The sequence below is a fragment of the Geotrypetes seraphini genome, chromosome 1, assembly GCF_902459505.1.
Source record: "Geotrypetes seraphini chromosome 1, aGeoSer1.1, whole genome shotgun sequence".
Classification (NCBI taxonomy): Eukaryota; Metazoa; Chordata; class Amphibia; order Gymnophiona; family Dermophiidae; genus Geotrypetes; species Geotrypetes seraphini.
This window is the reverse complement of record NC_047084.1, coordinates 218,152,574-218,296,752: the sequence shown is the minus strand read 5'-3', so window position 1 is coordinate 218,296,752 and position 144,179 is coordinate 218,152,574. Positions and strand designations below refer to the sequence as shown.

General features: G+C 41.9%; 1 protein-coding gene across 4 annotated transcripts; it reads right to left on the bottom strand.

Annotated features, from left to right (window-relative positions):
- Positions 1 to 48,147: 48,147 nt before the first annotated feature.
- GABRG1 (gamma-aminobutyric acid type A receptor subunit gamma1) lies at positions 48,148 to 141,651 on the bottom strand. Of its 4 annotated transcripts, XM_033946195.1 has the most exons (10): positions 141,332 to 141,651; positions 116,805 to 116,953; positions 114,999 to 115,066; positions 109,458 to 109,678; positions 103,279 to 103,361; positions 92,633 to 92,770; positions 85,186 to 85,338; positions 74,780 to 74,991; positions 59,618 to 59,804; positions 49,088 to 49,221 (listed from the first exon to the last, which is right to left on the bottom strand). In XM_033946195.1, exons 1-9 carry the CDS (start codon positions 141,433 to 141,435, stop codon positions 59,754 to 59,756), a joined length of 1,179 nt encoding a protein of 392 aa, XP_033802086.1. In that variant the 5' UTR covers positions 141,436 to 141,651; the 3' UTR covers positions 49,088 to 49,221; positions 59,618 to 59,753. The 4 variants fall into 4 exon arrangements, with proteins under 4 accessions (XP_033802070.1, XP_033802078.1, XP_033802096.1 ...); XM_033946179.1 differs by lacking the exon at positions 59,618 to 59,804 and having other exon boundaries at positions 48,148 to 49,221; positions 141,332 to 141,648; XM_033946187.1 differs by lacking the exons at positions 59,618 to 59,804; positions 141,332 to 141,651 and adding an exon at positions 140,864 to 141,250 and having other exon boundaries at positions 48,148 to 49,221.
- Positions 141,652 to 144,179: the final 2,528 nt, after the last annotated feature.

Below are 144,179 nucleotides of genomic sequence, written 5' to 3'. Positions count from 1 at the left end.
GCTCAGCTGATGCGTCGTGGTCATACTTTATGTGAAATTGCACCTTTAGACTGTAGTATTTCTAAAAAATTGCGGGACAAAATATTGAAGGGCAAGTATGTGGATGTGTTTTCTTTGTTGGAAAAGGAGCAGGATAGGCTGGAAAAGAAGAAAGATGCTGGTAAGGCTGATGGGCAGCGTAGTCGTTTTCGTGTGCCTAGAACCATTATGAATTGGTTGCTGGGTTTTAATATCTATGCTTCTGTGGTTGGGGCTGCTCGGCCAGGTTTGTATGCAGGCTTGTTGAAATATTCTGATCTCATTTTGAGGGCGTTTCGGATTTATGGTGGGTGGTCATGGCTAAACTATGACGAGCAATTTCGGAAAAGTTTGGCTACTGATAAATCATGGGTGTGGGGGTATAGGGATGTTGATTTATGGCTTGCTGAGATGACGCAGGCTCGTGCTGGCTCCTTTCGTTTCGGAAGGGGGGCGGGCTCTGCTGTCACGGGAGGGCCCTCAGTTAGTGGGGTCTCTTCCTCCTTCGGTACCCGGGTGCCCCTTGGTAATTCCGGACGCGGTGAGACTTTTGGGTTGCCCGGGTCCCGAGTCGCCATGGGTACCTTCTGTTTCCAGTTTAATGCCGGGCGTTGTGACCGAGCGGTTTGTAAATTCCAGCATCGATGTAGTCAGTGTTCTGGTGCCCACCCAGCCTTTCGCTGTTTCAGTGCTGGAGCCAGCGGTCGAGGGGCAGGAGTTCGGAATGCCGGGTCCTTTGGTGGGAGTTTGCCTGGTCAAGGCAGAGTCCCCAATTAATTTGCCCATGCTTGATTTATGGTTGGGTTTGTACCCTCTGGAGGATGTTGCTCAGCTGCTTGGGGAAGGTTTTCATTTTGGTTTTGTGATTCCTTTTGCTGGGCCACCCCTTGCTCATCATTGTCGTAATTCTCCTTCGGTAGCTCGGCATGTGGAGGTGGTTCGTGCTAAGTTGCTGAAGGAGTTGGAGTTGGGGAGGATTGCTGGCCCATTTTCTTTTCCGCCTTTTCCCGATTTGGTACTATCACCTTTGGGTGTTGTGCCTAAAAAGGAGCCGGGCAAGTTCCGGCTCATTCATAATTTATCATTTCCTTTGGGCTGTAGTGTGAATTCTTTTATTGACCCCCTGTTTTGTTCCGTGCAGTATACTTCATTTGATGTGGCCATTGCTATGCTGCGTACTCTGGGTGCGGGTGCGCTTTTGGCTAAGGCCGATATCGAGTCCGCATTTCGTTTACTTCCTGTACATCCAGATTCTTTTTATTTGCTTGGTTTTCAATTTGAGCATCAATTTTATTTTGACAAATGTATGCCAATGGGCTGCTCTGTTTCTTGTTCTTATTTTGAGGCATTTTCTACTTTTATTCATTGGGTTACTCAATGTGTTTCTGGCTGTGTGACTATTGTACATTATCTGGATGATTTTTTGTTTGGGGGTCCGGCTGGTTCTTCTCAGTGTGCTGAATTGGTGGGGGCTTTTCATGCAGTCACTCAGAATTTGGGGGTTCCCTTAGCATTGGATAAATCTGAAGGGCCAGCTACTTCTTTAGTTTTTCTGGGGGTTGAATTGGACTCTGTGCGTATGGAGTCTCGTTTGCCTGCTGTAAAGGTTGCTGCCTTGAGAGAGGCTATTCAGGCAGCTTTGCAGAAATCCAAATTGACATTGCGGGAAATTCAGTCTTTGGTGGGACACTTTAATTTTGCTTCTCGGGTGATCCCGATGGGTCGGGTATTTTGCCGTCGTTTGGCAATTTTGTCTCGGGGCTTGCGGAAACCGCATTTCCGTGTGCGCATTACACGGGGTGTGCGGGAAGATCTTCGGTTGTGGTCTCATTTTTTGGCTTGCTTTAATGGGGTTTGTGTGTGGCAGCAGGAGGAAGTTACATCAGTGGATTTACGTCTTTTTACTGATGCTGCAGCGGGCTTTGGTTTTGGCATTTATTTTGGGGGGTCATGGTGTGCAGAAAGGTGGCCTGAGTGGTGGCGAGATCGGGGTTGGTGTGATAATATTGCTTTGTTAGAACTTTTCCCGGTCTTTGTGGCTACGGTTCTTTGGGGGCCCAAGTTGGCTAACCGGAGAGTGGTGGTTTTTTCTGATAACACTGCTGTTGTGCAGGCACTTAATGCTCAATCTGCTCATTGTCCATTATTGGTTGAGCTTTTGAGGCTCATTGTTTTGCGTTGTTTACAGCTTAATACCACACTCTCTGCTAAGCATGTTCCTGGTTTTTTGAATGAGATTGCTGATTCATTATCTCGGTTTCAGTGGGCCCGTTTTCGGGCTTTGGTACCTGCAGCGGAAGAAGAACCCGTGGTCATGCCTGTCACACTGTGGACCTGTTTGCTGGATCGTTGGGAGAGTTACTGAGGAAGTCTTTGGCTGAGAATACATGGAATTCTTATCGGTCTGGCTGGAACCGTTACCTGAGGTTTTTGGAAGCCACATCTGCATTGGGTGTTCCGCCCTTTTCGGTATCTCTCCTGGTACACTTCTTGCTTTTTTCTCAGCAACGGGGCTGGTCTGTTGGGATGGTTCGTGCCTCTTTGGCCAGTATTGCCTTTTTGGCTCAGCTGCTCGGCTATCCGAATCCTTGTGCCTCATTTTTAGTGAAGAAATTGTGGGTTGGCTTTCAGCGCTCTATTCTTATTAGGCCTGTTAGGCCTGAGCGTTTGCCTATTTTACCACTTTTATTGCAGCAGTTGTGTGCTGTTTTGCCTGGCATTTGTACGGATGGCTTTGAAGTGTTGTTGTTCCAGGTGGCTTTTAGTGTTGCCTTTTTTGCAGCTTTGCGAGTCGGTGAGCTGGTAGCTCCAGCTAAGTCTGCGGTTGGTAGCACTGGCCTCCTGGTATCTGATGTGTTTTTGGACAGGCGCTACTTGCGTTTGCATATACGGCGTTCAAAGACTGATCCTTTTGGGAGAGGGTCCTCTGTTTCTTTGCGGCCTTTGGCAGATGGTCCCTTGTGTCCTGTGCAGTGTGCCTTGTCTTATGCTGCGGTGCGTCCGATGGGGGGTCTCTATTGGCTGATTCATGCTGATGGCACACCACTGACTCGTTTTCAATTTTCTGCCATCTTGAAGAGGTGTCTGGTGGCGGTTGGATGTGACCCGCAGTCTTTTGGGACACATTCCTTCCGTATTGGGGCTGCTTCTTATGCGGCTGAACGGGGGGCTTCTCCTTCCATGTTATGTAAAATTGGGCGTTGGCGTTCTACCTGTTATAAACGCTATGTGAGGCCTGGTTGTATGTCATTTTGTTCATGATTTTCTTGCTGCTTCAGTTTTTTCTTGCAGGTCCTTTGCCGCCTGATAACTGTGTGTGGTTATGTGGCCATTCTTACATCTTTTGGGCTCAGAAACGTGCAGTGGAATCTCGCTGGGGATCGAATCTGGGCCTTGTGCATCATGGAGTTCGAATTCGTTGGCTGGGACTCCGAGGCATGTGCTGGGACCAAGTTCTTCCGACCTTGTTGCAAGCCAGAAGATTTTCCTGTCCTCAATTGATTGTTTTTCATGTTGGAGGGAATGATCTCTGCAAGGTAAAAGGGGTGGATTTGATTCGCTATATAAAGCGGGACTTATTGTTGGTGGCCAGTTATTTTCCTGGCACCCGCTTAGTCTGGTCTCGCATTATTCCTCGGATCATTTGGAGGGATGCGCTCAAGGTTGAAGGTATTGAGCGTTTGAGAAAACGGGTGAATTCTGAAATTTCTAGGTTCATTGTTTCTCTTGGTGGGTTTGTTTTAAGCCATGATTTGATTGCAGTTGATTGTCCTGGTTTATATAGACCAGACGGTGTGCATTTATCTGATATTGGTCTTGATATTTTTTTGAGTTCTCTCCAAGACCTGTTGGAAGCTTGTTATAATAGGCAGCATGGTCGCAGCTTGGGGGGGGAGCGGTGACTTGCAAGGCAGTCACCGCTTGTGGCGGAAATGTGTTATGGGGTGAATTGTGCACAGTGTGGCTTATGAAGTTATATCTTTTATGTGCTTATTCTGCTCATGTGCGGAACCGCCATGGGTGGCCGGCATGATTCTGCGATACCGCGAGTCTTGCTGGGGGAAGTGGGGTTTCATGGAATGTGATGAATTTGTTGAGCTGTGCTAATTCGACACCGATTAGCATCAAGGGGTTTGAGTTTTGTGAGTTAAGCTAGTTCGACACCGAATAGCTCCAAGGTTTATGGTTATGCTACACTGAATTATTTATATATATATGTTATGTTTTACAAATTCATTGATGAATAATTTTAATAAAGCTGCGGCCCATGCTTTGCCATTACTAAGTGTCATGTGTCTTTATTCAGTGATGTGAGTATAAGGAGTGATGCGAATGCCAGTGTTAGGGAGCTTACAGTTTAGCTGTAAGCTGATAACAGTGGCTGAGCGAATCCTTATAACATAATTTCAGTGGGTGGGGGATGGAGGGGGGGGGGGTTGGAATGTGAGGGTTGGTAGTGGGAGCTAGAGGTGGGAAGGGATTGGTGGTTGGGGTGCTAGGGCAGGAGGATTGGTTGTGAGAAAGGGTGAGGGGTGATTGGTGGAGGACTTGTGAGGATTAAGGGTGAATTTGGCGGGCAAAATCAGTTTGGGAAGGTGTGGGTGTGTGGGAAGAGGTGGGTAGGCAGGGTTAAATTTGTTCCCTTCCCGCCCTCCCAGTTTTTTGGGTGGTTTGGTTTTGGTGGGTGGTGGTTGGGTTGGTCGCAGCTTTTGCGGAAATGTGTTATGGGGTGAATTGTGCACAGTGTGGCTTATGAAGTTATATCTTTTATGTGCTTATTCTGCTCATGTGCGGAACCGCCATGGGTGGCCGGCATGATTCTGCGATACCGCGAGTCTTGCTGGGGGAAGTGGGGTTTCATGGAATGTGATGAATTTGTTGAGCTGTGCTAATTCGACACCGATTAGCATCAAGGGGTTTGAGTTTTGTGAGTTAAGCTAGTTCGACACCGAATAGCTCCAAGGTTTATGGTTATGCTACACTGAATTATTTATATATATATGTTATGTTTTACAAATTCATTGATGAATAATTTTAATAAAGCTGCGGCCCATGCTTTGCCATTACTAAGTGTCATGTGTCTTTATTCAGTGATGTGAGTATAAGGAGTGATGCGAATGCCAGTGTTATGCTTTCTATGTTTTGAAAGCGTCCTTGTACAGAAAGCTTTTTAGGGAGCACTTTAATTTTTCTAAAGAAGGTTCATTACGTAAATATAGTGATAAATTTTTCCAAAACTGGGGTGCTATGACCGAAAAAATAGTGGATCTCCTGGTCCCTATTATTTTTAAAGAAGGAATAGTTAATAAATGTTGTTGTGTTGATTGAGTGCCCTAGATGAAGAATATGGTATCAAAAGACGATCCAAAAATATCGGCACATGTGATTGTTGAATTTTAAATGTTAACAGTATGATTTTAAAAGTTATTCTATGTATGATTGGTAGCCAATGAGCAGATTGTAAAAGTGGTATAACGTGATCATATTTTTTTGAATTTGTTATAATTTTTATTGCTGTATTTTGTATTATCTGAAGCCTTCTTATTTCTTTATAGGTTATGCCATGGTATAAAGTATTGCAATAATCTAGCCTAGAGATGATTAATGAGTGGATTAAAATGTTGAGAGCTTCAGGTTTTAGAACTTTTGATAATGATCTGATGAGACGTAGCTTATAAAAACAATTTTTGACTACTGAACTAATTTGGTTATGATAAGAGAGTTCCTGATCTAGTATTACTCCCAATACTTTTGTTGTAGTTACTATTTGAAGAGGGTTGTTATTTAGGAGTATCTGTAGTGAGAATTTAAGATCTTTTTTCATCCTAACTCCGTCTGGACCTGCAGGAGGGAGTGGGTATCCGTTCCGATCCAGACTGAGTTAGGATTATCCTAACCCTGGTTGCCATTCCACCAGCAGTGGAAGCACCGATCAAGACTACTCAGTCCAATATCCTCCTAACTCCATCTGGACCAGCAGGAGGGAGTGGGTTTCCTTCTGATTCAGATGAAGTTAGGATAATCCTAACTCCATCTGGATTGGAATGAATCAATCAAAGACCAGCAGGTGGGATACCAGAAAAGTACGGTGGGACTGGATACAGAACAATTACGGTTTGCCATTGTGGCCTTACCTTAGGTCAGGAGTGGGACTCACAGCTCGCCAATGACGCTGACTCCACAGTAGTAGTATGGCAGCACCTCCTTTTTAGAATCTGCTCCGCGACTCGCTACTGCTGCACATGAGTTTTGAAAATGTGTGTGGCAGTAGTGATTGGGTTATAGCTTGGGGGGAGGAGGAGATGACGATTCAGTTGGGAGCTCTAGGGGAGGAGTCAAGGCAAGGTCAGAGAAGAACAGAAAGACGACAGTCACAATATCACGTCGGCAATGAGGACAACACAGTGAATAGGGGTAAGCAATAAGGGGTGCTTTCAATTGCGGGGACGAGACTTGTCACCGTTCTTGTGGGTGGTGATAAGTTTTGTCCCTGTGCCTGCGGCGACTCAGGCTTTAACGTCTCCATAGCCGAGGGCAAACCGTGGCTCATGGATTTCCTTCACCGTGTCATTCTCTAGATCAAACTTACAGTTTCAAGTTTGTTTAAAAATTTTATAAACCACCCAATTGGCCGTCTAGGCGGTGAACATTATGTTAAAAACATATATGGGGTAACTATACATCCTTTAAAACAATAATCATTATTTAAAACATTTAAGTACAATATAAAAACAAACAGGAACAAAAAAGGGAAGAAGGATAGAACTATAATTTATCAAGTAAAAAAGAGAACATATAGGGAAAGAACAAAATGGAGGTTATCTAAAAGTAGAATAAAACTATGTAGCCCTAAAAAGGGCTTTTAGGTCTTGAAAGCATCAAGAAAAAGAAATGTTTTAAATTTCATTTTAAAATGGTGAAGATTTGATTCCTCCTGCAAATGGACCGGAATATTATTCCAAAGAGATGGAACGCTGACAGAAAAAATAGTAGACTTCATTGTGTTGATAAACTTCAGAGATGGAACACATAGCAGATTTTTAGAAGAAGATCTTAGAGTCTTAGAAGAACTATAAGGAATAAGAAGGTTTTTTAAAAAAAATTATTTATTCATTTTTATAACTTAACATCAAGTGCATCAAAAAGTATCAACTATTTTTAACTTAAATATATCACTTGAAATTCTACAATTTTTCCTGTTAAATAGAATTATCCCTTTCCCTCGCATCCTTTCAACATCTCCTAATGCTTATACCATATAATAAAATCCCCCCTCCCCCCACCCCATTCTTTCATTTGTACAAATCATGGAAAATAAAACTTATTCATTGCAATTTATTGCAATAATTTGTTAATGGCCCCCCCACATCTTGAAAGTTATTAAAATTTCCTTTCTGAATAGCTAATGTTCTTTCCATTTTATAAATATGACACACTGAATTCCACCCAAAACTGTAGTTTAATCTATTCCAATTTTTCCAATTGCATGTTATTTGTTATATGGTAACTCCTGTTAAAATAAGTAAGAGTATTATTTTTGGAAGACATTCCAAATAATACAGTATCATACGATAATGCCACATGATTTTCTAATAAACTATTAATTTGGCCCCAAATTGATTTCCAAACATCCATAATAAATGGACAATAGAACAATAAATGGTCTAAAGTCCCTGCTTCAAGATGACAATGCCAACATCTATCAGACTTAGAGCAATCTAATTTTTGTAAACGAACAGGTGTCCAGAATGCTCTATGCAACAGAAAAAAAACATGTTTGTTTCATAGATGCAGATATTGTACATCTCATCCTCCGAGACCAAATTCGTGGCCATTGAGATGCAGTAATTTGATGCTTAATCTCAATGCAAAATCCGGAACAAAGAGTAACTTGGAATCTTTATATGTCAAGTTTTTTGTTTCTTTAGCAACTTTTAAAATTTCTAATACATGTTGAAATCTCAGTAATCTTACTATTACTGGTCTAGGTTTTTCTTGATTTTGAGACTTTCTTCCTGGGATCCTGTGTGCTCTCTCTATTTCAATTGGCATTTTCATTTTAATGGGAAGTATTTTCAGCAATGCCTCTTCTAAAAAGGAAATCATATTTCTTTATTCCATTCCTTACTTTAAGCCAAGGATCCTAAAATTCTGTCTTCTTGATCTATTCTCAAGATCTATCATTTTTTTCCCATTTCCTTTAGGATCTTATGATCTTCCTTATGTTCATTTTGTACATGTTCAACCTTATCAATTCTATTTTCAATCTTCTCCATTCTGTTGTTTATACCAAATCCAATTTACTATTCATAATATTAATTTCCTTTCTCATCTCAATTAACGTTAGATTTATATTTCTGAGTTCTTCCATTATCTCTATTAAATCCAAGGCATCCAAAGGCAAAGAACTCCCACAGGGAGTCTGTGGATCTTCTTTTAATCTTTTAAATTTCCCTGTGGATTTTGCGGGAGTCTCTTGTATCTACTGTTTGTTAAATGCCATTAATAGATGATTTTATAATAAAATAGATGAAAAATTATATCTCTGGAGTCCAATAAATGATGCTCAGAGGAGTGAGCTTAACAGCTAGCCATCCATCCAACAGGTCTGCAAGTTCCGGAATCAATAAGAAGGTTATTGATAAATTCTGGTTGACTATTTTGTCTAGTTTTAAAGGTTAGTAAAATAATTTTGTATGTGATTCTATGTTCTATCGGCAACCAATGAGCTTTATAAAGGAGGGGAGTAACATGGTCTAACTTCTTTGCATTGGATATGATCTTCACTGCAGTGTTCTGTATAATTTGGAGTTTTCTTATTTCTTTTTTAGTTATGCCCTTATAGAGCGCATTACAGTAATCAATACAGGAAATCACAAGGGAGTGGATCAAGATATTCAGTGAAGTGGGCTCTAACAATTGTATGGAAACCCCAGAAGGAGTAAACAAAATAAGGAGTGATCCGACAGTCAAAGGAGGGATTTAGAGCATAAAAGTTTCAGTACAATGCAAAAAAATGGAACTGTATGCGATTTAGGCTGAGATACTAATATGTATTGTGGGCTGATCACATCTAATCATCTTGATATAGCAAAACAGTGCAACAATCCAGTGGCCAGAAACAAGGGAATGCTAGAAAGTACAAAGACATAACTAGTAGAAAGAAAGAAATAATGATGACTGTGCATAGCACTGATTTGATTTTATCTGGTATATTATATCTAATCTTGGTGGTTCTATATAGGACAGAATAAGCCTAGAGAAGGACTCCTAATTGATTTTATTTATTTTTTATTTATTTAAAAAAATGTATATACCGCCTAATATCTAAGCAGTTTCCAATATCAAACATTCATAAAAATAAAACCATAACAACACAGACATAAAATCAACAATCTTTGCCTTCACATTCAAACATACTGGCTGAGTTCCCAATACAGCATAGGGGATTTCCTAGCCACACTACATGTAGGCATCAACAAACAATTGTGTCTTTAATAATTTCTTGAAGCTTGCACAGTCAATACAGTGATAAAGTGTCTGCACCGAATGTCATACTATATACAGTATACCATGCAAGAGAAAAGAACATAAGTATATGATTGAGATATTCAAATACTTCAAAGTTATAATTAATGCAGAAGAAATACATGTTTTGCAGTGGAAAGAAAGGTTTATGATAAGAGTAGATACAAGGGCTAGACTTGGGAATAACATTAAAAATATGCTTCACAAAGAGTGGTAAATGCATATGATGATTTCCCAGTAGAAATGGAGAGAAAGAATTGGCAACAGAATTCAAAAGGGTAAGGTAATATGAATCAGAATTAAAGTCCAACAAAAAAATTGTAAGGTCACACCTTCATCATGAGCAAACAGTAAATTTCTTGACTAGTTTTTTAGAAGCTATATACCCTTTATAAAAACAAAATGAATAGCAAGGAGTGAATTGAAAGTCATAAATCATCTGGGGTCTCTCACTTTGGAGTAGAAATTAAAAACGGCAGCATAAAAAGGAATCACTGTCTTTATCAGCCATCATATTATTTGTTACTAATTCCCTGTTTGCTCTGCTTCAAAAGACTGCCTCTACGCCAGCTGCAATAATTAATCAAACATTCATTGTACAAACACAAGGGTGTCCCTTTCTTCAAGGCTCTTGTGAATCCCCTTTATATTAAGCTACAATAAAAAGTGGCTTTAGTACGCCCTTATGTGGCCAATTTTCCAATTTAATAGCTATGCGCTAATGTTGCCATTAGCACACAGCCATTCCCCAAAATTAGCACATTAGCCCTTACTGCTCCCTTTTTTTGAGGATGGCAAGGACAAACTCGCTATTCCCACGATAATCATTTAGGGGCTGCTTCTGTAAAGGATGCCAGTCTCAGCGAATGCCTAAGAAGTGGCTGAAATACACACACCAGTATCCTATACAGAATCGTGTCTGCTCTAACAAACAGAAGCCTAACCCCTTGATTCTCTAACTAGCCTCCATGTCACTGGCGCCGGTTACAGAATCGCGCTGCTTAATCAAGGGATCCCTTGCCATAAGCTGATACAGCAGGCCTTTCTGAAGCCGTGGCTTTGGAGAGACCTGTTTGGCTCAGCTGAACAGGAGGAAAATACCCCTGCTGCGGTCAGCAGAGCGGCTGCGGCAGGGGACCCCTCGACATGTACCCCTGAAATCAGCAGGAGGGATGCCCATTCTCTACTACTGCTATCCCCAAACCCCTGCCACCCCTGAGCCTCCAGACCCTCTACCACCTCCCAAATATCTAGACCCCTGGCACCTTCCCAAACCTCTAGACCAGGGATATCAAAGTCCCTCCTCAAGGGTTGCAATCCAGTCGGGTTCTCAGGATTTCCCCAATGAATATGCATGAGATCTATTAGCATACAATGAAAGCAGTGCAAGCAAATAGACCTCACTTGGGAAATCCTGAAAACCCGACTTCATTGCAGTCCTCAAGGAAGGACTTTGACACTCCTGCTCTAGACCCACACTCCTAAGACCATCCCAACATCCCACACACACCCACACCCTGTACCTTTAATGAAGAGTGGTCAGCTGATAGGATGCTTACTCCCTCCAGCCGGCAGGCTAACCTCTGCAAAATGACGGGTCTTCCCCTTCCTGGGATGCACCAGTGAGGGACCTAAGACCCTGATTGGCTCAAATGCCTAGGGTCCCTCCCATAGAAGGGACCCTAGGCACCTTGGCCAATCAGGGCCTTAGGCCTTCTTCTCGGTGAATCCTAGGATAGAGTGGGTGTTGCCTAAGACTCCGATTGGTCCAGTCTGACCCAATTGGAGTCATAGACCATCTCTTCTATGGAAGGGGCCTTAGGCATCTGAGCCAACCCAGGTCTTAAACCCCTTCCTGGTGCCATTTTGCAGAGTCAGGCCTGCTGGCCAAAGGGATTAAGCATCCCTCTGGTTGTCCTTTCTTCATTAAAGGTATGGGAGTGGGGCATGTCAAAGGGTCTTAGGGGTATAGGGAGGAGATCTAGAGCTTTGAGAGGTGATGGGGTCTGGAGGTTTAGGGGTGCTGGGGGTCTAGAGGTTTGGAGGGTGTTGGGGGTCTGGAGGTTTAGGGGGTGTCACAGGTTGGGAGGTATAGGAGATTCCAGGGGTGGTGGCAGGAGGGAATGGGCATCCCTCCTGCCAAGCTACTTTCTAAGGGTATCAGGGGTTCAGGGGGTGGCAGCAGTAGGGAATGGGCATCCCTCCTGATGGGCTACTTTCTGGGGAGGGTTCAGGGGGTGGTGGCAGGAGGGTGTGGGCATCCCTCCTGTCGATGGTGCTTTGCAGAGTGTGTCAGGGGATAACGGGCTGGTGGAAGGAGGGAGTTGACATCCCGCCTACTGATTTCAGGGGCACTTCGGGGGGGAGAGGTCCCCTGCCACAGCCACTTAGATGATCATAGCAGGGGTATTCTCCCTCCCTCAATCAGCTTCATGGAGGCCTGCAGGCTCAGCTGATTGGGGATTCCCTTTTCATGATCAGCTGACCGACTATGTCTACCTTTACGTTTTGAAATGTAGGCCAGCATTCTATTGGCTGTCAGATGGCGGTAGGATGCCTACTGCCACAAGCAATCAGGATGCCTGTTTATAGAATCTACCCCTAATGTGCAGCAATGTGGCTGTGCTGATTCATATTGTTGTGCCCACTGTCCTCCCTCAGACATATCAATAGAAAAATAAAATAAACATTTTTAGCATATGGTTTCCATCTGAATAGTGGGCTTTTATTGGACGATGCCTCAGTATATCCCACAGTAAACCCTTTTAAGTTTAGTAAAAGGAGGTCTAGACCATATTAAGAATGTAATGCACAGTTTACTATGAACTAATTGCAATAACGGGCTCTGCAGAAATCTAGCAGTTAAAAATGTGATAATGCACACATTAACCCACTAATCTATAATCTTGTGCCCACATTTTTAGAGTTAGCATGCAAATTGTATGTACAGTTCACAAGCAGCGGAACACTTTTTTTTGTTTGGGGGCCACAAGCCCCACCCAAGACCCTGCCCCCAAAATAGTACTAATTGTAATATCATTTTTTCCATTCATTTTTCAAATATGCACACAATATAATCTTATTAACATAATGGTTAACCACAAAATTAAACTACACAAAGCACACTGTATGTATGCTTCTCAACATTCATTCCTACCAGAACACAGATAACCCCTATGCAAATACAGGACCACAAACTAAAAGTACTAATATATATATAAACAAAACCCTAAGATTCAAGACTCTGCATGCAGTACAACCCCAGAGAAATAGAAACAAATGCATTTCTTCCTTAACAGTGCATAATATATACAGCAAATGTAAATTCTCCAAATTGTCACAATTCAATCACTAAACTGAAAATAAAATCATTTCCCCTACCTTTGTTAACTGGTGATTTTGGTTTTCAAACTATCTTTCCCAGTTTCTGGATGCACTTCCTTCTTTCTGTGCTCCAGGGCCACCTTATCCATTTGCTGTTTTTCTCTCCTTCACATTCTGCCATACATCCATCTTTGATCTAAACAGACTGGGAATTTTAAATTACAGTCCACTTGAGGGGGCAATACTTTCAAAATAGAACAAAACACAAAAGACCACCCCCCCTCTCATCAATATTGGGCAAGTTTCTCAAATAATATCATCATATAACATTTAAAGGCTTTTAAATATTTAAATTTGCTCATAAGCTCTTTAGCAAGGTACCATAGCAGCGTTAAAATGTCGCTGGAAAGGTGCTTGAATTTTAATCATAACACATTGCAGGGAGCAAGGATGTTCGTTTCTACTGGAGTGGCAAATGTTATGGCGCTACAAAAGCTGTTTAACAGTAGACCACTTATCTGAAAAGTTCAGTTCATGGCTCCAACACAATCTGTGTTTCACTATGCTACATCAGGAAGCCGGAAGGATAAGCTTTTTATAATGATTTTATTTGCAGTGTGCAGTGCCTAAGAAGAACAAAAACGTGCTATGAAAATTGTGCTCATAGTTAAGAAACAAAATTCATTATAAATATATAACAACCATGTACTTAAAACATTGTTTTAGTCTGGCTGCCAGGCAGGCTACCCGAGTCCTTTGGTCTACACACTTGATGTTGAAAAAAGACACCCTGGGGAACGGTACAAAACAGAGGCTGCAAAAAAAGAAGCAGCCCAGCTGACGTCAGTAACCTCAGGGCAGTCAGGCAGATGATGGAAGTGGGAAGAAGGGGGCAGATGATGGAACTGAGAAGAGAAAGAAGGGGCAGGGCAGATGATGGAAGTGGGGAGAAGGGGGCAGGACAGATGATGGATGTGGGGAGCGGGAGAGAGAAGGGGGCAGGGCAGATGATGAAAGTGGAGATAGAGAAGGGGCAGGGCAGATGATGGAAGTGGGGAGAGAGAAGGGGCAGATGATGGAAGTGGGGAGAGAGAGAAGGTAGCAGGGCAGATGATGGAAGTGGGGAGAAGGGAGAGAGAGAAGGTGGCATAGCAGATGATGGAAGTGGAGAGAGAGAGAAGGGGCAGGGCAGATGATGGAATTGGAGAGAAGGGGCAGATGATGGAAGTGGGGAGAGAGAGAAGGGGCAGGGAAGATGATGGAAGTGGAGAGAAGGGGGCAGGGCAGATGATGGAAGTGGGGAGAAGGGAGAGAGAAGGAAGCAGGACAGATGATGGAAGTGGGGAGAAGGAAGAGAGAGAAGGGGGCAGGGCAGATGATGGAAATGGGGAGAAGGGGCAGATGATGGAAATGGAGAGAAGGGAGAGAGAGAAGGGGGAAGGGCAGATGATGGAAGTGGATAGAAGGGAGAGATAGAGAAAGGGGCAGGGCAGATGATGGAAGTGGAGACAGAGAGAAGGTGGTAGGGCAGATGATGGATGTGGAGAGAAGGGAGAGAGAGAAGGGGCAGGGCAGATGATGGAACTGGAGAGAAGGGAGAGAGAGAGAAGGGGGCAGGGCAGATGATGGAAGTGGGGAGAAGGGGCAGATGATGGAAGTGGAGAGAAGGGAGAGAGAGAGAAAGGGGCAGGGCAGATGATGGAACTGGAGAGAAGGGAGAGAGAGAAGGGGGCAGGGCAGATGATGGAAGTGGGGAGAATGGGCAGATGATAGATGTGGGGAGAAAGAAAAGGGAGGCAAAGCAGATGATGGAAGTGGGGAGAAGTGAGAGAGAAGCAGGCAGGGCAGATGATGGAAGTGGAGAGAAGGGGCAGATGATGAAGTGGGGAGAAGGGAGAGAGAAGCAGGCAGGGCAGATGATGGAAGTGGGGAGAGAGAGAAGGGGCAGAGCAGATGATGGAAGTGGAGAGAAGGGGGCAGATGATGAAGTGGGGGGATTTGTGCACAGGGGGAGACTTAGAGCAGTGATCAGCAACACAAACCCAGAAGTCATCCAGACCTGTCCCAAAAAGAAGCTGACCCTTGAAAGGAAGTCTGCTTAAAGTGGCCTTGGAGGCAGCATCCTCAACCCAAGGACAGAACCAAAGAAGCCAGCACACAGACACTGCATAAGCAGTAATAACTCAAATGAGATCAGAAAGGGCGTCTGCCACCTAATCCACACCGTGCAGCCCTATCTGGGTACAGACCTCCACTTCTGCAGAGGGCATCTTGCATGATAGGCATGCACTACAAATGAGGCTGCCACTGCCTGTAAAGCTGAAGAAGCCACTTTAAAAAATTTTTATTTAATCAAATAAAACCATCACTGTGTAATTCTGGGAGTCCTCAAACACTAATTCTTCAACATTAGGGCAATCCATGCAGCAGGTATCCTGCACCATGGTGGAATCCATCTTATGGTGCTTAAAATTGCTGAAAGTAGGAGCCAGCAGAAAAAACTTAAGACATAGCTTGAGAGAGCCAGAAAGTGCAGCTTCAACATCCTATTGTCCTGTAACCAGACCAAGAAGCTGTGCATGGGTTTTTTGGGTTTTTTTGCTCTTGCAGAACCCCAGCAATAAAATTGTGGACAAAGTCGTGCAGAAAAGGCCTGCTGATGGAGGGGTCCTCTTTCAAATTCTCAGGGCGACTGTATTGACCAGTCCCAGCAAGGGTATTAGCCGGATCCAAAATAAAAGCAGTGTCAGGAGACAAAAGCAGCATAATATCCATATGGCACAATGCAATTGAACTCAGCCAGAGACAGATGAGAGGGTTTCTGAAAAGGAATCTCTGCCACTGGCACAACTGATTTAGAAGAAACTGACATGCCCACTGGCTGCATCCAAAGGAGCCCAAAAAAAGTTTGGTGACAATTCACACCATGTGCACACCAAGAGCAGCAATATAGACATGGGGGTCAAAGCTTCCGGGAAGATTGGGGGTCTGTGGTAGGGACCAGTTGGTACTAGCCAGGGCTGCAGTAGAGCGATGAACAGCAGAGGTGACGGTACCATTTAATCACAGGGACCAGGCAGGGCAGGCAGCCAAGAGCTAGAGAGTCAGTCAGCAGGTGGGCCACGCCAGGTTTGGAGAGGAGCAAGAGCCAGTTTGGTGATGTGGTCCACATCTTCCTCGAGCACGGTACCATCATCATCAAGGTCAAGGCAGAAGTTAGATAGGTGGAACTTGCCACAGATGCCACCATCCGCAGCCAGCAAGTAATCTAGGGCCAGGCGATGCTGGTACATGCAGTGCGCATTTTTAGCGTAATAAGTTCAAGAGCAGCCTGCAAGTGAATTATGCAGTTGAGCATGTAGATTGGGGTCTGATAACTCCAGGAGCCATCTTCGGCCCACGTAGCAGGTCCATAAGCAACAATGATCCGTTCAGCAGGCCAGTTGTCACCCCATTTCCAATCTGTATGGGGCAGAGTGCTAACTGCTTTTGGCGACCCCTAGTGTCGAACACAGGGGCTCCCAGGCCATTGGCCAGCAGTAGCAGGAAGGAGCTGGGACAGACCAGGCCAAGTACACATGTACCAGTCCGGTTAGCAGGCAGCCAAGGATAAGCAAACAGGCCACAGAACCAATATCAACCATCAGGAGCTGGCCTTCGGGCGTAGGAAGTTCCATGGAGCAGGTGCTGAAGAGGAGGTCCTGGTAAATTGAAGATGCAATAATGGAAGTCCGCAAGGCCCACAGTGGAAGTCGTGGGGCTGATGTGAAAGTGAGGGTCTGTGAAGGCAGGTCTAGCATATCCAGCTGTTTTCATGGCCACTGTTCTCCCATACCGGTCCCACCACAGACAAAACAATTGCTGACATTAAGAGTCTGGCCTATAGATTCAGCAAACTGTATAAACAGATGCCTAGTTGTGACAGGTAAAACAAAATCTACTTTCATATGTGCATAAAAATGGAGGAAACTCAACAGAAAATAGCACACGAGACACATTCCCATAAAGGACAGGCTCCACCATGAGTGAAGGTGTCCTCATAGAGGCATTGCTTGAAAGGCATTAAGCTATATAACACATTTGATATAATAATGCTGCCAATCAAGGAACAGTATGATGGGCAGTACTAGGACCGTAAGCAACATCAAATAACATGCATGCATCAAAATACAAAGGCACTGGGTGAGGAGAATAATGAGGGGGCCCTCAGCCCTGCTAAAGGCACTAGGTGGGGGTTGCGATAAACCACAAGCTGCCAGTTACACTCAAACACTTGTAAACAGTTCCTGTCTAAGCCAGATGGATGCTAGCTACAAACTTTTCCAGAATAAAATGAGAGAAGTCTGATAAGTAAAACATAAAGCAGTCTTCAGGTTAAGGAAAAACTCAAGGTCATGTCAAGGTTCTACATTGTCCCCTGTCAGGCTAGCCAGGCTGACAAAATTCAAGAAGGAGGACGAGGGAGGTCGGTGTGCTGGGCGGCAAAATATTCCGGTCCAAGAAATTAAAAGTTTAGGATATGCCGTTGCAGGTGTATCAGTCTCTTTAAACTGATAAGGTGCATACTCGGAGAGAAAGGTGTCTGCACAAACAGGGAGGGACACACCAGCTTGAAAGGAGTTCAGGTATCATCATCCAGCAGCTGAAGTCCAGGGAGGTGAGTCAAAGTAGGACATTTACTTGGTATAAGTACGGAAATGAGACAATATGCAGATACACAATGTTCATAAGATGACAGGGTGATAAGTTTGTATGGGTTCCGCACAACTAGTAAGGTATTCAAGAGAGACTATAAGGATACATTCAGTGTAGGGCACAAAAAAAACCCATTATGCCAGAAATGTGTGAATTGAGCATATCCAGTGAGCACCTTTGTCTTAATAATATAACCCCTAACTAAGCAGCGCTCAGGCCATGGAATACAAAAACTAAAAAAGAGATTGTGCAATTTAGATAGGAAAAACAAAAATGCAAAAATGGGGATAAAAAACACCAAAAATGGCCAATGGTATGTCTTCCACAAACCAAACAGACAACACAGAGATTACATGGCACAAACAGAGAGCTCCAGTAGGCCTTAAACCATCTTTCATCCGTCATGGAGTCAGGGCAGAACTTAAATCTGCAAATAAACACAGTTGAAGAAGGAAAACATCATAGAACCAGACATATATGTGTGCACACATTAGCAAAGTAAATTTCCTGAGAGCACATGGCTTAACAATCAATAATCAGAAAATGCATAATTAACTGGTCTAGAATCTAACGTCTGAAAGCGAAAACAAAAAAAATTGAGTCAATGGGCTCCATTGTCAGGCATAGGGCATGTCATCAGTCAAGTCACACAGTCAGAGGAGAAAATGCAATCAGGGACACAACTGGCTAGTCTGTGCTTCAATCTGCAGAAAGAAGCAGTTCTGACTAGGTAAAGCAAGATACAGTGTACAGAGGTAGTTTGAAGTATTACAGTGTCAATGCCAAGAGGCAAAAGAAACATTGTAAATCTTAAAGTGCAAGGGCTTTTCAAGGTCACTTGAGGCACAACTTTTTCTTCCTTGTTATTTTATTTTGGCTCAGCAAAAAATTATTTATGCCAAAACTGGTCCAAGATAGCTATGCATGTATACCAACTGACTGCTAAGAGAGAGAAGAAACATTTCAAATCATCATCATAAGGAAACGCAGACTCATTGGAAGAAAAAAGTGATAGGGGAAACGCCCCTTGCCAGATACTGGTGGTAAATCAGCTGCCAACAATCGGCATCTCCCAGACCTGTTAAAGAGACTTGTACAGAGTACTGTAAAACAAAAAAAAGTGAAACACTACAAGGTTAATGCAGATCCACTGGTCTTAACATATGAAGGTGCTTTATACATTTCCTAAAATAACTGAGAACTTTGCGTACACCCGCCTATTCCAACTAGAATATACTTTCAAATACATGACACATACCATGTTTATCAACGTATGCTATCCTGTCTGCAATGTTCGGCAACAATCATGCTGCTTCCTTGATTCACCAAATCCACATTAGCCACAAAGCAAACCTGAATCTGCAACCTTTCCCATGTTTCTAACCCAAATTATTTTTCTATCTCCCCTGGTAATTTCTCAACATCACCAATTTCTCTTTCTCTGTATCTTGTCTTGTTTCCCCAGTGCTTTCTTATACCAAGTTTTCAAATTTGTTAAAAAGTTGATGAACTTCCAAATACTAAATTCACTCGTGAAACAGAAATATGAATTAAAAAACACATTCAGGAAACTTCTATCTAGCTAAATTATCACACAGATTGTTGTTTGTTTTTTTTCTTTCTATTCAAACTCATTTAACATTGATGCTCTATAATTACCCAAATAAAGATTGCATTGTATTGTATTGTCTTCTGCAAGCCTGCCGTAACTGGCAGGGTTGAGAGGTTTCATATTATGATTAAAATCAGCACGATGTACGATATATATTCCCCCCTCTTATAAGAAGAAAAAGAGGGACAGGCAGGAATGCTGGCCAGAGGGGTGGAGGGAAAACAGAAAATCCCCTACAAATACGGTATGCATACCACAGTTAGAATAAAGGAACATAAGAACAGTTCCTCTAAATATAAATTGTTAAGAGAAAGACCTGCAAATTCCTGACACGGGATGAGTATTGCGCCACTGCATCAGAGCAGTGTGTTCTAATAATTCCCTGTGCCCTTCTGCTAAGCACAACACAAACAAAAAAATTGACAATCTCCTTTCAAATATGCAAAAGGGGTCCTAACCACTGGTAAAAAGTATTGAATTCCAAAGCAAACACTATCTTCCTTGCTTTTGGAAATTCCGTTCATATTAGCTGAACTGCTAAAGCTGTCTTTCTGCCTTCCTGAATCTCTTATGTATTTCAGCTTACTACTCACCATTCCTATTCTGAATTTGAGAAAGTGTAATAAGTTTCAACTCTAGTCAGAAGTGCAGTATTGATTCTGACTTTTAACATCTAAATGAGTGAATGCTTTCTCCCCCCACCCCCTGGTTCTCGCAGAGGAGAATCTGTTCAGCTCATCCCATCTCTGTTTAAAGCACTTTCTCAAAGTATTTTCCTATGTAACTAGACACACTGTCATTATCACTGCAGGATCCTCTCTAAGGAGCTTTTCTAGAGGATTGCTTTCCGGGGGGGGGGGTCTCTACCACCCTCCTCATCACTTCTGCTATCTTTTTACTCCCCATTCTGTCCCCTAATATATATATATATATATAGTATATATACAAATGTACAATGTCTACTTTCTTTCCCTATTACAAAACACAGCGTAGTAATTCACAAATCTTACTTACCTTACCTTATAAGCAAGACACCGTAATATACAATGCAATAGAGAGAAGAAGTGCATGCAAGAAAGTTTTCCCAGAACAGCAGAACAGGCAAGTCTGTACAGATTTGAATTAGTTAGATCAGTCCTTCCCAAAAGGACAGGTTATCTGTGGGGTTGCCAAAACCACTACTATGGACTTCTCAAAAGCCCAATATAAACTCTCAAAGAGTTTGAAAACGGACCAGCAGTCCTGGTGAGTTCTGGAAAGCCAACGGTACCAATCCAATCCCGGACATAGCCCCCAGCTGAAATGACCAGGTCCCAATTTATATTAGCCTTGTTCTGCTGTCTTCACTACAGATGCATCCGGGGACACATCTTTAGAAAGAAAACACACACACACAAACACACATTCAAATATCCAAAGAGATGTCTCCTTTATTCAGAGTACTGCATACATATTTATAATATTTCACATGGGTCAGTTTTTTCAGCATATGACTGTAGGAAAGACCATATTTGGTAACAGGATACATAAAAGCAGCTAGAAAAAGGCAAACATAAGAGGGGGGTTTAGTGGGAAGTTTCCAAAACCATGGCATATAATTCTGTCTGTATAAGTTTGGGCAAATGTTTATTTCTTAGCAAACCTTGGCAAAACTAATTAGCTTACAGAACAAAATGAGGACACAGAGCTCAGAACACAAAAAGAAAAGACCTTGTAACTTCTTAGCAAAATAAAAACTGTTTCAGCAATTCTTTTTTTAATATGCTACACAAGCAGGAATAGAAAAACTTACAAGGAATATATGTGCCCCTTCAGTCATAGATCTGGTGCCAATCTGGCACAATCAAAGCACACATTCAACAGATTAGGGACTGGGGAGTCCATCCCAAATGATTTTTAATCAAATCAAGGGGTTTTGAGACAGAAATAAAATTTTGATAAATAGATTGGTTAAGATTCAAGATGGCCACAGCCAGCGAATTCATGCCATAAATGGCAAAAATAAAAAATAGTGATTTGGAGTCTGGGGAGGTGGGGGACCTGAACCCAACTCTCAGAAACTGTGAAAACAAGTTTAAACATGTTTTACAAACCACCCCCAAAGTTCCCATAGGAAAATTTTATTCACATTCACTGAAGTGCCTTGCCTGCCAGCTTTTTTACACAACAGCTGAAAAGGATCTTTTGCCTCAGAATAATTCTAAATTGACCAGACTTGAAGATCTTCAGACTACCAGTTGGCCAGACACCAACTGTAACCTCCACCTCCATGGATCCTCTCTACGCGACTGGGGTAGGAAATGCTGCCTATTCCCTAAATCCTGGGGGATTTTTTTCTCAGGATGCATACAGCCTGTGCTTCAACCCCTGACAAGGTCAGCAGTCAGGTGAACTCCCAGGGGAATCAAAGAATGGTGGTACACGGCAGGCAGGCTCCATAGATGCACCAAGTTTCTCCATGAAGCAGCAGTCTGGACTTGTGGGACCGCATCCTTTTCTCCGACAGAGGAGCACCTGAAAGGGGTCTCAAGGCACTGAAGCTACTGAAAAAGACCAAATTTAAGCAAAAAAATAAGAAAATGAAGCAGAGCAATTAAAAAGACTTCTGTATGGATTGCTTGCAGAAATTGAAACTGTTGGGGACTTTAACTCACTCTCTAAGGTAGGAGGAGAATATGCTCAGAAAAGTGTCTGGACGGTCGGGTTGGGCCCATGTGCCTCAGGCCCCGCCCCCAGGAGGGGCCTAAGGCTCCCGGGCCTATTCTGATTTGCCCAGGCGTCTTAGGCCCTACCAGTAGGCGGGGCTTTGGGACGGATGGGCCAATCCGGCCTCATTCCATTGTTGGCTGCCTGCCGGACAGGCGGGTTTGGCTCCCGTCTGTCCGGCCAACTAAACCAAAGATGCTTCTCTGGCCTGCTACGGGGAAGGGGGGTGGGGGTGTCGTGGGGGTCGGCCAGGGGGGTCGCCGGTTGGCTGGGGGGGCGGTCGGAGGTTCTTGGGGGGGGGTCGTTGGGGGACCCCTCCTGCCCGTAATGTATTGCGGGTTGGGGGTAGGGGGACGTCGTGGTCAGGAGGGTTTGGGCTCCCTCCTGGCCCGATGTTGTCGAGGGGGGCAGGATCGGCTGGGCCAGGAGGGTTTGGGCTCCCTCCTGGCCCAAACAACTAGCCGGGGGGGGGTCACCAGGGCCAGGAGGGCTTGGGCTCCCTCCTGGCCCGATATTGTTGGGGAGTCGGCGGGGCAAGAGGGCTTGGGCTCCCTCTTGCCCCGATCGTGTCGGGGGTGCCACGGTTGGCTGGGGCAAGAGGGCTTGAGCTCCCTCATGCCCCGATGTTGTGTATGGGGGGGGGAGTGATTCATCTCAGCAGGAGAGATGCCTTATCTCCCCTACCGCGATGCCATCACTCCTCTACCCGAACTGCCATGGGTCGCGGCCGTTCGGGTAGAAGAGTGATGGCATCGCGGTAGGGGAGATGAGGCATTTCTCCTTCCGCGATGGTTAGGTTGCCGGGCCGCTGAACTGATGGCACCAGCGGCCATCAGCTCAGCGGCCCGTTTTCGGCACTTAGACCTGGTTTTATTTCATCTAAGTGAAAAAGGTCTAAGTGCCGACTAGGCAACCTTTAACTGTTTTGGTTATAGGTGTTGTACGCCTAGGTATAGGTCGGCCCACCTCCCGCCCACTGCCCGCCCTTTCCCCTCCTCTAAACACACCTCTTTTCTCTCTGTGCGTTTAGAGGCAGGGGAAAGGCCTAAGTTGGTTTTAGATACGTCTAAAAACCAGCTTTGGTTGTGGGTACTTGGACGATCAGGCTTTTTGATCATCCAAGTAGCCATTTAGGACACTTTTTAGACGTTTTTTAAAATTATTATTACCCCCCTAGCGTATGGAATCCGAAGGGACATAATAGAAGATAGACTTAGACGCACTATTGAAAATGCCCCGCCACGTATTCAGGAAATATTTTATCCAATTTAAAACAGATCCCCCAGTGCCTATATTTAATAAGTGGACAAGAAACAAGTCACAACCTTTTGAATGGAAAGCTGAGGTGATATTCAAAAGTGCCAGTGGTGAATCAAACTCTTTAGATCAAAGATATTTTGTAAGAGACAATAATAAGGTTTCAGTCAAAAAGCCCAACCTAAAACCAGATTATAGAACATCAAATAAGCTAATTTTCTCTAAAAAGTCACTAAGTTGGGATAGTATTGGCTATTCTATATTTCTTTCTTTGAAAAACATATTAGAGGCTTGTCTTTAACCATCAAAATGTGCTATATCACGAGATGCTTTCTTTATAACCAATCCAAAAAAAAAAAAATCCACACAATTTATTACAATACACCAGCAAAATGTCTTGGGATAAATTTGCAATCAAATTGATCTGCTCTAGTAACTGTTTCTTCCATCTTGATCAGCAAAGAGGTGTAAGGATCTAATCAATCAAAGTTTATTTATAGCATGCATTCTCATAAAGTACGCAAGTTGTGGATTAACAAAAACTGTACTCTGTCAGTATTGGCTAAAACAAGAACCCAACCCACCTAACCTGGAATAATATGAAGGATCTTTAAAAAGTTTCCACATTTATTTTATTTTATTTTTTTATAAATCTTTATTAATTTTCAATTTGAGAACAGTGCATTAAAATATAGATACAATTAATGTCATAGACAGCACTTACAATCGATCAAAGAATACTACAAAATATTTCCCCCCATCCTCCCTCCCACCTTAATTTGAGAACGAAAACAAAGTGCTTTAAATTATACATACAATTAATATCATAAACAGCACTGTCATTCAATCAATGAATACTATAAAATATATTAACCCCCCCACACACACACACACTCTCCCTGGATGTGCAAATCAAATAGGAAATAAAGGCATAATCCATCTAATCAGAGTTAATAAAATTCATCAATGGACCCCATGTTAATTTAAATAATTTATTATGACATGATATTTCTGAATTCATTTTTTCATATTTACATTACATTACATTACATTAGTGATTTCTATTCTGCCTGTGCCTAAGCGGATTACAAATTAGAAGAGATCTGGACATTACCGAGAGAATTACGTAACAATGATTACCGAGAGAATTACATAACAGTGATTCATGTACTTTACTTTCCCACCAAAAGGAAAAATTAAGTCTGTCCCAATTTTTGGTAATCATTTGCATGGCTATCCTTGTCATAATGATAAAGAGTCTGCTTTTATACCTTTCTAATGGAGGTTTAGTTGTCAACAATGTCCCACAGATTTTAGGACAACAGATTTGAATATTCCAGTATCAAATTAATTTGTCCTCATATTGATTTCCAAAAGTTGAGTATCAAGGGACAATAGAACAACAGATGATCCAGTGTCCCTATTTCAAGATGACAATACCAGCATCTATTAGACTTTAAACTATCCAACTTTTGCAAACAAACTGGGGTCTAAAAAACTCTATGTAACAAAAAGAACCAGGTTTGTCTCATAGATGCTGACGCTGTACATCTCATCCTCCAAGTCCAAATCCGTGGCCATTGAGTAACAGAAATCTGTTCCTTTATCTCAATGCTCCAAATGTCTTTTAAGCTACTTTTAGGCTTCTTATTCAAATATTCAAATATTCTGATATTAATTTATACCACTTGGTGGCCTGATGTCCATGAAATCTTTCTGGAAACATAGGTCCGGCAAGCTATACTGCTTTTTTAAAAATTTTGCCTATCAGGAACCCTTTCTGAATGGCCTGTTTCAAATGTAACCATTTATATGTTTGAGACATTGATATGCCGAATGATTGTTGCAGTTGTAATAAATTTAGCACTTTCCCATTTGTGATCACATCATCTATCGTACGTATGCCAGCCTGCAGCCAATGTTTCCAGAGGATCTTATACTTGCCAATTTGAATCTTAGAGTTTAACCATAGGGATTGATATATGGATTGTTGAATTGGAATAGGTGTTCAATTATTAATTAATTTTAATGTGTTCCAGGTGGAAAAAAAGAATACTATTGTCCTTGTATATTATGTGCATCTTGATACTCAAAATATGGCTCAGACGTAATGGGGACAAGAGGTGACTCTCTAATATCAGCCAATCTGGTAGATTTTCCATGAGTTCAGGAAGGATCCAATACATACCCTGACAAAAATTTTGAAAATTTGCCACCCTCTCCCCCTCCCCCCTCCACACACACCGACTGTGGTTTTTGCAAAGATACTAAGGCTCTTCTAGCAGTTTTACCCAGCCATTTATTTTTTTTAACTCTATTAAATATCTCAAAAGCAAAGTACATCACTATCTGCAAGATGAGCCGGCTTGCCTGACTGAGTAGTCACATGACATTCTATGACACACCCTCTTACCACTTCTCCTGCCCCAAAATTTCCCGTGATAATATGAAAGTGCTTAATCCTTTTGAAGAATCCTCATGCATCTAAAGCAACTAAATAATTCAATCTAAAAATAGAGTAAAACATATTCAAGTAATAATGGAATTAAATCAAAACAGTAAAAATGTGTAAATAGATGTTGCAAAATTGGAAGAACTGTGATAGTTTAAATTTTTTGTTCTAGTGGGCAAGTCTTTACTCTAGTTATATAGACTTGAAAGAATAAATGCTGAGAACTTGGGGCATGGTAATATATTTAAATTAATATGGGGCCCATTGGCATCTTATGTTACCTCATTATAATTGATTGTTGACTGTGAGTCAGTTTTTTGTTTATTTTGGTACATATCCAGGGAAGGGTGGGAGGGGGTTATTTATGTCACACTTGGGATGGGTGGGAAGATATCATTATTCAGAATAGGGTAAGATTTTTATGGTAATATATGTTTTTTGTGTTTTATTGAATGATTATTGTGTGGGTGGGAGAAAATGGTTGATTATGAACATGTGAAAGTTGAATGTGCTTTTATTATATCATTATATGTTGCATTTGTTGTATTGCACTGTTGAAGTTTTGAAAATCAATAAAGAATTTTTTAAAAAATCCTCATCTATATATTTTATTGGGATTTATTAAACTCTTTGGAGTTCTTTTATTAAAGTGTGCTAATGAATTTAGCATGTATTATTAATGCATTAGCATGTGTATTAAATGAAATGTGAGATTGATAGCACCTAACTTCAGGTGGCATTTATAAAATCTGGGCTCTTTTTGTCCAGCTAAATTTTGTGAAGACTGATTTTCTACCAGTTATTTAAGCATAAGGGTAATGAGATTGAAAGCTGTCCAGCTAGCTCCTAAAGTTAGACAGAGTTTTGAGTATTTGCTTCATTCTAAATAAAACAAAACCAATTACTGTACTTATAATGCAAGCATATGGCACATAGGCTAACAATCAACCTAAAATTTAAATGTCTTAGTCACTGGAAATATCTCATACCTGAGGCTCTTAAGTTTTCATTTATGTATGTTTGCTGTTCCTTGACTAGCACTCTATAGATAAGTGAGTTATAAGTGAATAAATAGAAATGGAATGAAACATGGAACATTTTTCAGCTTTGCTAAAGATTTCCATCTTGTAATGTAATTTACTCTGTAGTTCTATCAGTTTTCAATTATTTTCTAGTTATAACTTCACCTAACCCTCTCAGACCTCTGCAAGTTTACTACAGCTAGTATTTCACTTCTATCTACACAGTTCTATTGCAATTTGAAATCTCACTTTTGCATTTAGTATTTGTCACAATTACCATGCATTCTTAACTCTTGCAGAACCTTGCCAAAATTCCATTTGCAGACCTGCTTTACAGTGGTTCAGCTACAGAACATCTAAGTATACTTAATCATATTAGGTGTCAATGAAGCACAATGTGTTTAAAAAAAGACCCTTATTCCTAGATTTTAAAGAAGTAGAAGTGACAAAATACAAGAGCAGAAAAAGAAACAATTAGTGGGGGAATTCTATAGCAGAGTGCATAATATAGTACTGGTTATAGTGCTTATTTTGGCCCTAATTCTATAAACAGTGCCTAAAATATAGTACATGTCAATCTTAAGTTAGGTGCTATTTATAGAATTGTACCTGACACCTGAAGTAGACTTAGGCACCAGTAGGAGCTCAAACCTTAGGATTGGATAAATTCCTGAAGGATGGGGGGATTGAGGGATACAGATAGAGGTAGAGATAGGATTATGAAAGGGTATAGATAGAAGCATAAAGGGGCATAAAAGGTTTTAGACAATGATCACCTTACAGGTCATGGACCTGATGGGTCGCCGCGGGAGCGGACTGCTGGGTGCGAAGATACCGCACGTTAAACCGCCTGCTGCGCTAGTACCTAACGCCTCCATTGATGAGGCATTAGGATTTTAGGCTGCCACGGGAGTTAGTGCGTGATGAAATGTCCGACGCGCTAACCCCCGTAGCGCACCTTGTTAAAAGGAGGCCTTTGGGATGCTTTTAAGGCAACCATGAGAGGCCAAATTATTTCTTTTTCAGCATATATTAAAAAATAAATTAAAAACCAATTTTCCAGTTTGGAACAAGACATTAGGATTTTAGAATCAAAATTGATAGATAAATGGGAATATTCTACACTACAGGACCTCTTAAAAGCTAAAGGGAAATATAATGAGATTTCTTCTAAACTGATAAGAAAAGATTTATTTTCTCAACAGGCATTGTATTATGGAAATTCAAATAAGGCAGGAAGATTATTGGCAAACTATCTAAAAGCAAACAAACGAAAAACAAAAATAAAAGCGGTAAAAGATGAAAAAGGGGAGATATACTCAAATTGGTCCTATTCTAAAACAATTTTTAAAGTTTTATAAAGTTCTATATCTTCTGAGCCTTATTTAGATAAAGAAAAGGATGGATTGGAATTTTTAAATTCAATTAAGGGACCAAAAAGCCAATATCACTAAAAGAATTGCAAACAGCATTGAAGTCCCTTAGAGTTGGATCCTCTCCAGGTGGAGATGGTTTCACGGTAGAGTTTATTAAATCTTTTCAAATTACCCTATTACCATATTTGTTAAATTTATATCAGACTCAACTTACTAAAGGTTGCATTACAGGTACTATGGCAGAATCATTAACTATAGTTTTGCAAAAGCCAAATAAAGATCCCACATTGGTTTCAACCTACAGGCCTGTTTCTTTAATTAATGTAGATGGAAAACTTTTAGCTAAAACTTTGGCTATACGCTTGGCTAAGGCTCTCCCTTCTATTATTGGTATGCATCAAACAGGATTTGTTGCTCAGAGACATTCTTCTAATAACACCAGGTTGGCTTTACATATGTTAAATTTGTCAAAATCCATTAACGATCCGGCCTTTTCTGTATCCTTGGATGCAGAGAAGGCCTTTGATCAAGTGGAATGGACCTTCATGTATCATGCATTGGAGTGGTTTGGTATAGGGTTAGGATTTATACAAATGATTCAAACATTGTATAGCTCCCCTGTTGCTAGATTATATATAGATATATAGATATAGTTCTTATGCTTTCATGTGGACTTCCTTGGACACCAGGCCCCTCAGTGGTACAAATATCTGGATATATGAATAAAAAACCAAAGACTGGTCTTAGAGACATTTGGAGTATTGAGATTAAGCATCAAATTACTATGTCTCAATGGCCACAAATTTGGTCTTGGAGGATGATAGTTTTTTCTGTTGCATAGAGCATTCTGGACCCCTGTTCATTTACAAAAATTAGATTGCTCTACGTCTGATAAATGTTGCCATTGTCATCTTGAAGCAGGGACTTTAGACCATTTATTGTTCTATTGCCATTTATTATGGATTTTTGGAAATCAATTTGGGGCCAAATTAATAGTTTATTAGAAAATCATGTGGCATTATCGTATGATACAGTACTATTTGGAATGTCTATGAGGGCTAAGAGCCAAATATCTTCCAAAAATAATAAACTCTTACTTATTTTAACAGGAGTTGCCATACAACAAATAACATGCAATTGGAAAAATTAAAATAGATTAAACTACAGTTTTTGATGGAATTCAGTGTGTCATATTTATAAAATGGAAAGAACATTAGCTATTCAGAAAGGAAATTTTAATAACTTTCATGATGTGTGGGGGCCATTAACAAATTATTGCAATGAATAAGTATTATTTTCCCTGATTTGTACAAATGTAAGAATGGGGTGGGGGAGGGTGGATTTTATTATATGGTATAAGCATTATGAGATGTTGAAAGGATGGGAGGGAAAGGGATAATTCTATTTAATATGAAGAATTGTAGAATTTCAAGTGATATATTTAAGTTAAAATGGTTGATACCTTTTGATGCACTTGATGTAAGTTATAAAAATGAATAAAGAATTTAAAAAAAAACAAAACATGTGTCCCGATAATCCTCCGATCCGCGCATGCAAATGAAGGGGAACGACATTCATATGATGGCAGGCAGCGATTCACTAACAAAAAACCTGCAACACCGACTGGGCTGCCGATCACAAACAAGCGACTGCTGAGGACCAGTTGCTCAGGTCCTTTCCAACTGCCCTGCCTTCTGCCACCCTGCTCTCTGCCCTGCTTCTCTGCTCTCTGCCCATCTGCTCTCAATCTGCTATCAGATCCAATTTGCTCTCCTGCTCTGTGCCTCGATCTGTTCCTGAAAATGTTTGGCGCGTCTGCCAGGAGGATCCTGGCTGCTAGCCCAGCTTCCAGAACTCCAACAAGCTCCTGTTGCTGCCATCGTTGCCCCCCTTCAGAAAGCCAACCCATGCAGAAAAAAATTACAGCAGCCCTCCTTCTTTCGGAAGCACATGTGCTCCTAAAACCTCTACAGTGGCTTTCTGCCCTGATCTCCTGCTCTCAGCCCCAACTCTCCTGCCCTTCCCCGTAGTCAAGTGCATAGTTTTATATGCTGCAAAACTCGAACCTTCCATCACCAGATTGTTAACCACAACATCAGACCTCAAGACATTCCGTAAAGAAATCAAAACACTGCTGTTCAAAAAATATATACAATCTACCTAACCTCCCTCACCCCATCCCCCAAGAAACCAAAACACTGCCGTCCAAAACATCTTCCGATGTTATTAAGTCTTTACTATCATTCTGTTATTAAGTCTCTATCCTCAAACTGTATTCTCTATTGTCATGTACCATCCTGGAAATGTCCAGTTCTCTACTTATGTAATCCGCTTTGAACCGCAAGGTACAAGCGGAATAAAAATCACTAATGTAATGTAATGTAATGTTTTAACCCACAGGTTTAAAGTGGGTTAAAACAACGGGCTTGCAAAGAAAAAATAAAGCAAAAATTAGTAAAAAAAAAAGTTTCCTGCTCTGCACGGAGGGCTAGTGCATGCTCAGACCAATTACATAGGGTCTATGCATGCACTGGGATCGCTATAAGAACATAAGAATTGCTGCTGCTGGGTCAGACTGGTGGTCCATCATGGCCAGCAGTCCACTCACGCGGCGGCCCTACCTGCGTATGTTCCAATTCAGCATAAACTTGTCTTGAATCCCTGGCGGGTGTTTTCACCTATGACAGACTCCGGAAGAGCGTTCCAGTTTTCTACCACTCTCTGGGTGAAACAGAACTTCCTTACGTTTGTACGGAATCTATCCCCTTTCAATTTTAGAGAGTGCCCTCTCGTTCTCCCTACTACCTTGGAGAGGGTGAACAACCTGTCCTTATCTACCAAGTCTATTCCCTTCAGTACCTTGAATGTTTCGATCATGTCCCCTCGCAATCTCCTCTGTTTGAGGGAGAAGAGGCCCAGTTTCTCTAATCTTTCGCTGTACAGCAACTCCTCCAGACCCTTAACCATCTTAGTCGCTCTTCTCTGGACCCTTTCAAGTAGTACCGTGTGCTTCTTCATGTACGGTGATCAGTGCTGGACGCAGTACTCCAGGTGAGGGCGCACTATAGCCCAGTACAACAGCATGATAACCTTCTCCGATCTGTTCATGATCCCCTTCTTAATCATTCCTAGCATTCTGTTCGTCCTTTTTGCCTCCACCGCACATTGCATGGACGGCTTCATTGACTTGTCGATCAGAACTCCCAAGTCTCGTTCCTGGGAGGTCTCTCCAAGTAACACCCCAGACATCCTGTATTCGTGCATGAGATTTTTGTTACCTACATGCATCACTTTACATTTGTCCACATTGAACCTCATCTGCCATATCAATGCCCATTCCTCGAGCCTGATTACCGTATTTTCTCGCATATAACATGCGCGTTATACGTGGTTTTTACGTACCGCGCATACCCTTGCACGTTATATGCGTGAGCGCGATGTACAAAATTTTTTTTACATAGTTCCCCCCCAACGTCCGATTCACCCCTCTCCCCCGCAGGACCGCTCGCACCCCACCCCGAAGGACCGCTCGCACGTACCCGCACCCCCACCCCGAAGGACCGCTCGCACGCACTCCCACCCGCACCTGCACCCTGAAGGACCGCTCGCACCCCCACAGCCTCCCGACCCCCCCCCCCATCATGTAGAAGCTCCTACCAGTGTCCTGCTGCTTCCTCTTGGCGGTCCCAACACGATCGGGGCAAGAGGGAGCTCAAGCCCTCTTGCCCCAGCCAACCGCGGCACCCCCGACACGATCGGGGCAAGAGGGAGCTCAAGCCCTCTTGCCCCCCCGACTCCCTGACACGATCGGGGCAAAAGGGAGCCCAAGCCCTCTTGCCCCTCCAACTCCCCAACTCCCCGACAATATCGGGCCAGGAGGGAGCCCAAGTCCTCCTGGCCCTGGCGACCCCCCCCCGCTAGTTGTTCGGGCCAGGAGGGAGCCCAAACCCTCCTGGCCACGGTGACCCCCTACCCCCACCCCGCACTACATTACGGACAGGAGGGATCCCAGGCCCTCCTGCCCTCGATGCAACCCCCCCTCCCCCCAACGACCGCCCCCCAGCCGACCCGCGACCCCCCTGGCCGACCCCCACGACACCCCCACCCCCCTTCCCCGTACCTTTGTGTAGTTGGCCGGACAGACGGGAGTCAAACTCGCCTGTCCGGCAGGCAGCCAACGACGGAATGAGGCCGGATTGGCCCATCCGTCCCAAAGCTCCACCTACTGGTGGGGCCTAAGGTGCCTGGGCCAATCAGAATAGGCCCGGGAGCCTTAGGTCCCACCTGGGGGTGGGGCCTGAGGCACATGGGCACAACCCGACCATGTGCCCAAGGCCCCGCCCCCAGGAGGGACCTAAGGCTCCCGGGCCTATTTTGATTGGCCCAGGCGCCTTAGGCCCCACCAGTAGGCGGAGCTTTGGGACGGATGGGCCAATCCAGCCTCATTCCATCGTTGGCTGCCTGCCGGACAGGCGGGTTTAGCTCCCGTCTGTCCGGCCAACTACACAAAGGTACGGGGAAGGGGGGTGGGGGTGTCGTGGGGGTCGGCCAGGGGGGTCGCGGGTCAACTGGGGGGGCGGTCGGAGGTTCTTGGGGGGGCGGTCGTTGGGGGGGGTTTGCGTCAAGGGCAGGAGGGCCTGGGATCCCTCCTGCCCGTAATGTAGTGTAGGGTGGGGGTAGGGGGTCACTGTGGCCAGGAGGGTTTGGGCTCCCTCCTGGCCCCGAACAACTAGTGGGGGGTGGGTCGCCAGGGCCAGGAGGACTTGGGCTCCCACCTGGCCCGATATTGTCGGGGAGTTGGGGAGTCGGCGGGGCAAGAGGGCTTGGGCTCCCTTTTGCCCCGATCGTGTCGGGGAGTCGAGGGGGCAAGAGGGCTTGAGCTCCCTCTTGCCCCGATTGTGTCGGGGGGTGTCGCGGTTGGCTGGGGCAAGAGGGCTTGAGCTCCCTCTTGCCCCGATCGTGTTGGGGAGTCGGGACCGCCAAGAGGAAGCAGCAGGACACCGGTAGGAGCTTCTACATGATGGGGGGGGGTCGGGAGGCTATGGGGGTGCGAGCGGTCCTTCAAGGTGAGGGTGCGGGTGGGAGTGCATGCGAGCGGTCCTTCGGGGTGGGGGGGCGAGTGGTCCTGCGGGGGGGGGGGGAATCAGACGTCGGGGGGGGGCATCAGGCTTTCAGGGTGGGGACAGGACTACAAGGGGGAGAGGAGAGTCGGGGCGGGCGAAAGGAGAGTCGGGGTGGCCAGAGGAGAGTCGGGGCGGGTGAAAGGAGAGTCGGGCAGCATGCGCGGTATACAGGTGTGCTCGGTATATAAAAATTTCTGTACATAAATTTGTGTTTTTCGCGTTCTATACCCGTGTGCGCGTTTTACACGGGTGTGCGTTATCTACGTGAAAATACGGTATGTCATGTTACAGATCTTTGCAATCCCCATGCATCTTCACTACTCTGAATAATTTTGTATCGTCTGCAAATTTAATTACCTCACTCGTCGTACCAATGTCTAGATCGTTTATAAAGTTGTTGAAGAGCACGGATCCAAGCATCGAGCCCTGCGGCACCCCACTGGTGACGCTCCTCCAGTCTGAGTATTGTCCATTTACCTCCACTCTCTGTTTCCTATGATCCAGCCAGTTTTTAATCCACGTATTTCACCCTCTATTCCATGTCTCGTAATTTTCCGAAGTAGTCATTCATGCAGAACCTTGTCAAATGCCTTCTGAAAATCCAGATATACAATGTCGACCAGGTTGCCTTTGTCTATCTGCCTGTTTACTCCTTCAAAGAAGTGCAGCAAGTTCATCAAACACGATCTGCCTTTGCTAAAACCGTGCTGACTGGTCCTCATCAGCCCATGTCCGTCAAGGTGATCAATGATGCGGCCCTTTATCAGCACCTTTACCATCTTACCCAGTACTGAGGTCAGACTCACCAGTCTGTAGTTTCCCGGATCTCCCCTTGAACCTTTCTTGAAAATCGGCGTAACATTCGCTACCTTCCAGTCTTCCGGAATCTTTCCCGATTTGATCGACAGATTGGCTATTAGTTGAAGCAGTTTAGCTATGGTCCCTTTCAATTCCTTGATGACCCTCGGGTGGATGCCATCCGGTCCTGGGGATTTATCACTCTTAAGCCTATCAATCTGCCTACATACCTCCTCTAGACTGACCGTCAATCCTGTCAGCTTTCCGTCTTCGTTTCCAGCATATAGCCTGATGGGTTCCGGGTGATCAGTTGGGGGTATGATTGGTTTGCAAGCCCTTTACGACCAGATTTCCTTCCTGCACTATTCACTAACATCTGTAGCGATCGGATCCCGATCGTCCCATGCAAATTAGTAAAACCCCATGCAAATAAGCCAAACGATTGATTCACTAACATTTGCTTGGCTATTTTGAGTCAGGTTTTACTATTGGCAAACCCGACTGCTGCAAACCTGTCGGTAACTGAGTTATCTTCAGGTCTGCAGGCTTTTTGACAGGCCTGCCTGTCTTTTTATTCATTTTTTCCCATGACACAGATATTTTGCGTATGCTACACATGCAAAATATCTGCCCCATTAAAAGACAGGCAAGCCTGTTAAAAATATATGTACCCCCCCCACTAAAACATGCCCCCCAAGCATGGCTGCTTCCCCCCCCCGACCGGAGAAAAAAGCAGGAGGGATGCCAATTCGCTCCTGCCATCAGCATTTTTCTTAAAATGCTGCATGCATGCAGCACGGCCTTCGCCCCCCCCTCCCGACCGGCACAGCCCTCGCTCTCCCCCCTGCCGATTGGCACGGCCCACTCCGGCAGTAAAAAGTTGTGAGCAGGAGGGGTACTCAGTCCCTCCTGCTCCTAGGCCTCCCACCCCCGGCCCACCCCTGGTCGGCCCAGACGGTCAGGCCCGGCCCACTCACCCACCCCAGTATCTTTGAAATAGTTGGGAGCAGGAGGGGTGCCTGGTCCCTCCTGCTCCTTGGAGGCTCCGAACACCTTCGGAAGCAGGAGGTGTGCCAGGATCCTCCTCCTGCTCCTATGCCGCTCCAAAATGTTCGGGAGCAGGAAAAAATTCCTCTTGCTCCTACTCTGCTGCCGGCCGCTGCCCAATAGCGGCCTTAGGCCCTGCCCCAGCATATCATCTGATGCACGGGGAGAGGTCTAAGGCACTGATTGGCTGAAGCGCCTCGGGCTCCTCCCTTTGGAGGGACCTGGGGCACCTCAGCCAATCAGGGACTTCCTTAGGGAGGAGTCTAAGGAAGTCCCTGATTGGCCATTGAGACTATGGGAGCTCATGGCAGCCATTTCCTATGAGTGATCTGCACAGGACAGGAGCATAGGAAGATCGCTCCTGCCCTCAAAATCTGCTAGACCACCAGGTAAGGCTTAAAAAATAGCCCAAAAAATTAAACTTGGCCCCCCCCTAAAAAAAAATCACAAATAACCGAATCCGCAGATGCTGAAACCGCGGATTCGGAAGGAGAAGTGTATTTATATCTGCCTAATCATGTACTTCAGGATTGCACTGCAGTAGTTAAAGATTAAGAGTACCAGGGATATTATTACATTGGACATTGCTTATTAGGTGAGGTAGGGTTTAAGTCCTCTAACCCAGTAAAGTTTGCATAAGCGTTTCACGACACGTTGGATCTCTATTGTCTTGTCTAGGTTTGGGTTCAGTGATCCAGGCACTGTTGATATATTTAGCCCCAGTGCCTGGATAACTATCTAGGCAAGTAGGAATGTATAAATGTCACTACTAATTTACACAGTACTAAAATTCAGCAGTACCTGTATAACTGCCAGCAGCCACCCATGATGCAGATATTGAGTTCAAGTAGCCAAATGTTGCCTTGTACTAAATATCTGGATCTAAATAAGAACATAAGAATAGCCTTACTGGATCAGACCAATGATCTATCTAGCCCAGTATCCCATCTTGTCGGAGGCCAATCCAAGTCACAAGTACCTGGCAAAAACCCAAACAGTAGCAGCATTCCATGCCACCAATCCACGGCAAGCAATTCTTCTTCCATGTCTGTCCATAGTGATCAGCATTAAAAAAAAAAAATCACTGACCACCATCAACTGAATATTAACCCACTCAATTGTTTATGTTTCAAAGATTTACCAGAAAAACAGGTTTATGTTTCTCAATTAATGCAGATGGCTGTTTGAATATTTGCACCATCACCAAAGCAGCCCTTCTAATATTTGCAAATATAGCTTTAATGATTTAAAGCAGATTAGTCAGAAATGCCACAACCAGCCATATATTACATGTAGATAGCTATGTGTATCATTGTCGGCATATAATCATCATCCAATCTAATTTTTTAAATTATTTTTAATAAAATTAGTAATTTTAAATATTTTTTTTTTATTTTTAAGATTTTACTAAAAAATATATATATTTGTGCTGTTAGCTACAATTACTTCTTAGATAAGGAAAAGAATCACTTAGCTTAAAGCTGTTGATTTTCAACTTTCATTTTTAGTGAGTTTTTCTTCTTAGTGTCGGGAAGTGAATATTTGTGCATGTGTGTGTATGGTGGGGGGTGCACCTATGTTGTGAATGCTCTTCTCTCATTTATTCTTTCCAAATCACTAAAATTGAATTAATTGTTCTTGTATTGACTAAATAATTGGTAATAGCTAACTCAGTGTCATGTAATGTGCATACAACCTTTTCTTGATTTTCACCTTCAGAATGTGATTTGAGCTGCCTATGGTTAAGGTTAATGAGGCAATTAATTCTACACTATATAACAGACATGACGACTGTTCCACTTTAATTTACTGTTGTTAATAACTAGAAACATTCTGTGCTTTATGCAAAGCAATTTGTCCCCATAAATTATTCCACAGCAATTGCCAATGAGGATATGACTGCTTCTTTAACTATTTTAACTTTTTACAAGCATCATTCTAATTTGAGTATAAAGATTACATGAACAACTCAGTGAGTTGCCCAATAGGACTAATTCTATTATATGGGAACCATCATTTATGTACTATAGGCCTGATTCTATATATAGCACCTAAAAAATCAGCACCGATCATAAAATACGCTTAGCATGATTCTACTAAAAGGCATGTGTCATATATAGAATCATGCATAGTAGCCGTTTGTGGCATAATATTTAGGCACACCTATTTAGACCAAGAAAAACCAGGCCTACATACCTGCACCTAACCTGTACATGGATTGGGCGTATTCTGTAACAATGTGCATAACGTTTAGGAACACCCATGATCCAGCAAAACTCCTCACCCACCCTTTTTAGTTTTGTGCACTAGAACTGATGTACAACAATTTATAAAATGTGCCTACGAAGTTGTGCACTTGACTTTTAATTACTGTAAATTATTTATTTATTTATTTTTATCACGTGTACATACGGGTGCTGAAACACCGGTTGGTCCGTCACTGGACATTGTTTAAACATAAGATCAATGACATGCGATGGCGGATCATAGACACTGTATATGTAGGGTGGGAGGGAGGCAACATTGAAAATAAGTTAAACATTAAAGAACTATGCTGGATGTTCGAGCTAAATACTATGAGTCCCTATGGTCTTAATCTCATGAGCGATTGGATGACTTCCATCATATGATGTTGTACGGCAGTGTGTTTAATATACTTGTTTTTTAGTCAGTCGGTTTTAGACAGGTTTGTCTTAATTTGAGGGTAAAATGTTATCTGGCCACCCATTGGTCGCTTGGGATCACATGTAAGGGAGCGGGTGTATATCTATTCCACTCTGTACACCGTGGCCATTTTTACAGACCTGGCCAGTAACTATGTAGATTAGCGTTTTGCTATAGTTCCAGATAATCCTTGGTGACTATAATATATCTCTGAATTTTTTTCTGGCTTGTGAGTAGTTTATTGGCTTGTTGACTTTTCTATTTTTTTGCAGCCTCTGTGTCCCCGACCCTGATGAAATTCTTGAAACGCGTCGGTGGGGAACAAGGCATATCCGGTTATAAGATAAGTTTACCACTATGCAATAATTAAGTATTCTAATATCTAATATTGCTAACGTTTTATAAATGAGCACCGACACTTTATAAATTATTCAAATAAGCAAATAGCTGCACATATATGTATACATCACACTATAAAAGGTTCCGGTGAGGACGGCTACCACACAATACATGGTGTGGCATTCTGAGGAACATTATGTGAATTGTATACTTATACAGTAGTGGACAGTTTGATTGTTGGACAGGTAAGAGGAGGCATAGAGACTCCAGTGTTTCAGTCAAGTAATTGGGTGAGGGTAGTTGCTTCAGTGTTGATAAATGATGCTTTCCTGAGTCTTACCCTGCTGTCCCCAAGCTATATCTTCTCATCTCCTTTACCTTTGATCTTTAGTATCTTCTCTACTGCATCTCTTCTCTCCTATTCCTGTTCACAGCGCACAATATAGCTTGTAAAAGATTCATTGTAACTCAACTTAATGTCCAATGGGAATAAATATCTTGATTATCTGTGATAAACAAGTCAATTCACCATATAATCACAGAACAAATAATGCAATATACATTATAGTGTAGTGCTCAGACCCACAGCCTATTAGTGCTCAACTTGAAGTGAACAAAGCATAGGCTGCCCACTCACAGCACACACCTGTCCTACTGCCACTAAGAATTTTGCTTAAATGAAACACATATTCAAACAGAAAACTTATCTGTAAGAACGTGGCGGTTTAAGAATATTTAACCACGTTTATATCAATGACAGGTGTTAAGTTGGTTTGTTTATGTTTTATTTTGGTTACTTGTGTTTTGTAATTTCCCCTCCTGAGGAAGCAAGTTACTGCGAAACTTGATTCAGGGAGACAATTTGTGTTTCACAGCTTCAGAAGTCTATTGATTTTGGTTTGCATATGGTTAGCCCATCCGTTGGGACCCACATTGACCCCTCCACATTCTTAGATAAGTTTTCTGTTTGAATCTTAGTAGTGGTCCAAGCGGGCAGCCTATGCTTCAAGCTAAGTTCAAGTTGAGCACTAATCGGTTGGGGCTCTGAGTACTACACTATAATTTATATTACATTATTTTTTTCTGTGATTATATGGTGAATCAAGATTCATTGTAACCATATCAACATTATCTTCTCACTGTGGGAATGACTATCTTCCTTACCTCTTCACACTATTGTTTGAACAGTTGCAGCTGGAAGAGGAGATGCCTGGGACCTTGTGTCCAATTCTTATTTTATATTGAACCAGTTTACCATGTAAATCCCAACACAGAACTCTACAATCATTCTACATAGTTTCAGAGGTCACTGAAACAACTCCAGGAAAAACAGCTGTAAGGGCTTCCAAAATTTTATTATAAAATAATAATAATAAAAAATTGTCTCACTTTATCTCAGCCAGTAATTGTTAATGACTTTAATCACCCTTGTCAGAAAAGTATTCAGAAGCCTTCTATCCAAGCAGATTTAACTATAGTCCAAAAAGGGTTATAAGATCAGAGATTGGAACCCAAACTTGTGCTTAAGTTCCTGGTCAGAACACTGCACTGTAGTTATATAGAAGGTTCTTTCACCCACTTACAAAAACAAACTTTCTTCAGAGCTGGGCATTTCACACCACAGCCCCAATCTACAGCCAAATCAATAGCAGTGCAGTCAAACCCAAAGGGCTAGATTCACAAAGAAAACCGATCGTGTACTGATCGGTTTGTGACCCCTTTACGACCAATTTCCCTCCGGCCTGATTCACTTACCTGTCCTGCGATCCGCTTACAATCCGTGCATGCAAATGAGGGGAAACACATGCAAAGTAGACAGGGACGCGATTCACCAAAGAAATTTTGTGCTGGACGATCAATGCAAGCGACTGCTGGGAACCAGTCAAAGACGTCTTTCCGACTCTCCTGCTCTATTGAAGCCCTACTTTCTGCCCTGTCAGCCCCGATCTCCTGCATCCCTGAACACCTCCTGCAACCCTGACCTGCCTGCCCCAAATGCCTCCCGCTGCCTCGATCTGCCTGCCCCGAACGCCTCCCGCTGGTCCCCATTCAACTGCCCCATGGAGTTCTCTTGTGTGGAATGCCCCGACTCTCCCACTGCCCCGGATCTTCTGCCTGCCCCGACTCTCCCACCCTTCCCTGCAGAGCTATCCCATGGTTTTAACCCGCGGGCTTAAGCGGTTTAAAACCATGGACTCCAAAAGTGATAAAGAAAAAAAATCTCTGCCAGCCCAAAGGTTCAGTGCATGTGCTGGGATCGCTATAGAGTGATCCGGTCAGGCAGATGGGGGCATTGTTTGCAGAATTAATCAGACCTGCCAGGATCAGGCAGGTTCATGAATCTAGCCCAAAGTGTCCTCAAGTGAGTCCTTTTGTCACAGTACTTGTTAAAAAAAAAACCAAAAAACCCCAACAAAAACAAACAAACTACAAGGAAATTATTAACATTGGCATTTACACTACTTCCAAAGCACATAACCAATACTAGTCTCCTAAAAATAAATACTCGCACAACTTCTTGAGTGGATAAATGGATTCTGGCCGTTGCTTTATTTAACAAACAATGTATAACATTACAACTATGAATTTAATAAATACAACTTTCCCAAATAGGTCTTCATCAACCCCGTACCCATGCCAGCTAGTCAGTAAGGACTTAGTGAACAGCCCCCCACAAATTTGTACTGTTTTTTTCTTAGCATTGATCCAACCCTTCCCCCCTCCCTATGAGACCTGTGGTGCTGCCCGGCCTCACCAATACCTGTGGCAGTATCACACACAAGTAGCTGCCCTCCATCAATTACTGTATCAGTACCATAAACAAATCATTGACCGCCTGGAATAAATCAATTTCTGCAAAAGCTGTCACCGCTCCCCCCAATAGTAGCATATTTAGTTAAGCTTTAGCTACGGCCAGCCAGATTCCCATAAAGAGATTCTAAGAGGTCCTGAATAGAACTCAAAAAGATATCCAAACCGATATCCGATAAATGGATACCATCTGGGCGATACAGCCCAGGACAATCCACCGTAAGTAACTCATGATGCATAACCAAACCACCCAAAGAACTCACAAACTTATCTACCTCCACATTCACTCACTTGCACAAATGCTCCACACCCTTACTACTCTGCGCCCCCCGCCAAACCGGTCTAGGAATAATTTGAGACCACACCACACAAGTGAGGGGCATACAGCAAGCACAAATCATAAAATCCCGCCGATATGATCAATCCCTTTTACAGTATACAAATCATTCCCACCCAAATGCAATAAATTCAAGTCAGGATATGAGTAGCATAGAGCATCAAATAACGCTGGCATCAATTGCTCCCAGAGCATCCCACGAAGTCCCAGCCACTGAATCTCAATTCCCAAGGTTGACAGGCCCAAGTTGGACCCCCATCGGGACTCCGCAGCATGCTTCCCAGCCCAATAGATATAAGAATGCCCGCAAAACCATATGCAGCAGTTAACAGGCAAAGCAAGACTCCCTGAAGCTAAAAGAAAACAAAGTTAATCAAAAACATCACAAACATAACTCAAATATGCATTAGACTACCAATGCCCTATAAGGCGGATAAACTCAGGAGACCCATCCCTCCCCGCAGCAAAAGAAGCAACCCCAATTCTAAAAGAATGAGTACCAAACAAAGAAGGATCTAAGCCCACCCCACTAATCACTTTCTTTAGCATAGCTGCAAATTGGAAATGAGTAAGGGGGACCCCCATCCTCATGCACCAACCCGTATAAACCACCAGAAGGGTGCCCCTCTATATAAAAATGAGCCATGGAAACAGGACAGAAAGATAAGTGTGGAGACATACGCAAATGTATCCATACTCCTAATGCATAAATGCAAATCTCGACATCCCAAAAAGACATCAGACAATAATAAACCTGTTTGTCCCAAGGATGCCTTAGCAGGTGCTACTAATTCACTCACCCGCAATGCCCCAAAGAAAGCCACCACAAAGGCAACCCAAAATAGACAGACTTCGAAAGAAGAAAAACAAACATGCAGCAAGGCACTCAATAAGTGCTCCAAAAGCCCAGGTGAAATGGGTAACTGTACCAGACTGGACTGGGAAGCAACCCCAACCCACACATAACCAGACAATATCTTCCGTATCAAAAAACTCCACCCAGCTTAGAAACAAACGAGACTGTCGCCAAAACAGCACATGAGCAAAAAGAATAAAATGCAGTATACATAACTCATCTATTGCACATGTCGGTCCAGCCCCAAACCTCTGCATAAATGTCTGAAAATGGGACCAACCCATAGTATACATAAGAATAGCCTTACTGGGTCAGACCAATGGACCATCAAGCCCAGTAGCCCGTTCTCACGGTGGCCAATCCAGGTCATTAGTACCTGGCCAAAACCAAGGAGTAGCAATATTCCATGCTACCAATACAGGGCAAACAGTGGCTTCCCCCATATCTTTCTCAATAACAGACTATGGACTTTTCCTCCAGGAACTTATCCAAACCTTCCTTAAAATGAGCTTTGCTATCCCCTTTTATCACATCCTCTGGAAACGCGTTCCAGAGCTTAACTATTCTCTGAGTGAAAAAAAAATTCCTCCTATTGGTTTTAAAAGTATTTCCCTGTAACTTCATCAAGTGTCCCCTAGTCTTTGTAATTTTTGGAGTGAAAAATTGATCCACTTGTACCCGTTATACTCCACTCAGGATTTTGTAGACTTCAATCATATCTCCCCTCAACTGTCTCTTTTCCAAGTTGAAGAGCCCTAACCATTTTAGTCTTACCTCATACGAGAGGAGTTCCATCCCCTTTACCATCTTGGTCACTCTTCTTTCAACCTTTTCTAGCGCCACTATATCTTTCTTGAGATAAGGAGACCGGAATTGAAAGCAATACTCCAAGTACTCTTAGCCAAAGAATTCTTCAACAATTTGTCAAAGACCGGACACACTTCCAAAAATCCTCTGGCAGAGCTGTTGGGGTCTGGTCTACTGCTGGAGTCAATGCTCAAAAAGGCACTCACTAAAAATGAGACAGAGCATCAGCAAGGTCATTACAAACCCCAGGCATATGTCGAGCCCCCAACGATAAATTAATCTGAAGGCACGACAGAACTATCAAACGCAACAGCTCCACCAACATAGGACAATGGGTAGTTTGCTTATTAATAGCCTCCACTATTGCAACATTATCAGAATGCAAAATAAATCTACTATTCTTCAACTGCACACCCCACATTACAGCCACTCATACTGGAAAAAGCTTAAGGAACGCAACATTGGTACACCAACCCTTGGCCCACCACCACTGAGGCCAAGGCTGAGCACACCAAGCTCTCTGAAAAAAGATACCAAAACCATGACTGCCAGCCGCATCAGTAAACTGCTGCAAGTCCAATGTAGACACTACCGGCTTCTGCCAACACACAAATCCCATTGAAACTTGATTTTAAAAAGTCTGCCACAAATGAAGATCCTCCTTAACCTGTTTGGGAAGGCGAATATGATGATACTTCTTCTGGATTCCCTTAGTCAGTAAAGCCAGATGACGGGGGGAAAAAACCCTACCCATCACAATCACCCTAGAAGCAAAATTAAAGCGATCCACCAGAGATTGAATCTTATGCAAGGTTAACTTACTCTTCTGGAGCACCCTCTCAATCTCTACCTGCAACACTATCACCTTCTTCCTTGGCAACTGGGACACCATCTGAACAGAATTCAATTCAATTCCCAGGAAAACCTTACAAGAGCAAGGGCCCTATGACTTTTCTAAAGCCAACAGCACACCCAATTCCTGCATTACACTCTGAAAAACACCCACTAGGTTAGCACGCTGACCAGACGAAGCAGCACCCGGAAATAAAAAATCATCCAAATAATGAACCATGGAATCCTAACCCGAACGCTGCTGCACCACCCAATGCAAAAATGTGGCAAATGCCTCAAAATAGACACAGGACACCGAACAACCCATAGGTATACACTTATCAAAATAAGATTGTTCCTCAAAATGAAAATCCAACAAATAAAACGACTTTGGATGTACAGGAAACAAACAGAAAGCAAACTCAATTTCCACCTTAGCCATCAATGCTGCTCTTACAAAGGAATGCAACATTTCAATAGCAGAATCAAAAGAAGCATATTAAACAGAACAATAACTGGGATCAATAAATGAATTCATGCTGTAAGTCAAAGGGAACGACAAATTATGAATGAGACGGAACTTTCCTGCCTCCTTCTTAGGCACCACCCCTAAAGGAAAAAGCACCAAATTATCAAAAGGAAGATCCCGAAGGCCCTGCAATTCTCCCCAAATTAATCTCCTTCTCCAATTTGTCCCAAACCACTCCAGCATGAATCCGCATGGAATTGGCATTACTACAATGATGAACCAAAGGGGGGCCCACAAAATGGTATAACAAACCCATCCGATTAGGATACAATGCCAAAAATTTGCTAAGACCCTCAAACTAATGGGGGAAGGAGCCTTGACCAACCACTCTGAATTGCTCCAGACCATCCGTTCCAGATGGACTGGCCCCTACCGCACACCCCTAACTGTGAGGTGAGGGTCAGTACATTGGCTACACTTATGCAGGAATCAACAATCAGGACGCTCACAATGGCCGGCGTTGAACTGGAAGGCACCCCGGATGACGATCCACGCTGATCACCCATCCAACTAATGGATTCACCTCTCCCCACATTTCCCCTGATCGCCCCCAAACTGCATATCCTCCCAAAGACCCTCTCAATGGCCCATGGGCCCCTGAAGCCCGCGAAGGGGCACCCCCATGAAAAAAGGGGGGACAGCCCACAGTCATATCCGACAATCACAAATCCACATCGTGGAAACCCCAAGCCTCAGATTTATCCTGAGCCAAATCATGACAAAAATGTTTGTCATAATTTAGCCAGCATCCAGACATGTGATAGGACCGTAAAATCATATCCCCATACCATAAGCCAGGATAGAAGTGAGGCTTAACTCCCCCAAGCACACTTGAATAAATATTGAACCTCAACGAATTAAAAATAGTCTTAGATACTCAAATCTTTTTCTTATTACCTTCATCCTTGCCTTCATCACTCTTTTTCTTAGCAGAACCTTCCTGCTTGTGTTCCAATAATGAAAAGAAATCCACATAACGTCCCTTCAAAATCTTCCGCCACCACTTTTGTAACAGCAAGCCATCCAAAGGAGCAATAGCAGATAAGGTATGACCACTATGAGAAACCCGAGCGATACTGCCAGCAGCAGGCATCCCTACTGGCAGCCCATCCATCGGAACCACATCAGAAGAAGAGGAGGAAGAGGGGGAGTGGGACAAATCCCATGAATCAGAGGATTCCCACACCCGCCTAGGATCACCCAAACATCCTCTGACTCCTCTTTTCAAGATCTAAATGCCTACCCACATGTTGCAATCATTTCATAAACTTCTTGTCCCGCAATGACTTACCCAAGGACTTCCTCCCCCCTCCAACTCTACCCCCTCCGCCTTTCCCCACCACCAACACTCCCAAAATCCCTAAAACCCACCCCAGTAAATAAATCGGCACAGACCCAACTCACCAGAAGTTGGTAACATGGCACCAGCAGACCAGCCAGATGGACCCGGGACCACACCATCCTCTTGGGAAACCTCAGGCACAGCAAGACTGTTGAGAAACAGCGGTTCCTGTTGATAAACAGGAACCGCAGGACCAGCAGCAGCCTGACGAGATGGCTGATGAGACCCACCTCTGGAATGAGTGGTAACTCGAGGATGCCACAACACCAGCCACAGCCGGCAAACTCCTGCACCAGGCCCCTTCTGCTGACACCCACTGAGCCTTGCCAGTCTTACCTGCCTTAGGAGCCATGGCTAGCACACTATCCCATCAAGACAGCAAAATATACACAACAATCCCCTGCTCCTTAAAATTAACCAAGGAGCAAAGGACAACACAAATCAAATCAGCAGTCACCCTCACAGTAGTCACCCACAAACACTAATGCACAAAACTACCCAGCAGAGCAAGAATTCACCCGACAACCAGCTTCCACTCCCACTCCAACAAAGAACTCCCACTGCCACCACCAGCTCCCACTCCAACAAGGAACTACTCCACCCAGAGACACCACTCCAAATAGAACACCACTCCTCATCATAATGAAATTATAACTCTAGTTCTGTAGGTTTTGTGTTGTTACTATTCTTTTTTTGTTCAGGGATCCTTTGTGTCTATCCCACAAATTTTTGAACTCGGTTACAATTTTTGCTTCTATTACCTCTCCAGGGAGGGCATTCCAGGCATCCTCATCCTCTCCTGATGTTCCTGAATCTTTCACCATACCTGGATACATTTTGCAATTATCTTCTGCCTTTAACATGATCCTAGTATCATCATGGCGAACCTAAAAGAAAATGCAACTGACACCATTGTGCTGCAGTTCTTCTTCAAATTGTACATAAAAAATGTTCATGATTCTCACCTGAGCCCTCTTTACACTGTTGTGATTAATCACCAAAGCAGTTTCCAAGTTAGTGATGAGTCCTGTATCAATCCAGGAAGTAGTTGCAAACTCCACTAACTCTTTCAGTTCAGTATATCTTAAACTGGCAAGACTATATTGGTTATATCCTCAGTATTTTGGCCTCTTTTTAGCTTTCACTAGAGAAACGGGAACTTTTTCCATTGGTCCTTCTGTCACATCATCCAAATCTCCCTGTTTCACTTCAAGTACATATCTCTCCATCATCTTTTGCTCTTCTCCTGTTCATTTTTCATTCTCCACTTTTCTTCATCGTCCTTCCTTTTTTGCCTGCCTTTCCTTATGTAGTTCTTGTCTTCTGATCGCAGGGAGGTTGATTGGTCCAATCTGATGAGGTTCAACACTCACAACTTTCTCCCTTTGACCTTGAGGATACCCACTCCCTCCTGCCCCCGAATCCCCCCCAAAGCAGCTGGACAGAAGGCATGCAAGTTTCAAGTTTTATTAAAATTTGATAAAATGCTAATCATACATTCTAAGTGTTTGACAATTAAAAAGGGAAACAATTAACAAATGTATTAGTGACACGACATTACTTACATGAAAACAGGAAGGTAATGAGAATTACCCCCCTCCGGAACTTTCCAACCTCCCTACCAATCAGCGACACCCCCTCCAACTCCCCCCCCCCCCATACCTGTACACCAGTGGTCTCAAACTCGCAGCCTGGGGGCCACTTGAGCAAGGTACTATTTTGAGGCCCTCGGTAAGTTTATCATAATCACAAAAGTAAAATAAGTTTCTTGATCATATGTCTCTTTAGCTATAAATTACAATATTATTATTAAGATTTAGCCAAATGGAAAGATTTATAAACCTATAGAGTTTTACCTCAAGCAAAATTGTCATTTCTTTAATAAGACATTAACTATTTTTTCTGCTGCTCTCCAAGTACCTACAAATCCAAAATGTGGCCCTGCAAAGAGTTTGAGACCACTGCTGTAGACCCTCCAAACCTGTAAACCCCACAGCACCAAGCCTCCCCGTAACTTTCCAGAAGAAAGTCCGGCTGGAAGGATTCTTACATCCTCTGGCTGGCAGGCCTGCCACTCCAAAATAGTGGGCCTTCCCCTTCCCAGTACATTCTGGGATGCAACAGAGAGGCCTCAGGCCCTGATTGGCTCAGATGCTTAAGGCCCCTTGTATAGGATGGGCCTTAGGCACCTGGGATAGAGTGTTAGGCCTCCTTCCCAGTGCATCCTGAGATTCAATGGGATGGCCTAAGACTCCAATTGGCCAGATATCTAAGGTCCCTTTGCTATCTGGCCATTCCCCCTGCCCCAGACCTAACTTTAAGTACAGTTTATAGAATATCACTTTTTTGGCACTGATTTTTTAGGTGCAATATATAGAATTCAGTATTAAATGTGTACAACATGCCCAAATTTTCTGCAGCGGCTTTATCATGTTTTTTGTAGGTCCCACACTAATTTTTCCATTAGCGCATCAGAATTGCAAAAAAAAAAAAAAATAAATAAATAATAATAATGTGGAGCACTTACCACCTCCAATTTTAGTTGGTGTTATCCAGTTAGCATGTGCTACTCAGAACAAGCTAGCTAGATAACGCTTCCCCGCTTAGTCTCCACCCATGGCATGCCCCCTCCAGAAAAGAAAAATGCAAAAAAGGGCACACTGACAGGCAAAATACTGTCAAACACTTTAATTTGATTTGTCGTAAGCCTTTCCCGACATGCTTTAGGGTTTAACACTCTTTAGCCAAAGGACCCCATAGTCAGTTGTTCAAGGCTGATCAGGCACACTATTCTATATTATATATCCCATTTTATTGGCTCATTTGCCTCAATTCAGCTTCTTAAATAACCCAAGCTCCAAGTCTGAAACATTTTTATTTATCATCCTGGCTAAATGACTGTTCTTCCTTGGTTGCTCTGAGATGAGAAAGTGGGTAAAAATATAATTGCATATATTGGGTCCAAGACTATTTTGATAAATACAAATACTTTCAATCAATATGTATCATATAAGTTTTGAAAAACAAACTGGGTAAGAAAAAAAAAAGAATGAGAATATAGAGTTGAATACTACTGCCCTTATTTCACTAGCAGAGTAGGTAGGCATTTCTTGCAGCAATTTTACTTTTCTTCTCAGATAAGTTTGATTTCTTACAGTTGAAGCAGTCTAGTAAATTTGAATTGTGACAGAGCAGAAGTGTATTGGGAAAGATCTTCCTGACATTAATCCACTCTTTTCTTTCATCTTGTGACTGTGGTGATGTAGATATGTCAACTTGTGTCACTCATGTGGCCATTGTCATTTGTCTCAGCTCTGGAAGTCTGCTTCTGTACATTTGAGATGTACTGCCTATAAGAACTTCAACGTGTAGAGAGAATGAACAAAATACTTTCTTGATTTCACCACTGAGAACTTTCTTAACTAAATAAAACCACAAAATATACATAAACTGAGGTATCTATAGCATCTACAAATAAAGGTAGCCAATCCAGTAAACAAAATTGAACAAGGTAAAAGCTGTTGGAAAGAAGATTCTAGAATATGAGTCAATTTTGGCAACCCGAATATGTATTCTTCCTTTTCGCCAAGATCCTGACTGGCAGTCTTCAAAACAACAGAAGAAGCTTGTGCAGTCTTTGCCTTCCAGACACTTATAGCCATGTTCATGTCCCTGCTTTTGAAGATTTGCAGTGTTATTCATCTGAATTAATGTTGACCCGGAGCAAACAACAGATGCTGGTGATTTCTAATGAAAGCAACCAAAAATGGGGTTCAGAAGGTAAATAATCTACAGTAACTAATCTAAGCATAGGTTAATAAAGTTTAATTTTAACATAATGGAATTTTAGCCTTTTTGAAGGACTATAAAAATATTTTTGTAATTTTATACTTAAAACTCCATGAAAATATTGCAATATTTAAAATAATGACCTACACAGCAAATGCTATTAGCCAGGATATTTAAATTTAAAAAAAAAAAAATAGTGAACAAACAGTAACTGAATTTTCAAATGCAAAATCTTGAGTTAGATAATACATCAACATCAAAACTGTGTTAAAAATATATTTTTAATTAGATTATTGTCCACACCAAGATCACCAATGCAGCATCAGTGAGGCAAACCATTAGTATATATAATAAAGGTGGGTACTGCTTCGTAGGAACCCAAAAAAGGTTTGCTGAAGAAAATACAAAGATATTCATGTTGGTACTACCTACCTGAAGAAAAGGAATATTGCAAGCTACACGGTAATGTTAGATATTGTAATGGGGCCAGGGGTAAGCCTAGTGCTGGCAACCCTGCACCCGCCCCAAAAAACTTTCCACCAATAATTTCCAGTTCCAAGCTTTATTATCCAGTTCAGTTTGCACTGGTTATAATACAGCCACACCGGCTGAAGATGCTTGGAAAAAGTTTATTACAAACAAAGTTCTCCTTCTACAGCAAGTCCTTGCTTCAATCAGGAAAGAAAAAAAAAAAACCAAACCCAAAACATTTTTTCTTTAGCCCAGGGTTTCTTCCTCACAATTCAGCTGCCATGCTTTGCACAGTTCTGGGCAGCATCCTGGTTTCAAGAACTTATATTCAAGAGCCCCTGTGGACCAGCTGGTCCTGGCCTTTAGCACCACTCTTTTTAGGCTTGGCACAATTATTGTATTGAGCCCACTGTTTCTTCAAGAAGTCCTCGCCACCCGATTACTTGAATTATAAATACCCCCACTACCCTTCTTATTTCTGGGCAGTGGGCTGGGAACCATCCACCCTTGTTTTAATGGTCTAAGATTCCCCTCCCAAAAGTTCCCACTATCAGGGATGTCAGAGACTGGTAGATGACTATAAGATGCATCTCAGTGCAGTTATTTCAGCCAAAGGGGGTAACACTAGCTATTAGGGTATCCTAATTTATTCCTCAGTTAGAATACACATTCTTGTGGATATCTTTTGTTTCATGAGTAAATCAAGAAAAATTTTTGTTGTTTACCTGACATCACTTCCTAATCCAGACATAAATAAATAAAAATTAAAAAAAGATTTGACAAAGATATGTGAACATTTCTTAAGAAAACTGAATATTTCATGGGGTGTCCTAATTTTTCACATGACATCACTTGGGGGTGGAAGTCATTGGCAGCAGAAGCATAACCCTTATCTCTTGACCCTTGCTAAAATGGTTGCCGTGATGTCTCACAGTACTACATGAAGCACATGAGCTGTTGTGAGGGGTCGAGGCAGAACATTTTAGGAGGTGCTGCCAAAAGGGGAGGAGCTAGGAGGCCTTGCTCCTGTTCCCTGTTACTCCTCCCCCTCTCTCTCCCCCATTGGACCACTAGGTATTTAGGTAGAACCATGAAGGCTTACCTACAAATGGGAGGTGGGAGGGCCTGGCAGGGAAGGAGCTTTGGATATGGGTTGGGGGAGGGTTTGGGACATCCAGAGGGCAGATTTTTTTAAAAAAATTTAAAAAAAGAAGCAGGGTTATGCAGCCAGCCCGATATTCAGTCAGGGTCACAACACTCTTCTGTGCCCCAGCTGAATATCAGCAGGACCTGCTTAAGCTCTTGGTGGACAGTGTACCTAGATCTAAGCACAAATATTCAGTGGCATAGCCATACATCTCACAAAATAGGTAATAAGAGGATGTGAGTGTTCAAAGCAGAGGAGCATATGGTATTAATTGTGTTAGCCAAGTCTGGAAATGAAGCAGTCTCTTCCGCTTCATTATCAGACTTGGATAACATAATGGATGAGAGGAGAAATTAAATGATTGGAGAAGGTGTAAAGGTGGTGATTGGGTAAGACTGTAGGAGAGGATGATACAGTGCAATACAATACAATGTCTTATATACTGCAATTCTCTGCAAAGAATGTGAAAATAATTAATCAGATGATGATGAAAGGGGAAGAACTAAGGTTGAAAAGTCTGAGATTGAACAACTGGATACAGTGGTATTTTCCTCTTCTTTATAAGCAAACCCATACATGTAGTGTGTAAGAATGGGGCTGGAGGATGTTTGTCTACAGTACATCTGTGCTGTGAGTATAGAATCATGTCTGTGGTTTGAAGTGTGAAGGAGCATGAATATTAGGGTGGACTAGAGGCATGACGGATTGACTGTGGAGGGAGAGATTTGGGTGTGTATGTGCAAGGGATAGGGTATTGTAAAATGGATGTAGGTGTGTCTGTGGTTGAGACTTGTAGTGCATACTTTTAGAGAATGACACGGGGAAAAACATTTATCCCTGTTCTCACCCCGTTCCCGCAAGCTCAGTCCCTGTCCCCTCAAGCTCAGTCCCCATCCTGCAAACTGTCAGATCCCATCCACACAAGCCTCGAACAGTTATGAATTTATACTGAACTTATTTTATTAAAGTATAAAGAGAGACAATATTCTGTATAATTGTCATTTTATAAACACAAAAAATACAGAGCAAGGATCAACAAAACCCCTGTCTTGCCTCCCTTACACAAATATCCCCTCCACTATTGTGAAAACTGAATAAACCAAATTACTACAGAATGCTACATAGAAAAATCAAGCTAACAGTATACTTTAGTCACACATGGCAAGAATTGTGTTAGGGGAGTGCAACTAGGGCAACTGCCCACCGGTCAGAGAGAGAGCCCTAAGCCAGCTGGAAGCTACAGAAGCACAGCCTGGGCTTTGCGGTCTCCAGTTATGTCTAATACCAGCTCTAGCAGGATACATATTTCAAATCTGAAATATTCTAATCACAAAATAAAATTAATTTTTTTCTACTTTTTGTTGTCTGGTAATTTTATTCTTCAAATCACATTGGTCTCAGGCTTTGGTTTTGGGTTCCTTCTGTCTTCATCGTGGCATGGCTGGCTCCTGAAGGTAAAATAGACGCAAGAGGAGCTGGAGAGGAGATACCGAGTCTGACACGGGCACAATTTTTTTAACCACAGCAGCAAGACTTTTCACCGCTCCCACGGGGCTGTAAAAGGTCTTGTCCCCGTTCCCGCGAGGCAGTGAAAGGTTTTGTCCCAATTCTTGTGGTAAACCAGTTGCAAATGTCTCCATTCCTGCGGATTTACTGCGGTGACCATGGTTTACCGTGGTAAACGGTCCCCATGTCATTCTCTACATACTTTCTCTCCTTCTGACCTCTAGCCCACTTCATCCTGCTCGCTAAATCAGTACAAACTACTCATTCTCAACTCCCACAGACTCCTCTTCAGATAGTGGGGCATTGGCTTCTTGCACTGCATGGCATCACTGTCTTCTGCCATGGGACATCTTCAGGGAACAGATTTGGTCTCTTCTACCACTCTAACTCTGCTGCAAGGCTATTTTTTGGTGCTATATTTTTGGGGTGGTGGGGCTTAAGTCTCCTTCCAGTTCTTCTGTGCCACTTTTTATTTCTGTGCTTCTGTGCTCTTTGGGTGGCAAGATCTGATCTCCCTATTGCTTCTTCTGCATCATTCAAGTGGCAGGACTTAACTTGGCTCCTGCCCTTTTGTCTTTCTACTTGCATTCATTCATGCATGAGTACAAAATATGCACAAAGAAGGACTGGCAAAAACATCCTTTGCAACAGATGTTCTCGTTTGAGCAAAATAAGTCTAAATAAAGAAGGTGGAGGAATCTGACAGAATGCGTGAAATAATGACTTTAATTCTGAATTGAAAAAGAAAAGAGACTGAGAAAATTATAACACTGTAGAGTAAAAAATTATATACTACATTCTGCCTGCTATCAAGACCCCAAAATTCAAGCAGCACAAATACATTGAGACAATACCACTTGCTGCTCAGCAATCTTACAATCCAGAAAATGATGTAATGTTTAGGGAGAAAGAAAAGAAAAGGGATATTCAAAAATTTAAACTAACACACCAGGGTATATTGCAAAAAGAATTCACCCCTAATGCAATTTCTTCTTGATGAATCTTAAGAAGAAAAATCTCAATTTGTTCTGCTTTTACTAACATCTTGTAAAGACCACATCCATTGAACCATGAATATATTGAGTGCAATTTCAAGTTTTGTTTTTTTAATCTATTAGGAATTTAAAATAGGACAAAAATCTATGCCATGTTTGAATTTCTCCCCAATTGTTTTACACTTAATTCACACATATGTTTTAATTACGGTAACTATTTTTTAAATGTGTAAATTGACTTACCCCCTTCCCCACCTTTTACAAAGCTGCACTAGTGGCTGCTGCTGCGGTAATCGCTCTGACGTCCATAGGGAATTAATGGATGTCAGAGTGTTTGCCATGTGGCTTTGTAAAATAAGCCCTTAATATGTTAATTTGATTGTGCTCATGAAAAATTTTTTAAGGTATACTAAAAATTGCACATCCCTAATATTTGCGTAAATGGCTCTTTACCCAAGTACTAGGTTTGTGAACTGTAGGCTTTTCCCCCTTGACTTCCGAATATATACCACCCATCCAATTAAAGATCTCACACAAAACCTCCCATTATTATTTTTTTTCCCCAGTGTTAATACCCATTATAGTGAAGCCAGCTTTAAATCTGTGACTTTCAGGTAGGAAGGCAGCTACCTTCAAGGAGGGGCTATTTTACTCTTAATGAAAGGCTAGCCTCATAAAAATGTTTTAAACATCCACTCTGAAACCTTAGCCAGCAGCCAGGCAGAAGAGATTTAGATCTGACAATGTGCAAATTAAATCCTGCTGGGCAGCCTTACCAAAAACCAAGAAGAGGAGATTATAGATCGGCTGATAGATTACAAAGAAATATACATTGATTCAAGATCCTCGGTATGTGTCGCATTAGGATAAAAACGTGTATTGAAAAATTTTGCACTGCAACTATGACAAATTTAACCTGTAAACTGTATATTATGGACATTGGTATTATTTATTTATATTCCGCATATCCTACAATTCTATGTGGATTACAAATTATTCAGGTACTCAAGCATTTTTCCCTATCTGTCCTAGCGGGCTCATACTCTGTCTAACGTATCTGGGGCAGTGGGGGATTAAGTGACTTGTCCAGGGTCACAAGGAGCAGTACAGGATTTGAACCTACAATCCCAGAGTGCTGGGGTTGTAGCTCTAACCACTGCACCACAAACTCTCTAGTATGTGTCAAGTTAGGATAAAAACTTATACCAGAAAAAAAAATTGTACTGTAACAATGACACATTATAACCTGTTAACCGTTTATTATGTAATCCATCCTGAGATCTTTGGGGAGGACGAGATAGAAAATGAATCAAATAAATAAATATTTATTTAAGCATCTTTCATTTGTACTGCTTATTGGTCAGGAGGCTCATTCTGCTCTAGATTCAATCTTCTCAGGATCTTCACGACAAAGAGAAACATACAAGAACTACTAAGGTGGCCAATAAAAAAAACAGAGGTGTAACAACAGATCCAAAAGGAATTCTTCATTAACTGACTTGGAGTGGTTGTGTTTCAGCACATGCTACAACAACACTCACGAAGACAAGGTGTCTTAAAGCTGAAAATGAAGTGATTTACTAGATTCACTACTCGCAAAGACAAAGGGCTCCTTTTACTAAGCTGTGTCAGGGCTTTAACGCGCGGAATAGCGCACGCTACATTGCCACGCACACTAGACCTTAATGCCAGCATTGAGCTGGCGTTAGTTCTAGCCGCGCAGCGCGCGGTAATGTCCTGCGTGCGCTAAAAACACTAGCGCACCTTAGTAAAAGGAGCCCAAAGTGAACAGTTTTGCGAGCAGTGAATCTCACAGCACTGCTTCACTTTCAGTCTTAAGGCACCTTTGCTTCTTGAGTGCTGTTTTGGCATCTGGTTTTATAAAGACAACGACCCTTGGTGCTGGCATTGTGCCGAAACACAGCCATGTTGCGTCTGTTAATAAAGAATTCCTTTTAGACCTGTGGTTAAGCCTCTGGGTTTTTATTTTGGGGACACCTCTGCTTCTTAGTTTTCCTTCACTGATCCAAACCACGTTTATGCTTTTAGGGAATACTGCACTGAAGTAGTCACTTGCCCTGAAAGAGAAATGCCAAGACCACCTTTTTAAGACTTTACAGCCTAAAGCAGGGGTGTCCAATGTCGGTCCTCGAGGGCCGCAGTCCAGTCGGGTTTTCAGGATTTCCCCAATGAATATGCATTGAAAGCAGTGCATGCACATAGATCTCATGCATATTCATTGGGGAAATCCTGAAAACCCGACTGGACTGCGGCCCTCGAGGACCGACATTGGACACCCCTGGCCTAAAGTTTCTCAACTTGCTGTACTTTAGTTTACATTAGTTATACACACACATTAATAAACTTCCTTAAAATACTACAGGGAATATTTTTAAGGGGGCACTTATTTTGCCTCTGGAAGGTTTCAACAGTCATATCTAGAACCCCTGGAACCCTTAACAATTTGCTAACTTTAACTGTAGATGTTCTTAGAGTTTGAATCTGTCCTGATTTTATTCTTACTGTAAGCCTGATATAGAAAGCTACTACTGGCCAAAGCATGACCTGACCTTGTAGTCATTAAAAGAGAGAGATTTTTTTCCAAAAAAAAAGCATCCCTGACAAAGAGGGAGAGAGAGTGATGACTCACTAGCAGTACCCAAAAGGGATATTTTTCAGCCTACTGCCATTATGGGAGGTTCCCTATCTGCCAACAGCATCTGATGTCATCCCAGGCACCATCCTTTCCCCATAAGACCAGGCTGCCTCTGCAGGCTTGGCTATAAAGAGGGAGAGAGATGGCTCACTGGTAGTAATCAAAAGGGAGATTTACTAGTTGACTACCTTTGTGGGAGGATCTCTACCTGTCAACAGCATCTTGATGTCATCCTAGCCACCAGCCTTTTCCCATAAGATTGGGCATATGCTAACTTATTCAATACTGGGTGAAGGACTGGGTGTTCTGCATGTGCAAAAGACATATGGCTTTCTATAAGCACTACTTACGTGATTAACATAAGAACATAATAATTGCCATACTGGGACAGACTGAAGGTCCATCAAGTCCAGTGTCATATTTCCAACAGGGGCCAACCCAGGTCCCAAGTAGCTAGCAAGATCTCAAGTACTAGATTGAGCAGTGGATTTCCCCAACCCATCTCAATAATGGCCTATGGATTTCTCTTTTAGGAAATTATCCAAATTTTTTTTTTTTAACCCTGATTAAGCTGTTTTCATCGCATTCTCTGGCAAAAAATTCCAGAGTTTAATTACATGTAGTGTGAAGAAATATTTTCTCCATTCTCTTTTAAATTTACTACTTAGTAGCTCATCACATATCCCCTTAGTCCCAGCGTTTTTGGAAATAATAAACAAGCGATTCACATCTTCCCTTTCTACTTCACTCTATTTTATAAACCTCATATCACCCCTGATATATCTCTTCTCAAAGCTGAAAAGCCCTAGCCACTTTATGGCCTTTTCTCATAGAAATTGTCCCATTCCTTTCATCATTTTTTATCACCCTTCTATGTACCTTTTCTAATTCTGCTATATCTTTTTTGAGAAAACGGTGTCCAGAATTGCACACAGTATTTGAGATGCAGCCACAGCATAGAACAATACAAGGGCATTATAACACTTTTATCTTTGTTTTCCATTCCTTTTGAAGGATAATTCCTGTTGGACTCTACCCTGAAAACCTCTGGGGCATGACTACAGGACTTAAAAAACAAAACAGGCCAACCTTCATTTAAGCTTAGCTTCATCTTTACAAAAACTCTGGAATAGAAACTGTTTTCTGTATTTATGTGGCAATTTCCTCCTACCTCTGCTGTTCGAGATAAGGAGAATACAGCACACAGCACAGATGTTACAACACAGCACAGATGATTATTATACCGCACAGATCAGTGCTTGCTGTATGGAAAGAAAATTATGATATGGGTGCTTGTCTGTAAGACAGAGACAGAGTAGCAGGTGTAAGGCCTCTAGCAGTGATTCCTGTTACCTATATTCTCTGGCCAAAGGTGAAACAATGGACAGCAGGCCAGGCATGAAGCCTATGCACTGTATGCACGGAATGCAAAGCTTGAATAAGTGACAAGGTCTTTATGACAGTTGTCCAGTACTGATGAGCTATCAGCCTTTTGGGATATGAGATAACACTTGAACTACAGTTGCCTTGGTTCATGAAACACTGAGAGCATAAGCTGGCCTGCACGTATATAAAACCACAGCACCTGGAGGACAGAATGGGGGCCATTCTTGGAATTGGGTGTAGGTCATGCATAGATAACCTCTGAAAAAGCCCCAAGCAGAAGGGTGTCAGGGGTAGATAATTTTAGGTGGTTTTTTTGGAAAATTGAAAATTAAGTGGAAAATTGCTTTATGGACATACACAGATGTTAATGGCTTTTATGTCAATTAGGGATATAGCCAATTAATGTATTTGTAACCACTGAATTAATTCTGCTAATGATGCTAACAAATCAGACTAGCAACTGATCATTTGTGATAATGCTAATAACTTTCTACTAGATTGTAATGCATGGCTAATAATTTATTAATTCATGTAAGATAAGAAAATGACACAGATAGGTTATTTTTCCGCATTCCTGCAGGGTGTGGAACTATATCTTCTCTGTGACACTTTGAATGCTATAGATTTATTAATCTGCTATCTTTTTCTATCCCCTTTAACATCTGTATTATATAACATCTCACCTACATCTTCAAATTAAAACCAAAAACTATATTGGTTTATCATATATAAAATCAACAAGTCTACCCAATGAGTTCATCTATATATCATGCAAAGAACTTAGCTCAGGCAGGGTTCAAGTTGAACTGCAGGCAGCATATTAATTCTCCCACTGTCTTTACCAGTCCACTCTTTGCCAATGGAAGCTAGCTGGCGTTTCACTATGTGGCTGCGTTAGGGCAATGGACTGCTCTAAAAGAAAAACAGAACAGCAGAATCAGAGCAAAGGTACAGAGAAGAAAATACTGCCACATCCAGTACTTCGGCTTACCTCGGCGTTACTTCTCACGCTCACAGGCAAAGATGGCTGCCGCTACAATCTGCTTGCTTAAATAGTGTTGAATATTACAGCTTGTATCATGCTGACAGCTGATCTTACGCTGCCGGCTCACCATGAAAGTAAATGTTAAAAGTCCCAAAAGGCCGGAATCCTTGCTAGAACTTTTCATCTTGTGATAAAACGTAAAGGGCTGATTCTAAAAAAATAAGTGCCACTCAGTTTTAGCATTTAATCCTCTGGGTTCTTCAGAGCACATACAAAATATCAATTCCTGCTCTTTCTGTATTAAAATAAGTCTGTGGTCACCCCCTCTCGTCATTGGTGGCACATGGTCCAGGACAAAACATTAGAATTCTGAAGCGGAAGTAACGCCGAGGTAAGCCGAAGGACTGGATGTGGCAGTATTTTCTTCTCTGCACCTTTGATCTGATTCTGCTGAGTCTGTTTTTCTTTTAGAGCAGTCCATTGCCCTGATGCAGCCAAATAGCAAAACGTCAGCTAGCTTCCGTCGGCAAAGAGTGGACCTGCAGTTCAACTTGAACCTTGCCTGAGCTAAGTTTTTTGCACTGATATTGACTGCATAAATTTTGAAGTATGACATGCTATTAATATACTGAAGTGTGAGTTAGCATTGAACAATGATATTAGGCAGGAGGGGGGTGGAGCCAGTGAGGAATTTTCCCTTTCTAGTGCGGTTGTTCAGTTAACATACTTCACAACGCACGGACATCTGAGGCTCCTTCCCCTTTACACATTTAAACGCACTAAAGACAAGGTGTGGAAGAAGATTTTTCACCGCCATTCCTCCCTGATAAAGTATATATTTAAAGAAATAAAAAAGAGAGGTATTTTTTATGAGATTTCTTCTTCTCTCTCATTTCCTGTATATGTAATTTTTGATATGAACCCCATTATTTACCCTTCTCCATTGAGAATATTGACCATTTAAACATACTCTGTTTTCTATCAAACTTGTAATCTCCCTGGGAATGCCCAGACCAATTCTTGTAAACCGCCTAGAACTGAAAGGTATTGGCGGGATAGAAGACACTAATGTAATGTTCTATCTTTGAATCAGTTCTTAATTCATAATAGGACATTACTTTCTATCCCATGACTTTCTAATTTCCCCAGAATTCTTTAATGAGGTACTTTGTCAAATGCCTTTTGAAAATCCAAATACACCGGCTCACCTTTATCCACATGTTCATTCACCCCTTCAAAGAAATGCAGTAGATTGATGAGGCAAGATTTCCCTTGACTAAATCCATGATGGCTTTCTCTCATTAATCCATGCTTATGTATATTGTGACAGGGCTGGGGTTCTGTCTAGTGCACCAGTGACCCAGCTTCCACCACAGGCGCAAGACCAAGCGCTCCCTGAAGGACCACACAATAATGACATCAGAGGGAAAAAGGGAAAACAAAATGCTGTTCACAATAAGTCACAGTTTTAATATTTATTACCCAGTCCATCTTGCACTGGGGTACATTGGTAGCCTCCTAGGCTTACCCTCACTTGGGCTTACTCAGTTCCAAAACTCACAGTTCATTTTCAGACAACTTTTTTTTCCAGGAATATATACTCTTTCAAACAAGCTTACACATACCAAAGTTTAGCTGACACTTTGTCTCAGATTCTACAGCTTAATGGCTCCAAGAGTCAATGTTCAGGAGCCCCCTCTGGACACCAGGGCTGGTGCCCTGGTGGCCCCCAGCTCTGACTTCTTTCCTATCTAAAGCTCATCACCACAGCCTTGCTTCAGCTTAAGGCTTTTCAGGATGTTTTACCACATGACTCCCTGAGCTATCTATTCCCCCATTGATCAGTCTTTAACCCTAAGCAGGGGAATGGGGAACCTTACCACCCTTTATAATATTGATTGTCTATATCCCTCCCCACATTCCTATTATCAGGTGATTTAGAATGTCAAGCTCTGCATCAATCTTAAGGGTTCCTTTCTCTCTGCACAATAACCAATCTTAGCTCATCCCCCCTTCCAGCATACTTCCCCAGCACTAGAGGGATCCTGGCTTTACTGTTGCTGGCATCAAAGCCACATATTCATTTAGAAAAAATCCATTCCTAAGAATGTTAATGCATTCTTAGAGACATTTTAGCCATCTTCTTTTATTCAGTAAATTTACCTTGCCTTCCCCACAGATTTTCATTCTCTTGTTATTGAAAAATAGATTATTGTAATAGTCTAATCACAGGAATCACTCAAAAGGAAATGAGATGACTCCAAATAATCCAAAACGCCACTATTAAACTCATAACAAAAGCTAAGAAGTTTGATCTTGTGACCCCTTTATTACGTAAAGCTCATTACCTATTAAACACAGGCTTTCTTATAAAATTTCATTAATAACTTTTAAAATGATGCAAACAAAATCTAAATTTATTGAAAAATGATTCCCTACGAGCCAACCCTTCTTCTCAAATCTTCAGATCGCAAATTATTAACCGTCCCCTCTCTACGTATAATAGGTACCAAGTGTCAAGATATCTTTTCAGTAGTTGCTCCCCAGCTTTGGAATACTCTTCCAGCCCCAATAAGAGAAAAAAAATATCTTAGACCGCTTTAAAGGCCTTCTTAAGACCCATTTATTCAAAGATGCCTTTAATATTTAAATCTTCCTCTAGGTCACACACACTCTCTTTTCAAAAGAATCAGATTACAACAGTCCCCTTCCTTTTGTCCCATCCATAACTGTTTTCTATCCTATATCGATTGTATTTCTTCCCCTTTTTCCTTCTGTATCTTGTTAGTTCAGTTCAACCTGTCCTATTTGTGATATGCCATTTGCTTACGTTGTTTTAATCTCTTTTTAATTGTATTGTTATTGGTGTTTTTATTTTATTTTGTATTCCCAATTTTTTAACTGTAAATCACTTAGAAGTCAGATAAGTGATAGTATCAAATTTTAATAAAACTTGAAAACTTCAGTCACACTTACCCCCTTTTACTAAGGTGCGCTAACCAATTAGTGTGCGCTAATTGAATTAGCGTGTGCTAATGCGTCCATAGACTAACATGCATGCGTTAGCATTTAGCGCATGCTAAATCTATTAGCATGCGCTAATCGGTTAGAGCACCTTAGTAAAAGAGGGCCTTACTGCCTCTGGGTCCCAATACATCTCCCGCTCACTCTCCATGTCAGAGAAAACCTCTCCTATTTCCATAGACACTTCCTCCCCTTCTGAACTAGAGGAAATACTCCTTCCCGGGCTGCCTCTTTCTTCCAGCTAGCTTCTGCTTTGGAGCTGGGCTTCTTACAGCTTTCGTGCAGCTAGAAATGAAGTGCTTACGAGGCATTTGCACCGGAACTGAGCTTCCTGCAGAACATTCTCTGCCTTCCCTGAAGCTTTGTCCTCCTTGTGTTCCTGATTGCCTCCCTCTCCTGGGCTTAATTTATCCCGCTATGTCTTTTGCTTTACCTTAGCACCCGAGAGAACCTTGAGCTTTTCAGTCCCTCATCTTTCCTGAACCCTTGCTGTGCTAGATTGTAAGCAAAGGGGTTTAAACTGAGTGCTTATATTGACTTTATGAAAGGCATTACAGGGGAGTGTAGCAGGAATCCAGCTCTTCTCTGCAATATCCCCCTCTGATCTGCCCTCCGTGGCTTTCCTTAGGGCTAGGCACAGCCTTAGTGGGCATGTTTCTCTCTCTGGATGGGTTTAGACCAGGATTTAAACCAGTGACAGGCTCTTTCCTGTCACAATATGTTCCTTGTTCTTTATAACAGTCTCTACCATTTTATCCAGCACCAACACCAGATTCACTGGACTATAATTTCCTGGATCATCTCTGGAACCCTTTTAAAAAATTGGTGTCACATTAGCCACCCTTCAGTCTTCCAGTAGTAAGCTGGATTTTTAAGAAAAAATTACAAAATATCAATAGCTCTGCAAGTTCATTTTTTAATTATATCAGCACTCTGGGATGTATACCATCGGGTCCAGGTGATTTGCTACTGTTAGATTTGTCATATTAACCCATTACATCTTCCAGTATTATAGAGATTTGTATGAATTTCACTGGTTCATCACAATTGAACACCATTTCTGGCACCGGTAACTCCCTCACGTCTTTCTTGGTGAAGACCAAAGCACAGAATTCATTTAATGGTCTTGTTTTCCCTGACAGCCCCTTTTTCCTCTTGGTTGTCTAGTGGTCCATGTTTTTGCTTTCAGGGCAATCTTATTTTCATGGTCTTGCCTTGCCTTACTTATTAGTGCCTTGCATTTGACTTGCCATTCCTTGTGATGTTTACAATTACTTTCAGTTGGATCTTTCTTTCACTTTCTGAACAATTCTCTTTTAGCTCTAATAGCTTCCTTTACCTCTTTTCTACATACAAGTTCACTTCTTATCTTAATTTATACCCTGGTACTCTCTAAGTTGGACTATTGCAATTCCATTCTTATCGGCCCCCCAAAGTATCAGTTTCAACGGCTTCAACTAGTTCAAAATACTGCTGTAAGACTACTTTATCATTGATCAAAGTTTGATCTCATAACCCCTATTTTAAAAGCTGAACACATCTTGCCCAATTCATACCGTATTTCCTTCAAATATAATATTCTCTCACACCAGATACCATCATGTGGTCTTCCATCATTCCTATTCAGTCTTTTAGTCTATTACTCCCCAAAGAGAGTCCTAGGTTAACACAACAACAGTTGTTAACAGTCCTTTCATTTTGACAGCTATTCCTTAACATCTATAGGAATTTCTCTTTCTCAGTCATGGCACCTACACTCTGGAACTCCCTATCACAATACATCTGCAAATGAAAGTTCATTTTCTAGATTTAAGGCACAACTAAAAGCTTACTATTACTCACAGGCATTCTTTACAGGGTCTGACAGAACAGATTAACAAAATAAATAATAAAAAGGGTTTTCCTTTTATTCCTTGGCCTCATGTTTTATCCTCCTCCCCTTTTTCTTATCCCAGACATTTGCTGTAACTAATCACTTCATTCTTTCTTCATGTTCTTACTGTTGCTCGTTGATTATGATGGTCTTAGTTTGTTTCCCTACCCGATTTTTTTTATATGATATTGTAAACCGCTTAGATTTTAACCCTGGTTTTATATCAGTGGTACATTAAATAAGTTGAATTTGAACTTGTTAACCACGCCAGCTGACATTTAGACTTCTTTCCTCCTTCTAGGTGCGGTCTCCAGAATTATTCAGTATTCTAAATGAGTTCTCACCAAAGTCTTACACAGTGGAACCAATACTTTCATTTTCCTACTAGCCATACCTCTCCCTATGTAACCTAGCATCCTTCTAGCTTTCACCATCACCTTTTCAATCTGTTGGGCCACCTTAAAATCATCACATACAATCACACCCAAGTCATGCTCTTCTGTCATGCACATAAGTTCTTCACCCCCTAAACTGTACCATTCCTTTGGGTTTTTGCAGCTCAAATGCATTAAATTTTAGCTGCCATATTTCAGACCATTCTTCAAGCTTTGCCAGGTCTTTCTTCATGTTATTCACACCATCCAGCGTGTCTACTCTATTGCAGATTTTCGTATCATCTGCTAAGAGGCAAATCTTATCCTAGAACCCTTCAGCAATATCGTTTATAAAAATGTTAAAAAGAACAGGCCCAAGAACACAACCTTGAGGCACACCGCTGGTAACATCCCTTTCCTCAGAGCGATCTCCATTGATCATTACCCTCTGTCAACCAGTTCTTGACCCAGCCCATCACTTTGGGACCCATCCTGAGGACACTCAGTTTATTTATTAGACATCTGTATGGAACACTGTCAAAGTGTTTGCTAAAATCTAAATACACCACATCTAACACACATCCTCTATCCAATTCTCTGGTCACCCAGTCAAAGAAATTGATCAGATTTGTCTCACAAGACCTCCCTCTAATGAATCCATGTTGCCTCCAGTCCACAGGATTCCATAAACTTGACCATTCTCTTTTTTAAAAGCGTTTCCATTAATTTTCTTACTATAGAAGTCAGACTTACTGACCTGTAATTCTCTACTTCTTCTTTACTTCCACTTTTGTGGAGAGGGACCACATATGCCCTTCTCCAGTCCTCCGGTACCACTCCCGATTCTACAGACTTGTTGAAAAGGTCAGTCAGCGGAGCTACCAGAACTTCCCTAAGTTCCTTCAGCACCCTCGGATATACACCATTCAGCCCCGTCGCTTTGTCTACCTTTATTTTAGCTAGCTCCTCACAAACACAACCCTCTCAAAATTGATCAGGGTCTATTACTCCGCCATCCGTATTCACGTTTGTCTTCTGTAGTCCCGCTCCCGGCGCTTCAGCTGTGAACACAGAACAGAAATATTTGTTAAGCAATTTGGCCTTTTTTTAAATCATCTTCTACATATTCCTCCCCTTCACCTTTGAGTCTCACAATGCCACTTTTGTACTTCTTCCTATCACTAACATATCTAAAAAATGTCTTGTCTCCCCGTTTTTCCATGTCAGCTATTTTTTATTCCATTTGCATCTTTGTTTTCATGACATGACCAGCCTCTCTTAACTTTTCCAGATATTTTTGCCTGTCTTCCTTTTTCTGTGATCTTTTGTGGTTTATGAAAGCTAACCTCTTATTCCTTACCTTCTTTGGTACTACTTTTGAGAACCAAAGCGGCCTTCTTTTCCTTTTATTAATTTGCCTCACTAAAAGGTTTGTTGCCCTTACATTATCTCCTTTCTGTTTCAGTTTTTGGAATACAGTATACTTAGTCTGGGCTTCCAGGATGGCATTTTTGAATAACATCCACGTCTGATATAAATTTTTGACCTTTGCAGCTGCTCCTCTAAGTTCTTTTTTTACCATTCTCCTCATGTTAACATAGTCTCTTTTTTAAAGTTAAATGCTATTACCGTATTTTCATGCATATAACGCGCGCGTTATACACGATTTTACAAACCGAGCATAACCATGCGCATTATATGCATGAGCGCATTTTACAATTTTTTTTTTACATTGCTGGTTCCCTCCACCCCCCCCGACGTCCGATTCATCCCCCAGCCCCCCCCGCACCATTTGCGATGGAGAAGCAGCCTACCGTGGGTTCGCGACGCCAGTGAGCCCTGCTGCTTCCTCTGCCGGCGGTCCCGCCCCTTCTCTGACATCAGAGAAAGAGCGGGACCGCGGCAGAGGAAGCAGCGCAAGGCTCAGAGAAGGGGCAGGACTGCCGGCAGAGGAAGCAGCAGGGCTCACTGGCGTCGCGAACCCACGGTAGGCTGCTTCTCCACCACAAACGGTGCAGGGGGGCTGGGGGATGAATCGGACGTCAGGGGGGTGCGAGCGGTCCTTCAGGGTGGGGGGGCCAGCGGTCCTTCGGGGTGGGGCATCAGGCTTTCAGGGGGGGGCGGGCCTTCAAGGGGGGGGACAGGACTTCAAGGGTAGGGCGGCGAGAGGAGAGTCGGGGCGACAAGCAGCATGCGCGGCATACGCGTGGGCGCGCTATACCAAAATTTTCTTACATAAATTCCTTGTTCCTGCGCGCTATACTCGTGTGCGCGTTATATGCGTGAAAATACGGTATATGGGATTTCCTGTGTTAAGTTATTCCAGGAATTACATCAAATCTGATCATGTTATGGTCACTGTTATTAAGTGGCCCCAGCACCATTACCTCCTGTACCAATTCATGTGCTCCACTAAGAACTAGGTCTAGAATTGCTTTGCCTCTTGTTGGTTCTTGAACCATCTGATCCATAAAGCAATCCTTGATTTTATTTCCCCAGCATGCCCTGTTACTTTTACCCAGTCCAATATTATTGTGTTATCCAATTTGTTAGCCTCCCTAATTTCTGATAACATTTCAGCATCTGTCCATTTGTCCTGGATGGTAGTATACTCCTATAACTATCCTTTTTCCCATTACACATATAATTTCTACTCGCAGTGATTCCAAGGTGTGTTTTGGCTCCTGTAGAATTTTCAGTCAATTCTGTTTAAGGCCCTCCTTAACATACAAGGGGGTACTGAAAAATTCTTAACTCATCCAACCAACTTCCTAAATTCTGAGCATTATTTTGCCACTGTAGCCAAATTGCAGAAACAAAATTCTATGTTTTTGACATTGTTTCAGATCATTGATTGAACCATATCCACATCATTCTCGTGTTGGTTGGGCTGAGATCTTTTCAGCACCCCCTAATATAACACTAGACCTCCACCAATTTGATCCAGCCTATCACTGCGATATAGTTTGTACCCCGGTATGGAAGTTTTCTTGGTTATCTTCCTTCCACCAGGTCTCAGAGATGACTATATCTCTATCTTTTCATTTAGTGCAATATATTTTAACTCTCCCATCTTGTTTCTTAGGCTTTTGGCATTTACATACAGACATTTGAAACAATGTGTCATATCTATTTACAATTTGCTCGGTGGTTGGCATAGATAATTTGTAATCTTAAAATCAGCCTGCTCTGTATTTAAGAAAAACTGGTATTTTATGATGATATCTTGTAATGATACCTTATCCTAAACCATGCTATTTTGAGCAACTGTCAATGTCCACCCAGTTTCTAATTTAAATACTGCTCTATCTCCTGGTTAAGATGGAGTCCATCTTTGTGGAATAGGCTACTCCTGACCGAGAATGTTGTCCAGTTCCTAACAAATCTAAAACACTTCTCCTTGCACCATCGCCTCATCCACACATTGAGACTCCGGAGTTCTGCTTGCCTTTTGGTCCCTGCGCATGGAACAGGGAGCACGTCTGAAAATGTTACCCAGGTGGTTCTGGATTTTAACTTTCTACCTAAGAGCCCCCCTACCACATTTCCCTAAGTCACTGGTCCCACATGTACCAAGACAAAAGGCTCCTCCCAGCATTGTCGGAAATCTTGTACTGTCTAAAATCCTATTTAGGTGATGCATGAGGTCCATTACTTTTACATAAGGCAGGCAAGTGACCAAACAATCCTTATGTCCACGAGCCACCCAGCTATGCTTAATGATCAAATCTCCCACGATAATGACTATCCTAACCCTTCCCTCCTAGGCAGAAGCCCCTGGAAATAAATTCTCAGAGCAAGAGGACATTGCATCTCCTGGTGGGCAGATGCTGTCCTTTTAAGAAGACCTCCCCCTCCAAGGCAGCACAGAGACTGCCAGTCTGGAAGTGGTACGTCTCTACAACATCCCTGAAGGTCTCCTCAATATATCTCACTTTCTCTCTCAGCTCCTCCAAGTCTGCTACTCTAGCCTCAAGAGCTTGGACCAATTCCCTGAGTATGAGGAGCTCTTTGCATTGAGCACACACATAAGACTTCTCACCAACTGGGAGATAAACATGTGACACTCGGTGCAAAAGACTTGATGCACCCATCTTGCTGCTTGGCTGCTGCCTGCATCTTAATATTGATGATTTATTTGTTAAGTTGCTAAGGGAGTTGGAATATGTACACTAAAATCCCATAAGATTGCTAAATGATAGGCTATGGTAATGTTTAATTTTTATTATTATTTTCTAATGTAATTGGTAGGTTACCCTCTAAAGATTTCTTAGACTATTTCTTAAGAGTTAATTACTAGTTAATAGATTAGCTAATTACTGTTTTAGCTTTCTAACTGGTTTAAGGGCCTATAAATCGGAGATCAGACCAGGGACTGGTGGGAGGGAATTAAAATCTAAACTGAAGCTATGCCTATTAGCTATGCTTTATACTGATACTAAAGCAATTTTAAAATAACCCCTTGAAATGCTAGTTTATGTAAACTAACAGAGACTTCCTATGCTAAGAAAAACACCCCAAAAAAACTATCCCTAAAAACTCCCTTTATCTTTTTTAATCTGCTTTGGTTATATAAGAATTGCCATACTGAGACAGACTAAAGGTCCATCAAGCCCTGTATCCTGTTTCCAACAGTGGCCAACCCAGATCCCAAATACCTAGCTATAATCCCAAGTACTAAAACAGATTCTATGCTGTTTATCCTAGGAGTAAGCAGTAGATTTCCCCAAGCTATCTAAATAATGGCCTATGGACTTCTCTTTTAGGAAATTATACAAGCCTTCTTTAAACCCTGCTAAGCTAATGGATTGCACATTTTTCAGCAATAAGTTCAGCAATAATTTCCAGAGTTTAATTAGACATTGTGTGAAGAAATATTTTCTCCAGTTTATTTTAAATCTAATACTTAGTAGCTTCATTGTATGCCCCCTAGTCCTAGTATTTTTGGAAGGAGAGAACAAGCAATTCACATCTACCCTTTCCATTTCACTCAGTATTTTATAGACCTCTATCATTTCCCCCCTGAGCTGTCTCTTCTCCAAGCTGAAGAGCCCTGGCCACTTTAGCCTCTCCTTATAGGGAAGTCGTCCCAAACCTTTTATCATTTCCTTCACCCTTCTCTGTATCTTTTCTAATTCCGCTATATCCTTTTCTAATTCCACTATTTCCAATAGGTTTAGCGATGTTCACATGCTCACTGAAGTGTTTATGGTACTGTCTTTTCCTAAATAGGTGCCTGTTGTGTGACTTGTGGAAGTTACTGCTTTTATAGTATGTTTGGTTTTCTGTGCACAATGCAAAACTCAGGCCACCAAGTACTTTTATTGTTGTTCTCTCAATCAAAATAGAAGTTAGAAAATAAAACTCACTTAAAATGTTTATTTGCAATAGACCTATAAAACGGCATTAAATTATCTTTCTGCTTTGAGTAGGGAGATGCAGAGAAGAAAATTAAGACTGCAGGGACGAGGATGAAAAATGTGGTGATGGGGTTGCAAAGTGCGCTTCACTATGGGGATTGGGTGGGAAAAGGAAAATGGGGAGGGAATGGGGATGAATATTTGTCCTCATATCACTCTCTACTGCCTGGTTAAGTGTCATTGAATATCAGTAGTTAGGCAGCCACAAGAGATTTAAGTGCGCAGGAACTTTTCCTGCCTGCTTAAATCACATTGAATATTGACTGGTCAGCTATCTGACTAATTGTATAATGCTCTCCCTTACTCTGCCTTGCCTAGGATATACCCTTTAAGGAAGCTGTTTGAGGGACTGTTTAAGGGAAACTGGTAACCTCTTATATTGTACATTCCCTTACAGGGCATTGCAATATTCCTTGGAAGGGTTTTTATAGGGTTTCTGTTGTTCCATTTGAGGGTACACCATTTATGTATACCAGTCATAATGATTCTTTGGTGGTGGGCAATACAGTGTGACAAAAAAGTTGGAGATGCTGAAGACATCCAATTGTTTTGCCTTCTTCACCCATCTAACTCAGATTCACTTACATGTATTAACATCAATAAAGAGATTAGGTTCTTACCTTGCTAATATATTTTCTAGCATATAGGTATGTCATTCTGGATGATTGGGTTATATTCCCGTGCTTGCGAGCCTTGCAGAAGAAATCCACTCTTGATTTTGAATCGCTCCTACTTCACAGAGGGCTCTACTGCCCCCTACAGTTAGTTTCACAGCAGACAACAGATCCGTCTAGAAACAGATATGAAGGAGGTGAACGGGGAAATTCTCTGAAGAACAAGTCTGTTCTGCTCTGAAGTTATAACAACATGTTAACATTGGACAACCAAAACATAAAACAATAGGTGCAATAGATGTGTCATTCTGGATGAGCAGGACATACAGGAGCAGTCCCAGAAATCTAGGGCGGGGCCATTGCGCCAACTTGTAACACTGAGGACCCATAGGCAGAGTCCCCCCTTGCCACCACATCCACCCTGTAAAAATTGAAAAATATATGTACGGTGGACCAAGTCATTGTCCTACAAATCTCCTCAGGGGAATTTTTTAGGCCAACAAAACAGACAAGGCCAATGGACTCATCGACGCAGAGGACAAAGCAGAATACAGTACAACCAACAATATCGCCCACAAACACAGTCAAGCAGTCCCAAGATGTTTTAGTCACCAACATCTCAGGGTTTTCTCTTTCTGAGGACCAGATTAACGTCCTTAACAAGGGTCTATCTTTTGTGCCTACAGTCAAACATGATCCCTTTAAAACCAGATGTGATCTAGCACGCATTATACGAAATTTACAAGTAAAACTGTACTTTTCTGGGACTGCTTCTGAACTAGATGGATCTATATTATGTCCTAAATTGTCTTGGACTCCCCCGGGTACTCAAGGATTTGGCAAACATTGAATCTAATCACCAAAAGAAACTTTTTATTAACATGACGTCTGTGGAATCTCAAGCTTTACAAACCCTGCAGCAAGATCAAAGATTGATTATCAAACCGGCGGACAAAGGAGGTTCAATAGTTATCCAGAACAGACAACAATATCAATCCGAGGTTCTGCGTTAACTAAGTGATCCTCAAAGTTATGTCTTGTTAGATAAGGATCCTACTAAAACATTGCAATTCGAGATAAGTAAGGTGGTCCAGGAAGCTCTGGAATCTGGCATGATCACTAAGGCTGAAAGCAGTTTTCTTCAAACCTTGCATCCCAGAATTCCAGTTTTCTACACGGTTCCAAAAATTCATAAATCTCTTAGATCTCCCGGCACACCTATCGTTTCTCTCAAGAATACAATATTGAAACCATTGTCTCAATTTCTGGATCATTTTCTTCAACCTTATGTGGGTAAAGCTAGATCTTACATCAACGATACCATGGATTTCCTTTGCAAATAGCAAACCTTGGAATTACCCACTTTTGAAGTTTGCCTTGTGGTAGCATTATATAGTAGTATTTCTCAAAAGCAAGCCTTGAACATCGTCCAAAAAAACCTCTTGACCAACGGGATCCCCCATGTAGAGTGGCTACTTCCTTTCTGATAAGCCTGGCTCACCTGGTTCTCATCAAGAATTACTTTAGATTTGATTGTTCTTTCTACCAACAATCCCAAGGAGTCGCAATGGGTACCACAGCTGCCCCAAGTATAGCCAACCTTTTTATGTCTCAATTCGAAGAAGATGTCTTGTATTCCAACCCTCAATTCCAACATGTGTTGGGTTGGATGCGCTTTATTGATGACATCTTCTTTGTTTGGACTGATTCCAATGAGCAATTCTCAGTCTTTGTTAACTGGCTCTCACACAGTATCTACGGTTCACTATGACCAATCATAAACATCTTATTACATTTCTGGTATCTACTAAAGTACATCACAAATCCACCGAGAGAAATAATCTTCTGTCCTTCTCTAGCTGCCATCTCAGATGATTGAAGGCTGCCATTCCCATTGGACAATTTTTACGTATTAGGCAAATTTGCACTTCAGATGAGGAATTCAAGCAAGAAGCCAAACTTTTATAAAAGAGATTTTTGGCCAGAGGTTACCCAAGAAATGCCATTAATAAAGCTTATCTTAGGGCATGGCATGTTAATCGGGACTTAATGTTGACTGGTACCAATAGAGAAGTTTCAACCAATCAAATCTGTGTATTATCCCATTCTACCCAGTCCTCTGCAGTAGCTGCCAGTATTAAATCTCACTGGCATGTTTTACAGTTCCATCAGACTTTTCAAGAAAATCCCTGCATAGCCTTCACTCTAGGTAAAAATCTCTCTGAACATTTGGTCTCCTCTGATTTTCAAGTGAAACCTCAGTATTTGAGTGGCACAGGATACCACTCTCCCTGTTGCAAATGTTCTGTATGTGTCATGTCCCTTTCGGGCAAATATGTGGTTTATGTGATTTCTTGTCCTTGTGGTTTAATATACGTGGGATGCACCACGCACAGCATTAAGACCAGGTTAATTGAACATCGTAGTTGCTTGAAAACAGGCAAAACCACTGCTCCAATGGTGACTCGCAACACTACTTACCATCATGATTTTTCCCAATTAGACTGGTGCATTTTGGAACAGGTTCCTTCAACTTTTAATGGTGATAAACATACTTACCTTCTCAGACGATAAAATTTTTGGATCTTTCATCTCAAATCATATTCTACTAAGGGACTCGATGAAAATGTAGACAGATGTTTTACCACCTAATCTCCCCTTTTCATGAACTTTTTTTCTTTTATCTAGTCTCTGCAGGCTTTTATGAATCTTATTTATTTAATTTTTTTTTCCACATGCAACCTTCCCGTTTTTGTTTTGATTTTTCAGCGCTTCGGTGCTCGAAATTTCTGACTTTTTGGTGTCAGTACGTCATTTTGACATTATCACGCATTTTTGTGCACTGTTCTCATTGGTTCTTCAAGGCGTTCTTAAACTCCTGAGACGCCATTCCTAATTTTCAGTCTTTCTGAAGCGATTGTTTGACTGTTCTACGCTCTGGAAGACAGTGCGGACAGGTTTGAAAAGCCTCTGTTGCCTGGTGAAATTAATTCAAGCAATCTCCGATCCTGATGAAGGTGGCGAAATGGAGCTCTGTCGAGTGGTGATATTATTTCTTGCGTGGCAGTACTTTCTTATAACTAGATTCAGCTAAATACTCCTCTGTGAACTATGGTTCTGGATGAAAATGTTCCATGAATTAAGTGGTATCATGAACTGTTATGAGGAAACATGAACTGTTATGAGGAAATATGAACTCTTCATAAGATATTTTTTACTATTTACACACTATTTATTACTACTATTTTTCTCAATTGTATGTGCAGTTTTGGATATCTTTTTATGAATTTTTTATCAATTTTTTCTACTTGGGGGTTTTCATATTTATTATTCAATGTTCCTTATGAATTTTTCTAATATTTTTATGCACTTTAGTGTTAATTCATGTGATATTATGCAATTTTGAGGGGACGCAGGGGGAGTACCTTTACCTTAGCATGAAATTGTTAAGAACACTTTGCACTTTATATTCCAATTATTAGTGAGTTTGATATTGTGGATTCTTGGGAGTTCATTTAGTTTTCTCATTATATTCACACATAAGTTTATTTTTATTTTATTCTCTTTTTCCCCCCTGGTGTGATTGTTTGACCTTGATTCCTATAGGATTTGAATTGCATGGTTTGCACTTATCAGGACTAGATGATGTATGGGACAGCTCTCATTTAGACTTATGTCTGGTGCTGGTCACCTATGGGTTGCTGCCTGAGCTCATAATCCTTCGTTTACACTTTGAGAGCTCATACTGATGTCCGTTTATTTAAAGCATTTTTGAAAGATTCTTATTTCTCAAGGCCAAACACTCTCCCCGAGGGATTAAAACAGTTAGTCAACTATTGATTGATTCAAAACTTAACATCATTAAGAACCTTGAAGATTGATTGATGGACTCTTCTTTAAAGCTTTAGATAGTACCTGTAGCTTTTCCCAGCCTATGATTTTGTTATTAATAGCACTTTGCACTTTGTATTACATGTTATTGTAGATTTTAAATGTAGATGAAATAAATTTTGTTAGTTTTTAGGATATGAATTGAATTAAAGAAATCAATAAATTAAATATTTAATTAATTTTATGTTATGGTATTCTTGGTATAGCAATATAAAAAGATGGTCAGATAGCCTGAACTTGTTGGTGACATTGAAATTTTGGAGAAGCACCTCTTTTACCATCTAAATTCTTTAGAATCTGGTCATTTTTCTTGGAACCTGTAGACTGGAATGCTGGCAATCTGACAATCCTAACCGACATGGAAAACTATTTTCGGCAGGAAGGAAGGAATGGTGCACAAAGAAACTCCAGCTTCAATAAATTTAAGAAAAGGCTCTCTGCAAGAAGGAGCCTGTAACTCCATGACACTTCTCACAGATAATGGCCACCAGAAAAAAACTGTTTTTATGCATCATATAGAGCTTGGCTGAGCCCCTGCAAAACCATATTAAGATCCCAAAAAGGGGATGGAGATTTCAGTTCATTCAAGGCACTCCTTAACATACAAGGGGTGCTGAAAAGTTCTCATCCCAACCAACTTACTAAATTCTAAGAGTTATTTTGCCACTGTAGTTGAAAACGGTGTTCTCTTATTTTGTTAAGTGCAAATTTGCAGAAACAAAATTCTCTATTTTGACATTGTTTCAGATCATTGATTGAACCATATCCACGTCATTCTCGTCTTGGTTGGGCTGAGAACTTTTCAGCACCCCCTCGTACTTATGCTACTGTGGATAGCTATTCCCATCATGAATAAACCTATTCTATTCAAGTTGATCAATGACCCAATTAGTTTTACATCCTGTTTATACTTGTTCACCTATTATATAATTAAAAGAATATTTGATATGAACATCAAGGTAATTTTTGATAGGTTGTTTTTTGTGTTGTTGTTTTTTTTTTGGGGGGGGCAGCGGTTAAAACTCAGCTTAGCTTTCCCAGGTATATAAAAGCTTACAACTACTAATTTCTATTTCAACTGTGTTATGATGTATTCTAAAACTGAGATCAGCTCTCAAGTGACTTTTTACTTTTTATTCTCCCAGAGAATATAAATTGTGCTGTTAAAACTTACATATGGTTTACTTGTAATCTTCTTATCTTTTACTTTCTTTCCGTTTTTGATGCTAGTGAAATAGTGCAAGGTCCCATATTCCATCAGGGCAGCAAACACAAAAATGAAACAGACTGAAACAAAGAGGTCCATTGCTGTGACGTAAGAAACCTTAGGTAAGGATTTTCTAGCAATTGTACTGAGCGTCGTCATTGTCAAGACTGTAGTGATACCTGTTGAGAATAAGAGAAATACAGTTTTGTGACATCATGATCCTTATTTTAGAAGCTCTCTTTGTACTTTACAAGTGTATCAAATAAATGTTGAAAATTTAAATTTTAGAAAGCCTTGATTCACATATGTACATCTGCATTATGTGCATATGGCAAGACAGCATGGTTTGGGCAAAAAACAAGGGGAAACCCAAACTACACAGGTATTTCCCATCCCAAAAGAAGAATGCATATCTACAGTATATCAAAGATTAATATCTAGTCTTGATTATTGTAACTTGGTTCTATTAAGTATATCTTCAACTGTGATGCATGCTTTATAGGTTACTCAAAATTATATCATTGAACTCTTTTTAGAGTAGGAGTAGCAAATTTTGATTATGTGACTGAATATTATATTGTACTCTATTGGCTTAAAATGGAATACAGAGTGTAATATAAATTACTGCTACTAACTTATCTCCCCCTTTACTAACATATAGCGTGGGTTTTAGCGCCGGCAGTGCCGGTAACTGCTCCAATGCTCATAGAATTCCTATGGGCGTCGGAACAGTTCCCGCCGCTACCGCCGCTATAACCCGCGCTATGCATTAGTAAAGAAGGGGGTTATTTAAGTTTTCATCAGTTAGCACCAACATATTTGATTGTATTTCGCCTTATGTTCCGCTTCAAAAGTTCCATTCTGCAGGCCATTGCAACTTATCTATACCAACAAGAAAAAAATTAAAATTACAAATGACAATAGAAAGTGTCTTCTCATGCACAGGTCCTGCAGAATGGTAACAAGCTTCCAGCCTATATAAGGCAGCAGGGTGATTTGTGTACTTTAAAAGATTGTTAAAACAACACTTATTTTGCAAAATGAAAGTACAGGGGTTGAAAAATTAGATATATAGTAGAGGAAAGTGGACGTTGTTGCCCAATGATACTGTATTTGTAATTTATTTATATATTGTGCCTGTTCTTTTTATTGTGTATGTGATCTGCCTTGTTAAAGGTGGACTATAAAAAAAAAACTATAATATCCCCCCTCCCCCCTCGTATCTCTGTAATTTACAGCTGCTCTTGAATATGTATCGCGTTTGTAAAATTGCTTATCTTGAGCAATGCAGGGCAGGAGAGATTAAGGGAGGGTTTCTCTTTAATCCCCAAGTGTTTTTTCCCTCAAAAATATTGGCCCTCTATACTTAATTAGGGTATTGAGATGCATAGGTTTCAAAATGGCAGACATGTACATCTTTGTATCAGTATTTACATGTCTATGTTCTGAAATACCCAATTTATCTGTAAGTGCTGAAACACAGATGTGTATGTTGCCATGTTTGCCTCCGTTGATGTTTTAGATGTTGACATATATAAATGGTTTGCTCCCACCACATATAGTTATGATATACACATTCATTCTTGAACTTATTTAGAAAAGTTCTACATCAACAGATCCTTTTCTATAAATACTGCAGGAACTGCACACATCTGACCTGGACATCTGAATTCGAATTTCTATATTCTTATCTAAAATGGGGGCTGTAAAAAATAAATAAATAAAATCCTGGGGCAAGAGTGAATGCCCTAGTTATGGCACCCATTTTGAGAGCAGAGCTTGGATAGGAAGGAGAAACTGGGGGATTGTTCCTGACTCAGCAATGCCCTAGGTCTACCAGGGATTATAAAATAGGCCCACAGAAGCTTATTGGTCCGGGAGAAGGGCAACTCCTGTTGGGTGGGGGGAGGAAGCAGCAGGAAGGGAGACATGAGGCAAAGCACACATTTTCAGCTTTTACTGAAAACACATGGCCATTTTCGGCTGAAATAAAAAACAAGGCTGAAAAATTAAAATAATCTTTCGGCCGTAACTAACACCAGACAGAAAAAGGATTATTTGACTGGTCTCTACACACTTCTTTTTCTCTACTTTTTTCATTTGCAAAGTTTCTAAAGCATTTATTTGCTCCATGAATCAATGATGGAAAACACTAGAATTCACACATCTGAAAAAAATTTATGAGTATTACAGTTAAAAGTAAGCTGCATAGCATAAGGAACTGACATCATGCACAGAAGCATGTGTCCAAATAAAAAGAAAAAGGTAGATATGTTCTCAGCTAAACAATATTCAACATTCTGCATTTTTTACCCACATCTACCACTTCTAATCACACACTACTGTCTCAACGCATCTTGCTATCTTTGTAGTTACAGCCTATATTCTTATAGCACCATTCCACACAAGTCAGTATGATAAGGGGCACCAGCTATTGAAGTCTAATCTGCCACATAAGAATTTCCATCACTGTATCAGCTCCCTTGTACCTTTAACAGATTGTACCATAATAGAGAGGGTACTGCATTTCAATAATCCACTTCTGCAAGCATTCTGCCACTTTCAACAATATAGTCATCACAGGTAATGGGTGGCATACTATGTACTACTCTTTATTCCTGCAATCAGTGTCATGGAAGTAACCATAGACCCATTTGGAAGCCAAAGAATAATTGTTGCTACTCATTTTTCTCTCTCGTTTCATGCAAGCTGATACATATCAGTGAAGTGCAAAGGCTATCCAGCTTTGTCTATGTGGAACTAAAAGATTGAGCACTTTATATCCTGGTAATGTGTTGTCTTAGTAATGATATAGCTTATGTATACAGAATACAGTTGACTCCACTTAACTGCACAGTTGGTTAAGCGCATGCTTCGGTTATCTGCAGCCTACCATCATGGTCCCTTTTTTTTTTTTACATTTAAGTCAATGGACCTAAACTCTGGATAATTGTAATTCTGATAAACACACAATCCGCTTATGCGCACTGATGTTTATAGGTCCCACCTTTATTCGTTCACATTACGTTCACTCCGGTTACAAGCAAACACATTCTCACGTGGATGAGCCATGTGTTTTTGGAACAGCAGTCTAGGCCTGGCCATGGTGTGTTGGACTTTCAGAACTGCACCATGGCGTCGCATGGACAAAAATCATTGTCTTTGGCTGAACGTGTCCACCATGCTGGACAAAAGTCATTGTCTTTGGAGAAACGTGTTGATGTCTTAAAGAGACTTGACCAACGGGAGAGTCAGGTCTTTACTGCAAAACATTACATCGTTCATCCTAGCCAGATTTCTCAGATTTACAAAAAAAAGCAAGCCATATTGAAAGACTGGCAAAACAGCAGCAATTATACCAGAAAATGGAAAAGAATTGGGAAAGCTGGAGACGTTGAACAGGCATTGCTGCGATGGTTTGCTGAAGCTAGAAGTCGACAACTGCCAATCAGTGGGCTTCTGCTGATGGAGGAAAGCAGCACAGCTATCTGAAGAACTGGGCTTTAGAAGACTTCAAAGCAACAAATGGATGGTTAGAGAGGTGGAAAGTTCATAATGGCATAATATTTAAGAAGCAGCATGGTGAAAAACAAGACACGGATGAGTTTGGTGCAGAAAGATGGGTCATAGAAGTATTGCCATCAGTCATTGGTGGATATGAACCATGCAACGTTTTCAACGACGATGAGACGGGCCTGTACTGGCATGCCATCCCCTGATGGAACATTGGCTTTCAAACACAGCAAAACTGTTGGCTTCAAGGTGCCAAAGGAACGATTGACATTGCTGCTCAGTTGCAATATGGATAGTAGTGAAAACACTCGAGCCACTGGTGATTGGGAAGAATCGAAATTCTCAGTGCTTCAAAAACATTAAACACCTGCCTGTTGAATATGAAAGCAACAAAAACTCATAGATGACGGCGACACTGTGGATTGAATGGTTGCAGAAGCTTGACAATCTGATGAGAAGGCATAGGAGGCACATTGTAATGCTATGTGATAACTGTGCAGCACACAGCAATGACCTGAGATAATCGCAAACTTCAAACGTCATTACAGGTCGCTCGTCCTAAGATATGTGTTGGCAGTGATTGATGCAAGCACGGAATCCAGCCCCCAAGCTGCTGAGCTCACGAGAAAAATGACAGTGTTCAACTCTCTTCACATGGTACGGGAAGCATGGAGTCGAGTCTCAATCATCAACGATTTCAAACTGATATCGACGGGCAAGCTTCATTCAAACATCTGATGAGATAATTAAAGCTGACACTTCGTCCATTGAACTCCAGTTGGACTCTCGCCACAAGAGTTTGAGCTGTATGTCACCGTTGACAACGATGTGCCCCACATCATCTGACAGCACTAATTCCGATATCTGTACAGTCATAAAGGACACTGCAGACAACCAAGAGTCTGACTGATGATGGAGATACTGCTGCGGTCATTTATCCAGATTAATTTTATCTACAATTTGGATGCCAGGCTTCCAATTTCTTAAGGTGTCCTGCAATATTTCAGTCTGCATGTGTTTTAACATTTTTGAGTAGTTTTGCATCATCTACAAAATTTAAGCACCTCATTTGTCATTCCAGTTTCCAGATCATTTATAAATATGTTAAATAGCACAAGTCCCAGTACAGATCGCTGCAGCACTCCACTATTTATCCTCTTTCATTGAGAAAAATTGTCATGTAACACTTCTCTTTGTTTTCTTTCTGATAAGCAATTCCTAAATAACATTTATTTTATTGTAGTTATTGACTTTTTGACCCCTGATGCAGGATAGATGTGAAATGTTGATGTCATATGGTCCAGCATCTTCAACATTTAACCAGTTGATGCTTGCTGACTCTTCCAGACTTCCATCCCACAGTGGAAATCAAGTTGGTTATCCTGTGCTATGAAAGAAAGGCTCCTATAAACAAATAAATAAAAAAAAAGAAAGAAAGGCTCCTATAAAGTTTTTGAGCTGGTTTTAGTCACGACTTAAGATAATTTATGGCAATACTTATGTACTTACTAGCAGACTCAAATGCTCAAAGGTAGTAGATAGGTCATGAAGGGTAAAACCAGAGTAAAGACATTTGGATTTTGCAATAAACAAGTAACTAAAGGGTTCATAGTCATGTGTGTGCGAGACTTCAGCGCGTCGACATTGCAGTGCAGATTCGGTGCAAGACCCCAGCGCACCGCCTAAAAAGTTACTTTTAAAGAGCTCCAACGCGGGGTGTGAGTGGGGAACCCCCCCCCCCCCAGTTTACTTCATACTAATCTCGCTGCCATTGGGGAGGGGTTTGGGGGGTCAGAACCCTCCATTATAGAGTAAACTTAACTTTTTCCTGATTTCCCAATGGCAGCACAAAGAATATGAAGTAAAGTGTGTGGGGGGGTTCCCCCCCACACCCCTCCGTCGGAGCTCTTTAAAAGTAACTTTTTTTGGCTGCGCGCTGAGGTCTTGTGCCGAATTGTCGACGCTGCAAAGTCGGCACGCTTTGTCCCGTCACCAACTAGGCTAGCTCCTAAATAGCAAAACAGATTCTATGCAGCTTATCCTAGGAATAAGCAGTGGATTTCCCCAAGCCATTTCAATAATGGTCTATGGAATTCTCTTTTAGGAAATTATCCAAACCTTTTTAAAACCCAGCTAAGCTAACTGATTTCACATTCTCCGGCAACAAATTCCAGAGTTTAATTATGTTGTGAGAAGAAATATTTTCTCTAGTTTGTTTTAAATCTACTATTTAGTAGCTTTATCGCATGTCCCTTAGTCCTAGTATTTTTGGAACGTGTGAACGTGTGAACAAACGATTCACCCTTTCCACTCCACTCATTACTCACCCCTGAGCCATCTCTTCTCCAAGTTGAAAAGCCCTAGCCGCTTTAGCCTCTCCTCATAGGGAAGTCATCCCATCCCTTTTATCATTTTTGTCACCCTCCTCTGTACTTTTTCTAATCTCGCTATATCTTAGAGAACCAGTTTAGGACTATGAGGTCAAGACCAATTTCAGAGAGCTAGTGAATCAGAATGTCATGATGAACGACATCGAAAGCTGCCGGCAAGTCAAATTGTAGGAGAATGGCAAATTTGTTTTTCAGGTGCAATTGCTGGATCTTTGAGATTAAGGAGACCAATAAGGTTTCTGTACTGAAATTGGGCCCAAAACCATGCTGACATGGTAGAAGAATGGAAAATCTCTCTATATAAGAGGAAAGCTGAACAGAAATTATGGACTCCATTATTTTGGCAAACAAAGGGATATTAACTATAGGCCGTTAACTAAGCAGGATGGATGTATCAAGATCAGCTTTTTTTAAACAGAGGAATAAGAGATATCTGACCCAAATAACCCAGTTTCTACTGCAGTTTAAAATCTCTGTTAAGGTCTTGGGTATCATCATTGATTCCACATTGTCCTTCAATGACCACCTCCAATCCTTGGTAAAAAAAATGCTTTTTCAGCCTTCACATGCTGAGGAAAGTTAGATCCTGCTTCCATCAAAAACATTTTACCTTCCTTGTCCAATCCATCATCCTCTCCAGATTGGACTATTGCAACTCTAATCTACTTAAGCCTAACTAAGAAAAACCTCCACAGACTCCAATGGATTCAGAATGCCGCGGCCACGCTCATCTTCGCTAAAAGTAAATTTGACCCATGTCTTCCCGCTCCTGGCCAAGCTCCACTGGCTTCCGATAATCGCCAGGGTCCACTATAAATGCGCCTGTTTAACTTTCAAAATCCTATATGGTAATCCTCCCTCCCTTTATCCCTCTTTCTTGGAATTCCTCAAACCCTAATACCACCAGATCCTCCACAAATTAAAAACTATCCTTCCCTTCGCTAAAAGGCATTTCCCACACAGGAAAGTTAGGAGGGACCTCCCTCCACTTCAAAATCACTGAGCTCTGGAACAACCTTACCTCCCCTCTTCGGAACTTGAGCTCACTCCAAGTTTCCGCAAACATCTGAAAACCTGGCTTTTCTCAAAAATGTAAGTCTCCCTCCAACTTAGGAATCAAGTAAACTCTTATATCTTGGCATCCCAAGTCCTCTAAATTTTCTTCAAACTTCTACCTCTAACCCTCTGTTGTAGTTCCTTCCTATTTCTCCTACTGTAAACCGCGTCGAGCTCTACGAACGTGGAGATGATGTGGTATACAAACCTAAGGATTAGATTAGATTAGATTAAGAGAGCGCAATAGCTTGGGTGGGAATTCTTTCATATAAGTAAGAAGGAATAGGATCTAAAATACACTTACAAAACTGAAGTTTCTGAAGATTTGGGAGCCATTGACAAAATTTTGCTGATTTTGCCTTTTGGTCATACACATCCAGGGTGGGTGGGTGGGCTGGAATGTATTTTTCAATTCTCAATCTGAGTGTAGCTCTTAGATATAATTATGGGGGAGGGGTGATAATCTTTTTGTCATAGATTATAATTGTAATTGTATTTAAGTGCTTTTTATAGAATTATATGATTGTATTTTATTTTGCACTTACTTATGGCTTTAAAATGAATAAAGAAATTAAAAAAAAATAAAATACACTTACAAGATCTTAATTTATATTGACATAATTGTAAGATTTGAGCCTCGGTTAGTTTCAAAAGCGGCCTAGATTCGATCTATAGGGGTCCTGGATACATTGGAGATGGGAACTGAAGGAAAATCGTAAGAGACCAGAGAAGGAAACGTGCTTTTTAAAGGAACCTTTATCCACATGTTCATTCACTCCTTCAAAGAAATGCAGTATATTGAGGTGAGGCAAGATTTCCCTTGACTAAAACCATGTTGGCTTTCTCATTAATCCATTCATGCTTATGTATATGTGCTGTCATTTTGTTCTTTATAATAGTCTCTACCATTTTGCCCAGCACCAATGTCAGACTCACCGGTCTATGATTTCCCAGATCACCTCTGGAACCCTTTTTAAAAATTAGCATCACATTGGCCACCCTGTCTTCTGGTACAATGCTGGTTTTTAAAGAAAAATTACAAATTACTAACACAAGCTCTGCAAGTTCATTTTTCAATTCTATAAGCTCTCTGGGATGTATATCATCTGGTCCAGGTGATTTGCTATTGATCAATTTGTCAAATTGACCCATTTCATCATCCAGTATTACAGAGATTTATACGAGTTTCTCTGATTCATCAGAATTGAATACAATTTCTGGCACCGGTTTCTCCCCAACATCTTCCTCAGTGAAGACCAAGGCAAAGAATTAATTTAATCTCTCCACTATGACCTTGTCTTTCCTGAGAGCCCCTTTTATCCCTCGGTCGTCTAGCGGTCCAACTGATTCTCTTCCCAGCTTCTTGCTTTTAATATACCTAAAAAAGATTTTACTGTGTGTTTTTGCTTCCAGCCCAATCTTCTTTTTGAGATCTCTCTTCAACTTCCTTATTAGCGTCTTGCATTGGGCTTGACATTCCTTGTGTTGTTTACAATTATTTTCATTCGGACCCTTCTTCCACTTTCCAAAAGATTCTCTTTTAGCTCTAATAGCTTCCTTCACCTCACTTGTTAACCACTGTAGCTGCTGCTTGGTCTTCTTTCCTCCTTTTTTAAAATAAGGAATATAACTGCTCTGGGCTTCCAGGATGGAATTTTTAAATAACATCCATGCCTGATGTATATTTTTGACCTTTGCAGCTGCACCTTTAAGTTTCTTTACTACCATTCCCCTCATGTTATCATAGTCTCCTTTTTTAAAGTTAAGTGCTGTAAACATTTATTGTATTTTTGTATTTTATTACAATCAATAAAAATCATTGAACCGAAAAAAAGTTAAGTGCTGTTGTATTGGATTTCCTATGTAAACTTATTCTAGGGATTATATCAAATTTGATCATGTTATGATCACTGCTATCAAGCGGCCCCAGCACCATTACCTCCCTCACCAATTAATGCACTCCACTAAGAACTAGATGTAGAATTGCTTCACCTCCATAAAGCAGTCCTCGATTTCCTGAAGGAATTTTATCTCCCTAGCATACCCTGATACATTTACCCAGTCAATATCAGGGTAGTTGAAATCGCCCATTATTACTTCATTACCCAGTTTGTTAGCCTCCTAATTTCTGATAACATTTCAGCATCTGTCTGTTCATCCTGGTCAGGCAGTACACTCCTACTACTATCTTTTTCCCTCTTACACACAGAATTTCTACCCATAGGGATTCCAAGGTGTGTTGCTGCTCCTGTAGATATTTTAGTCCATTCGATTCAATTGGCCGCACACACACATAGCAAAATGCATCAACTGGATGTTTGCGCCTTAGTAAAAAGGTCCCTAAATTTACTCAGCTTGGAAGCAACCTGGAATGTTCTACAAAAAAAGGAAAATTTGAAAATATCAATGTCTGGTCACAAAAGCAAAGTTTGAAGGGAATAATACTTATTTTCTATACTTTTGTGGCACAGTCAATTAAGAAAGAACACTTAGGCACGGATTCTATAAATGGCGTCCCAATTGTAGGTGGCCAACTGCTGCCTAACTAGCCAATCGGGATGCATGTTTCTTAAAAAAAAAAAACCTCCCGAGGCAGGCAGCCTACACTGGAGGTGCCTCCAGGAGCCTAGGGAGGCGCCTAAGCCTGCCTAAGCTCGCCTAAGGCTAAGCATGGGTGTGGTTTGGCCCAGAGGTAGCCTTAGGCGGACCTAGGGGTCCGTACGTGTCTCCCTAGGCCAGCAGGAGATGCGTACAATGCTGGCCTACATTATAAGTAGATATGGTCGCTAAGCTTATAGTGACAAGGGATCTCCCTGCCATGATAAGTTTAGCGGCCGTGCTGTGGCCATCAGTTCCCCCCCCCTCCCTGAATGAACATGGCAGGAGGGATGCCCACTTTCTCCTTTAGACTTACACTTCAGTGGGAAGCAACTTCTTTTGAGCTATGGCAATGAGATAGTGAGTCTCCTCCTCTCACACATACTCCATTTTAAATCTCTGCCTTGCCCTCAACTTCCTAACATGGATTAAAGCATGCTACCATATTAGCATGCACTAATGCCAATAATGATTGCTATTTGAAAATAGTTCCCTTCCCATAAAATAGAACCTGTTAGAGAGAACATGCATTAAGGCAACTTCTTAGCACACGCAAACACAATGACACACTTTGGTAAATCCTGCCTTAATCAAGTCACTAGGTTTAATTTCTACGTTCTAAACCTAAGGAAACTTGGGGAATAGAAGACTAAGGTCATCTGTAAAGCAGTACCAGGTGCTGCCACTGAACCATGAGGCCAGTCCTATTTTTAAAATGGTTGTGGAAGATAATATGAATCAGAGCTGTTGTTTATTATAAGTCATCACATAAAGCCAGCATTGAAAGACCTATACATGATTTTAAATAATTTGTACCTAAGGAAGTCCTTGCAGGCACTGCATCTTTATTAATCCAGAAAGATACCCAGGAAAGAACAACTGTCAATATGCATGGAATGTATGTCTGAATAGTAAAGTATCCCATACGTCTGCTCAGGTTAAAGAAGATTGTCATGATAATATAATCCCCTGTAAAACAAAAACACAATTTTATAGATCTACAATAAAATAAGAAACCTTAAACATTCATTCTATTGTTAAGTCATCTATTACATACCTTGTAGAAATTCTAACCACGGAGAGGGAAGGGGAGCAAAAATTTTTTTAATTAAAAAACATTTAGCAGGTTAGCTTAAGAAGTTAAACAAACATAACACAGAGATCTGAGTAAACTATAGATCAGTGTCTCTCAAACTTTTTTAGCTCTGGCATATCAAACAGAACAAATGTTTTTCGCAGCACAATATAAGAGTTATTTATTTAAAGTTCTTTAAGCTATTTATGGGTAATTGTAACAATGGTGAACCTAAAGTAGACAGAATAGAAATGCTAATCAATGCGATAGATGAGCTTGTTTTTGAATGCAAATTAAGATAGTCGAAAAGCAAATACACATTTCATCATCCACTATCTGCAGTCATTCTCTTTTTTTCGATTTAATTTCTGTCAGAGCTAAAAATCCAAGTTTGCAAAGATACTCTCTTCCCCTCTTACTTTTTTGGATTGCGGTTCGCTGCAGGATGCTTTGGAATCACATTACATTACATTAGTGACTTCTATTCCGCCTGTACCTTGCAGTTCTAGGCGGATTACATTAGAAGATAACTGGACATTTCCAGGAAAATTACAATTTTGGGGGGGCTGGTTACATAATTGAGTCATTGAGGAGAAATACAATTGAGTCTTTGAGGAGAAATTACAAGTTATGGGCTGGTTACACAGTTGAGTCTTTGAGGAGAAATTACAAGAGAGGTAGATAGTTGAGGGGGAAATTTACATGGGGGGAAGGACGAGAGGGAGAGTTAAGATATCTGGATAAATTTTTTGAAAAGCAGGGTTTTGATCCATCTTCTATGAGTAAGATATAGTTTGGATAGTTGATTAAGCCCGTAGTGGTAAATATAGAACAACTCGGGAGGGCTACTGAAATCATGGATTCTAGCCTCCAGAGCGTGACTATGTCTCTGTCAGCTCTCAGCCCATTAGAAAATCTTAAAACAACAGAGAGATGAAAAAAACATGAGGAACAGATCACCCAAATTAAAAATGGAGAAATGGAGATTATTAACGAGATATTTTTTTTTAAACCTTGAATATATGGAAAATAAGCAGAGAAGGAACAACTTAAGACTGTTCAATTTTTCTAAATCTCCAGTATTATCTCCAATTGAGATGGTGCATAAATACTTCAGGGAAATATTGATGATTCCACAAGAAAATTTACCACCTATAACTGGGGTTCAGTGTTAATCTCCAGGGAAGAAGCAAGATAGCTCAACCCCTATTGAAATTGGAGCAACAGAAAAGGGAGAAATTAACTAAACAGAATTTTTGGGAAAGTTCTCTGGAAGTAGTCATGGAGAGATCTATTCTCTTGGTGACATTTGCCCTGGAACATGATATAGATTTACTTTTTAGACTATATTTTAGACATACGAATGATAAGCTCTTTGGTTCGACAATTCAGATTTTTCCTGATGTTGCTCAAGTGACACAGAAAAGGAGAAAGGAGTTTCTACTTTATAAACCCATTGTTTTGGCACTGGGTGCATTCTTTATTTTAAAGTTTCCAGAAAAGTGCTGTGTTTCACTACAGGAAAAAAAAATTCTATTTTTTGAACCAAAGCAACTGTTGGAATTTATTGTGGTCAAAGAAAGTGGTGGAGTGGTGATAGGTCCGATAGCCCTTCCTGTAATTTAAATCTAGGCTATCGGGGTTTTCTATCAATGTCTCCTGAGCTGTTCTCAAGATGGAATGCATTTCCTTGATAATTTAATTCTAATACTTGAAGTGGACTAAATAATTAATAATTATCTTCTTTCCAACCACTACTGGTTTAAGTGGTGCTTGGTAATATAATTTTATGGGGTTTTTTTGTTATTACAAATCTGTATTCAAGTATTGATTTGCTTGTTTATAATTCGAAAAGTTGAATAAATAATTTAAAAAAAGAAAAAAAGATCTATATGGCAACAAAGCCTCGACTGCTTTGTTGGTCAAGTTAGGATAACTGCTGCATAAAAATAAAATTACTTGCCAGTTTTCAAAGACCAATGATGTTTGTCTGGGTGGTTGTATCCTTACGCACACAGATGCTCATAATATTGACAAACTCTTGTATACTTACAAAGGGAATTTTTAAAAATAAAGTAAAATTCTGGAATCTCTCGTAGCACACTACTGTGCTGTAGCACACAGTTTGAGAGAGAGTGCTAATCAGTAAGCCAACTCACAAAATTAATTTTAATGAGAGGAAAAGGACCTCAGAAACCCACAGACACTCAGTAGCAATTCAAACTTATAAATCAGCACATACAGGTTCCAGTTTTTATCATTGGTCCTAACACCTCCGCCTCTCCCCCCCCCCCACCTCCACACACACAAATACACATTACTGCAATTTATGGTACCTTCTTATACAGTGTTGGAGAGATAAGCTTAGTATTGTCATTTATCTTGATTAGCACTCAATGTGATAAAACTGACTACCTTATGTGAATCCCGGCACTGGCTGAATATTGGGCTAAGGCCCACATAAGTTTTGGGTTTTCTTTTTTACGCAACCCCCACCCCTGAACCTCCATCCCAATTTAGAGGTATTTGGAGGGGCAGGAGTGAGGGGGCTGAGCTTCTGCCCTTAACATTCTTTCCCCCCCTTCCCACTGGACCACCAGGTATTTAGGTAGGCCCAGGGTGGCTACGGGACCTGGCGAGAAAGAAGAGTGTGTTACATGGAGATGGTGGATCAGAGGGGGAGTTTTTACAATTATATAAAATAAAGTATGTGTGCCCCAGCTTGATATTCAGCCAGGGCCCGCATAACTCCCTTATGTAGTCCTGGCTGAGGTTGGGCCTGCATAAGATCCAGCAGCCTGCCCAGTATTCAGTGCTGGTGCCTGGGCAAGGCCTGACACTGAATATTGGGGACTACATTTACCAGCGACAGTAAGCATTTAAAAAAATGTTGATTGCTGTCAGCTGAATATCAGGGAGCCCTGTCTGGAAAAAAAAGAGGGGAAAGAGCCTGCAATTCAAAGTGTGCCAAGCTAAAGTAATTGCAACCAGAAAAATCACCCTCAGAGTAAGGTCTTTGACAGCACAATGTTTCAAAAGTTCAAATAGCACTTTGACCACGGTTGATAAGACAAGATTCAGATTCCACAGAGGAACAACTCCAGGAGAGTCAGCAGTAAAAATGCCAATGAACACCAGTATGGAAACCAGGATAAAATTTATTAGCACATCGACCCAATGCAGCCACTTTCCTTCATCTGCTTTCATCAGGGGTAGTAAATCTTATTGGGCAAAAACACAGTGCTCTGATGACTATACAGGACTTGCTGACCAGGAATCTTAGTAGTGCAATTAGTAGTGCATGACTTCAAAGTGTATGGCTAGTACTATATATACTTGAATTTAAATGGAGATTTTTAGGAAAAAAAAAAAAGGCCAAAAATGGGGTCTTGGTTTATATCTGAGTCCTCCCTCTCACCCCCTGATGTATGCATTCCTATCACCCTCATTCCTGGAAGTGTCTCCCCTCTTCCATCGCTACCACCTGACCCTCTGAATCGGTAGAGTTCTCCTCCCCCTTTAACCCCTGTACAGGCATGGCTCACCCTCTCTCCACCTCCCCTCTCAATGAACTTCCTAGACACACCAGAACCCCCACCCCAGGTCTTCTGTACTTCTCTGGTGGTCTAGTGGCACATTGGGGCAGGAGCGATTCCCACTTGCTCCTGCCTGTGCTCTCTCAATGGTGAAAATGTTATGTTAATTAGGTTTTCTATTCTGCCTTTATCTATTCAGTTCAAAGTTGGATTATATTACAAGAGGTTGGGTCAGTTACCCAGGAAGTTACAATGGACAGTTTGACAAGGACATTCAATATGGTTCAGCATGATAACTTCCCCCTTTACAGTTAATTCAGCAAGTCATATGTCATGACTGAGCTTTAATTTAGCTCACTTCTTAAATTTTCTAGCTTGGTAAACTCAAATAAGGATACTAATTACGGACATTGCTTACAGTTTAAAACCACTGGCTTATGTCTTGATATAACACACAGTGATGCATGCTTCCTAGTCAGTTAGGGGCCCTTTTACTAAGCTGAGTTAGGTGTTAATGCAAGCTTAATGCAGAAAAAATTGAGTATTGCTGGAGATGCTTTAGCATTACATGGTAATTTGAGAATGTGCATATGCTAACTTAAAACTTTTCTATTCAAGAAATTTGTCAAATGATCTAACTAAACCTGATCGACCCTCCACAGATCCCAACGCATATTAACCATGTATTCTCCCTGGAAATGCCCAGGCCAACTCTTGTTGAAAACCTCCTAGAACTGAACAGTATTGGTGGGATAGAAGACACCAATGTAATGTAATGCTAAATAATTTTTTTTCTGCGAGGGCATGTCAGGGGCAGGGAATGAGCATTCCTGAGATAATCGTTTAGCTCATCTACGTATATTGTGGCGTGCTAAGTGGTTAGCACACGGATAATACAGAAGCCCCATTACTGCCTACCAAATAGGTATCGTAAAGTGCTCTCATGGTAATTTTACAAAATGGCCTCACACTAATGGCACCCACAAAGAACTGTACACACCAACAGAACATTAACACATGGCCATTAAAACAAAAAATAGAACCTGGGAATGATCTGCATAAGGGTGTGATAAGGCATATTTTCACAACATTTTAATAAAACGATCCTTTAATGCAGTGATTCCCAAACCTGTCCTGGAGGAACACCAGGCCAATCGGATTTTCAGGCTAGCCCTAATGAATATGCATGAGAGAGATTTGCATATGATGGAAGTGATAGGCGTGCAAATTTGCTTCATGCATATTCATTAGGGCTAGCCTGAAAACCCAATTGGCCTGGTGTTCCTCCAGGACAGGGTTGGGAACCACTGCTTTAATGTATAGTGAAACATAAATGCACTTCTGAAGTGTGCTACAATATTAGTGTGTGCTGCTGTTAATGTATACCTCATATTATTAATGAATAGGTTCCACTTCATAAAATGAAACCTATTTTAAATAAAAGTTTATGTTTATTTTTAAAACTTATTATTCCGCCTGTACAAAGATCAAAGTGGTATACAAGCTACTAAAAAGAAAAGAAACTAAACTAAACTAAACCTTAAGTTTATATACCGCATCATCTCCACAGATGTTGTGGAGCTCGGCACGGTTTACAAGAACTTAAAATATAGGAAGAGAAGGAAAAAAAAGGTTTACATGAACTTATATATAGAAGAGAAAAGTAAGGGGGGATAGAATTACATTTTAGTGAAAAGCCAGGTTTTCAATTGCGGAATAATAATATTCAAAGGATAGAGTTCATGCCCACTAAGACACACATCACCAAAAAAATAAATCAAATTGCAAATAGTAGCTCTCTTTTACTATGCTGTTCCGATGCTCGTAGGAAATCTATGAGCATTGGAGCAGCATTGGTGCATTTAGCACTCCGGGCTGTGGTAGAAAACTCTACCATGGCTTAGCAAAAGGGGTGTGGAAATAATTACAAAGAACACTAACATATAATTCACAAAAATTTGTTTATCAGGACCATCCAACAGTCCTCAGCAGGGGGAGCCATATACCTTACAAAAAAAAATATATATATATATATATAGGTTTTTAATACAGATTTAAAGGCTGGAATGATATTATCCCTCTTACTGGGTGTGGTAAATCATTCCATGATGTGGGACATAAGAAAAAGAAAATGCTGAACTTCTAGTTGATTCATAATAAGATTTTGTGGGAAGGGAAAGGACTAATCAGTATGCATCCAAAGAATGAAGGGACCTTGGTGTATAGGCTGATATTAAATGTAAAAAATATAAGGGTACACCTAAATGAAGGGCTTTATGAGTTAAACAAATTAACTTGAACTGAACACGGTAGGAAACAGGAAACCAGTGCAGTGATTTTAAAAGCGGTGGGCTGACTCCACAAAGAAATCTTGTGGTGGTATACTGACAGACTGAAAAAGCTGGGGCTTTTCTCGCTGGAAAAGCGATGACTTAGAGGAGACATGATAGAAACCTTCAAGATCATGAAGGGCATAGAAAAAGTGGACAGGGACAGATTTTTCAAACTATGGGGAACCACAAGTACGAGGGAGCACTCAGTGAAATTTAGAGGGGAAAGGTTTAGAACAAATGCCAGGAAGTTCTTTTTCACCCAGAGGGTGGTGGATACATGGAACGCGCTACCGGAGGATGTGATAAGCAGAAGCACGCTACAGGGCTTCAAAGAAGGTCTGGACAGGTACCTGGAGGACAAAGGGATTGAGGAGTACAGATAAGAGTAGAAGGATAGGATTAGAGGTAAATTGCAAAATTAGTCAGAGACCACTGTTCAGGCAGTGGGACTGATGGGCCGCCGCGAGAGCGGACCGCTGGGCGAGATGGACCTCTGGTCTGCCTCAGTGGAGGCAACTTCTTATGTTCTTATTTTATCTGTACCTAAGATAGCCCCATATAGATTACACTGCAGTAATCAAGATGCGAGATAATAAAAGCGTGGACAGGGGATTTCAAAGCCATCAGGTCTAAGAAATGTTAAAAGGGGCAAAAAAAATTAGAAATGTTTCAAGGGGCAAAAAACCCTGATTTAAAGACCTGAGGAACTTGTTCATGAAAGGTGAATGCACTGTCGATCAAAAATCACACCAAGGTATTTAAAGGATTCTATCACAGAAACATGAGAACCAAACAAAGTTGGGATTATAGATGGTCGAATGAGCATAAATGTAAATCAAGCCTGAAAATTAGAACTAGTATGGGATGCTATCAACTCCTACATAAAATGTTGTCCACAATTCATTTTATTAGAGGCACATCGTCTTTTCTCATGCACTTACTGAGTAGACTGACATTATATATTATATTTTGTTAAAAATATTTTTAGTGATAAAATCAATTTGACAGCGTTCAAGTCATTTATAATTTAGCACGTTCTCCAAGTGATATTTGGATTAATTATTCAGTAATGTTAATTTTAATTTTAAATGATGGCACTTATTTTGTCTGAGCTTATAGCTGATGAACAAATTTATTGCCATCATCAAGTCTGCCTACCACCCATAAAGCTCCTGAATAAAGAACTGGTTCAAATAACTTTCCTGATTAAGTCACTGAAAGACGTACACAAATTATAGCTTCTTTGGAAAGAGAATTTTGCAATGGAGAGCCATCTAAAGAACACAACAACCAGGCAAAATGCTAAACTTTCTCCTTACCTGATAGTGTGTGTGAAATGCCTGTTGTGTTCCGTAACCCTATGAAAGCAAACTGATATAATCTCCAGTATTTCTGATCTGCTACATCAATAGAATTTTTTTTCCATTTATATTCAATCTCATTTTTAGGATATCCATCTAAAATAAATCAGAAAAATAAATTAAAGGATCAGCGCATACCAAAGTTCACATAATTTGGAATATAAGTGAAATTGGACTAGAAAACAGAAATCCAATAGTCTTAACCTCATAAGACTTAAAATAGTTTCCCATAGACCTAAAGTCCTTTTTTCTAAACAATGTGCTACAGTATATCAGTGTCAGCTTACTTTCCCATTTTTGCAATAAATACTGTATATTTATACATTTGTTTAAAACCTTTTCAGTCAACATTCAAAACAATCTAAAGACGCAGAAACTCCTGCCTGCCTAAATCATGTGCTCTGTGGACTGGCCACCAATATTCAGCACCATTTTAACCAGTAAGTATGCTGAATATCAGCTCTGACCAGCCATTTTTGAAGTGGGCTGGAGAGAAGCATTCCAAGGGCAGAGCTGAGGAGGAGCTTGCAGCTATGCGAGTGCTGGTAATATTCAGAGCTGGTGCACACAAAGCTTAGGTCATCAAATACTACCAAAAAATAGAAGTCCTAACTTTGGTCGCTTAGCTATGTGAGTGCCAGTATCTGCTTGTCTAGTCCCCTCATCCTAGCTTCAATTAACCCTTTCATGTCCAATTGTCCCTAACCTCCTTGTCATAACCTCCCTCCTCTGATCCCTGGCCATGATTCTTTGTCAATTCAGAAACCTCTGAAACTCCACCTCGCCCCCCCACCCCACCCCATCCCCGGACCTTCAAAGAACTCACTCCTTCACTTCATTGGCTTATCCGGGGGAGCTTCTTAAGAGTCCAACTGGGGAAGCTTCCCGGTGTTCAGCTAGTCAGGATTGGAGCAGTCCCATTTTCGCTCCTTCCATGTTCACTCCAGATTAGAGAATGAAATGGGGACACATTTTTCCCCGTCCCTGCAGGAACTAATTTTCCCGTCTCAGCGAGTTCTTTTCCTGTCCCTGCCCCATTCCTGCAAGCTCTGTCCTCATCTGCACAAGCCTCAAACATAAGTGTTCGAGGCAGGGCTGTGGAGTCAGAGTTGGAGTCTGAGACAATTTTGGGTATCTGGAGTCGGAGTCGTGGGTACCAGAAACTGAGGAGTCGGGAGTATTTATCTACCGACTCCACAGTCATGATTTCAAAACATATAGATAAAACCAGGGCTGTGGAGTCAGAGACAATTTTGGGTACCTGGAGTCGCAGTCGTGGGTACCAGAAACTGAGGAGTCAAGAGTCAAAGGATTTATCTACAGACTCCACAGCCCTGGTTCGAGGCTTGTGCAGTTAAGGTAGAGCTTACAGAAATGGGGAAGGGGCAGGGACAGTGACAAAACTTGTGAGAATGGGACAGGGAAATTGAGTTCCTGCGAGGATGGGGACAAATTTGTCCCCATATCATTCTCTATTCCAGATTTAAAAAGTGATGCCCCTAGTGGCAGTCATGTGGTACTTGGGAAGGGTGGAGCTTCAGACCATGGAGGGGGCTTCTGGTTTGAAGTAGAATTGAGGGAAGGGAAGGGGTGCCTTATGTGGGTCCCAACTGATATTCAGCCAGGACCTGCAAAAGTCCGGGCAGCATATTCTTGGCTGGTTATTCCCTGATATTCAGAGCCACTGCCAGGACAAGATCTGGCACTTAATGTGAAGGCCTAATTCTGCCCATGGTGCTCAGTGTTTTTTTTTAAAAAAAACAACAACAAAAAAACCCCCCACAGACTGCTGCCAGCAGAATACTGACCAGTTTATTTCTATATTTTTAAGAGGACTAATAGAGAAAACAGACTACCTTATGGAAAAACAGAGATTATCAGTATTTGTATGAATATGCAGGTTATTTTATAAGTATACAGTGAGCCCTCCAAATCCACGGTTACAGTATCCGCGGATTCGGTTATTTGCAATTTTTTTTTTTTTTTTTAAATAATGTTGCATTCTGGACCTTCCCCGCCTCCCTCCCGCCTTCCCCCTGGCATCCCGGACCTTACCTGGTAGTCTAGTGGGTTTTCGGGGCAGGAACAATCTTCCTACGCTCCTGCCCAGTGCAGATCACTCATAGGAAATGGCTGCTGTGAGCTACCGTCGTAGTCTCAAAAGACTACGGGAACTCACAGCAGCCATTTCCTATGAGTGATCTGCATGGGGCAGGAGCGTAGGAAGATCACTCCTGCCCCGAAAACCCACTAGACCACAAGGTAAGGTCTGGGTTGTTGGGGGAGGGGGGAGAGGTGGCAGGGAGGCAGGGGTGGGTCAGAGCCGGCCAAAAAGTTATTCGCAAATTTTCAACATTTGCGGGCCAGTTTTGCTCCTAACCCCTGCGAATATTGAGGGAGAAGAGTATTTGTAAATATCAGTATTTAAACATATCCTTCTAAGCTCATATGTTGCTACTGCAGGTGATGGACTATTACCAAAGACATGCACTTTCATTCTGTATTCTACAACCTCCTGATTGAGGTCATGATTGCGTTGCCACAGGAATCTTAAATAATTTCTATAGTCTGGATGCACTAACAAACAGTAGAACATTTGCTGGATATCTGCTGTTATGGCGATAGGTTTCTCTCTGAATCGAATCAGGACTCCTATTAAGGTATTAATCATATCAGGTCCAGAAAGCAGCACATTGTTGAGGGAGACTCCTTGGTATTGAACATTGGAGTCAAATACAATCCTGATCTGGCCTGGCTTTTGTGGATGGTATACGCCAAAGATAGTTAAATACCAGCACTCCTTATTTTCTTTCAGTGGTGGAGCTGGTTCTGCATTGTCATTGTCCAGCATGTTCTGCATAAATGTTATAAAGTGTCTCCGGTTTCTTCTGCAAGACTCTCTGCAGTGAAGTTAGTCGAGATTGAGCTTACTCTCTGTTATTTGGAAGTTGTATTCTGAGTGTCCAAAAGAGTTGAAGAGCCACCCAACTGTTGGACTCATCTTTAGAGAATTCCTGATCCATGATTTTGAGGAACTCTGTCTTCTACAGAAAGAGTTGGCTTGTCATCATCCTTGGTGACCTGGAACACTGCATTGCCCAGACGATCTTCTGGATCTGGTAGTGAAGTGTTCTGATATATGACTGAATTAGGTTCTAATTATTTCCAACTGTAGACTTCCTTTACTTGTAAATGATTCTGGCAAGGCTTGAATAAGGTGGTGCGTCCATTGGCCAAGACACACGTCTTGAATACATCTTTTCTTGGTCTCCTCAGTCCATTGATGCTGACGTCACCTATTATTAATCCATCCGAGTCGATAAGCATAAGGAGCATCAGCTGGTCCCACCTTTGACTCAAGAAGTCTGACCAGGGCTGTTGTGTCTCTTCCTTAGTAAGAGCAGGATCTTTGCTTTTGGATCTACTGGCCTGCAGGTGTTCTGCTATTGGTTGCAGATGAGAGTACTGTTGTGCAACTTCAGGTGTAGGGATTTCTTCCCTGATGTCTGGTATTTGGTTGCACTCAATTAGTTGGTAAATCTCACTTGATGCATTGCTTCTATGGTGTAACCACTTGCTTTTCTCTCCGTCTTCCTGGTCTTCCCTGAAAAGGTTCTAAGGTGGTAGGGGTAGCGGTTTCCCTGGATATTAAACATATCAAAGAACTCTGTCTTTGCCAGGGACTGGTTACTTTGTTCATGCCTTTTCTGGTTGCCCTTTAGGTTATACTTTTGCTACACATATCTTGGTGCATGAACCTGCCACTGAGGCCTTCTCCACATACTTCTGTGCAGCTTACAGTGATATTCTGTGATATTGTTTGTTCTGTTCTCTCTTCAACACCTTGGCCTGACTCTGGGGCAGGGAACCTCGGAGGTCAGTCTACTCCTCTCCAGAATGTAAGGCACTGATGTGTTTGTCACTATCACATATTGTGCACTTAATGGCTGCTTTACAGTTTTTTACCCATGCGTTTGGTTGAAGAGCAACACTTATAGCAGATTCAATATTTTCTCAACAGCTCTTTTCGCTCTCTCAAGGTTTTCTCCTTGAACCCTCAACATTTCAGAAGAGAATGTGGTTTTTCTATGTATTGGAATTGTCTTTCTGGGTCTTCTATTATTTCTACAGTAGGAGGACGGACTGTTGGTGTTGAGCTGTTGTGGGTAGCATGTCTGTCTTGTGCACTGCTACAGACTTCCTAGCATGTGTTGCCATACCTCTTTGTTGGCTTCTCATTCTGGAGGTAGCCTGTCTTCACCTGATCAGACATGTCATCCCGGAAACTGAAATCATTTCTTCTCTTTGCCAGTTTTCTAATGAAGTCTGTGAAGACTGTGAAGGTTGAGATCCTCCCTCGATTCTCCTCCTTATACTTCATACCTAGAACCGACCATTTTTCTTTGACATCATATGGCAGCTTTGATGTAAACTTCTTTTTGCCACAGGATGTGTCCAGGTAGCTCAGGCCTGAAGACTCGGATTAGTCTTAAATGCTTCCATTTCTTGGAGGAGGGTCTTCCAAATCCAGCGGCTTGTCATGATTTTTGCTGGTAAGTCTTGGGACGTTCTCTATTCTCCTCATTAATGCTTGCTGGATCCTTCTGGGTTGCTGCTCGAGCCTCTCCCACATCTCCTTCAGGCCCTGATCATCATGTTGTAATGCATCTTTAAGGTGTCTTTATCTTTTCGGATGATTCAGGCCCCAGCCACCTGATCATCAAATTCATCCCTTGCCTGGGGACTTGGCTTTATGACTGATATAGCATCTTGGAAATCAGCCTTCCACTCACAGTACCTCTCTGTGCTATCATTAAATTGAGTGAGTCCCATTAGTTACCATCATCTTGCATGCAATATATGTTGCTAGGTCTTCTCTTTCTGAAATCCCTATAGTGCTGGCAATGGGAAGCTGTGGCTGACTACTTGCTGTTGTTGGCCTGTCAGGTGCCTCTTTCTTAATCACAGTATGCTGAGGGAAATGTGGTTGCTCAATCTTCACTGGAGCCATGTTCCTGTTTGGCGTCCAAATCTTCGCTTGAGATGAAGCATTGTTCTCGGGGAGCCTTCCTGGAGCAAGAGCCAGTGGCAGTGAATCTGTGTGTGTGCTTGCATATAGACTACTGTAATGGCGTTTTGTCTCTGTGGCGCGCTCCACCTTCAGCTTGCTTCTCTCAGGCAATCTTGACTCTGCTGCTAAGGAATGTGCTTAGAGTGACTCCTCTAAGTCAGACTGTGATTGTTTACTTTCTTGCTCTGAGGCATGGGCCTTCACATACTCTTAACATACGCTGTGTGGGATTTTCCCCTTTAATATGGCTCAACTGACTCTCCCCACTGACTCTCCTCCAACACCTTCAGCTGTGCCTCAATGGCAGCCACTTACTTTTGTTGCTGTAACACCTTCAAGGCAATATCAAGCTCCGCCTTTTTGCGTGCTGTGGTGGCTTCAGCCTCTGCCCAGTAGCCTCTGCCTCTTCCACAGCCCTGCATACAGTACCCTCCGCCTCTTCCACAGCCCTACATGCAGTAGCCTCCGACTTTTCCTTGGATGCTACTTTCTCCTGTTGTTCTTCCAGTTTTAATTTCTGTGTTTCAATAGCTGCTTCTTGCTAACTATAGAGAGCTTTTGTTTTTGCAGCTTCTGCCTCAATTCTTAGTTTGACAGAGATGGAGACTTTGGTTGATCTGCTGGAATGGCTTCAGTGGCCTGTTCTGTGTGTTCTAGATGTTCTACTGGTTCTGGAGCTCTTGTGGAGTATTTAGTATTGGGATTCAGTATCTTTATCTGGGGCCTCTGTAGGTTGCTGTCTTTTTAAGAACATCCTCTACTATGGCCTGCCTTACCTGGTCTGTGGCCCTTTGACTGTCAGACTGGGTCATACTATCATGAGTATACTTCCTAACCAGGTATGCATTGGACTCTGCTGCTGTGCCTTCATATGTCTGATAGGCAGCTTCTATATGACTGAATGGGGCTTTCTCACTTATGTGCTGTGTGACTTTGGCCAATAAGCAATCTAATGACCTGTGGCATTTCTGTATCTGACTCATAATTCTCCTGAGCCCTTTCAGTTAAGGTATGAACTCTTGTTTCTGTGCCTTCTTCTTTGCCAAGGTGTTTGTGCCTTGCTGCTTTCTGTTTCTTCTGCTATGAGGTTGCTGGGATAATAAACTTTTTGTTTTACAAACAGTTCTGTAAGGTGTTTCTTTTTTTTTTTCTTTGAACCTATGCAGTATCTATGACAACCAATTTGATACTTTTCACTGAGGTATCTTTCCTCCTAAACCCTCTGCTCCTCCTCCTCCTTTCTCCATCTCTGTAAATAATATTGTCATTGTTCCAGTCTCCTCTGTTCGCAACCTTGGAGTCGTTTTTGATTTTGACCTCTCATTTTCTACATATATCCAACAAGCTGCTAAGACCTGTCACTTCTATCTTTTCAATATCACTAAAATATGCCCCTTCCTCTCTGAGCACACTACCAGGACCCTTGTCCAAGCTCTCAGAACCTCACGCTTAGATTACTGCAATCTACTCCTAACTGGAATCCTGCAGTGTTGCCTCTCCCCCTTGCAATCTGTGCAAAACTCTGCTGCGCTACTCATCTTCTACCCCTCTCCTTAAGTCACTTCACAGGCTTCCTATCTGCCATTGCATACAATTCAAGATCTTATTGCTGACCTACAAGTGTGTTCATTCTACTGCCCCTCAATATCTCTCCTTACATACCTCCCAGAGAACTCTGTTCCTCAGATAAGTCACTCTTAACATTACCCTTCTCCTCCACTGCCAATTCCAGACTTTGTTCCTTTCATCTAGCTGCCCCCTATGCCTGGAATAAATTACCTGAGTTTGTCCGTCAAGCCCCTTCCCTTGTTTAAAAGCAGACTGAAAACCCACCTTTTTGATATAGCTTTTTAATCCTTAACCCTACTCTGCCCTCCAACCCAGCCAGCTGATTAACCGTTCCCCTTAACTGTATCCATGACATCTTGCATGACATCTTGTTTGTCTGTCTTGCCTATTTAGATTGTAAGCTCTTTCGAGCAAGGACTGTTTTCTTACTCATTGTGACTCTGTACAGCACTGCTTGCGTCTGGTAGCGCTATAGAAATAATTAATAGTAGTAGAGGTGCGGGCAAACCTCTCCTGATGAACATAGGTAGTTTCTACGACAACCAATTGTTACTTTTCACTGAGGTATGGGCAGCCCTCTCCTTGCCTTATGAATTATTCATGCAGCCTTCAACTTTGATTCTTATAGTTTGATTTATAACTTTATCATCATTTATAAGGCAGTTTTAAATGCAGTTGAAATATAAGCAGCAACACCTCAAGCAGCCCTTTCACTCCCGATACCAAGTCAAAGTTCAACAGGTCTTTTTTTACTCTCCCAGCCACCAAGACAAGAGTCTCTCAGGTTCTTTTTCACTCCCAGCCACCAAGCCAGTAGTTTGTCAGGTTTTTTTTCACTCCCAGCCACCAAGCCAATAGTTTGTCAGGTTTTTTTTTCACTCCCAGCCACCAGGCCAATAGTTTGTCAGGTTTTTTTTTCACTCCCAGCCACCAGGCCAATAGTTTGTCAGGTTTTTTTTTCACTCCCAGCCACCAGGCCAATAGTTTGTCAGGTTTTTTTTTCACTCCCAGCCACCAGGCCATGTCAGGTTTTTTTTTCACTCCCAGCCACCAGGCCAATAGTTTGTCAGGTTTTTTTTCACAGATACAGCTCTCTGCAAAGTCTTCAGATTTTTGTGCTGAAGCAAAGACTTCTCTAAATTACTGGCCACTGTAAGAGTTTCCTGTTCAGCCAACCCCCAATTCCTTAATCTTGATGTCACCAGTCAAACTCTGAATCAATTGAACAGTTCTTTAATAATGAAGCAAACAACTTACAGTCAGATAGTAGTTCAATGCAGTTGAAGACTGTACATTCCTTCTCACTCCACTAATATCAGGATTATGCTAGGAGTGTCCACACTGTGGAGATGACATCGTTTTCCAGACTTAGAAGTAATCTAAGCTGTATTTGATTGTCAGAATTGAGGGGTGAAAAAAACAGGTGGGAGAACACCACACTCAGGCTCTCACTCTGGCATGTGCTCAGCAAATATAGCCACTGCTTTCCTCTGACTGAAGAAGGAGGCGGGCCCATGCTGTGGAAGCAGCCCAGTCCACTGGACAACAAAGCCCTCTGGGTAGTTGAGTCCACAGAGCACCCATAATTAATACACATCTAAACAAACATTAACTGAGGAAATGCCCACATAACATGGGGACATAACAATCAGGACAGAAACTTCTCACATGTAGGACTTAATAGCTCCAGGTTGCCATTAACACCAAAAAGGATAAAAACAATTTCCTAAACAAGCTGCCTTCTTTAGTTTTGTTCTTATTTTAAGTCCTACTGAAAATTAAAAAAAAATCCTCAGGGAAGGGGATATGGCATTGAATTCTAAGCCTGAAAAGGATTCCAAAAGATATTGTCCAAACCTACTTTGTTGGAAATCTGTGACATGAGATCTGTGACAGAAGCAGTGTGGGAAGCCTGGGTACAGGTGCTAATTATCAAGCTGTGCACAAGACGATGCAGCCTGGCTGGCTGTGTGTGAATTGAACTGTTTGCTAAGTGCCTTTCATTTTGAAGTGGTTTAAGTCACCAACAGTCACAGTGTGAAACCCAGATTTGGGGGGATAGAGTTCACTGAAGATCCTGGGTGGGATTTTTGTTGGTACTTTTTTCTTAAAGGTCCCATGGCAACAAGAGGGCATCCGTTGAAACTCAGGGGTGGGAAATTTCATGGTGACACCAGAAAATATTTCTTCACCGAAAAAGTGGTTGATCGCTGGAGTAGTCTTCCACTGGAGGTAATTGAGGCCAGCAGCGTGTCGGATTTTAAGAAAAAATGGGATTGGCACGTGGGATCTCTTCACGGAGGGAGTTAGGGGGTGGGACATTGGTATGGGCAGACTAGATGGGCCTTGGCCCTTTTCTGCCGTCAGTTTCTATGTTTCTGTGTACTTGTTAAAAGCCATTTTTCTTCTTATAGTGAACTCAGCAATTCTTTTCTCCCAACTCTAGGCAAACTAGGTAGCACTGGTGCACAGGAATGAACTTTGCTCTAATGTGTGATATTGGTTTTGGTGTTTTTCTTTTGAAACTGTAAAGGGCCTGGTGAAGAAAAGGACTGTCCTAATTTTAATCCCAGGTGCCTGGACAGAGGGTGGAGTCCATTCCACCTTCACTCTGTGGAACTATACAAAAGTGCCAGGAGGACACTATAGGCTCAGTAAAGGAGCTGAGAAGTACTTACCTTAAGAAAGTGCTTGCTTTCTATGAAAGCTGGCCTGTTTGCCCTGGGCTCAGATCAGTGCTACTATAAATTCACAGATGACTCACAATTAGATGACTCATAGAATTAGTGGCTACTGCTAAACGGGTAAGTGCCACCAAAGCCTCTTCTCAGGTATAAAGCTTGTTTTACACAGAGAAATGGGGTTTTATAAAATTATATAATTGCATAGCTGTGTAGAAAGCATGTGAACAGAAAGTGGTTTACCACCTGCTTTTGGGAAACCTGCATGTAGGCATTCCAGGGGACATAGTTTGGGTGAAGCAGAGGTGGAACTGTGATTTCCATGTGCATTTTATAATTATAAAAAGTGTACACATGCTACATTCACACCAGCTTTGGAGCAAGTGTAAATGTTTGTCAGCATTTGTGCATTACAGGGATGGTTCTAGGTCCTTGTTTTATAATGCACCATTATTGCCATTATATAATAGGCTTTTCAAATAGGTGTGCTGATGTAAAAGTACTCTAAATTCAACAGTGGTAAACATACAAGTGCTGCCTTCTTACCATATAATATATGACATGAAAATGAGTTATATAGAGGCCCTTTTACGAAAGATTAGCATGTGTTAATGGAATTAGCATGCACTAAATGCTGTGCATCCTATTTTATACGTATGGGCCTTGTGGGATTTAGCACATCCTAATGTCTGTTAGCACACACTAAGGGCTCCTTTTACTAAGCTGCACTAGCAGTTTTAGTGCGCGCTTAGCGCCCGCTGGATGGCCGCGCACAGTAGACGCTAACGCCACCATTGAGCTGGCATTAGTTTTTGGCATGTAGCATGGGGTTAGCGTTCGCGGCAATGTAGCGCGCGCTAAAAATGCTAGCACAGGAGCCCTAAGCTTTAGTAAAAGGGCCTCATAGGCAGTAGATGAATTTGCCACTCTCCACATTACTTTGAACCCTATGTTGAGAACACGCTAATTCTACTTCCTTTCAGATACATACATTTTGGTCATACAGCAACTTGAATAGACAGAATCTACACATTGCTCACTGGCCAGAAAAAAAAAAATCCACTTATGCAGATGGCATCCACTATCACTACCCAAATGGTTTTGAATACTGGCCCACCAGTTTCTACTTATATTTAACTGACACTAAGAATGGATCACAGATTTTGTTTCTGATGTAAGTAAAACTAAATAAATCAAATTAAATGAATAAAGAAAAATAAAATACTCATAATATTCATGTATATAGCAGAATTTTAAAAATAAATGAGAAAAATATCACCTACAGCTTGAAAACTCCAGTGGACAGGAATGTTCATCCATAGGAAAGTTATGAAGCTGAAGATAACATTCAGCATTGATCGTCAACCTAACAAAAAATGTTAAATAATTAGATAAAAGGATAAATTAATTTATATAGCCACATCTCTGCCCTTTACGATATAAAAATCAACCTGAATTACAACATTTCAAGATACCTTCAGAGGTACCTCTGGTAACCGATACTGAATTATATTCTGCTATAACTCCTGAGGGAATTCTGTGCAACTGCACAATGCAGAATTTGAGCAAAATTCCATCGGTTGCAGAATTAATTTTTTATGCACAGAATTTAACCATATGTCAACTAGAGGAAGTGAGCCAGTGCTTAAGAAAGATGAAGAGTCTACATAAAAGCAAAACAGAGGCAACCACCTCAAGGAGAACCCAATACAACATCAAAGGATAAAATGAAGTCTTCAAAACCACTTATTTTTATAACAATAAATAAAAAATGTTAAAGTTCAAACAAAGCTTTAGAAAGCCTGACTTGGCTAAGTTTTGTCAGACACCTGTATCAGGGGTTATCTAGTAATTAAAGCAGCAAAAGGCTCAATGAATAACAGGCTAATAAATAAATTATAAAACAAGGATACATGTATAAATATATAAAATCTAATAATATCATCGAATACTGAGATCAGTAAAACATAAAACACCTTAAGTCACAGCACAAAGCAAAGATAATGAAGTGGGTGGCTGTATAGAATCCAGAGAAATCTGATGCCGTGTTTCTACCAATGAGAAAACCAATAAAAAGGGAAAACAAAAAGAAAAAGAAGACAAATTGTTAAATATATTGATATAACATTGATTAAAATAATAACAATTTGCTTGGGCTGTCAAAGGGAACTGCAAACAAAAACTTGCTACAAGATATTTAATATGTAATTGATTACAGGAAACCGCCAAGTACAATTCCCCTGTAAAATCATAAAGCAGTGCTCAAATGGTAGAAGGAAATCACAAATAGCCTATAAATATAATTACTAGTTATAAATTACAACCTACCTCATATACACTATGACTTGAAGCTCCCCAAAACTTGGCCATCACTGAAAATGCTTTTGAAAACCATACCCCCCAAAATACAAAGGGGCACATTGATGGAATTGTGGCATGTATGCACATATGTATACACACATGTACGTAAATGTTGGTATTCTAACCATTTACATGTGTATTTGGTACACACCTTATAGAATTATCATTTTAGTGCACAAATTTATATGCATGCTAGGAGCACACAAGCGTGGCAAAACATGCAGGCAAAACAGTGCTTGCTAATTAGCACACTAACTGCATGCTGTGTTATGGGGCAAGAACTGGGCAGGTTTTAGGCAGAGAATGGGAATGGACTGCACACTGAGACCCTGATGTTCTAAACTTACTATTAAAATCCTGTGGGTCATTATAGTGCCGGTAAATTTTCTGATTTGAAAAAGATGAAGGATGCTTCAAGAACTTCACATGCAAATGAGCTCAGAGGAGGTTCACAGAAATTCTATCCGATCAGTCACTGGGAAAAGTGACTGACACATGCCCAGAAGAGTCCAAGGAAAGAGGCATAAATGTGTGCAGGTGCCAAAAAATGTTACATCATAGGCACACATGAGCATCATTCATAGATGTGCCTTATTGTAGTGCATCATGGGCACACATCATAAGCATCCATCGATGCCATAGGTGGAGGAGAGGGACAGAGAACTACCAGCAAACCATGCAGATGCTTGGACATACAGTAAATGCTGTCCATGTATTTTTTAAACTTCCACCTCTCATGCAAACTGAATCCCTAGTCCTGCCGGCATATGTTTTTAATGGACGTGTATGAGACGTGCTTTTAAGATACATGTAATGAGATGCACTTTGGCACACATGTATTTGGCAACCCCCCCATCAAGTATGATGTATCTTCATTACTCATGTAATTGGCAGCCCAAACGTGACATTGTAAACTTTTGACGCATGTGCATGAGACACGCCTTTAATACACATGCCTGAGACGTGCTTTTAACACAATACTGGCACCTCCAGACTTGCCAGTAATTTTGGAGTGTTAAAGGTCAATGCTGCATTACGTGCACCACCAGGAAGTATCTGGGCATCACTCACAGTGCTCATTTTAATATTAATTACCTCATTGTACTACATTTACATAGTATTATCGAAGAATGCTATGAAGCATGGAAAAGACCACGTAGAGCCATTATGTGCTTTGGGAGCTAAAATACTTCAACTGGTTTAGTATTGATCATTAAAGGCACTGTAAATTTAGAACATAGGAGCCTGAGTTAGCACAGATGCACTTAATGCTTCCCCAAGAGGAGGTATTAAGGGGCTGATTCTGTAAATGGCAACTACCATGGCAGATGCCCGTTTTCTAGGCGTGTCAATCATGGACTGGTGCAACTTACAGAATTGCAGCTAGCAAGGATCCTATACACTGGAAATATGGGCCAGGGTTTTATAAGCCTACATTTCTGGCGCCTAGGATCCTTGCAGAATCACAGGCAGTGGTGCATGGTGACATTGAAGTACTGGCCTTAGTTTGTTTTATGCCATTCATTTTCTAATTAGAGATCCTCTGTGTTCATCCCACACTTTTTTGAATTCCGTCATCGTTCTCATCTCCACCATCTCCCTGTGAAAAAATAATTTCTTAACATTACACCTAAGTCTGCCACCCTGCAACCTCAATTCCTGCCCTCTAGTTTTACCATTTTTCTTTCTCTGGAAAAGATTTGTTTCTATATTAATACCTTTCAAGGATTTAAATGTCTGTATCATATCTCCCTTGTCCCTACTCTCCTCTAGAGCAGTGGTTCCCAATCCTGTCCTGGAGGACCACCAGGCCATTCAGGTTTTCAGGCTAGCCCTAAAGAATATGCATGAGAGAGATTTTCATATAATGGAAGTGACAGGCATGCAAATCTGTGCCATGCATATTCATTAGGGCTAGCCTGAAAACCCGATTGGCCTAGTGGTTCTCCAGGACAGGGTTGGGAACCACTGCTCTAGAGTATACATATTCAGGTCTTCCAATCTCTTCTTGTATGATTTTTGGCACAAGCCTCATACCATTTTCATTGCTTTTCTCTAAACCGCTTCAAGTCTTTCTACATCTTTAGCCAGATACAGCCTCCAAAACTGAACACAGTATTCCAGGTGGGGCCTCACGAATGACCTGTACAGGGCATCAACACCACCTTTCTTCTGCTGTCAGAGCATCAACACCTCTTTTCTTCTAGTGTCAGGTTTGGGCTGCCAATTACATGAGTTCTGCTGGTCATGCCTCTTTCTATACAACCCAACATCCTTCTGCTAAAGCCATTGCTTTGTCGTACTATCATCCCAAGGTCCCTCTCTCCATCTGTGCTTATCAGCCTCTCACCTCTCTGCACATACGGTTCCCTCAGATTTCTACTCCCTATGTGCATCACTCTGCACTTCTTTGCATTGAATTTTAGTTGCTAAACATAAGTTGCCTAACTTTTACAGATCCTTTTTCATGTTTTCCACTCCCTCCAGGGGGTCCACACTGTTACAAATCTTGGAATAATCTGCAAAAAAGGCAAACCTTACTTTCTAACCCTTCAGCAATGTTACTCACAAATATACTGAACAGAATCAGACCCAATGTAACACACCATTACTCACCTTTCCTTCCTCAGAGCAAATTCCATAACAGCCACTCTCTGGCTTCTGTCCGTCAATCAGTTTCTAATCCAGTTCACAATTCTACTCATCAAGTTTATTCAAGAGCCTCCTATGATGACCAATGTCAAACGTTTTGCTGAAATCTAAGTAAATTACATCTAACACACAACCTCGATCCAATTCACTGGTTCACGAGCCAAATAATTCAATCAGGTTAGTTTGACACAATTTACCTTTAATAAAGCCATGTTGACTTGGATCTTGTGAACCATTGGATTCCAGGAAATTCACTATCCTTTCCTTTAGCAACACTTTCATTATTTTTCCAACAACCAAAGTGAGGCTTACTGGCCTGTAGTTTTCTGCTTCATCTTTGTGACCACTTTTGTGAAGAGGGACTACATCTGTTCTTTTCCAATACTGTGGAACCTCTCCCATATCTACATCTGATCTTTTCCAATACTGTGGAACCTCTCTGAGCTCCCTCAATATTCTGGGATGGATGCCATCTAGTCCCATGGATTTGTCTACCTTCAGTTTTTCAAGTTGTTCAAAAACACTTTCTTGTGTAAATGGTATAGTATCTACTCCATTCTCATGTGTAATTTTGCCAGCCAATCATGGTCCTTCTCTAGGATTTTCTTCTGTGAACACAGAGCAGAAGTATTTTAGCAAGTTAGCTTTTTCCTCATCAGTCTCTACATAGCAGTTTCAAGCTTCTTTCAGTCTCACAATTCAAATTTTTGCCTTCCTCCTATCACTAATATATCTGAAAAAAATTGTCACCCTTTTTTATGTTTCTAGATATGTTCTCTTCTGCTTGCACATATAAAATTCTCCTGATAGTTTTCAAAATTAGACATGCATGTACCCCTGCCTTCTTAGACTGATTATTCATTCCCTATGGTCCGACTTGAACATCCATTCCATTCAACAAAATCTTCTGGTAATACCATTTCTGCACCATATCACCTGATATTACTCACCACACCATATTTTCTGTAACTGCACTTACCCTATGGAACACACTCCCAACTTCTCTTCATTTGGAAAATTCCCTCAACAAATTTAAAGTATAACACAAGACTTTTTTGTTTCAAGACGCCTACAACTTAAGCTCCTCTTTTACCCAGAAAGCTTGACTTATCTTTGTTTGAAGATGATCACTCAACTTTCACCATGAAGACGGCCTGTGTGTGAACCTCTTATTTCTGCACCTGCTTCCCTGACACTCTTTCCTATCAATCATTAGATTTCCTCCCAGTTCCCTTCTGCTTACTTTGTTGTTGTTGTTAGGTGCCATCGACTCGTGCTTGAGTCCTAGCAACTTGATGAATTGCGGCTCTAAAAAGAGATAGGTTTTGTGCTAGTCCGGCAAGGTTCTCCAGCGTTATCCCCATGGTTGTTTTCAGCGTATCCAGCCATCTGATTACAGGTCACCCTCTTCGCCTGGTTCCTTCAATCTTCCCAAACATGTCTTTCTCCAGTGATCTCTCTCTTCTGATGGTGTGACCAAAATAAGAATCGTAACTTCATCATTTGGGCTTCGAGTGACATAGCTGGTTTGATCTGTTTACTTTACTGGACTTTACTGGGTCTAGCTATAGGGACTTCGGTCCTTGGCAAGATTGCACATCTATAAGCATATGCTATTTCTATAATCAAAATTTATGTGATCATGTGATATTCAGGCATAGAGATCTTTTATATTTTATTGACAACAGCCTTTTCTGATCTCTACATTCATAACGATAATTGGTTTTTCCCTAGAATTTTTTTGTTACACCAATGAATAGACAACTAGCGTAATCACTTTAGAATTTATGTAAAATGCCCATAATGAGGTAATCCTGAGATAAGCCTAGTGACCATATTTTGCATGACCTGTACAGCTCTTAGATCTTTCTTTGGCAAGCCAACTAACAGTGAATTACAATAATCAAATAATGGATATACATAGGCCTGTACTACAGATCTAAAATTAATAGCTCTCAACAATTCCTCTAAAAGGACATATCAACTTCAACTTAAAAAAAAAAATACTTTCTTAATCACTGGTTTTATATATGGCTTCATTGACAATGGAGAGTCGAATACTACTTGACTCTCCATTGTCAATGAAGCCATATATAAAACCAGTACTGTGATCCCTATTTTAGGCAAAATGAAGTATCTTCAAATGAAAGAGTCCGGGAATGGAAAATTCACTCTACCTGAAAGCAATAGCAGTTAGTCTCAGCCAGGCAAAAGTAAGCTGGAAATCTAATGCCTGTCACCAGATTCGGCATTTTTATTAAATTTCTGATTTCACCACAGACTGCGGGAGACAGTCAGCTATCTCCTGTAGTCTGAAAATCAGGCAGACAGTATTTAAATTCCAGCACTATTACTGGAGTCACCATCATTTGTTTTTATTTTCTCTCTCTTACTTTCTTACAATAAAATATTATCAAGATTCAATATTTTCACTGGTAAAGATGTTTACCTCAGTGTATACAATACCCGTCCATCACTCCAGATTCGCAGCAAACGATTTGGAGTTGTTATCCAGTGAGCATCAGATTTCCGTGAATTTCTAAAGAAGGTATCAGGTATCCAGATCTTTCCAACCATGTTGCTGTTAAGCATAAGCACCTTCATAGTGCTATTAAATTTTAATCGACTGTCATACCAAGTTTGGGAAAAAATTATATCTATAGTATACTCCTGAAAAAAAGCAAAGCAAAGCAAAACAAGAACAAAATATGTGCCGTAATGAATCAGACCAAAGGATACTAGTATCCTCAAGTTATATCTACAGAGATAAGTAGTGACTTTCTTAATCTATGACTAATAATATTTTTCTGGGCTTTTACTTCAGAAATAGGTATAAACTCTTTTATAAACCAAATATGGTGTCTGACTGGTCACAAACATTCATAAAGCTCATGAAGGCAAACGTGATGTTTCTGATTTCAGGAAATATTAAAAACTTTCTTCCAATCTTATTAATTCTGCTTCATTTTTTACAATTTAGTGATATAATTGCCTCTAACATTACTTACACATAACCCAAATGATAAGGCATAAGGACCTTAGCAGCCATACAATTAGTCTACATCCTCCGTGATCAGTATATTCAGGTTTCAGCTTTTCTGCTCTTCCTGTCATGCACTTTTCTTAGTGCCTTAGGTCTTCATTTCCACCATTGTTGGTGCCACTTGACCCAGTGATGTCTTGAAGTCATTTTTTTTCTCCACAATACAGAGAAGAAATGATAGCTGCACCCCATTGTGCCCCAATTACCATATACAGTACTCCCCCAAAATTCACAGGGGTTCCTGCGAATACGGTTAAAAAGCAAGGAGAGGCAGGAGAGGGAAGCCCAGGCGCTGATGGGTGCAAAATCGCTCGAGACAGGAGAGGGCAGCTGGGGCACCGGCGGGTGCAAAATCACTCGCAGTATGCTCCGACCGCCTCTTCCTGTTACTAAAGTTAGGCTACACCAATCAGGAGCTGCTTTGAAATGTAACTCCTGATTGGTGTACCCTGAATTTAGTACAGTAAGATGATGGTCGGAGGAATATCGCAAATTAGTGAGTCCACAATTTGCAAACTAACGGGGAAACACTATACCTCAAATATAAGTAGAGACCCCATTTTCCCCAAAAAAGGAGGAAAAATGGTTGACTCAAATATAAGACGGGGGCTTAATATTAAAGTGCCAAGCCCTGCCAGGATCTGTACCCAGTGCCTCCTCCCTCCCCTGCCAGGCTCTACACCCAGCCCCCCTCCCCGCCATGATCTGCACCCTTTGCCCCCTTCATCCCTCACTGCCCTGTACCATCTCCCTCCCTCCTGATGCCTTGCAGGCCTCCACCAGGCCTGCCGCAGGACCTGGTGGTGCAGTATATGAGGGATCTCCCGTCTCAGCAGAATCCAAACTGCCCCCCGCACATCCCCTCCCCATATTCCCTATGCTCCCCCTTCCCCCTCCCCGACTCCTCGACAGTCTTGGTGGGGGGGGGGGGGGACAGGAGGAATCCCTTCTGCCTTCTCTGCCTGCCAAAATTGATATCCACACCTCCCTCCCACCTCCCCCACATACCTTTCAGGTCCAATGTAGCCAGTTGATGCATGGAGCAGCAGCAATCTTCCAGCTCTCCAGCTCCTTTCGAGGCTGATTGGCTGCGGATAGCATGGCTGGTTTTAAGAAAATGTTTGGACAATTTCCTGAAGGAAAACTCCATGGGCTGTTATTGAGAAAGACATGGGGGAAGCCACTGCTTGCACTGGATCGGTAGCATGGAATGTTGCTGTTTGGGTTTTTGGCCGGGGTACTAGTGACTTGGATTGGCCACTGTGAGTATGGGCTACTGGGTTTGTCAGATCTTTGGTCTGACCCAGTAAGACTATTCTTATGTTCTTAAAGCCTGCTAAGCTAACTGATTTCACCATATTCTCCGGCAACAAATTCCAGAGTTTAATTACATGTCGTGTGAAGAAATATTTTCTCCAGTTTGTTTTAAATCTACTACTTAGTAGCTTCATCACATGCCTCCTAGTCCTAGTATTTTTGGAAAGTGTAAACAAGAGATTCACATCTACTCTTTCCACTCCACTTAGTATTTTATAGAACTCTATCACATCATCCCTGAGCCATCTCTTCTCCAAGCTGAAGAGCCCTAGCTACTTCAGCCTTTCCTCATAGGGAAGTTGTCCCATCCCTTTTATCATGAGAATGCAAATGTCTCTAGATTGTTTTAAATCTGAGATTTTAAAAAAACATTTCTCTTCTCTGATGCTTACTCTTTATGTTTTATTCATTAAGCCCTGATTTATATATTTTATAAGTGATTTTATGAACACAACATAGCTACTATCCCTGTCACCTACATGCACTTTCCTTCCCATCTTTCCTATCTGACACTTGTAGTTCAAATTTTTTCCCTCAGTTTCATGTTTTGTTTTTTTACTTGAAATCACATTTCCTTTCCCTTAATTTATTATTGTAAGCCGCTTTGAAAATTTTTACCGTAATGTGGGATAGTACTATATTTTTCTCTCTCTAAGATGCACCTGACCATAAGACGCACCTAGTATAGAGGAGGAAAACCAAGACAAAAAAAAATTCTGAACCACATGTCCTGTACTCATGTCCCCTCCTCTGGTAGTATAGTGGTAGGTCGGAAAAAGGTACAGGGCAGGTCTAGTGGTAGGCAGGTAGGTAGGCAGATAGGCAGGCAGGCAGCCCCCTCCACTGGTACCTTCTTTTAATTCTGTCGGTCCAGCACTGGTAGGCAGGTCTAGTGGTAGGCAGCCCCCCTCCCCCAGCGATACCTTTTTAAAATTCTGTCAGTCCAACGCTGTATCGGCAGGAGCTTTCCGCGCTTCTGCCCCTCCCTCACTGGCGGCAAGAGATGAGGAGGCAGTCGTCCAGCGAGGGAGGTTCAGGAGCACGGAAAGCTCCTGCCTATACCACGCTGGATCACCAGAATTAAAAAAGATACAGGGGTGTTTAAAAAATTGTTATCTTCGCTGCAAAGACACACAGACATTTCCACCTACTTTTTTTGGGTGGGAAAGTACATCTTATGGAGCAAAAAAATACGTGGAGGTTTTCACCATATATATATTTTCTTTTTTTCTTTTAGATTTTGTATTCAAGTATATTACAAGCTTGTATTTGAATGTGAAAAGTTGATAAATTTTTTTAAAAAAACCAAAACTTTGAACAACTTTGTTGTCATCAGCAAATTTAATTATCTCACTAGTTATTCCCAACTCTAGATCTTTGATAAATCTAATAGCCCACTGCTCAGAATAGAATTCAATCTAAACAGACCTCGCTCCAAGGAGCTACCAGCTTCAGCTATATGAGTAAGATCAGGAAGCTAGCTTTCATCACAGTGGTCATGTGACCGCAGATCCCAGAACAGTCACAGATCAGATAATTAAAATATTCTTCACAAACAGAACCTATAAGATAACATAGCAGAAAACAAAATAGGTAATATAACAGCACTCAGAGATAACAAATGTAAAGCTGCAGTGCTTATAACAGCTTTAGCTTTATTGACGAGATCAGGAAGCTGGCTTACATCAAAGCAGTAACGTGACCGCTGGATCTATGTCTGATCCAGGATCCACAGTCTGTGCTGGGACTGTTGCTTTTTAACATATTTCTCAAAGATCTAGAGTTGGGAATAACTAGTGAGATAATTACATTTGCTGATGACACAAAGTTGTTCAAAGTTTATAAGTCATGGAGGATTGTAAAAAAATTGCATGAGGGCCTTGGGGATGCATGTGGGAATATAGTTCCTGATCTCACTCATAAAGCTGAAGCTGTGAGTTCCTTGGAGCAAGGTCTGTTTAGATATAATTTTTTCCTTAATTCTCTTTTTAAACAACCTTGAATTCTATTCTGAGCAGTGGGCTATTGAAAAGCTTTTATTATTTTAACTTTGTCTGGCTTTTTTTGTTAGTTTGTTGGTTTGGGTTGGTGTGGCTGTGCTTCCCTCAATTGCCCCCGCAACCTTGGAGGGTCCCTTGAGAATAATACGGGATCAGAATTTGTCCCCATCCCTGCAGTTAAGTGTGGGTATCCTCCCCGTGTCATTCTTTAGTGTCCATCTCAACCTCAGTCCTTCTATACCAGCATTCTTCAATGCAAGGCTTGAGGGTCAGTAGCTGTGTCCATTCATACTCTGATTCTTCCTCTCTCCTTATTAAAGGATGATGGGGGATGGGGCACCTGCTGTTCACCACAGGGACAGGGACAAATTCTATACCCGTGTCATTCTCTGGATACATTCCAATTCTTTGGAAAAACAAGAGCTACTCCCCAGTTTACTCTTCTTTGCATGCTCAGGTAAGAAATTTAGACTTGCCTTTGGATTATTCTAATCACTCTACAGTAGAGTACTATGGGGGGATTCAACAAAAGGTGCTAAGTATGCTAGTGCATGCTAACCTCTAAAGATGCCCATTGTATTGTTTGGATATCTTTTGTGGTTAAAATACACTAATGCATTTCTACATGCTAATGTGCTTAAAACCCTTCATTGAATCCCTTTATAATGTCTCCTGGAACATGTTATTGTTAAATTGTAGATCCTTGAGGTCCAAAGAGATGTTGTGAGCAGTGTTCCCGCTAAGCTGCGCTGGCGTGCGCTGGCGCACAAAATATTACATCGCAGCGCACAAGTTTCTCGTCACAGCGCACGGCAGATGGCAGGGCGGCGAGAGGAGAATCGGGCGAGTTGGCTCATAACTTGCTGGCGCCCGATATTTTTAGCTCACAGCGAAAAAAGTTTGCTCACAACACCCGCCCGCTTAGAGGGAGCACTGGTTGTGAGGACTCTTCTTTCCTCTGGGCTAAATGATATTTTAAATGTGAGGGAAAGCAATTGCCACCAAGACTCATTACCAGAATGCACAACCAGCAAAATGATTCATAGGCAACCTCTAGTCTTTTCTTTTAATCATCTTTGTAGAAAACCACATTAAGCTGAAGGGCATGAATGCAGATAATATGGTGGTATGCATTTCAGCACAGCCTAGCTTGTTGCCATTGTGTCTTACCTTCTTTCAATTGCTAGTGCCAACATCTAAATTTAATTCTGGTTAGAATCCATCCTCCTTGAATAGGCTACCCATTTCTTAAAGGTTCCTCAATTTCTAAGGAATCTAAAAAAAACCACTCTTTCATGAACCATTATCTTATTCATGTTTTGAGACACCAAAGCTCAGCCTACCTCTGGGGCTCTGCATGTAATCTAGGAACATTTTCAAGAATGCTGCCAAGGATATTCTGACTCTGATATAATCTCCTACTTAGAAGCCTTCTTATTTCTTTAGAAACTGCCGTATCATTATCCCTTTTGATACTGGTAGCACATTTTCATTACAAGAATTCTACATCTAATTTCAAATCAGTTTATGTACAAATGTGCTAGTTTATAAAAAAATAAGCGCATATGAAAAAATAGGATGGAATAAAATTATTTTTAAAAACCCATTGACTCTAAGCTTCATGACTTACCATGTTAATAGGATCTACTGGACCAATGCTGTTAACATATATATTGGTTTCTATTATTGTGGGTCTCACTGTAAGAAGAAAAAGAAGGAAAGAGAAAAAAATACTAAGATTATTGGTATGTATAAAAAAGAGGTATGAAATAATTTAACAAAATCACAAGGTAGATATCTTTAGGAAAAACTACTTGAGCCATCCAGTTTGTCCGTCCTACATTGTTCTAGCTAAAAAGTATCTTCTAAATGTCAAGTAATCCCTACAGCCTATATTTGGCTCCTGTGTTTAGAGGAAATGCTGCCTCAATTTTACCTGGTTTGTAATGCAGCATCTCTTGGCTTCGGAAAAAGCGGTTTGTTTCTGTTGTAGAACAGTTTGATAGGTAAAACAAGGCTGGGCATGGGAGTTGATGAGTTACATCTCCATTTTGTACAGGCTTGCTAGCACCAGCACCACTACTCCCATGAATAAGAACATTGATAAGATGAAAACAAGAAGAAAAATGGACCAGTGGGTATTGGTACCAGTCATACCAACAGCTAGTTCACTGTTTCCAAATCTACCCCCTTGAGGAGATGCTGAAGGAAACTCAACTATGCCAGCTCTTTCTTAACAGAACCTGTCAGGGGACGTCAGACTTCAAACTCCTGGGTCTTTGTGACCACCGAGAGACATGAGAATGCTAAAGTGATTGCCTGTGAACCTGAACCCATGTAACCATTACCAACATCCCTGCCATGGATCCAGGAACTGCAGATGGTCATGATGAACACATCACATTTGAAGCTGTGAACACAACTTGACCATTCTCTCCTGTATAAAGAAACATTAGTACTGAATTGAATCTATAGATACCTGAGGAACTGAGAAGTAACTGTTAAACTCCAAATAATACAAAATACAGAAGCTAAAATTATACATTACAAATCAAAATTCAACCTTGTCACACCATTGCACTGATTACCAAAAGTAAAATGATCAAATTTCAAATTATGCTGCCTGGTATTCAAAATGCTATATGGCGACTTTCTAGATAGCTTCTCCAGATTCACAAAGCTAATAGAAAGATCTATGGACCAATGTAATTCTAACAACTTAATCTTATCATTCTCAACTCTGAAAGGTATAAAATATAAAACACACCACAGCAAAAGTATGGAATTCACATCCCATTGATATTTGTACAACCAACATACACAATCTGTTTCAAAGAAACTTAAAGAAAACATTTTTTTAAAAGAAATCTCTACCAGTGACTCAAAGAAATGCAGACTAAAAAATAGAAGCCAACAGGAACAAAGACAGTTGTTGAGAAACAAGCTCTTATCTGACATATTACCCGTACTGTGTAACATGTGAATAACTCAATGTAATATATTAAGAATTATCTCCTATTTGTTGTATTGCCCTATACTAAATTACCTTATACTGCTGTAGCATGTTGACAAATCCAGGTAATATGTATAACTCTTTATAACATGCTTTACCCTACATGACACTCTAAGTAGTATTGTGCTGCTTATAACCCACCTGGAACTCTGATTTGTGAGGATTTGGCGGGATATAAGACTGAACATAAAATAACATAAATATAAATCACAAAGCCAACATAGATATACATACAAACATACAGAAGAGCTAAACAGAATCCCATAAGCCAAGTTCTGCATACTTTCTCCATTTAAAACAAGATGAAGCAACGTGACTAGAATGAGATTAAAACTCTGGTCCATAATATGGAGCATAGTCATATAAATTTATGGTTCGTTAGAAAAACCTCATTTTTTAAAAAGAGTTTAGAAGTTTACATACCACCTATTCCTGGACGAAATTTATTGTCATATCCCTGAAGTAAGGAGTTCAGAATGTGTGTGACATCTCCTTCATGGATCTTTGGTGCTAATACCCATGTTCTGTTCACAGTTAGGTCCTCATCATCTTCATCATCTACTTTATCAGCACTAATAGGTCAAAATATAATTGAAAAAAATCAGCAACATAAAGGGACCATAAATATTAGAAACTTAAATCTTAATATATAAGTACTCAATTTCACCCTACAAATAAGACTGAAGCAGGCATCTGCACATTGATGCCTCTGAATATAAATATTTAAATAAAGTATAACAAAAAGGGACTAACATAGAAACATAGAGCATGACGGCAGAAAAGAGCCGACGGCCCAACAAGTCTGCCCATTCAAGAACCCTACTTCCCTTGAGAATCCATCTATTAAGCCTCCCTCGAGAATCCTCTTAAGCATTCCTCTTAAGCGACCCCACCAGTCTGTCCCATCGTCCCTTGAAGTCAAGCGTGTTACTGGCCTCGATACCTGTCGTGGAAGACCATTCCATCGATCAATTACCCTTTCGGTGAAGAAGTATTTCCTGGTGTCCCCTTGAAATCTTCCCCCTCTGAGCTTTAGCTGATATCCTCTTGTCGCCGTGGGACCGGTAAGAAAAAAAGATTTCTTCCTCCACTTCAATGCGACCTGTGATGTATTTGAATGTTTCTATCATGTCCCCCCTTTTTCTGCGCTCCTCGAGAGAATATAAGTGCAGTCTGCTCAGACTGAACTCTGAGGACTTTCTTAGAGATCAGATTCCACAGGTGACCCATGAGATTAATTCCCTCCCAACCACCCCAAGGAGGAGCTTTCTTGGCATTGCTTTGGTAGGATTTTTCTGCTCTTTCTTTTTAATTCCAGGTGTAAGCACTTCTATAACCACAGTATGGCTGGGAAACATCGTATCACCAAAGCTGCTGCTCAGGTTACAACTTCTGTCTCTGTGCAGACAAAAAATGTGTTCCAGGCAGAGGGAGTGGTTCCATGTGCAAGCTGTCTTTCAGCTTGAATCCCTCATGAAGGAAGTAAAAGAACTGAGAGAGGTGGCAAGACTGAGAAGAATCCATGAGAATAAGAGGTACATCAATGAAATGGTTCATGACGCATCAAGGATTTCCAGCAGTGGCGAAGAAGAGGCTGTGATGAGGGAAGACAGCTGGACTTAGATTACGGAACCCTGCAAGATTGGTACTGTGACTCCACCTGCCCTTGGACTGAAGAATCGGTATGCTGCCCTGGAAGTGGAGGAGATGAGAGCATCCAAGGGAAAGGAAGGACCAAAGCTTGAAATCCCAAAAACTGATGGATCCATAAACCACTAGGAGAAGTAAGGTACTAGTGGTTGGCGATTCCCTTCTGAGAGATATAGAAACATCCAAATGCAGATTGGACATGATACCCCAGGAGGTATGCTGTTTGCCTGCTGCCAAAATCCAAGATGATGCGGAGAGATTGCCAAGACTCATCAAGCCTGATGACAATTATTCAATGCTGCTCATCCACGATGGCACTAATGATACTGCCAGTTACCCCTGCGAACGTATCAAAAGTGATTTTGTGGCTCTGGGAGATAAGGTGAAGCAGTTAGGTACGCAGATGGTATTCTCTTCCATCCTCCCTGTCGAGGGTAAAAGCCAGGTCAAAGAAACCCGCATCCTGGAGACAAATGTATGGCTACGTAGATGGTGTCGAGAGTGTTTTGGCTTCCTGGACCATGGAATGATTTTCCAAGGGCTGCTGAGCAGGGATGGCATCCATCTATCAAAGAAGGGAAGAAGTGTCTTCAGTGGCAGGCTGGCTAATCTGTTAAAGAGGTCATTAAATTAGAAGTGATGGGGCTGGGTGATTAAAGCCCCCGGGTGAGTATAAGCCCTCAGGCAAGTAAATCACTTAATACCTCTACATGGATAGGAAAAGGGGCAATGTCTGGAAAGCAATATATACTAATGCTCAAAGTCAGGAAACAAGATTCTGGGTCTAGAAGCTGTGATGAAAAGATGAGATGGATATAGTGGTGATCACGGAGATGTGGTTCACGGAGAACCATGACTGGGATGTAGTTATACTAAGATATAGGTCCTCTTTTACTAAGGTGTGCAAACCGATTGGCACGCACTAAACACTAAAGGAAGAAAAGGAGGAGGGTAGGAAGAAAAGGAAGAGGGATCAAATTAAGAGAAGATCATATTAAAGCCACACAATTCCAGGATCTGCAAGGCAAGGAAGAGGCACTGTGGATCAATTTGGAAAGAGGGAATGGTAAATATATTTACATTGGTGTGATATACAGACCTCTATCACAAACAGAAGAAGTGAGCAGAGATTTAATAGTAGACATTCAGAATATATCTAAGAAAAAAGGAGAAATTAGGTTCTTACCTGCTAATTTTCTTTTTGTTAGCTTGTAGACTGGTATAGTCCTTACGAATGGGTAATATGCCTCACTGCTACCAGCAGGTGGAGACTGAAATCAAACTTGTATATCAGTATAGCATGCCCCTCTTGCTACTCCAGTTTGCCGAATAGCTAAGCAGAACCTAGGAAATTTCTTAACTGAAAAACAGTAAATGACACTCGAAACAGGAGTGTAAGAAAACGACAAACATCTTTAAACAACTGTTGGAACATGCATAGAACTTGATCGTGGAAGTAAAACATCCCCATAGCTCACCAGCTAAGCTAGCTGAGCCATTGCCGCTGTTCTTAATTCTCCCCGGCCCTAGAAAAATACTAGAACCCGCAGAAAAATTCAAAATCTGCACGTGAGCAAAAAACCTGCAAACACCGCACAAAGACAGATAGGGTGGGGGACTATACCAGTCTACAAGCTAACAGAAAAAAAATTAGCAGGTAAGAACCTAATTTCTCCTTCTGTATCGCTTGGTATACTGGTATAGTCCTTACGAATGGGACGTACCAAAGCAGTACCCATCAAGGGTGGGACCCCTAAAGGGCCGACACCAGAACACGTTCACCGAATACCATGTCCCGATGTGCGTGAACATCCACACGGTAGTGTCCGACAAAGGAATGCAGAGAAGACCAATCTGCAGCCTTGCAAATATCCACTGGAGGCACTAGAGAAGACTCAGCCCAAGAAGCTGCCTGACCCCTAGTGGAATGATAAGCGGAAGCAATAGTCTTCTTGATCCAGCGCGCAATAGTAGCCTTAGAAGTGCCATCCCCCTTACGAGGACCCGCTAGAAGGACAAAGAGATGGTATGATTTCCCGATCTCCTCGGTCTCCTCTGCACATAATAGCGAAGGTCCTCCTGATCCAGGCAGCTCACTTAGCTGCCATCAGCCCTGCCTTTGGCTAAACTGGATGGCAAAAACAAAGACAGAAGCCATGGGACTTTTCCACTTGCCTGCATTGCTCTAAGTTCTGCCGCTCTCGATCCTGCCCCCCTCTGAAGTGAGTTCCTGTTTTTGAGGGGGAGATCAAGAGCGGCAGAACTTAAGAGCGATGCAGGCAAGTGGCAAAGTCCCGCGGCTTCTTTGTTTTTACCATCCAGTTTAGCGGTACCACAGCCGAAGGCAGGGCTGATGGCAGCTAAGAATCACCTCCAGTCTTGCAGCAGCACTGGAACACTTGCCTCTAAATTAAGCTGAGGGCTGATTCCCTGAGTGACTTCTATACCATCCCGGCCTATTAAGTTGGGAAAAAGGGAGGTACTGGAATGGAATGTGAGTAGATGGTGGGTTGGCTGGCTCAGGAAAAGAGAAAGCTGCAAAATCAGATAAGGAAGAAAAAAAGGAACACAGGAAGATGCTGGGCATGGAAGTTGTAGGGTGAAGAAAAAACAGACATGACGTGAGTAGGAAGACAGGTGGGAGATGCTGGACACAGGGTGAATGCAGTAAGAAGAAAAAGGACCCCGCCCACCATCTGGTATTGGCGCAATAAATTGCATCTATTAATGGACTGGGAGTCCACGTCCGCTCGGTTCTCTGGATCTCGGAGCAAGCTTTTTCTGTCTGTTTGGGCTTCTTATTTGGATACTTTGCCCCCTGTGATAAAGAGCCAGGTGGTCAATCGCTTGCGGAAGCCAGTTGCCCCCGTCTTGCCAGTGGGTTGAGGGTGGGGTTTTGGGGGTGGGGGGTGTTGGGATGGAGCGGTTGGGGGGTTGTGTCTAGTATGGATTTGGAGGGCTCCAGGCTATCAGAGTACAGGCCTGGACTCTCGCTGATATCTGGGATTTCTAGTTGGGTGTTACCATGTTAATCTGTATTGTGGCATTGTACTGAGAAAATGATTGTGTTCTCTCTGGTCTGTGTATATCTTTCCTGTTGGTGAATAAAAAAGTTTATACTAAAAAAAAAAGAAGAAAAAGGAGGTTTTGGATATTGGAGTAATAGGTAGATAGGGGACATGCTGACACAGAAGGAGGGAGAAGGAAAAGGAATGAGAGATGCCAAGTCCATAGGAGGGAGAGAAAGGAAAGGAGATACCAGACCATGGGGGGGGGGGGAGGAGACAGATGCCAGACCATGGGAAAGGAAGGAAGGAGGGAGGGAGAGATAGGAAGGAGAGGAGATGCCAGATAATGGAGGGGAGGGGGAGTTGGAAGGAGAGGAGAAATATGCCAGGACATGGGGGGAGAGACAGGAAACAAATGCCAGACCAGAGGGAAAGGAGGGAGAAGAGGTGCCAGAGCATGGAGGGAGAGAGATGTCAGGGCATGGGGATCAAAGGGAAGGAGATAGAGACACCAGACCACAGAGTGGAGCGGGAAGGAAGGAAAGAAAGGAGAAGAGAGAGATTGCAGAGCATAGGGAGACAGAAAAATGGAGAGGGGAGCGAAGCTGAAATGAATCATGTACAAAGGAGACAGTTTATGGAAGGAGCATAGAAAGAGGGAATATACCATATGGAAAAGAGAGAGGGTGGACACTGGATTGAAAGAGCAGAAAGGGAAGAGAATGGAAGGGGCGAGACAGAGGGTGAACAATAGATGGAAGTAGAGAGAGGGGGACAGACAATGAATGGAAACGGGGGAGAGGGGGAAGCAGATGCTAGAAGGAAGTGGGGAGGAGAAAGAAAAAAGGGCACATGCTGGATTGAGGGAAGAGAATAGAGTTAGATACTGGAAGGGGTGAGGGAAAGAGGCAGCAAGCTATAGATAGACACAGTGAAAGAGGGAAATTGAGGACTGAATAGTAAGAAAGAATTTAGACAGAGGCAGAAAATAAATTGAGAAGGAAGAACAGGGAAGAACAGGAGGAAGGGAGCGGAGAGAGAGAGATGCCTGAGCAAGGGGGAAGGGGAGGAGACAGATACCAGACCTGGGAGGAGGAAAAGAGGAAGGAGACAAGATACCAGATCTGAGGGGAGAAAAGGAAGAGAAAGAGATGCTAAAATCTGCTGGGAGGGAAGGAGGAAGGAAGGCAAGAAAGAGGCAGAGAAAGGGGGGGGGCATTGTAAGCAGATTAGAAAGACTAGAGATAAAGGCCTGGACCAAAGGGGAAAGACAAGAGGCAGATGCAGGACTATGGGAGGTTCAGACAGAGGGGGAGGGACCCTGGGGAAGAACAGGGAGATTTAAGATCATAACAGAGGAGGGAAAGAAAGGGAGACCTGGAACAAAGGTACAAATGAGAAATGGCACTGGATCTGGGGAGGGTAACAGAGGGAAGAGAGAGACCTGGACCCAAAGAGGATGGGGCTGGATTGTGAAAGAAATGTTGGATGCGAAAGAAAGAAAGATTGGATGCACAGTCAGAAGGAAGTGCAACCAGAGACTCATGAAATCACCAGACAACAAAGGTAGGAAAAATTATTTTATTTTAAATTTAGTGATCAAAATGTGTCCGAACATGAGAATTTATGGGGTCCTTTTACAAAGGCGTGGTAGCAGTTAAACCACCTGACATGCTAGTACGAGGCGTTAGGATTTTAGGCTGCCGCGGGGGTTATCGCGTGATGAAATGTCCAACGCGCTAACCCCCGTAGCGCGCCTTGATAAAAGGAGCCCTATATCTGCTGTCTATATTTTGCACTATATTTGTCTATTTTTCTATAGTTACTGAGGTGACATTGTATATTTTAAAGTAATCTGCCATGACATCTTTGAAAAAAATCTGAAATTCGTAAATGATAATTAACATTTTCTCTGCGTACAGTGTGCTTTGTTTTTTTTAATTTTATGTTTACCATTATGAATTAATAAGATATTATGTGTACATAAAAAATGAATGGAAGAAATTGGGGGCGGGGCTGAATATTAATAGATGTCCCATTTTGATGGAAAAAAAAATAAATGGTCACATTAGGCATGCATTTTAAGGAAAAGATGCTAGGAGAATGGAGAGGTTCAACAAGTACAGAGATTGAAAAATTGCACCTACATAAAAATTAGGAAACTGGTATGGAGACCAACTCCTAATATAAAATATTAAAGTACATTTTGTTGGATTTGAAATGTTTTTTTCTGCTTTATAGAGGTGCTAAGTCCAGATATGCTAAAAGCAGGAAGTTAGATTGATTCAAAGAGGTTCTGCCTCAGTGTTATCCCATTGCTGATGGTGATTGGCCCTTGTACATGTGGAGGAGCATAATCAAAAGAAACGTCCAAGTCCGTTTTGACCTAAGTCGCAAGTCGCCCAAAGTTGGACACGGGAAAAAGTCCATTTTTGAAAAATACATCCAGCATATTTTTTTTTCAAAAATCGTCTAACTGTACGTCCAGCCATCTGATCACCCATAATGCTAAGTCGGCCAACTTTATACTTTATACCCCATTTTCGACCAAAAATTTCTAACTCAAAAACGCCTAGAAAAAGACCTTTTGGGCGTGGGAGGGGCCAGAAAAGTAAGGGACTGGACACCCAGACATGGCACCAGATTAGTGGGGTACCTTACAAGGTACTGCTGTAAACTTCACAAAAAGGGTCTCACATACACACCTCACAACAGCTCCCTTATAGGTCATGGTGAGTCCCCCAAAACACCCCCGGAATCTACTAGGCCCACCTATCTACCACCCCAATAGCCCTTATGGCTGCAGGAGCCACTTATATGGCAATACAAAAGGGTTAGGGTTTTTTGTGGGGGGCTCACATTTTTCACCATGAATGCAGTGATTAGAGTGGCTTATGGGCCTGGGTCCTCCTTTCTATGGTTCACTAATCCACCCCCAAGACCACTTAAGTAACTTCTGTGCAGCTCTACTAGGCTTTCCTATGCCAGGCTGCCAGGTGCTGAAGTTCTGTGGGAGTCTATACTTTGTGCAGCTCTACTAGGCTTTCCTATGCCAGGCTGCCAGGTGCTGAAGTTCTGGAGGCAGAAATGTAAAGTTATTATGATTTTTATGGGGGTAGGGGGGGGGGGTCAGTGATCACTGGGACACTGTGTGGGGGTCTATACTTTGTGTCTGCAGTGCTTATCTGGTCACTTTGGATGCCTACTTGTGACTTAGTCCTGGTTTTAGATGGCCTAAGTCACAATGTCCAGTTTCCGTCTAGGCAGTATTGTAAAACTTTCGGTTATACATGCAGTACGACTAAGTCTAGGATGGCCTACGTCCCACCCAAATCCCGCCCTTGACACTCCTCCTTACATGCCCCTTTTAGCACTGGTTGATCAGCAGCACTGTGAAGGCCTAGATCAGGGGTCGGCAACCTGCGGCTCGCGAGCCACATGCGGCTCTTTCGCCACGTGGATGCGGCTAAGAACAGTGCTTCTGACGACCTCACACTGTTCAAAATTCCTCTTATGTTTTCACATCTTCCAGAATGACGCTGCTGCTTCCGACGTGGTACGCTCGGCTGAGGCGCGCGCTGTTGGCTGTGCCGGTCCTCTGCCCCCCTCTTAAGTCAATTCCTGTTCTGGGGCAGAGGACCAGCACAGCCAACAGCGCACGTCTCAGCAGCGCGGTATCGCGCTGAAAGCAGCAGCGTCTTACTGGAAGATGTGAAAAATAAGAGGGATCTTGAACAGTGGGAGATATGGTTCAGAGTGTTGCAACTAAGAAACCAGTGATAGTTTTGTGCATCGGCCGCTTGAGGAGAAAGAAGGGCTGGGAAGAGCAAAATGGAGGTTTCCTGAGCCATTGGAGGCTTCTTCTGGATTGGGAAGAGCAGATAAGAAAGGCCCCAGCTCTGCCTGAGCTTGGGACCGGATTGGGCAACATCCGCTGACATCATCATATCTCAAACCCCCTTGTCTACCCATTGCGGCTCTTTGTAAATCTTGGGTCAAACATTTAGGAAAAAATGGCTCTTTGCTTTAAAAAGGTTGCTGACCCCTGGCCTAGATCATTTTAAAATACGTCTAAAACCCGTTTCGATTATCGGCATTTGGATGACTTGTCTTTTAGATCGTCCAAGTGCCAATTTAGGCCAGTTTTTAAACGTTTTTCTGTTTCGATTATGAGCCCAATACTGTACAGATGGCACAGGATTGGTTGTGTGCCTGGCCAGCCCTCGTGCATGTGAAAATAGCACAATTGGTTGTGTACCTGGCTCTAAGGTTGATAGGAGTTATAGGCTACCCTCAGTGTTGTCCCATTGCTGATGGCGATTAGTCCTTGTACATATACTGTACAGATGGCACATGATTGGTTGTGTGCCTGGCCAGCCCTTGTGCATGTGAAAATAGCACAATTGGTTGTGTGCCTGGCTCTAAGGTTGATGGGAGTTACAGGCTACGTAAGACCAGCTCTTGTTTAAAAGTATAATATTAAAATTTTAATAAATTTAAAATAAATTTAAGTGGCCAGCAAAGATGACGGTGTTCCATTGAGTAGTGCTATGTGGTTACTGCTTTGCAAAAACATTGCTGTTTCTTTAAAATGGCAGAAGTTGCTTAGAAGCCAAAATTAAAATTCCTGCAAGTTAAAGTTAAAAATATTTTGGCAGAATATATTAATTCTGATTGCGAGCACTGAAAGGTCATTTTGGTCAGCCACAAAACTTAAGAGACTTCAAGAACGCGACAGGTATATTTTATTCAGAATATGCGGACCCCTGAGCTCTAAGCTGGCTTCAGAAGTCCCAAAACCAGGAAGTTACAGAGATATTTATACACTTTTCTGGCTATACAACTGAATTCTAGAAAGAACGTCTCAAGTGTTACTTTTCTTAACAATCATTGGTCCTAAGCTCACACTAGCAGGTCACTAGCAGGTCACTAATCTAAGCTCTGCAGTCTTTCTGTTACATGTCCAGGAGGGTGGAATACAATATTGTGTATGGTTATTGAGATAACCATAAGAAGCTAAAACGCCCTGCTACAACACCTAGTGCAGGCAGGCTAGAACATGAGATAAGTTAGGTCTGCAACTAAACATAATTCAGCATTTTATTAAAGAGAAAACTTAATTTAAAACTCAGGAAAACCAGTCCCAGACTCCTTCAGCCCCCCTTTCAGGCTAGTCGAATGAAGGAGGAAGGAGACAAGCCTGACAAAGTTAAAGAAGGAGGAAGTTAGGATCAGTTGTAGGGACTGGGAGGTATTGGGAGAGGGCAAGGGTTATAGCAGCAGTGGATCGGTTGACAGTAGAATCAACAGTTCGGTGGCTATGGGGACCACACAGGGCAGGCAGCAAAGGAGCAAAGAAAACAGGGCAGCAACCAGCAAGATGATCTTCATTGCTGAGCCAGAGGGCAACCAGGAGCCAAAGGTGCCAGAGAGCCAGTCTGCAGTAAGGCCACGCCAGGTCTGGACAGGAATCTAATCTAATCTAATCTAAACCTTAGGTTTGTATACCACATCATCTCTACATTCGTAAAGCTCGACACGGTTAACAAGAGTTAGGGTAGAAAGGAACTCCAGTGGAGGGAAGAGACAAAATGAAGAGAAAATTTAGAGGACTAGAATAACTAGAGAGGGAGGAGGAGTTACATTTTTGAGAATAACCAGGTTTTCAGATGTTAACGGAAGAGTTGGAGGGAGCTCAGATTCCTAAGAGGGGAGGTAAGGTTGTTCCAGAGCTGAGTGATTCTGAAAGGGAGGGAAGAACCTAGTTTTCCTACAAGTGAAACGCCTTTTAGAGAGGGAAAGGAAAGTTTCAGTTTTGGGGTGGATCTGGCAGAATTGGTGTTAGAGGAGTTCCAAGAAAGAGGAATGAAGGGAGGGAGGATACCATGTAGGATCTTGAAAGTGAGGCAGGCACATTTGAAGTGGACTCTGGAAATAATCAGAAGCCAGTGGAGCTTGGATAAAAGCGGTGAGACATGGTCGAATTTGCTTTTTGCGAAGATAAGCTTAGCAGCGGTATTCTGAATCCGCTGGAGTCTTTGAAGGTTTTTCTTTGTTAGGCTAAGTTGCAGTAGTCCAGTCTGGAAAGGATGGTGGATTGGACAAGGACGGCAAAGTGTTTTTGATGGAAACAGGATCTCACTTTTCTCAGCATGTGAAGGCTGAAGAAACATTTTTTTACTAGGGAGTTGAGGTGGTCATTGAAGGAAAGTGTAGAGTCAATGATGACTCCCAGAACTTTACTAGAATATTCAAGAAGCAGAGTGGGGCCAGAGGACAATGGGATGGAGGTGGGCAGTTGGTACAATTTTGGGCCAAGCCAGAGAAGTTTTGTTTTAGATTCGTTCAGTTTCATCTGCACAGTGTGGGCCCAGGATTGAAGGTTCGTTATACAAAAGGATATGTTCGTCGAGAGGTTGGTGAGGTTCCGGTCGGTCTCAAGGAGGACAAAGATGTCGTCTGCGTAAGTGTAGAGTGTTTCAAGGGGGGAGAGATGGAGGAGTTTAAGGGAGAACATATAAATGTTGAAGAGGATAGGAGAGAGAGGTGAGCCTTGCGGGACTCCACAGATCGGGTTCCAGGGGGAGGAAGAAGTGCCCTTCATGTTGACTATGTATGTAGGAGCGGGAGCGTAAGAACTTCGAGAACCAGTCAAGGACTGTGGAGTTTATGCCTATCTCGGTGAGTTGGTAAATTAGAATATCATGATGGACGACATCAAAAGCTGCAGAGAGGTCGAATTGAAGAAGGACGCGAACTTGTTGCGAGAATGGAGATATTGAAATTTTGAGATTAAGGAGGTCAGAAGGGATTCGGTGCTGAAATTGGGACGGAAGCCGTATTGGTAGGGTTGAAGAATGGTGAATTTCTCAAGGTAGGGAGATAGTTGAGTGGATATGATGGACTCTAGCATCTTGGTAAGAAGGAGAATGTTAGCTATTGGACGGTAGCTGGATGGTGTAGAGGGGTCAAGCTCAGGTTTTTTCAGTAGTGGGGTTAAGGAAATATGGCCCATTTCTGGGGAAAAGAGACCCGAATGGAGGGCGGAGTTTATGAGAATGGTAAGAGATGAGATGGCCTGAGATGGCCTGAGGGGGAGTGTTCTCGTAGAGGTAGGAGGGGAAAGGATCCAAGGTACAGTTGCAGGATTTCAATTTGAGGCAGAGATTATAGACCAGGGATTCGGAAACAAGTTTGAAGGAAGGCCAGGATCTGTCTGCTGGGATAGGGTATGAGTCTGTTGGGATAGGGTTGGGGTCAATTGGAATCAGAGATTTGTAGGAGATTGCAGGTGGGAAGGAGCGCCTCAAGGTGGAGACCTTATCATTGAAGAACTTTGCTAAAGAATCGGCTGAGAGGGAGGAGGGAAGTATGGAGTCATTTTGGGAGGTTAAGGAACGCCAGATGTTAAATAATGTGCTACTCTGATTGTTGGATTTGGAGATTTTGTCACCGTAGAAGTTTTTCCTTGCTTTTTTTAGAACAGTATTGTAGATTTTAATGTTGACCCTCCAGGAGATTTAGATTTTTTCTATTTTCGTTCCAGAGCACGGCATTTCTGTTTCAGTTCTCTGTGGTATGGGAGCCTTAGGGGCCTTAGGGGAGTAGGAAATGGTTTTAGTGGAGAGAGGGGCGAGGGAATCGAAGGTGGACTCAGAGAGGGTGACCCAGTTTTGCCAGTTAGATTCTGGTTCTGCAGGTTTAGAGATGGGGGAAAATTTGTCGAGAAAATTGATCCAGAACAGATTGCTCGAGATTTTTTTACGGAAGGTAATAGAATTTGAGGTGCAGAATGGGGGCCCGAGATGTGACATGAAAATGGGGAGATAGAAGGCCCCTAGGTAGTGGTCGGACCAGGGGACAATTTCCCAGCGAATGTCGTCAGTTGAGGTTTTGTGAGTAGTAAGATCTAGAAAGCTGATGAGGTCTAGTGTGTGGCCTTTTTCGTGGGTTGGGGAGAGTGTGTGGGGGGGGAAACCTAAAGCGGAGAGGAAGCTATTAAATTCGGATGTATCCTTGTTGGTGACATCGTCAAGGTGGAGATTGATGTCTCCGAAGATCAGTAATCTTTGAAATTTGAGGAAGGCGTTTGTTATGGTTTCAAAGACGAGTTCGGAGGAATTGTTCCAAGGTGCAGGTGGGCGGTATAGAAGCAGGATACCCAGAGGATGAGGGTGGAATTCGTCATTGACTGAGGCTAACATGTATTCTAATGAGGAGTGGCTGCCCTTTTCAAGGAGTTGGGACATCGAAGAATGATTTGAAAAGGAGGGCTAGGCCGCCTCCTCTTCGATTGGTTCTGGGAGAGAAGAGGCCTTAGTAGCCGTGGGAACAGAGTTCGTTTTGAGTAAATTGGTCATCTTTTGTGATCCAAGATTCTGTGATGAATAGGAATCCGGGGTCAGAATCCTCGAGTAGGTCCTTCAAGATTTGTATCTTATTGCAAGCGGATCTGACATTGCAATAGAGTGTTGGGATTGGGGTGAGAGAATGTGAGGCAAGGTTGGGAGGAGTGGAAGCGAGGACAGGTTTTAGAAAGGCATGGTTGACTTTGTGAGGGTTTTTGTAGGATGGGTGGTGTTTGGGGCGAATGAGTGTGGGAATTCTGAGGCCAGGACAGATATTGCGAGCATTTGTAACTTTTTTTCAGTTGTCATATAATTCAGCTCTCAATCATACCAGTCACACTCCAAAATAAAAACCTAAAAATAAACCCAAAATTGAACCTAAAAAAGGAAAACAAAAAAAAAATGAATTTGTTTCATTGGACAGGTTTATATTCAAACCTGGTTAATCCTCCCAGAGCTTATAACACAAGGAGATAAGCTGCCATGAACCCTTGAGAAAATAAAAACCAATATTTCCCTTAAAAATCTAAAAGATATATACTGTATTTTCAGCAGCTCCCTTACAGAAGAGTATAACCAGCTGCTTTTAAAAAACAGACCTTTCTTAGTCTTCAAAACAGGGAAGAACCACTAGGTTTCCACAATATCCTATTACTTCCCAAATAAATCCAATTTTCTCTTTTAAAAGACTTCAATCCCTCAAAAACAGGGACTAGTTTAAAATTACAGTTATTACGAATTCTACTTTTACCCTTTTGTTTGCCTTCAATCCTCCTGAAGTTTTATTTTTCTTTTAAAAGTCCTAAAATACACTTCTATATTGTTTCACAAGAAATATTTTAACAAACACTCCTCAATTTATTTCCACAATCAAATTTTTATTATTTTCCTCTCAAAACATTCCCATACTTAAAGAGCATCCATATATTTCTCCCTCTGACTTCATGTCTTCCATTACTCTTTCCCAGTGGTCGGCAAGCCGCATGCGGCTCTTTAGCCACTTGAGTGCGGCTTGCGACTTAGCTAGCTTGAGCAGGGGTGCCCAACCTGCTTCTCTTCCCCATAAAGATCAGGTGACCATACGTCCCATTTTGAAAGGGGCTGTGCCCTTTTTAGATCCCTTGTCCTGTTGTCCCCATGCACAGCTTCGGGACACCGAAATGTCCCGTTTTCAGGGACAGCGTCCTGAAGCTGTGCGTGGGGACAATGGGACAGGCGATCGCTTCCCCTCCAGCGCCGAAGCCTGCTGCCCCCCTGACCGGCCCCTGCTGCTGCTGCCTACCGCCGCTTTAAACACCTCTCCCCCCCGGTCCTCTGCCGACCACCGCCCGCCACAACTAAAATGAAGGAAAGTCCAGGCGCCTGCCCACACACCTTCTTCCTGATGTCAATTCTGATGTCTGAGAGGAAGTTCCAAGCCAGCCAATCGCTGCCTGGCAGGCCCAGAACTTCCTCTCCGATGTCAGAATTGACGTCAGGAAGAAGGTGTGTGGGCAGGTGCCTGGACCTTTCTTTACTTTAGTTACAGCGGTTGGCGGTCGGCAGCAGCGGCGGACCGGTGGGGTGGTTGAAGCGGTGATAGGCTGCAGCAGTGGAGGCTGGTCTGGGGGGGGGGGGGCAGGCTTTGGCCTCGGCGCTGGAGGGAGGGAGGCAGGCAGGCTGGCTTTAGCGCGGCAGGGAGGGAGGTAGGCTGGCTAGCTTCGGGGGAGGTGGTGGAACAAAGGCTGAAAGGCAATGAGGAGGACATGGGAAGGAGGCACTGGGGGCACTAAGGACATGGGAAGGAGGCATTTGGGGCGCTAAGGACATAGGAAGGGGCACTAAGGACATAGGAAGAGGCACTGGGGGCACTAAGGACATGGGAAGGAGGCACTGGGGGCGCTAGGGACATAGGAAGGGGCACTGGGGGCACTAAGGATATGGGAAGGAGGCACTGGGGGCATTAAGGACATAGGAAGGCGCACTAAGGACATAGGAAGGAGGCATTGGAGGCACTAAGGACATAGGAAGGTGGCATCGGGGGCACTAAGGACATAGGAAGGAGGGAGGGAATAGAAAGGGACAATTGTTGGGCCTGAGAGCAGAAAGAAAGGATGCACACTCAGAAGGAAACACAACCAGAAACTCATGAAATCACCAGACAGCAAGGGTAGGAAAAATGATTTTATTTTCAATTTAGTGATCAAAATGTGTCTGTTTTGAGAATTTATATCTGCTGTCTATATTTTGCACTATGGTCCCCTTTTACTAAACTGCGATAGTGGTTTTTAGCGCAGGGAGCCTATGACCGTCAGGAGCTTGGACTTTATAATTTACTAGCTGATTTCCCATCATTGCCCAGGTATTTATTTATTCTAATCTTCTATTAGACAGGAAAAGGAATAAAATTGGCCTCACGCTGCTGTACCATCTCTGAAGCTCTAGATGTAGCAGCTCTGTCGCGCAGCGTCACAAGTCTTGTATTCCTCTCCTCGGGATTTTCTTGTATATGCTGGTGTTTCATTCTTTTAGCCTTTGATTGCATTTGGCCAATTGCCTTACATTTCCTTTGAGGCATTGTTACAGCAATGACAGCACAGCACAGCTTCACTTCCTTGCGACATCATTCCCCAAGCTTCACACAATTAGTCAATGCAGCTCCATATATAAAAAACACATTACCCCCTTCCCAACCCCACAGTATTTTCCCCCCCCGATAGTAAGTGATATGTATACCAATCTGTCCATGCGTTTCAGAGTTATGCTGGAACATACATACATACATCCGATTTTATATAGAGAGATTTAAACTTTTTAAACCTGCTTTTAATGGTAATGGTTTTAATAATTATTTATTGGGAAAGTGCAATAAAGCCAGTTATGTACTTTCAGATTGAGTTTTTATTAATTTAACTCTAAATTCGTAATATCTCACCTGATTCTCAAACACAGTAAATCCTAACCAGGTTCTCTTAGATAAATTAGGAATCTAGTGGTTGTTAGTGTATATTTTCCTGAGCACCCTCCTTCTCTGCCTAAGTGTTCATCTGGTCACTAGGAATACATGACTACACAATAATTGAAAAGGAGCTGCAGGTGGGGCTACACTACTTTTAAGTTTCAAGTTTATTGAGATTTTGATTTAAACACAATATCAAGTATTTTCAATGCGTATAACAATAATAATTTGGGGGGACAAATAAAACAGTTTAAAACCATAAACATACAGTTTTATCCATAGTTACATTAAAGATATGTAAGGAATGAAAGGTTAAATTACATTTGATTTAAAATAAACAATTAAAAATAAAACAACAGTTAGGGAAGAACAACTTTAGGAGAGGTATTAAAGAGAAAAGAAAAAAAAATTTTTAGGAAGACTTAGTCTAAGAGTAATTGTTTAGGTAAGACCTGATCTAAAAGTAAATAGGAGAGTCAAAAGGATTGTCTGATCTAAGATTCATAAGCATCTTTATAAAGATAGCTTTTTAGATTGCTTTTAAATTTTTCTAAGGAGGTTTCAGCGCGCAAATAGATTGGAAGTTTGTTCCAAAGCTGGGGTCCCAAGATAGAAAAGGTTGTGGTTCTTCTGGTGCCAATTACTTTCAGTGATGGAATGGTCAACAAATACTGATTTGTTGATCTAAGTGGAGAAGGATACCATACAGACGGTTGTTTTATACCTTTTATTGTGGTTTACTTTATACCTTAGAACCATGGACCTCTGAGGAAGGAGTGTTTTCCGAAACATGGACCGTGTCAGGTCCCTTGGTTTGTTATAAGGTGGTATTTTCAACTGCATAAAATATTTGGTATAATAAACATTGCCTGCATCTGATACATAGGAGTCTGCAGTTTGTTTTTTGTTTTTGCTTTGCTTGATGATACTGCAGTTTTTGTTGGATTCCTTTCTGTTAGACAACATGACCAGAACATTGGCATTATAAGCCTCCTGACCAGAATCCAGAAGACTGTGCTACACAAACTGTGACAGCAACTCAGATAAGACACAATATGGTTTCTTGTAAAATTTGATCATACATTCACAAACGCAGATCACTCCTTTTAGCTTATATTCCCTGACCTTGATTGAAGTCTTTCCAGCAATAATTGCTCTTACAACTAGAATTGTTTCTGAAAGTAATCTGGGAGCTCATCGGGTTTTTTGTTGTTGTTGCTGTTTCTGAAGTTGGGCAATGCTTAGAAGAGCCACATATTGCAAATTACATCTTCATTCCATCATGGACGCCACTTAGAGTATCGGGGTGGTTAGGTGGGATTAGTCATCTGTATGTCAGGATAAATGCGATTCTCAAAAGACACTTAGGTGGCTGCTGAGACCGGGCGTCCTATATAGAATACAGCCCATAATGCACCATTGCTCATAGAATTCTATTAGTGTCAGAGCATTTAGCGCTCTTGGCTGCAGTAGAAACCTCTACTGTGACATAGTAAAAGGGAGTGAAGCTTATATTACCTATTTCTTTGCACATATTAATATTGTTTTACTATGGAAATTTATATTTACAATTTAAAAAAAAAAAAGCTGTCAAAACTAGGATGAACATTGCAAAGGATTGTAACATGTCAGTTTTCTACTAAGAAAATATAGTTAAATTACAAAATGATAAAACATGGAACTCAAGACAAGACTTATATAGCTATGGAATCATTTAATATGTTTATGTTTATTGGAAACTTCTATACCACTACTAATGACTTGGGAGTCAATTCCGAGAGCTTCAGTAAAGGTAACATAGTAACATAGTAGATGACGGCAGATAAAGACCCGAATGGTCCATCCAGTCTGCCCAACCTGATTCAATTTAAATTTTTTTTTTTTTTTTTTTTTTCTTCTTAGCTATTTCTGGGCAAGAATCCAAAGCTTTATCCGGTACTATGCTTGGGTTCCAACTGCCGAAATCTCTGTTAAGACTTACTCCAGCCCATCTACACCCTCCCAGCCATTGAAGCCCTCCCCTGCCCATCCTCTACCAAACGGCCATACACAGACACAGACCGTGCAAGTCTGCCCAGTAACTGGCCTAGTTCAATATTTAATATTATTTTCTGGTTCTAAATCTTCTGTGTTCATCCCACGCTTCTTTGAACTCAGTCACAGTTTTACTCTCCACCACCTCTCTCGGGAGCGCATTCCAGGCATCCACCACCCTCTCCGTAAAGTAGAATTTCCTAACATTGCCCCTGAATCTACCACCCCTCAACCTCAAATTATGTCCTCTGGTTTTACCATTTTCCTTTCTCTGGAAAAGATTTTGTTCTACGTTAATACCCTTTAAGTATTTGAACGTCTGAATCATATCTCCCCTGTCTCTCCTTTACTCTAGGGTATACATATTCAGGGCTTCCAGTCTCTCCTCATACGTCTTCTGGTGCAAGCCTCCTATCATTTTCGTCGCCCTCCTCTGGACCGCCTCAAGTCTTCTTACGTCTTTCGCCAGATACGGTCTCCAAAACTGAACACAATACTCCAAGTGGGGCCTCACCAATGACCTGTACAGGGGCATCAACACCTTCTTCCTTCTACTGACTACGCCTCTCTTTATACAGCCCAGAATCCTTCTGGCAGCAGCCACTGCCTTGTCACACTGTTTTTTCGCCTTTAGATCTTCGGACACTATCACACCAAGGTCCCTCTCCCCGTCCGTGCATATCAGCTTCTCTCCTCCCAGCATATACGGTTCCTTCCTATTATTAATCCCCAAATGCATTACTCTGCATTTCTTTGCATTGAATTTTAGTTGCCAGGCATTAGACCATTCCTCTAACTTTTGCAGATCCTTTTTCATATTCTCCACTCCCTCTTCGGTGTCTACTCTGTTACAAATCTTGGTATCATCTGCAAAAAGGCACACTTTTCCTTCTAACCCTTCAGCAATGTCACTTACATACATATTGAACAGGATTGGCCCCAGCACCGAACCCTGAGGGACTCCACTAGTCACCTTTCCTTCCTTCGAGCGACTTCCATTAACCACCACCCTCTGGCGCCTGTCCGACAGCCAGTTTCTGACCCAGTTCACCACTTTGGGTCCTAACTTCAGCCCTTCAAGTTTGTTCAACAGCCTCCTATGAGGAACTGTATCAAAGGCTTTGCTGAAATCCAAGTAAATTACATCTAGCATATGTCCTCGATCCAGCTCTCTGGTCACCCAATCAAAAAAATTCAATCAGGTTCGTTTGGCACGATTTACCTTTTGTAAAGCCATGTTGCCTTGGATCCTGTAACCCATTAGATTCAAGGAAGTGCACTATCCTTTCTTTCAGCAACACTTCCATTATTTTTCCAACAACTGAAGTGAGGCTCACCGGCATGTAGTTTCCTGCTTCATCCCTGTGACCACTTTTATGAATAGGGACCACATCCGCTCTCCTCCAATCCCCAGGAATCACTCCCGTCTCCAGAGATTTGTTGAACAAATCTTTAATAGGACTCGCCAGAACCTCTCTGAGCTCCCTTTGTATCCTGGGATGGATCCCATCTGGTCCCAACGCTTTGTCCACCTTCAGTTTTTCAAGTTGCTCATAAACACCCTCCTCTGTGAACGGCGCAGAATCTACTCCATTTTCTCGTGTACTTTGCCAGACAATCTCGGTCCTTCTCCAGGATTTTCTTCTGTGAACACAGAACAGAAGTATTTGTTTAGCACATTTGCTTTCTCCTCATCACTCTCCACATATTTGTTCCCAGCATCTTTTAGCCTAGCAATTCCATTTTTTATCTTCCTCCTTTCACTAATATATCTGAAAAAATGTTTATCTCCCTTTTTTACATTTTTAGCCATTTGTTCTTCCGCCTGTGCCTTCGCCAAACGTATCTCTCTCTTGGCTTCTTTCAGTTTCACCCTGTAGTCCTTTCTGCTCTCCTCTTCTTGGTTTTTTTTATATTTCATGAACGCCAACTCTTTCGCCTTTATTTTCTCAGCCACTAGGTTGGAGAACCATATCGGCTTCCTTTTTCTCTTGTTTTTATTGATTTTCTTCACATAAAGGTCCGTAGCCATTTTTATCGCTCCTTTCAGCTTAGACCACTGTCTTTCCACTTCTCTTATGTCCTCCCATCCTAACAGCTCTTTCTTCAGGTACTTTCCCATTGCATTAAAGTCCGTACGTTTGAAATCTAGGACTTTAAGTATCGTGCGGCCGCTCTCCACTTTAGCCGTTATATCAAACCAAACCGTTTGATGATCGCTACTACTCAGGTGAGCACCCACTCGAACATTAGAGATACTCTCTCCATTTGTGAGGACCAGATCCAATATCGCTTTTTCCCTTGTGGGTTCCATCACCATTTGTCTGAGCAGAGCCTCTTGAAAGGCATCCACAATCTCCCTACTTCTTTCCGATTCCGCAGACGGAACATTCCAGTCCGCATCCGGCAGGTTGAAATCTCCCAACAGCAGAACCTCCTCTTTCCTTCCAAACTTTTGGATATCCACAATCAGATCCTTATCAATTTGCTGCGATTGAGTCGGAGGTCTGTAGACTACACCCACGTAGATAGAAGTTCCATCTTCTCTTTTCAGAACAATCCATATCGCTTCTTCCTCTCCCCAGGTCCCTTGCATTTCGGTCGCTTGGATATTGATCTTTACATAGAGAGCTACTCCTCCACCTTTATGACCATCTCTGTCCTTCCTAAAAAGATTATATCCCGGTATGTTTGCATCCCATCCATGTGATTCACTGAACCATGTCTCTGTGATAGCAACAATATCTAGATCTGCCTCTAATATCAGGGCTTGCAGATCATGAACTTTGTTGCTTAGACTGCGAGCATTTGTGGTCATCGCTTTCCAGCTATTTTTCAGCGATAATCTCCTTTTTCGTATGGATTTTTGTGTCGTTTCACTTTCCGTTGCAATACTAAGAAATGAGTTGCTGATATTGCTTATGTTGCAGCCTTTACTACTATCACATCTTTTCTTTTGCCGGGGGTGGTCTCTATAATTGTCCTTCGTACATACACCACCCCACCTTCTAGTTTAAATGCCTAGAAAAATATTGTCTAAATTTCTCTGCAAGGTTTCTTTTTCCTGCTGTAGTAATATGTAGCCCATCAGTGCAATATAGCTTCTTGTCCTTCCATGTATTTCCCCATCCTCCTATGTACCTGAAGCCTTCTTGATGACACCAGGCTCTGAGCCATCTATTAAAGTCCTCTGTGTTTTTCACTCTTTGCTCTCCTTTTCCATATGCAGGCAGTATTTCAGAAAAAGCTAAAGTCTTTACAAAAGGTTTCACGCCCTCACCAAGTTCCCGAAAAGCTTTCTGTGCTGCAAGTGTGGAGTTGTTGGCCAGGTCATTTGTTCCCAGATGGATAACAACATCAGTGTTAAAATCCTTAGTTTCTTCCTTAATTATAGTCAGTATTTGCCTGGAACTCCTGGTAGCTGAGGATCCTGGAAGACATTTCACTATTTTGGTCTCCTCGCCCTGTGTTCCAAGGTTAATGCCTCTGATGATGGAATCCCCCAACAGTAATAGTTTTCTGTTTTTGGCTTTTTTATTTGTACTTAGGGTGCGCTTGTTCTCTTGAGTTACCTTCATTGGTTCCAGTCCCACCTCCCTTCTGTTTTCTTGAGTATCGCAGTGCACTAGTGGAGCGAAGGAACTCTGTAGAGGTAATATAAGTGAAGGTGGATGTTTCTGTGTTACATGTCGCAGTCTTCCTGAGCCTACTGTGACCCATTTATTCCTGGGCTGTTTTATTCTTTGAGGTAGAGGTGGTAAGTTGGTATGATTTTGTGGAGTGATGGAAGCTGCTTTAATTGTATTCAATTCCTGTTTAAGTTTGCAGAGCTCCTCCTTAATACTGGCAAGTTGAAGACAGATGGGGCAAGCCTTAAGCCTCCAAATAGTATGTCTTGGAATTAAAGCACCACAGTGATTGCATAGAATAAAGGTCATCTTGATTGGTTGTGAAGTGACTTGATTTGAGTAGTCCTGATTATATGGGTCTCTATATATGAATAGTGGTCCCTGGGGTTGGTGGGACTATAAGTAAGACTACTAGTAAGGCAGAAATATAGGCTCTATACCACCTAAAACACAGTATTTTAAACAAAACTGCAGGTTCTATCAGTGCTACCCTAAAACACAGGATTTATAACAGGATTTTCCCTACTTTAGTCACCCTGAGCCACAGGCACCAGAAATATAGGCTCTATACCACCTAAAACACAGTATTTTAAACAAAAATGCAGGAAGAGGAAATAAGATTTAATAGAGGAAAGAGAAGGATTTATTTTTTTGTGCTTTTTTATATTTTTTTAGTAAGAAACAGGGAGGAGAAGAGAAATTAAGCAGATATAATGCTGAAAACCAGTCAAAAGAGCAGAATATGAAATGCTGAGTAACTTAGCTTTTAGATGTTTACAGGGCAGCCTTGTTCACAGCAATGTCCCAAAGATAATGCAATTAACCTTAGAAGTAAAACAGAGCCCCTCCCTTCTCCACCTAATCAGACACAATGGCTAAAAACTAGTGAGTCTATACCACCTAAAACACAGTATTTTAAACAAAAATGAAGGTTCTATCAGTGCTAAAGGTGTTACAATACATGAGCTTTGGTATAGGTTGTAAAATACATGATTAAAATATATGTATATCTTACTATACCTGTATATACCTTCTATGTACATATAGGATTACCATAGTTTCTGTATATCATATAATATTGAATATACACTTCCCCATCAATATTCGCAGAGGTTAGGGGCAGAGCCGGCCCGCAAATATCAAGAAAATGCGAACAACATTTAGGGCCAGCGCTGACCCATCCCTGCCTCCTTCCTGCCTCCCAGACCTCTCCTTCGCCTCCCTCCTGCCTCCCGGACCTCTATACAGCTTACCTGGTGGTCTAGCGGGTAAAGCGGGGAAGCACTGAAAAGACAGCGGACTTCCCCTTCCCTCATAAGGATGATGCCTTTTGGCTGGCTTGGCAGCGGTTCAGTGTGACAGCGGCAGAGATCCTTCTCACCATTGGCTGCACCCCACCTAGTGCCACGGAGTGGCCGAGACCAAGGCAGCCGCTGATTGGCTGGGGCGCTGGCACTCAGAAACCCGGCTGGGAGTGCGGGACTGGCAGGTGGCCAGATGCTGTGGCTGTATGGGGGAGGTGAGGAATGAGGCCGTAAGAGTGACGAAGGCCTGGGGGGATTGTGGCCGGATGTTGTGACGATCCTGGGAGAAGTGAGGCCGTTAGAGCAGGGCTTTGTGGTCGTGTGCAAGGAGGAGCTGACTGAGTCACTTGTTGCCTGCGGTGGTTGCACCAGTTTTGAGTCACGGTAACGCAGTGAGGCCAGGTTTGGGCATTTTATGAGGCATTTGGAAGGTGGTAGTGGGTCTGACTTTAGAAACTTGCGAATAACCAAATTTGCGAGTCCTAAACCCGCGAATCGAGAGGGAGAAGTGTACATCTTAAAAAAAACATCTCCTGAAGTTACAATATATGTACATACACTTCAATGGAGGCAAAAGGAAATAAATTCTTCTTCTCTGGAAGGATAGTTGAGCAGTACTCACTACTTTAAGGTATACTTCTCCACACACTTCCATTAATAAAGAGAAGGCCTCGATTTAAAATAATAAAAAGTTGTATAATTTATTCTGTCAGATTTTGATGCTGATTTCTCCACATCCAGTCCAATGGGATCATGTGAAAATGACAATCAGCCCCAAATTGTGTGTGAATATCCCTTTTAATTCTGAATGTATGTATAACTTCACTCCAAGTGTATACAGAAAAGTATTGAATCAATAATGGATATTAGTAAAGTGGAAACAGTGGTAAAAAAATCTGTTTATGTCAATTAAACCATATAGCATGAGTTACTTATGTTATAGTTTCTATGAAGGGATAGGGAAATTTCTGTTATAAATCCATTAAGGGTAAAACACATTCTCTCTTCATAATTTATGTTCAAATATATACAGTAGTGATGTTTTGTAGAAAACAGTACTTTACTGAATGAAGATTTTAGTAAACAAAATAACATTTGGGTTGTGATTCATACTACTGAAAGACACAGTTGTTTTTCCAGCAGTTACTAGTGAGATGAGCATATATAAGTATGAATAAATCTGTTCACAGAACAGTAGAGAAGTAACCTGGGAAACTGGGTTCAATTCTCACTGCAGCTTCTTGAGTCACCCAACCATCCATTTGCCCCAAGTACAAAATAAGTACTGTACCTGGATATATACATAAACAGTGGTATATCAAATCCCATCTCATTTCCCTATTGTGCTATGCTGGTATTTTTTTATCCCGGGATAAAAAAAAGTAGAGCTCAGGAAATAAACAAAACTTAACCTCAAAAATGGAAGCGTTGTCTCAGATTTGTAGAACAATGTCAACCGAACAATTAGCAAGGGAACAACTTGCTGTAAGCCAAATTATTATTTAAGCATAAATGCAATTAAGAGCATTACTATTATGTTTATAATATGTACATAAAGACATGAGCTTTACCGAAAAAAATTCGGAAGCTGTAAAGACAGTTCTTTCAGTTTTCCGCCAGTCAAAAGATAGTCAACGAGAATCATCTTACTCAAGTTTCACTTTAGTTTCCTTGTTCCCCAGTTGTGCAGGTTAATGCCATCCGCCTATGTACTGGCTAATCGTTACTACTTATCGTAGGTACAATTGTTTGCAATGCGAATGGGTAAAAGATATGATTAGAAAAGGGTCTTGTAAGCTACGTTTAGATAGAAGGTTTCAGGGATGAAAAGGCAATAGACAAGACAGGTTCGCTGGCTCAAGTCAAAGTTGATACTCAACAGGCAACAACGCGTAAAAAAAGGAGGCGTGGAGAAAAAAACTGCGCGAAAACAAAGTACTGTATTCTCTTTAAATCAGAACGTCCGTGCGTTATTATTGCAACGTGTTCAGAGAGTTTTTTTAATATTTGCAGAGCGTAGCTCCGTTTCCGGTACTCACCAGCCTTTCAAGCCCACCGTCAAAAGCAGCAGCAAGACTCTCAGCCTGGAGCAGCGACCGCACAGACTCAAAGAGAAGCACGTACGCTTCGAACAATCTTCCATGTTTATCCTTTATGAATTGCTCCGTTCCTCTTCGCGCTTTAACGGACTTCGACGTGTTAGGATGAGGGGAGGGGGCGGGGGGAACCGAGTGAGCATTAAACAGATAGGCCCCTCTGCACGCGCCCAATGGGCTCAGCAGGTTGTTGCACACATTGCCTTAAAAAGTGTGGCACCGATTATTCAGTTCCCCCCTTTGGAGGAGGGACTTGCTATAACGTGGAACCTGTTTCTGCAAAAAAAAAAAAAAAGGTAGACGGGGAAACAAACAGTTTTACAAATAAAGTGGAGCTCTCTTTTGGTTGAAGGGCTGACAAGGTTCTGGTTCTATCTCGCTCTTTGGCTCGGGTGGGCGCGCGTTGCCTCACCCTAGCCAATAGCCCGCGCTTTCTCTGGAGGACCTGCCAGGGTAAAAAAAAAAAAAAGGTCGGGGAGGGCAGAGAGTTCACCCAGTTGCAATGGGGAAGGAGTTCGAAAATGTTCCAGACTAGGGACTGGAAGAAAATCACTACTACCGGCTCCTCAAAGGAGGGGGGGGGGGAGGAGAGATTTGATAGACGGGAGTATGAAGGAGGAAAATAGCGGAGAGAAAGAATGTGAGAGAAAAGGAGTTGAACAACAAAAGAGAAGCAGGGTGAAGAAAATATATGTAAAGGTACTGTATATGAGGGAGGAAAGAGCAGTCAGCATTGCCACCCAATATTTTAAGAAAGAGGACCACTGGTCAAAAAATACAAGGCATAAAGAGACATTTTTAAAACCTTGTAATTTAACAAGACAGGTACTCCATACTGCCTGATATCTGAGGCTCTGAAAAGGTTACAGGTTTTAAATATACAAATAAAAATTTGATGTATTAGGCACCTCTTTACTAATAAGTGTTACAGTGTTATGTGGGGCTTTCTTGTGTTCAAAGCCCATTGCTAACACAGCCCAAACGTAGGACTGGTATTTTTTTTGCTGGTCCTGTACTAATTTTTCCATTAGTGCTCAAGATCTCCAAAAATATTAACATGAGAACATTTAGGGCAGTGTCCTGCAAACTTTTTTTTTTTTTTTTCTCCAGCGCAAATGTTTTTCTGTGGCACACCCACAACCCTGCTGTGTTCTGCCCCACTTCACCCCCAGCCCTGCCAGTTCAGCTGATTAGGAGGAAAATACCCCTGCTGCGATCAGCTGAGCCAGCAGTGGCAGAGGACCTTCCCAACAGCCACATCTACGATCAGGAGGAGGGATGCCCACTTCCTCATGCCTAACCCCCCGCCCCCCCCCCCCACACACACACACACACATCCAATCAGCAGGAGTGATGCCCACTCGCTCCTGCTGCCAGGCACCCTTGAACCCCTGACAGCACAACACGCCAGCCCAAGACCGAACACCTAATACCCTGACACCCCAGCATCCCACCCTGACACCCACACACCTCTGTACGTTTAGAAGAAAGCCGGCAAGAGGGGTGCTCACTCCCTCATCCTGGCAGGCCCACCTTTTACAAAATAGCAGGCTTTCTTCTTCCAGGTGCATCTTGGGATGCACCGGAGAGGGACCCAAGGACCTGATTGGCCCAGATACATAAGGTCCCTCCCATAGGATTGGCCCAGATACCAAAGAGACGGAGTGTTCAGGGATTGTCAGGTTGGGATGTTGGGGGTTGAGGGGGTATTGGGGTGGCATGCTGGGGATTTGGGGGATTGATGGGGCCCAGCAGCAGGAGGGAGTGGGCATCCCTCCTGTTGATTGTATGTGGGGGGTTGTTAGACAGGAGGGAGTGGGCATCCCTTCTGCCGATCGCAGATTGGGGGGGGGAGAGTGTCAGGGGTGATAGGAAGGAGTGGGCATCTCTCCTGCTGATCGCGGATGTGGGTGTCGAGGAGGGTCCTCTGCCGCTGCCAGCTCAGCTGATTGTAGCAGAGGTATTTTACCCCCGATGACCTAAGCTGGCAGGAACCCTCCCCCCCCCCAAGCCATGGTTTCAGAGAGTCCTGCTTGCTTAGCTGATCAGGGATTCCCTTCCCGCTATCAGCTGAACCGGCAGCAGCGTCTACATTTAGGATTGAAATTTAAGCCAGCATTTTGGAGGCCTACATTTCAGGCATCTGTTGCAGCTCTAGGGAGATGCACAGGGACACTTAAACTTGCCCAAGGCCACTTCCGGGTGAATGTAATGAATGTTCCTCTGTTAAGTCTGCATTATTTAGTTAGCATGCGTTAAAGTTAACACACTAGCTGGATAATGTTTCCCCGCCCTGACACTCCCCCCCCCCATCCCCTCCAAAAATAGCACATACAAACAAATTGCCCCCAAACACTTGCACTTGTAGTAATCCTTTTTTCCCTGTGTTAATTATGTGTTAGCGCTTAATGTGGTTTGGTAAAAAGGCCTCTTTAATTTTTCAAAATATTGTTTTAAAAAACTGATAAAACTTACTAAATTGTACTCATATCAAAATTTGTTAAAGTGACTGGTTTAGAGTTATGCTCCCCTTTATTAAACCACTGTAGAGCTTTTTACTGCAGGCCAGTGAGTTAAATGCTCCGACGCTCATATGAATTAAATGAGAATCAGAGCATTTATCTCACCGGCCCACGGTATAAAGCTCTACTTCGGTTGGATAAAAGGGTCCTTACTTTCTTGATAAAGGTTCAAAATTAATATCAGAAGTTTTATATGATGTTGATACTGTTGGAAAATTGCCTACAAAAGAACTCTTTTTTGCAGGGTGACGTTTTACATCTTAAAATGT

Excerpts from the sequence above, each read along its gene's own strand:
- GABRG1 (XM_033946179.1), bottom strand. The coding sequence starts at position 141,435 with ATGGAAGATTGTTCGAAGCGTACGTGCTTCTCTTTGAGTCTGTGCGGT. Across the intron at positions 103,362-109,457 it reads CGGGTATTGTATACACTGAG|GTTGACGATCAATGCTGAAT; the intron begins GTAAACATCTTT and ends ATTTTTTGTTAG. Across the intron at positions 85,339-92,632 it reads CATTTCACACACACTATCAG|GGGATTATATTATCATGACA; the intron begins GTAAGGAGAAAG and ends TTTGTTTTACAG.